Below are 144179 nucleotides of genomic sequence, written 5' to 3'. Positions count from 1 at the left end.
ATGTCATCAAGAAAAACCAACCACGGTCTTCTACCTACCTAATATCTAAGTATGCACGGGCACTCACATAATCTCTGCACCAAAGTATACACATAGTTTGGGTCCTCAAGTGTAGGACAATACTCCAGTCTTGCTTTGAGTTCAACCTGTCCCCCAAACTAATCAAAATCTTTCTTGTGCATGATAAGAAGACTAGCACCACCCCTTAGGGAGAGACCACATGAGAGGTTTTCCAATTGCAGGTATTAAAGACTCCAATGAATGCACCTCAGCTCTACATCAACACTCCACTCTGACCTCTTGTCCTTTACTTCATCATGCAAACCACCAGAGAATCATCACGAGCAAAATCCACCATGAGCATCCCATGAACACCAACCCCTGTGCCAGCTATGAGTGGCCATTCCCAACAAAGAATAGCCCTACCGCCAACATATCACCACCCAATCGAAACATCACAGTGCCACCAACGACCTTCATCCGCACCAACATCAGAACTCCCCCAAGGCAAACCACAACACTCCCTTCCACCCACGTCTGCGGTGCAAGCTCCGCATGCTACCTTCGACGAAGAGTGCCATGGGACTGGCACTCGTCTAGGAGGGGGTTAATGTTAACCCCAACATGAAGAAAGAAAAAGGAAATAAAAAAGACGCAGGGCAAAGGTGGAAAAAAGGGTAGCCCGACAGAAGAAAGAAGAAAAGAAAAGGCCAAAAGTGCAGGGGCAACCTTAAAAGCCCCAAGGCAAATGAAAAAGGGGAAAGGTGCATTTTAAAATACAAAGGCGCACCCTAAAATCTTGTAAAAGAGTGCCAGGCGGTGGAAAATCTGGAAAGCTAAAATAAAAGACAAAGACAAAGGCCAAGGCAAGAGAAATGGAAGACAAAGGCGCACAAGGAAAAGCGCAAGTCAAAAATTTTGTAAAAGAGTACAAACGCATCATAGTTTAATTCAAGGAGCACCGGGCTCTCACCCGTGCAATTTGTAAATGTGGACGGGCGGTGGAAAGGAAGCTAGGAAGAAAGAAGAACAATGGGAAAAGGGCCTAGGCTATGGCCAGCCATGTAAAAAAAGGGGAAAAGGGGATGACCGCCCAAAAGGGATTTAGGGTTTTGTATATAAAGTTAAAAAGTGAATGAGAAGCTCACTATTGTGTGTGGCCAAAAGTAGCTCTCTTCCTCTTCTTCTTCTTCTTGTTGCTTGCTTGAGCTTGTGCTTGAGAGAGGGAGTGTGAGAGTGTGAGGGAGTGAGTGTGTGAGGGTGAGGGACCGAGGAGGAGAAGCTCTCCATCTTCTCCTCTCTTCTTCTCTTCTCTTATCTTGCTTACGGCAATGGAGCTTGGAGTGTGGAGCTTGAGGATGGAGCTTGCTTGAGGCTAGCACTTGGATCGTGGAGCTATCGGAGTGTGCAGGAGAGGAGGTAACTCGAATGGCATGGAGGTAAGCTTACTACACCCGTAGATATGGATGGCACATCGACTATGTGAGAGGTAGCCATTAGTGCTCGGCTTGGAATGCTTGAAACAATAAGCGGTCCATGGGTCTTGGAAATTGAGCAAAAGCTCCCACAATGAGTCATAGGCGAGGATGAGATCACCTTCCTTGAATTCTTTATACTTGATGAAGCTATCATGGTAAGATTTGTGCTGAGCCTATGTGGTTTCCATACAATGTAAGACCATCCTTCAAGTCTCATCCAAACATTCCAAATGCAAGAGATGATGTTGTAGAGGCTAAGCATCTCCTAATTGTTTTTTGATAGCCACTTGTAGAGAGGGCAATTTCAACTCAATAGGAAAAACAACTTTTGTGCCATACACCAATTGGAAGGATGTCTATCTTGTGGTAGTCTTATGAGAGGTTCTATATTCCTAGAGGGCTTCTGTAAGGGGATCATCCCACTCACAGCGATGTAGGAAATTGTCCTTGTTAGGATCAAATAGAGGATGTGATTGGTGACTTAAAATTAACCATTGGATCTCGGGTAGTAGGGTGTGGGCTTGCAATGGCAAATCTTGTAGGTCATTGTCAAATCTTCCATAATCTTGTTTAGAAAGTGAGTGCCTTTGTTATTAATAAGCTCTAAGGGACTTCCAAAGTGGGTAATAGTGTTCTCATATAGGAACATAGCCATGCTATTTCTATCATCCCGCTTAAGAGCTTTGGTTTCACACCACTTAGTCACATAATCAATATATACTAAAATATATATATTCTACTTCTTTCTAGTTAGAGGATGGATTGGGCCCATGAAGTTAATGCTCTTTTCTCAAATGGCTTTAGGAGAAGGATAGGTTGTAATGGCATAGCACTAGTTTTGGTAGGCTTTCCCCTTCATTGACAAGCATCACAACACTCGCAGTAGTCATAGGCATCTTTGTGAAGGGTTGGCCACCAGTATCCTTAAAGTAGAGCATTTTTGGAAATTGCTTCTTCTACAAAGTGTCCACCACATGGATCATCATGGCATGCCTTAAAGACAAATCCAATCTCATCTCTTGCTATGCATCTCCACAATACTTTATCTTTACCTTTCTTGTACAATGCGCCACCTAATAGGGTGTAGGGGCCTAATTCCAATAGAATCTTCTTCTTCTCTCTACTAGAGATACCATGAGAGTATTGTTGTGTGGCCAAGAGGTTAGTAAAATCACGTACCATGGAGTTACAATCTCGACCAAAAATAGGGAAGCATCAAGACGGTCTAGATGATCTTGTACCTATCCTTTGATTTTAGGGATTCGTGATAGATGATTGGCCAAGACATGGAAACAACCAAGTTTTGTGACCAATTTAAAATCAAACTCCTAGAATAGTAGTAACCATCTCATCATTTTTTCTTTCACATCGGCCTTTTACATCAAGAAGGATAGAGCCTCATGTCCACGTAAGCTTAAAATGTGTGGATAGAAGCTAATGCCAAAACTTCTCTAGGGAAGACACCATTGCTAGGCACTATAACTCTATTATTGTATATTTTTGCTCCCTATCAATGATAAGCTATTAAGATAGGAACTTTAATGAGACCCTACTTTAGGGTGTTGAAGGCTTCTTCACAATCATCTGTCTAGATGAACTTTGCATCTTTTCTCAAGAGCTTGTGTAGAGGGGCTACCTTAGTTGCAAAGTGGGCAATGAATCGTTTATAGTAGCCCACATGGCCAAGAATTCCTCTCAACTATTTTATAGGATTGTTAGTTGAGAATTTTATAGGGTCCACAATATCTTGGGCTTAGCTTCTTGTATTTCCCTAAGGAGAAAGAGCTCTTCTTAGGAGATGAATACAAATGAAAACCATGTCCCCTCTTTAAAGATCTATTCTTGTCTTCCTAGATTAGCATATGCTTTTTTTCAATTCTTGGAAACCTAGATATCTTTTTTGATAGCCTTAACTTACTCATCTATTTCTTTTAATATATTCTTGAAAGCTTCTATCTTTAAGGTAAGGTCTGAAAAGTTTAGTGGGATTAGGCACTATTGTCCATACAAAGCTTAGAATGGGGTCATTTACATGCTTTCATGATAGGATACATTGTAAGAAAACTCTACCAAAGGTAGGTATTATATCCATTTCTTAGGCTCCCTATAGCAGTAGGCTCTAAGTATGACTTCAATGACTTGGTTGACTCATCCAGTTTGCTCATCAGTTTGAGTGTGATAGGCGGTGTTGAAACAAAGTTGGGTACCAATGGCCTCAAACAAACTTTTCCAAAAATGAGAAGTGAACAGAGAATCATGATCATTGATGATCCTTTTAGGTAGTCCACATAGCCTAAATATTTCCTTCACAAAGATCCTTGCAATATCTGAAGCCTTGTAGTTGGTTTTAATAGGCATAAGGGGAGCAACCGTAGTTAGCATATCCATAATGACTAAGATTGAATTGTATCCTCCTTGGGCACAAGGTAACCCAACTACAAAATCCATGCTGATCAATTCCCACTTCATTTGCAGGATGTCAAGTGGTTGGAGCTTCCCTAGCATTTTGATGTGCTCAGCATTGGCAACTCAAGCATTCAATGACATATTTAAGCACATCCCCCTTGAGATTTTCTCAATGAAAGCTTCTTCTTATTGTGTTGAGAGTCTTTTCATAGGCCGAATGTTTTGATGAGAAAGGAGAATCGTGGGCTTCCCAAAGTATCTTCTTCTTGAGGTCTTGACTTCTTGGAATGCACAGTCTTGTTTTGAAGTAGATAAGTCCTCCTTCTATAGAGAAGTTCAAATGCTTGAACTTGAATTTAGAGTCTGTCTCTTTGGATAAGACTTCTCTTATCATCTGTTGGTATATTGGATCCTTACTTATTTCTTCCTTAGTCATTTCTAAGATTGGGTTACTAGGCATTGACATGATTGTTGTTAGAGATTTTGCCTTGGAGGGTTTTTTTTTTGGGATAAGGGCTTTGATAAATTCTTTGTGGCTTAGGGTATCTACAATGGCATTCTCCTTACCTAGCATGTACTTGATCTCAAAGTTATACTCCTGCAAGACTTCAATCCATCATCGTTGCCTCATGTTTAGGTTAGGTTGAGTAAAGATCCATTTGAGACTTTTATGGTCGATGATTAAGGTAAACTTGCTACCAAGCAAATAGTGTCTCCATAGTTTAAGAGCATGAATTACAACAAGTAGCTCCAGATCATGGGTAGCATAGTTCTTCTCATGAATCTTCAGCTTCCTAGAAGACTCCACTATCCAATGGACTTCTTGCACGAGTACACGACCTAATGCAAGAGAGCTTGCATCACGTGTGACAACTCCAAATTCTTAGTTCAAGTCGGGTAATTTCACGATAGGAGCTATGGTAGGCTCTATTTAAGCCTCTCAAAGCTAGACTACTTAGTGGGAGTCCGTACAGTGGGGGCAGCTTGCTTCTTAAGTAAGTCAAGGGTGTGGCAATCAAGGCGTAATTCTTGATAAAAATCCTCTACCATCTAGTCAAGCTTAGAAAACTTCGAACTTCCTTAACTATTGTTGGGGGTGCCCATTGTTGTACATCTTTAACCTTGATAGGGTCTACAACAATTCCTTTGTCAGAGACTATAAACCTAAGGTACTCGATCTGCCTCTTATAAAAGGCATATTTCTTCTTCTTGGTAGAAATCTTGTGTGTCCTCATTGTTTCAAGGACAACTCCAAGTTGTGATTCATGATATTTGTCTTTCTTTGATTAGGCCAAGATGTCTCCAAGAAAACATGAACAAAGTCATCAAGATAGGGCCAACAAATATATTGCATCTGCCTGTTAAGGGTGCAAGTGCATTGGTTAACCCAAAAGACATTAAAAGGAATTTGCAATGGCCGTACCTTATATTAAATGAAAGTTTTGGAATGCTCTCTTGTTTAATTTTTATTTGATAATAGCTCGATCTTTGAAAGATTCTTACATCTTGGAGACGGTCAAGTAATTCATCTATCCTTGGAATTGGATATTTCTTCTTGATCGACACTTGACTTAGCTGTTGATGATAGTAGGTACAAAGTTTCCAACTGTTCTTGTCATGGTCTTCTTTCTTTGCCTAGTTTGGTATTTTCCTTGGATCCTCTTGACATATCCTTGTTGCAGCCCTTTGTATGCAGAACTTTGTCCCCAAAATCTACGACTCTTGGATGTTGATTACAGTTCCTGTATAATGGGCTTTGCTCGAATTAATGCATCTTATAGTTTAGATGGGTGCATTGCTTCAAGATGAGTATCCAACTGAGATTTTAGCTCATGACAAAAATTTGACACCTATTGTGTGATGTCCATGGGTGGGCAATACTTTAGAAGGGACATATATATGTAATAATAAGCCTCCAAGGTTAATCCAGATTACTTCAAGCTAAAGAATTCATTCATTTTTAGCGTACGGTAGGCTAGTGAGAGGTAGCATCTATGTACAACTTCCTTTAGATTTTTCCAACTAATCCTCACTTATACAACCCCTTGGTCCTTGCACCATTGCTTATACTAAAGTTGCACTTCACCTGTCAACTTTAGCTTAGCCTATCATACCTTAATTTGGAGGAGTAGCTTCTGCAGAGAGCAGTGAAGTAATCCTCCATAGATTCAATCCAAATTTTTGCTTTCAATTCGACATCCTTTTCTTTAATATCAAACTAGGGCAATTTGATTTTCTTGAGAAGGAATTTCTTCTCTTGCGCTTTAGCTAGGGTAAGCATAAACCTAGAAAGTGTAATACCCTGATTTAGTTAACATTCACAAGATTAGTTCTATGTTTTGAGTGCTTACAATACTCACCTCTCTTTAAGGTCTTTTTTTTTCAATACTTGAGCCTAGGAATCTTAAATTATAATGTATGGTTAGTATGAAATACACAATCTTGCAAAAAGTTGAGACTCGTTTATTATTCATGATTTGTGACAAGGTTAACTGGATCTCTTTATTACATTGAGTAGATAGTCGAAATCAAGCTACAAATTTTTTTTGGGCTACAATGATTCTAATGGTGAAATTTATATACATAAATGGTTTTGTAAGTTGGGGGTTCATCAAATATTTTCATGATGTTATACTTTTGGGGAAGATTCAAGAAACCATCTTTACAATAATTGTGGCATCGCAAGCACCCTAAAATGGCAACACACTCATCCAAGAGAATTTGGAGTAGTTAGTCATAGAGATAAATGGTTATGGAAAACTCATTTTTTGCCTATGTTGAGGATGGGATTTAGACGTGACTCTTCAAAGATGAATAGCTTGGCCAGTTTAAGGTCTTCCATCCATTTGATTCTCTTAAGGTTGTTTTGAAGATAGGCAAGTTCATTGGCATTAATGAAATGATAGACTCCGCTTCACATCCATCAACACTCTTGATATAGTGGCAAAGGATTGTATATATGCTCCAAGAACCTCATGAAGCAATCCTGCCAATCAAAGTCAAGGGAATGCATCATTGAGGTAAATGTTGCTCGGAATACCAAATTTGTTTGCAAATCTTTATGGTTCTAAAAGAGATTCTACTAATTTGTTAGAGCGATTCATTCTTGCATCGAATGCTCTTTTAACAAGGTTACACATAAATATTCCTATACGTAAGTTTTATTCTTTTTGCTCTAATACCACGTGTGATGTACTCACTTGAGGCATCCTTGGTGGCACTATTTAGTAGTCTTTTGATATGATTCTTACGAGGTAACACTGCTCAATACTCTTTCAAATAACATGAAGTTTGCTATCTAGACTCTCTTGAGTCCACTTGACATTGAAAGCTCCTGGTTGTTTGCACCAGAATCAAGTTGAATTTTTGGTTTTTCGTAAGCTAAAGTATCCTATTTGGAGTTAACTAGTGTTAGTCTTCGAGCTCACGACTTGTATCACACTTATTTCAAGGACAATGAGAAATGAGGGGGGTATGAAAACATCAACCCCTCTACCCATAAGATAAAGTCTCACTCTGTTCCCCTAAAATGATACAGCGTGAAGTGTCCCAGTTGATTCTAGGGTCAATTCCTTTTATATTCTAATGTAACAAATTTGTGAGAAGCTCTGACTTACTAAGTCCACCCTGCCTTAGGGAGGATCTGTCAAGGGTCATGCCCTCCCGCTTCCCTTGGTTGGATAGTTTTAATTATTTGCTTGCCTAACCCATTTAATGTTGTATATAAAAAATGAGGTTTCTTAATCCTTTAAATTATAGTGTTCATTTACATAAATTAATATCACAACACACAAGCAATGAAAAACACATACTTTGAAAGACACGTTTTTTATTTAATAAAATGTCTTATACAAGTTTTCACCTTTTGCACATATGGAAGAATGATGCAAAGGCCATTATTTATCCAAGATTTTCACTCCTAACTAGTATTCATGCCTCAAGAAACCCATCTTGAGTCACATAGGAGTTTGGGTGATTTCCTAGGATTCTAAGAGTTCATTGGCTAGAGACTCCATGGCACCCTCAACTCCTCTTGCTCAAGGACTTCGTATGGAGTGACCCCTCACCATCAGGGTTAATCTAAAAACTCTCTGAGAGGTGGCAATATATTTTTTCCTTGGAAAGGAACCACAACTAGCCTTAGGAGAGGTCTAGTGCGCTTTCCTTTTTATCTTGTTGCAGACTTAGTGTATTAGGATTTTTTTATTATTCAATCAATTTTCTAAATGCATTGAGTCAAACTTGTATGCATTGCTACAAGCACAAGCAATGTCTTAGCAAAAAAGGCAATTGAGTAAGATCTTAACTTGGAGGTAACCCTTTTCAACTTGATTCCATTCTAACTCTTAGGTTTTCCCAATTTCCCTTCAACTTTGATTTTCTAACTTTTCTTTTTCTTAATCCTTGATTAGCCTTCCTCTTTTTGGTCATTTTTCTTAATTATCATACGTCTTTGAGTAAGATCTTTTGTTCATAATTCTTATCAAGGATTAATGGTTAATACTATCAAGAATCTAAAGATTATCCTAAATTGGGAGAATTTATCAATTCTTTTGGAATTTATAGTGGGATTCTTCTCCCTCGATAAGTACTCCTAATCAATAATCTTGATCATCTATTTTAACCTTCTTAATTCGCTTAATACAAGCTAAAACAAATTTTCTTCTGTATTTATAAATACTAAGGGAACATTTTTAGATATTTAAGAACTTTGTAAGCACAAAGAGAAATATCCTTGATACAATTTTCACCATCCCTTACGTTCATATGATTTTTTTAAACTTAAAAGACTATTATTAATGTGACATCATTTATCGTAACGTTTTACATAATCCATAAACTTAAAAAAGAAATTATTCTCAATACAACTTCTATCTTCCCAATATTTTCATACAAAAAATTTATTCTCGATGCAACTTTTTATCTTTCCATGATTTATAAATGTAAATGAATTAAACTTAATGCTACTTTTATCTTTTCATGATTTTAAACATGATTTATAAATGCTAAAAGAAGTTATTCTTGGTCCAACTATTCCTTTATAACGATCTTAAGATAATTGTTCAATATGCTAGTATACAATTTACCCTAGCTTTGAATTAGATAATTTTGGCTTAATAATCCTTACATATCCTATTTCTATGTTTCTAACTATGTATTGAATGAGCATTAATTTATGAAGGAACCTGATCTTATGCCATGTGAGGTGGCATATCGACCACATTTGTGATCACGTTACTAGCTCTCGTGCTCCTCACTCTAGGATATCTCCTCATGGGAGCCATTACGAGAAAGCATCTGTGGCACTAGCTCCAAACTTTGACATGGTTTTGAGCTCCAGATGGATTGGTAGTTCCTTGTGGAATTGCGATGTTAACCCCAACACGAGGAAAGCAAAAGGAAATAAAAAAGATGCAGGGCAAAGGCGGAAAAGAGGTAGCTCGACTGAAGAAAGAAGAGGAGAAAATGCCAAAAGCGCAAGGGCAACCTTAAAAGTCCAAGGCAGCTGAAAAAGGGGAAATGTGCATTTTAAAATACAAAGGCGTACCCTGAAATCTTGTAAAAGAGTGCCAGGCAGTGGAAAAGCCAGAAAGCCAAAATAAAAGACAAAGACAAAGACAAAGACAAAGGCCAAGGCGAGAGAAATGGAAGGCAAAGGTGCACTAGGAAAAGTGCAAGACAAAACTTGTGTAAAAGAGAGCAAGCGCACCGCAGTTTAATTCAAGGAGCGCTGGGCTCTCACCCATGCAAATTGTAAATGTAGATGGGCAGTGGAGAGAAAGCTAGGAAGATAGAAGGACAATGCGAAAAAGGGCCTAGGCTACGGCAGGCCATGTAAAAAAGGGAAAAGGGAATGACCGCCCAAAAGGGATTTAGCGTTTTGTATATAAAGTTGAAAAGTGAATGAGAAGATCATTCTTGTGTGTGGCAAAAAGTGGCTCTCCTCTTCTTCCTCTTCTTCTTGTTCTTGCTTGCTTGAGCTTGTGCTTGAGAGAGGGAGTGTGAGAGTGTGAGGGAGTGAGTGTGTGAGGGTGAGGGACCGTGGGGTGGAGAAGCTCTCCATCTTCTCCTCTCTTCTTCTCTTCTCTTCTCTTCTCTTCTCTTGATCGTCGTGATGGAGCTTGGAGTGTGGAGCTTGAGGATGGAGCTTGCTTGAAGCTTGCACTCAGATCGTGGAGCTACCGGTGTGTGTGGGAGAGGAGGTAACTCGAACGGCATGAAGGTAAACTCACTACACCCGTGGATATGGATGGCGCGTCGGCTATGTGAGAGGTAGCCATTAGTGCTCGGCTTGGAACGCTTGAAACAATAAGCAGTCCGTGGGTCTTGGTGGTTGAGTGAATGCTCCCACATTTTGGTTCCATTGCCGGGACAAATGGATTCAAGCCTTGAGCGCTTGCACGCTTCAAATCTTCCATCGAAGTAAGGGTTTTCCCCTGAACCGGTGCTTGAGATAGGTAGGAAGTGAGGGGGTCGAAGATGGTATTCGATCTCCTTGGGAAGTAGGTTTTTTACTTTTTGAGATTTATGTTGTGAGATGGAGTAATGTACGTATTTACTTTGTGATTTGTATGCATTAGAGTAGGAGAAAACAAAGAAAAACAAAGAAAATAAGCATTAGGGTTTTTTGTTGCAAAACAGAGCCAAAACAGGGCACAAATCATGCAAAAGTGGTAAAAAACTCGCTTTGATGCCTAAGGTCGGCAAGTGAGTTATTGGGGGCATCAATACAATACCCGAGAAGGGGTATAAGGGCCAAAAAGTGGCAAGAAAGGCCACATTGTGCATTGTAGGGTTTCAGGAGAGCAGGAGAGAAGAGGAAAGTTTGGTGAGGGGATCCGCTTCAATCTTGGCATCAGAGAGATATTTGGCCAGCCCAGGCAATTCTACACCTTCTCCTATAGTAGTAGGATGGATCTGGAGCTGCTTGACAAGGGGGAAGGCCTCCAGCACACCCGGCATGACGAATTTCGTGAGAATTGGTGAAAAGACGCGTGGCGCTCGACGCGTCCGAGTAACAACAACTCTGGTCTGAGGCCAAGAATCGGCCCTTGAACCACTCGACTCGACCCACTTGGCCACTACCACTCGGACGCCCACACTCCGGCCGTCCGAATCGAGCACTCGGACTATCTTAGAGTTCAACCTCGGCCCACTCGGCCACCTGACCTAGCCTCGGCCCACTCGGCCACCTGTCCCAGCCTCGGCCCACTCGACCCTCGGACACTCGGGTTCGGACCAGCCAAATTGTGCATTCGGACGGTGGTTACGTACTGCCCTTCCCACTCGGCCCTCGAACGTGCCAAATTGGGCACTCGGACCCTGCAATTTGAACCAATTGGGCCGAGTGTGCACTTTCACCAAATTTTTAGAAAACTTTACCTGACCCGGCCAACACTCAGCAGCGCGAACTGTCGGAAACCCATAGGACACTCAGAAATTGATTCTGGCACACGAAATAGGCAAAATTGTAGGGTGCAGCTGCTTACCAGCTAGAAGTAGGCAGTTGCATGACCAAGGACTTAGACACAAACCGCTGAGTGGAAAAGCCTGATTGGACCCAAAAACGAGCGAGGTAACGAATTTAAAAAACTCTGAACCCCAAAATTGACCCCACGGGCCACATAGAACGAAAGGCACATCGTAGATCCACCACTGGGCCAAAACTTTGAGCAAGTGGTTCAGGATTTGGCTGAACAATCCTCCAAACTGCGCATGGTGGTTACAGTAACGGCCTTGCGGGTCAGGGAGGGGACTACCTCCCGGACCCCCGCAAAGGGGGCTCTGCCCCCTCTGCATCCTCCCCAAGTAGGTTGGAGAGAAAATGTGCACCGTGACAGGCCCTCCAACTTAGTTCCTCGGGCAGTAATGGCCCTACACGAGCATGGATGCTCACTTGAAAAGGAGCAACCAGAAGCCCACACCCGAATAGAGGCAAACAGAGACCCTACAACCTTAATTGACCAATCTAGCCATCAAGGGCAAAAAGGCCATACTACAAGGACACATGTACATTGTGTTCAAATTACGTCTAGTCAAAGCAGAATGCAACATCATCAAGCTACCAATGCGGAGATGACTAGACATGACAGTCCTGATGATAGATGTACCGTGAGCAGCACTGCACAGACAACCCAAGATCTCCGTGGAGAATCCACGTTTGACTGTGTAGCTAGGGACTCAAGGGCATGTATCAGAAGGCTTGAAGCTGTAACGATGAAGACATAGTACCACCTGCTTATCTTAGGGTCAAACTCACCGCAAAAAGAGAGCATAGTGTTGATGCTCTCATTGATGAAGGAGCAGATTTCAATATCTTGACATACGAAGCATGGACTCTACTAGGTCAACCAGAGCTCAAACCGACTGATGCAACTCTTAAGCCTCACGGGGAAAACCCACAAGCACTTCTAGGGAAGTGCAGAATCCTTGTAACTATTGAAACAGAAAGCTTGCTAGTCCTGTTCTATGTTCCTCCAAATAGCGAGAATTATGGAAAGGAAATCCTCTTAGGAAGGCCCTTCAAAAAGGAAACGAAGTGTGAAGCCGACTATATAGCACAGAGGATACACCTAGCGCTACCAAGTGTGAGGATAATCGCAACTTTTAGCAAGGGTGACCTCACCAAACCTCGAGGGAAGGGCAAGGAGCATTTTGATATACCAAGCAAGCTTAGTAATGCGAGTATGGAGTTGTTGAAAGAGTTGATACAAGCACAGGTTGAACGCAGAGAACCAGTAAGTGAGGCCATACTTGAAACAAAGAGGCTAGGAGATAAGCCCAAGGATCGGGCTTGGACTGACAAATATCATACAAGATCACAAAAGAAGCCCAAGCCTTATAAACGAAGGCATCCATGGAGAGCTGCCACGACGCCACGATGGATATCCAAGGCCTTGCTTCGTGCTCAAGAGTATTATGCAGGCAACCGATGGATTTGGGTACCGAAACCTCTGCTAAACCACCTCGGTTAGGAGCCCAAATTATGTCTAAAGAAACGAGGCATGGGAGGATCCCTAAACGAAAATCCGAGTCTCAGACCAAAAATATTGGAGTGATTGCACCCCTCACGATTGAAATCAAGAAACCGAATATGACCCATCAAATACTAGATCCTCAGCCTAGCATGCCTAGCAAGCAGATATCAGGGGGATCCATCGAGTGTGCACGAGGTCCACTAGTGGCCAAGGAGCCTTTGACTTCCCAAGGGGACAAGGAGCACCATAGGCACAATGTCACTCATGATAGGGCTGATTACTTAGCAAAGCTAACGACGGAATCCTCCAGCAATCACAAGCAAATCATTCAGCCGGTGCCAGGTCTGCCTAAGAGTCCTAGGTCCCCTACGTCCTCTCTTCCCAAACGGATCCAGGAGGCACAATGACAGCTGTCAATGGCAGGGGCTCACTCCAAATCTCTATCTCCATTAAAGCTTCCAGACACCCAAGAGGGGAAACATGACACTGGCCGTAGCCCTCGGCCCAAGGGTACTCCCGTGCGACCCAATGTGATTGGATCAACTCAGGATCGATCTACACAGGTGAGTATTCAAAGGACAACAAAAGACACGACCACATCCGATTGCCCCAGGGAATCCACACTACGATCCACCAAGAGTAACCAACCCATTGGACTAAACGCCGCTGCTCCCGATCAGGGATCGCAGCAGTCACAGCCCTCGACTGTGACCACACCCCTTGCAGAATGTGTCCCTAACACTTCATCTGAGGAGGAGGTGCCGCAACCAGTATTCTTGACAACTCCAATCCGTCCCAAGCACCTAAAGCCTAGGCTCGAGGAGAAACCCCTCAAAGGTGTGGCCAAGGAGATGACACACCAAACCACTCAACCTAGCAAGGCTATTCAGTGGGCCGTGGCTACGTTCCATGAGGACACACTAGAGAAAGGAAATGCTAAGGCCCAACTAGGCACAACAACGGTTGACCTAGTCCAAGGTCCTGAACCATTGAGAGATATGCCTTCACTGACCAAGAGAAAGAGGAGAAAACAACGCAAACAACAGCAGCTACAGGTGGTCGTGGACCCCAAGAGCATTGAAACCAAGAGTGCTGGAGAGTTGAGGAATAAAGCATCATGTCCATCCACCAATGAACCTATTGATGTCTCTCATAATAGCGGTGAAACCTCAGACACATCCGCATGCTCTGAAAAGTTAAATCAACTGTTGCCATCAACAGTTGCTTCCAACACTCAATCCACCGACAATAGAACTCTCATTGACTAATCAAGAGTGGAGATAACGTTGCCACAACAGGGCAACAAATTCATACCAGTCACTTCCAAAGAGAACCATGATGCAATGATGAAGCCTCAAGAGAAACATGGAAACCCCAAGCGCATGAGCACTCCTAGCATTGATCAATCTTGCTCTTCTAGGCCTGAGCCCCTAGCTATGCTAAAGCCTAGGCAAACTCCTAGAACCTTGCGTGAGATGGCAACCGAGCAAGCCCTTGTCGAACATAGAGGTGTCGCAAAATGCCTAGCTGAGTTGGATGCCAAGCTCAAGGTGTTCGCACGTGTCTATGTCATGGCAGACATGCGCGCATTCCCTAAAGAGCAGCTCGGAGACCACTTGCCCTTTCCTTTATCTTGGGAAGAGCAGGAACACCTTGACAAGCACTATAGCAGGCTCCTGCACGAACGCTTGCTACTCATCTCAAGCGAGAAAGCCGACGAACTGCACTTAACTGTCACATTCAATGAGGCACTCTGGCAACCAAATCTCTTAGAAATAGAGCAACTAAAGTGACTGTCAGCAAGCCGAAGTTGATTTGAACAGCATTGGTGTGAAAGCCGCGTTGCAATGGCCGAACTAGGAGCTCAGATCATGACAGTCTTTGAGGAGCAATTGGCCAATTGGTGATCCCAAAGAGACCCAACCTATGTGGCACCAACTTTCCTTCGAGTTGATTGCCAGTCGGGGCAAGGACTTGGCTGAACCAAGCCAAGAAAACCCTTTGCTTGATAAGGTTCTCACTGAGGAGCAGTTACATATCACCAATAGACTCGGATGCTACTCGATGTGGCGAAATATCTATCAGTATTGAGTAAGCTGCCATGTGTACTAGATGCATGTGCCACACTTCAGTACAATCCCGAGTTCTACAATTGGTTTCTATCCTCGTGAAGTGACAGGGATTTGAAAAAATATATATATATAAACAATGATTTTTCTGTCACCCTATATAGACATTATCAACACACACAAGCAATAAAAAGTCAAGCGCAAACCGAAGAATCGAAGCCAATAGGCTAGGCTAAGCCGGTCCCCCTTTCACCAGATCATGTCCACCTCTGGGCAAAGGGCATGCACCCCGCATTGCCACCATGGAAAGCCCTTACCAACATCCCTAATGATGTAAGCAGGGCACAGTCCCTCTCTACACACTTTTCCCTTCCCGGCCTATCCTTCCGAGGATGAGCCCTCCAAACGCAGGACCACCAACCGATGTAACTCAGCGTGAGTCAAGATCTGCTAGTAGTTAGAGGCTAAAGGGACACCATTACGAGGGCCATTCCTCTACAATGAGTACAACATGTTCCGCACCTTCTCTTCTAGTCATATGCATTTGACAACCCACACTGAAATCCCTCCTATGCGAACAATCTTATTCCGTATCAAGGCCTAACCCTTGGATTGCATCTTGCAGGCCCCCAGAAGGAAAACATGGAGAACCACGGACAGTTGGCATGCAGAGACGCTCTTCATGGACGATGAGAGCACATGGCACGCGCACCTCCACCGGTGTGCTATGTACCCACTCTCAAGAGATATGCAAAGAAACGCGGACCTAAACGGCACCATCCCGAACGAAGGCCTAAAAATCCTCGGACCAGGAAAGTCAACAAAGCTCAGCTAAGCGTGCAAGCCGTGCCAACACCAGTTGCACAAATCCCCCACAAGCGCTCAAGCACCAGATGCCCAGGGGCAGGAAAGGCGGCCAGGGATAGGGAAGAGTTTGACGAATTATTTAAAGGCATTTTGGAAATGGTGGTGGTCCGGAACTGTACCATCCATGTCCTGGCCGACATGTGCCCTGCCCAACCTCACAACAATCCCGCACCAGCACCAGCCCAGTCGCCCAACCAATCGGACTCGCCCCGCCAAGTAGAAATTGACTAAGCCCTATGATGTACAAGCAGCTTGACAAGTTATGAGGACCTAACTTTTTGTCTTTTACTGGGTGAAAGGGAAACTCCCCACTTGTGCAACTTCTTCTGCCTATCATTAATGTATGCCGTGTCTTTGACAAGCAATTGCATGGGCAATGCAATTAACATCATAGCATTTCGAAAAGTCATGTTTTAACATAACTAAAGCTGTTGAATTATTTAACGAAGTCAAGCATGTGCTCTCATGACGTGACAAGTGGATGCAGGATAACACAGGTCTTCGTGCAAACATGTTCAATGCCTGGGTCACCGCAAAACCACGACCGTGCACTAATCGCAACAAAGTCACGTCGCTGAATGCGAACAATCACCCTCGCGAGTGCCCACATCCCATAAACCCATGCGTAGTCATGGGCTACACTCTCTTCTTGGGTCACGCTCTACACTCACGATGGGGGGCACTGCAATCGTACCGATATTGCAACAACGGCTCCCCTAACGATGAGGCTAGGGAAAATTCATCACGATCATATCCATTTCTCGCGCCTCTGAGGCTTGACATGTCCCGACCCATTGAAAGGCTCATAGCCCCCGCATATTGCAATGGTTGTACTATGGAAAAAAAAAAGCACCCACGAGCACATCACCGCACCTAGGGGTCCTCAAATTAGGTGCGTCTAGTGACCTTGGTCGGCTGCCTCCGTCTCTAGTCCCCTAGCCGCCTAGCATCACCCACAATACTTTAGGGCACATCAAGAGCAGGATATCCCTAGGAAGCTTGTCTCACCTGTGGTTAAACCTGTCACCCTGAACCATTCCCATAATTCCCTCTCCCACTCTGCCTTAAAACCATGGCAACCAATTGGGGCACGCACCGCACGAATGGCCATGAACAGTACACTGTTCTCATCCACAGGCCCAATGTCGCCCACATACGGCTCGTACACTATCCCCGTGCCCTATCCTACTATGTCTACAATCACAATGCACACGATGGCGCACCCACCTTCACATGTACTTCTTTTCACCATGGACCACTCTACTTCATCCACGCGGCGTTATGAGCCACCAGGCCGCAGTCTTCTACCTACATAATATCTAAGTATGCACGGACACTCACATAATATCTGCACGAAAGTCTATACACAGTTTGGGTCCTCAAGTGCAGGACAATACTCCAGGCTTGCTTAGAGTTTGACATGTCTCCCAAACTAATCAAAATATGTCTTGTGCACGATAAGAAGACTAGCACTACCCTTAGGGAGAGACCACATGAGAGTTTTTTCAATTACAGGTATCCACGACTCCAACGAAGGTGGTGTTCGCTCTTCATCAACACTCAACTCTAAATTCCTATCCTTATCATCTTGTAAGACTGCCAAGAATCATCATGTACAAAATCCCCAACAAACCGCCACTTGTACTCCATCTATGCAACCCCCCCAAATTATAGCCCTCCCACCAACTCCCATTGCCCTACCACCTACAACTTAACCCACCATCATGCCCCCAACGACCTTCCTCCCCACCCCTACCAACACTCCGCCATGGCAACCACCGACGTCCTTGCCACCCACGTCTTCGATGCATGCTACCGCCTGCTACCTACGACGGTGAGTGCCATGGGACTGGCACTCGTCTAGGAGAGGGTAATGTTAACCCCAACACGAGGAGAGCAAAAGGAAATAAAAAAGATGCAGGGCAAAGGCGGAAAAGAGGTAGCTCGACTGAAGAAAGAAGAGGAGAAAAGGCCAAAAGCGCAAGGGCAACCTTAAAAGTCCAAGGTAGCTGCAAAAGGGGAAAGGTGCATTTTAAAATACAAAGGCGCACCCTGAAATCTTGTAAAAGAGTGCCAGGCAGTGGAAAAGCCGGAAAGCCAAAATAAAAGACAAAGGCAAAGACAAAGGCCAAGGCGAGAGAAATGGAAGGCAAAGGCGCACCAGGAAAAGCGCAAGACAAAACTTGTGTAAAAGAGCACAAGCGCACCGTAGTTTAATTCAAGGAGTGCCGGGCTCTTACCCGTGCAAATTGTAAATGTAGATGGACGGTGGAGAGAAAGCTGGGAAGATAGAAGGACAATGGGAAAAAGGGCCTAGGCTACGGCCGACCATGTAAAAAAGGGAAAAGTGGATGACCGCCCAAAAGGGATTTAGGGTTTTGTATATAAAGTTAAAAAGTGAATGAGAAGCTCATTCTTGTGTGTGGAAAAAAGTGGCTCTCCTCTTCTTCCTCTTTTTCTTGTTCTTGCTTGCTTGAGCTTGTGCTTGAGAGAGGGAGTGTGAGAGTGTGAGGGAGTGAGTGTGTGAGGGTGAGGGACCGTGAGGTGGAGAAGCTCTCCATCTTCTTCTCTCTTCTTCTCTTCTCTTCTCTTCTCTTCTCTTGCTCGCGGTGATGGAGCTTGGAGTGTGGAGCTTGAGGATGGAGCTTGCTTGAAGCTTGCACTCGGATCGTGGAGCTACCAGTGTGTGCGAAAGAGGAGGTAACTCAAACAACATGAAGGTAAGCTCACTACACCCGTGGATATGGATGGCGCATCGGCTATGTGAGAGTTAGCCATTAGTTCTCGGCTTGGAACACTTGAAACAATAAGCGGTTCGTGGGTCTTGGCGGCTGAGCGAAGGCTCCCACATGCGATCTCACTAGGGAGGAAGGACTTGTGTTGAAAATATACTCATGGGCGGGAGTGGTACTCCTCTTGTGATCTAGGGATATCCTTATTTGTTCTCACTTCTTCTCTTTCTTTACTCTCCTTTCCCTCTATCCTTCTCTACCTCGTCAACTCTCCTCCTCCTCTTCTTGTCTTCTACTCTCCTCCTTATCTTTTCTCCTCTCTTCACCCCCTCTATGTTTTTGCTCCTTTCTTCTTCCCTTTGTCTTCTCCCTTCTCCTCTCATCTTCTTCACTTCTGCTCTACTTTTCCTTTCTTCTCTCTCTCCTCCTTCCTTTTCCTCTTCTCTTCTCCTTTCACTTCTTCTCTCCTCCTTTCTTCTTCTCTTCTCTTCTCCCTTCACTTCGTCCTCTCTCCTCCTTCCTTATCCTCCTCCCTTCTCTCTCTCTCTCTCTCTTTGTGCAAATTGATGTGCAAGAAAAAGGTTAACTAGTCTTTCCTTTGTCCTAAGCTAAGACTTTATAGCTCGCAATTGAACATAATGGCTCTTCCTTCTTCCTCTACACTAGTCATGATGCATTGGGGTTTCTCCTGTTAAGGCATTATACGGTTATAAGGTTTCCCTCCCTATGGTCTTGTTCAATGATAAGATCAACCCCTAAAGTAAAGAGGAGTTAGAGTGTATGTAAGCCCTACTTCCAATAATGCAAAGTGAATCTTCAAAAGGCACAAGACCACATGAAGCTTTATGCTAATGAGAAAAGAAGGAATTTGGAATTCCAAGAGGGAAAGCTCACCCTCTTGAAAGTGCCTATAGAGGCGAGCACAAACTCAATCGCCAAGACCCACGGACCGCTTATTTTTCATGTATTTCAAGCAAGCACTAATGGCTACCTCTCACATAGCTAACACGCCATCCCTCTCTATGAGTGTAGTGAGCTTACCTTGATGTCTGACTGAGTTGCTTCCTCTCTCAAGCACTCCAATAGCTCCACGATTCTTGATGCAAGCTCAAGCATCCTCAAACCTCCACCTCCAAGCTCCATCCTCCATAGCCACGCGCGAGACGAGAGAAGAGAAGAGAAGATGTAGGAGGGATTCACCTCCAAGATCCCTCACCCTCACACACTCACTCACACTCGCTCCCTCACGCACTCACTTAGCAAGTGAGAGAAGAGAAGAGAAGAAGAGAAGAAGAATATTCCACTTTTCCACACACCAAAGAATGAGCTCTCATTCATCTTTTGAACTTTATATACAAAGCCCTAAATCCCCTTTGGGCAGTCATCCCCTTTTTACATGGCCAACCATAGCCCTAGGCCATTTTTTCCATTGTTCTCCTATCTTCTTAGCTTCCTTCCTATTGCCCATCTACCTTTACAATTTGCACGGTTAGAGCCTGGTGTTAGAGTCCGTCACTTTTAAAATAAATCAAGGTGCGCCTTGCGCTCTATTATGAGAGTATTGACTTGCACTTTTTCTTGTGCACCTCTCCTTGATTTAGGGCTTTTTGACACTTCTTGTGTTTTCTTATTTTTCTTGGCATGCCTTCATCCTCCATTCCACTTTTGCCTTGGCTTTGTCTTCTGCTTCAGATTTTCTGGATTTTCCACCTTGTTTGTCTAAGGGTTAACATTACCCCCCTCCTAGTTGAGTGCCAGTCCCATGGCACTTGCTGTGTGGTGAGTCGGACGATGTTGCTGGGGTAGCTAGGTGGCTTTTTGAGTTTGTATACAAGCCGTGTTGGGGGGTGTTTTGGAGGGATTTATGGAACCAAAAGGCCATTGCGTTAGATATGATCCCTGCTGTTGGAGGGATTTATGAAACTCAAAGGCCCTAGAGTTTGGAATGAGCCTTGGTCTTGGAGGGATTTATGGACTTGAAAGGCCCTTGTAGTGGATATGATCCCGAGTGTTGGAGGGACTTATGGACCTGTTGGAGGGATTTATGGAACTAAAAGACCCTTGCGTTGGATATGATCCCTGGTGTTGGAGGGATTTATGGACCTATTGGTGGGATTTATGGAAGTGAGAGGTCCTAGAGTTTGGAATGAGCCCTAATCTTGGAGGGATCTATGGACTTGAAAGGCCCTTGCATTGGATATGATCCCCGGTGCTGAAGGGATTTATGCCTTTGGAATTGAAAATAAAGTTGGGTGAATCCCTACATGGAGAGAGCTTGGAGGGCGGATCCAGCTTTAAAATTGAATATGGTGTTAGATGGATCCGTCGCCTGGCCCCTTGTAGTTGTCTTCTTTTAAGATGTTCCAAATGAGCTTCTTCATTCACTTTTTTATTGGGGCCGTTGTGTCCGCCTCGGGCTTTGTTATGTGTGTATGGTGACATGTCGCATAAGATGGGGGGGACATTGCATGGATGATGGGGTCTCTGGAGTTGGTGGTGGGAGCCTTTGTTTGTACCTAGGGAGAAAAGAAGGTGCATTACCTAGGGGTGTGTCTACCTTACCGTGGAGTGTGCAGTGCCGGTGCTTGTGGAACTGGGAGATGGGTCTACCTTGGGAAAGCCCTTTTTGGTGTCCCACACTTGACAGGTCGAACCGTAGGTGAGTGTTACCTCCCTAGGTGTGTCCTGCCCTTGATGTGCCCTAAGCATGAAGGGGGAGATTAAAATGAGGCTAGGGGGTTAGGGATAGAGCCGGCCAATCGGAGCCACCAGACACACCTAGCTTGAGAACCGCTAGGTGCGATGACTGTGGCCAATGTGCTACATGTGATATCTTCTCCCCTCTCTCTTTTTTTCCTTTTTATTTTTTTAAAAAATAATTATAAAGCTACATAGTCGTGACAGAATTTTTAATCTTCATCATCGGAGTGAGGTGGAGAAGAGGGCTTAATAGATTTATTAAGGAATCAACGGCTTTGGAGATAGCCTTTGAGGTTTAGGCCAGACTTGAAGGATAGTGGTGGAGATGAATGGATTATTGCAGCGGGTGAAGCAGCTATCATTCATGTCCTCTAGTAAAGCTAAGCAAAATGAAGGCAATAGAGCAGATCGCATCATTAGTCGAGCCATCGCGCAACTATCTATAGCGTTAAGATCAAAATGGAGTACTAGGAGGCCGCGCTCCTGCAGGGTGGGATCTTGCCTAAGGAGTGTCCTAAGTAATCTAAGGTAATTTTGGGGCATGAAGAGAATTTGTTGGTGAATTGGATTAGGGTATCGTACAAGTTTTCTTATGTGAAGACGAGGGCATCTTTATATGTAGTGCAATGAGGGTTATAAATTACATGGAAGTCAGCCATGGACACTGGAGTCAAAATCCACTTCTACCCTTTGAGGGTAGGGCATAAAGGTTGGGTCATTCCGCTCAAAGGGTTGAGTGTTGCAAAAGGCCATCCAAGTGTCTAGGTTGGTGTCGCAGACCCTTCTTCTCCAGGTAGGTTGGCATTTGTAGTCAGGCACGGACCTTGGCATTTCAAAAACTTTATTTTGCCAAGGTTGGCGTGGAAACTTGTTGGGGTGTCATCTGCACATGGTGGGATAGTTGCCTAGGGTGCCCTCACTCCCTTGGCATTCCATTTTCTCCTTGTCCCCTCCACCATTTACTCCCTTCTTTCCCTTAGTGCCGCCTTTCTTTCTGCAGAGGTGTTTGTGTGTTGCTATCTTCAGGTTGCGGGGAAGGAGGCGATGGAACTAGCTCCTCTTCGTGTGATCCCATTCCAAATTTCTCATCCATTTCTCTCTTGTGGCTTGTCCCCTATTGTTCTTCTTCGATGAACCCAAGTGCGTCCACTTCTTGCAAGGTTAGGCCTGCCAATAGGAGATAATGTCGTTGCTCTTCCAGGCTTGGGCCAACTCCACTAGGTTGTGGTAGCATATGTACTCCTGCTGCTTTCACTGCTCTATGAGCCAATCCCAGTTTCTTTTTTATTGTTTCTATATACTCTCCTTCCTCTGCGTGAGTGACATCCAGTAGGGTATCTAGGAAGGCGTGTTGCTGGGTTTGGAAGCTCACTTGGGCGGCTGTCGCTTTGCTTTTTGCAAATATCTTTTCTTTTTTGGCTTGAGTGAGACAGCATGCCAAGGCTTTGACTCTTTTCTCATTTTGGCTAGCCCATTCTTATCCCCTCTTGTTCATCTCTTCCAAGCTCTCACCTTACCTTTGTGACAGGGCCACTATCAACGACTCATGCCTTTTCCATTTTTGTACAAGTTCTTCTTTTTCTTCTATTAGGCACTTAATCTCCTTTTCTAATGTTGCTTGTTCCTCCCTTTTTCTTTCATTCCACGCTTTGCTTCTTCTTTCTATTTTTTCCGTTCTTCTTGCTCTTGTACTCTCTCTGCTTCCAGCGCGGTGAGCTCTTCCATGCTCTCCTCCTGGAGTCTTCTCATTTGTGTTTTGAGCTCCGCCTACTATAGAACCAGGAATTTGTATTCCCTTTGCATTGTGACCAATTCTTGGTTCTCTTCCTCCATTATTTTTTGCCACTATTCTTTGTCGTCTTCCTTGGCCCTCAGTTCTGCTTTTAGCGAGTGGATTTCTTTTTGTTGCAAGGATAGTTGGCGAGTCTTCTCTAATTGGAAGGCATTTGACATTTACTTTTCTATTTCTAGCTTTGCTACCGCCACTCTCTTCTCCTCCTTTTCCCTTTCTAACTAAGCCTAGAGCTCCCTGACATGCTCATCCTACTCAGCGCGATGTGGCTCTGTGGTGGTAGCATCTATTCTTGGTCGCTTGGGCCCCTGTTGAGATTTGATGTCTACAATAGTTGATCTTTTCACTTTTGTCATTGGGGTTCACTTTTGTCATCTATTAGTTGATCTTTTCACTTTTGTCATTGGGTTCCCGCATTGGAGGTGGGCATTGAGGTATGTGCCTTATTGACCAAGAACTGCACCCATGCCATGAGGTTGCTAGCATCCACTATGGTTGGGGTGCATGGCATTGCTGTGATGGTCAGGGTATTGGGCAAGAAGGTAGATGGGGTCGGGTGGGGTGCGGCTTTGCCCTTTGCTTTTGGGATAGGTGGAGGCAAGTCTTCTAACGTTTGGGCACTGGTTCTCGGCCTGTCCTGCCTAGGTAGGCTCATTACTACTAGTTCCTCCTACTTGTACTACTGTTCTATGGACATGTGCATAGCTTGTGCCAAGTCCTCATCTTCTTTCCTTCTCAACTCCTTCTCTTGTTCAGCAGCTTTTCTCCTCCTCTCTTCCTCCGCTCTTTTTGACTCAGCCTTGGATTTTAGTAGGTCCGCTTCCTCTTTTTTCTTCCTCTCTTCCTCCTGCTTCTTCTTTGTCGTCTTCTTTTTAAGCGTCTTTGCCTTCCTCTTGTTGGATTGAGCTTCTTTTTCTCCCTCTTCTTCACTAACCATCCTCTCATTTGGTTCTTTGACGTGATAATAAGGAGGTGACCTCTCAAGTGTTTCATTATATCCCTCTTCTCTGTCTTGCGCCTCTTTTATCACCTCTTGGATAAGGGCAGTCAAGACTCCTCCATATCCTATGAATGAGGCCTTGGCTGAGGGCTTCTTCCTATTAGTTCCCTTTGATGCTGGGGATTCTCCACCCGCTGGTTTGCTTCTAAGGTCAAGTGTCTTGGTTGATTGGTCTATGATTTTCCTAACCCAGCCATTCCAATCCACTTCATGCAACGAATGAGCCGCCACACTCTCCAACAACACAAGCACGCTGATCCTATGCATGAGTGAATTGTATCTTAGGATGGAGAAGAGGGCATGGATCACCTTGTCTTGCAATCTGACCTCCGTGTCGGGAATGTCTTGGATACTTATCCCATCATTCATTAAGACACTTTCCTTCTTCATCCCCAGCATGGCATAGACATCTCTTTTATGCCTCTTATCCACCTTCGGTTCCAACCCCAATGCCTTCTCCATTAAGGCCTTGCTGAGCAGGACCTACAACTGCTTGATTCCTTCTCTGCTTGCCAAGGACATTGTCCCACTCTCCTTATCGGGGTCATACATCCTCAAGAGTTCCACACACCTAGTGTGATCAGGATCTTGTCTCAAACTTTTTGATATACAAGGCGAGGTTGTACTGATCTGCGATCCTCCTGACAACTTCCTCACTGGTCACTACCCCTTCAATGTTGTGGATGCTCCTAAACATGAGCTGGTTGTACGCTCGATTTTCAAGGGAGAGACCATACTTCGTTCTTTCCTCTTCTGTGAAGGGTAGGTGATGGGCTCGATCTTGTTGCGACATCTTCAGCTCCTGCCATAAGCCATGGTTTGCCATTAGTGCAAATAGTTACTCACTGAAAGAAAAGACTTCATACTTGGCAAATTAAAAATTTTTTAGTATAGAATTAGACATTTTGCTCTACGCAGTCTAAGTCTATTGCTTTCAAATTTTATTGTCAATTCCTCAGTCACAAGTTGCTTTGTCCTAACATTGAGGTCCCTCATGTGTGCCCTTCTTTTATGGTTTTTCTTATGTGTTTGTTTTGATTCACCTTACCTCCCTCCCTTTGGATTGAGAACAATCCTTCCTAGGATTAAAGGGTTAGAGGATGAAGTGTGTTTAGCACATAATCTTATTACTTTACCTTCGCATGAGCCAGGTGTAGAAATTCGAATTATACCCGAAATTAGCATAGCTATCATGTCGAAAGGGCAGATACCTACGTGCGTAATGTAAGTGAGGACGTCAAGAAAGAAGTCACTAGAGTCCACTCGACTAGCGACATGCAACTCCTCCTCAGTGAGGATGCGATCTAAATAAGAATGTCCCTTAATGTGTTCTTCCAGGGGTCGATTACGAATGGAAGTCAACACCCTATAGGAAGTTGGAGCAACATAGGTTGGGTCATATTCAGATGCCTTGATTGCGTGTCATTGTTCAACGTTGGTCATTATTTGGCATCCCTCTAGCTCCCATTGTAGGCGTAAAGTGTACCATTTCCACAAGAAGGAGGAGTCATGGTCGGTAAGCTGTTTCAACTTCTCGATTAATTGATTTGTGGCCATGATTGTATTCTTTCTATATAACAAAATGAGACGTTGCTTGATTGCTTGCTCCTATCTCAGTTGCAATTAACTCCTGATCTGATTCAAAAGCCTTAATGAATATAAATTCTGATTCCTCCCAAGAGTAAGGGAGTGTTCGTACTTCCGTTGCTATAGATTCTTCCAAGAGGCCTAAGTCTAGCCAATCATAGCTTTTAGCCAAGGTCATGAAAGTAGAGTCCAAGCGTCGAAGGTAAGCAACCAAATCGTCCTTATATTTTCAACTAAACCCTCAATCAAGGTTAGAATTGATCGTCGCTCATAACAAGGTCGAAGGTCAGTGGGTGGTTGAGGCTTAACAGGACTAGAGAGTTCAGCAGCTAATAGTTGCAGCTTGGTTTGCCCTTTAGGTTGGAGCTTGGCCTCATGTTCAATGGGTTTGGTGTAGTTGTGGTTGTTGAGCTACTAGATGCATTTGAGATATGAGGGGTATCATCAACGCTAAAACTTGGCATTTTGTTAGTAAAACAAGCTGCGATTTTGGACGATAGATTGGTTCAAGCCGCCCTGTTGAGCTAGGCTTTGGAGGTTCTATGGACTTAGCAGCCTGATTCTCTTATGTTGTGACAGTCTCTGGCATGATGTTTCGTGTAGTCAAGCTTGAGGGTGGCGCTTGTGTAGGGCCTTTGTTTGCTTTGGTTTTAGGCAGTCAAATCCAGGTGCTATCCGCATAGTAGCCTTGCACCTGCAATAGGGCCTTGGGGACCTGTTACACATGACTGTACATCGGTGTTTAGACTGTCGTCTTGGCATCCTAGGTTTCGGGTGCGGATCATTAGGCTTATGAGTCTGTGGGTTGCTAATCCTAGGTGCAGCGCTCCATGTTTAGGTACCCATCTGAACTGGGCTCGTGGGCTTCGGTGTTGGTTCCAATGGGTTGTTGACATCGAGGCTTGGTAGATTGCAATGAGCCACGACCCCCCTCCTTAGTCTTGACATTGCAACAAGTTTGCTTCTTGAAAGTTCGTCCTAAGAGTGATTATGTGCATGCATTCTTAGTGTTGGGAAACACATAGAAGATTATCGAAATGCTTTTAGACTCAACAAAAATTGCAACCTTGCACTTTCCTAATAGCGTGTAGGCTTGGACTCCATGAGGGGTGAGATTAGGATTAGTGGGTTGCAACTGCAATTTGCCAATTTGGGTCCAATGGTCGTGAGTCAAGATATTAAAATCAGCTCCTTCATCGATCAATGTGTTGATGGTGCATGTGTGTTTAGCAATGACCATCATGCATAAGTAAGCTAGTGGTAGTGCTTCCTCATCCTCACCGTCCACCTCAGTGATAGTGGCCACTCGTATGTGAACAGGGGATGCTAGCATTGGGGGATCATGCAATGGGTGAGTGACAGGGAAATACTTCTTTATGCAGCTGCCAATTGAAGAAGCCTATGCCCTCACCCTCTAGGGTTTCTAGTTCTATGTTGCTAGTTCAGTTGATGGTTCAAACCTTAAAAGGTCCTAGCCCCCAAAACTTCAACTTTTGTTTATGTCCTTTGACTGAGTATAGCAGTACTAAGTCACTCGTGTTTGAAGCTGCCTATTCGAAGCTATGTTGTTTGACATGCTTGTCAAACCAGCTTTTGCGTCTTGCCTTCTTGCATATGAGCGCATGGGTGGCTAAAAGTTGAGTTTCCATTAAGCGTTCGAGTTCAATCAAGCATTCCATCCATGCCCCCTTCCCATCCCATCTTTCTTGAAGGGCTATCCTGAGGCTTGGTACGAAGAATTCCAAGGGAAGGATTGCCTCTATACCATATGTCAATCTAAAGGGGTCTATCCTACAACCGTCTTGTAAGCCGTGTGGTAAGCCCACAAGGCCACCATCAACTTGTTATCCCAATCATTGCGTGAAGTAGAGACGAACTTGGTCAGGACCTTTACTAGGATTTTATTTGTTGATTTGGCTTGACCATTTGCATGTGGGTAATAAGGTGAGGATTTTCAATGGATGATTAGGAAGGACGACAGGAGGTGAGCTATCACTTCGTTGATGAAGTGTGTGCCTTGATCACTAACTAGTTCGATGGGGCAGTCAAATCGTGAGATCACTTGCTCCCATAGGAACTTAGCAGTGGTCTAAGCATCATTCTTTCTCGTAGCTCGCACTTTTGCCCATTTTGTCAGATAATCGATAGCCACAATAATGTATTTGGCTTGCGAATACTGTGCTACAAGTCTAACGGGTCCAATGAAGTCAATCCCCCATTTCTCGAAGAGTTGTCATGTAATAATTGGGGTTAGCTCCATGTGATCCTTATGAATCAGAACTTTAGTCCTTTGGCACTCATCACAGTGCTTCACAAATCATGCCACATCATTTCACAAGAGGGTGGGCCACCACAATTGGGACTACAACACCTTGCGGGCTATCACGTCTCTGCTAAAATGTCCCCCTGCAATTCCGTCGTGTGCCTCTATCAACACGTCATGCATCTCATGCTCACACACACATATGTGGAGTAACCCATCTTGCCCCAGTCTGTAAAGTTGGCCAGCTATAACTGATAGGGTTGGATTTTCAGGATGAGCCACCTCAATTGGGATTTTTTTGTCAGTCGTTCCAGAAGTCCGTGTTCAAGCACCTGAACTATATGGCATAATCTCAACTCTAAACAAATATTTTTTGCTAGATAAGCGAAATAGATGCGCATTTGGCGGTTCGTCCACAATGCCTTGTCCAACCGCTTCTCCTGTGGGGATGCGAGATAGATGGTCAGTCATGTAATATTGTTTCCCTTTATGCACCATCACGGAGAAATCAAACTCCAAAAGCAAAAGAAATCATCTAGCAGTGCATCCTGTAGCGCATGGTTTGTTAACCAAATACAACAAGGCTTGATGGTCAACAAAGAAAGTAAAAGGCATAGCCAAAAGATAATGTCAAATTTTCTTTAGGGCAAACACCATGGCCAAGCCCTCTCTCTCTATTGTCTAGTAATTCATTTCAGTCTTAGTGAGTTGTCTACTAGCAAAGCTCACTGGATAGTCCAAGTTGTGTTCACCAAGTTGGCACAACACAGCTCTCCTACGGCAAATTTCGAAGCGTCAATATGCACGTGAAATGTGAGTATCCAATCTGGGGCTCGTAGTATTAGTGATGTGGTTAGAGCCTTTTTTAGTTCCTCATACGCGCATTGGCATTCCTCGGTCCATTCGAATATAATCAATAGCTTGTATAGAGATCTAGCAATCAATGCATAATTTAATACAAACCATTGATAATACCTTGTATGTCCTAAAAAGCACTGAACACCCTTGTATAGAGATCTAGCAATCAATGCATAGTTTAATACAAAATGTCGATAATACCCTGTACTTCCTAAAAAGCACTGAACACCCTTGTAATTAGTTGGGGGTGGAAGATCGACAATGACCTTGATCTTCGAGGAATTTGTGGCAATGCCATTCTTTGACGCCATATGTCCTAGGATACATCCATGCTTCACCTAGAACTAGCACTTCAAGGGGTTCAATGAGAGGCGGTATATCCGACATCATTCAAAGAATGCTCGAAGACAATGATAGAGGTTGATGGGTCGACTGGTTCCTTATTTGGAGCACCCATATCAAGAGCAGCGATATCATCAAGGAAAGCTCATCTGGTGGAGTAAAGGCTATAAAGTGACTGAGAAAGATGACGGGACATTAGTTTGGGAGATTAAGGTCTTCTGTCATCACTGTTTGTAGATTTTGACGAGAGTCCGTGTGGTCTTTAATGATGAAGGTGGGATGGAGCCGTTAGTTCATCCGCTAAATATGTTGAATTTTGACTATCATAATTATGAATAGGGGAGTTCTGGATGGCTGGCTGTGTAAACCCATTGTGGATGTACACATTATACTTTGATGGGGCGTAGTTATCCGAGATCCCCGACATAGGGTTACAATGAAATTAGCTGCTTATCTCGCGATAGGATTCACTAACAACATGGTGGAGTATAAAGCCTTGATTATGGGACTGCATATTGCCAAGAAAGGTGGTATTCGGCGGTTGTTAGTAAAAGGGGATTCCTAGCTAATCTTAAATCAGCTTAATGGGACATATGCAGTCCGGAATCCCATCCTTCGTATGTATCATCGAACTGCTATAACCCTACTTGATGAATTTGAGAGCGTCTCTCTTCAGCTGATTCCACGTTATTGGAATCAGTTTGCAAATTAATTAGCCAATTTCACTTGTGAAGAGGACCTCTTCTTCAATTGTGGTCCTAGTCCAAATGTTGCTCTTGATAATGAGACAGGGCCTGGTCGCTTATGGGGAATGTTATCAAACCATGTGTTATATGGTAGGTGATGATTGATATGGTTAATGCGAAGAGTAGCCGAGACCATCTACCATTATTGTCTTGGACCCATAGATTGATTCAACAACATGTTATGTGTACGCCTCTTGCTATATGTACAGGAGGTATGGGTCACAACTTGATGCATTTAGTTCAGGACTGAGAGCCCTATTTTTCCCCTTCGACTGCAATGTATTTTCGTATATCTGTCTTCTTCCAAGGAGGGATCTATATGAGCTGGTTTGATTGATTTCTTTAGGCCAAGAGGGCCAGTTGTTTTAAGGGTTTAATGTTTGATTTCTTTAGGCCAAGAGGGCCAGTTAGTTTACAGTGCAAATGTGCTATTCCTTTAGGCCAAGAGGGCCCTATGTCTGTTTGGTGCAAGCATGTTTAATGGGTTTTTGTTTTAGTGATTGCATCATACGGGTTGATGAAGTCGCTGGAGGGAGCCTTTGCTGCGGAGGAGCTTCTTGTGGCCATTCCAGGTGGTTTCGTTCCCTTTCCGAGTTTTTTACCTTAAGCAATTAATGATATATATGCCTGTGAGGGTTACTTTCTTTTGTTTGTTGGGGACTAGCAATCAAGGCATGAAGTCCCAGGTTTAGGTTGGTATGTCTGTGGGAGGTTTGAGTAGTCATTGCCTCCTGCAAAGGTATTGCCAGGCACTAAAAGGCCTGTTTTAGATGGGAGTTCCAATGACCCTGTTCTATTGACCTACTAGGCGACTGATCTAGGAGGTCTTGTTAGTGTGAGGCAGTTAGCAAAGCCTACTAAAAATACCCAAAAGGAAAAAAACTCTAAATATCTGAAAGAAAATATATGAATATACGAAGGTGTGTAAAAAGGGGGTTCTAACCCCTAAAACAATACAATAGAAAAGAAGGAAAAATCTTTGTGCAGTTGTTTATTGCCTTGCGAAGGCCTGGTAGGTTCTTGGGGACGAGACAAGAACCAGGGCCGACGCCTTGTCTTCCTAGGGGTGGCAGCTAGATGAAAAGCAAAGAATAAAAGAAGGTTGGAGCGAAAATAAAAATGAGCATTAGAAAAGGATTAATTATTGCCTTGCAAGGGCTTGGTAGGTTCTTGGGTACCAGGACAGGACCTGAGGCCGATGCCCTGTTCTCCTTGGGTCACTATGCTCAGCTCCCTCCTTTTTACATGCCCGAGTATGGAAAATAAAGACCTAAAGGAACAATGTGCTAAAAGAAAATATTTCTTGATCAGGCTATAGGAGTCCTCGCCTCGTAGGAGCTCCTAGTTGAGTTATCCTTAGTTCGGTAGGTAGTTCAAACCACCACTTAGGATGACCTCTTAGATCGTTCTTTTTAGCTTGGCTATGGTGGAACAGTTGGTTGGTGACTAGCTTTTGGCTTTTTATCAGTTTATGCTAGGCCTACTCCTTGTGGATTTCATGCCTTGGTTTTGTCAAGGGGTAGGGTGAAATCTATGATGAGTTTTGATGTGTATCTTTCTATATCAGCTTGATGCTTCCTTTGGTTGTTTTTGTGCAGACTCGTTCATGGGATTCGACGGGCTGAGTCACCTTATCCCGTGCTCGCCAATGAAAAATGATTTTTGACACCGAAAAGTGCTTAAAAATAGCAAAAAATTTCAAATTTTAGGGGAAAAATAGACTTCGTCGAAGGAAATAGCTACAATCAGTACGATTTTAAGCGGCAATACCCAAAAAGTGCTTAAAAGAGCCACTAGACGGCGGTCAGTGAATTTTCATAATTTTTTGGCATGACAAAGGGAGATGCTTAGCAGTGGAGGACTTCAAGACGAATGCCTAGGATTTTCCAGACTACGAATCGAACACTGGACGAGGAAGAGGGAGTGCCTGGGAGGCCAAGGGTCAAACACGAAGTGAAAATGGGCTTTAGGAAGCCAAAAGAGGTGTGACCTTTGGGGGCTCCCCTTGGAGCCCAACTGAAAAACGATTTCGTGTTGGGGGGGGGGGGGGGGGGGGGGGGGGGGGGGGGGGGGGGGGGCGGGGGGGGCGGGGGGTGTCCATTTTTTGCGCGTGTGCAGAGATGAAGGCGCCATGAATCCATTTAATGAAGAGGAGGGGCTAGGGCACTTCAATGCAACCCCCCCCTCCAACTCATCTGATGAATGAACTACACTCTATCTTCGCTCTTCATCACTGGTCTCCGCTCCTCCATTGGCTGCCTGGTTGCTAAGATCCAAAACGAGTCTTTCTCTCTCCTCCCTCTCTCCCCCCTTAAGAGGCAGTTCATGCCCATGAAGAGGATTGAAGATCCATTGAAGACCGCTTGTTCGGCATGGTACCGAATCATTCCCGAACTGGTGGAAGGCTAGAGTTTGTTGTTCGGAGGTGGGCTGAATGAGGGCTGATCTGCAATCCCGCATCAGATTTTAAAACCCGCAAAGAAGGAAAAAACGGTATTTCTATTTTACAAATGAAATTTGCTTGTTTTTTACATTTGATTGAGTCAATGTTGTTCTTATGGAGTGAAAATTGGTAGGAATGTTGTTCAATGTTTGTTCTATGCTTCCATGATGAAAAATTTAGAAAACATAAAGTTAAAATACTGGAAATAATTTTTAGAAACCCGTAAAACACGGTTTTTATGAGGAAAATGGTGTTTTTTATGTTTTCGGGTAGGATATACCAATACACATTGGATAAAATGACAATAAAATCTACATTTCTATTGTTCTAAGAATCAAGTGTCACAACTCTAAAAATATATCAATTTTTAATTGGAAAAATAGAGAAAATAGATAAAAATGAGAAAAAATAAGAGAAAAAATAGGAATATGGCTTATAAAAATACGTAAAAATATAATAAGTGGTTGTGGATGTATGGTGGGACAAAGCATGAGTTTTGTCCTCAGTTTGCCCTATCATTTTGTTGGTGTGTGATTTATTGCTCTTTATACACTAAATCATGACAAAACAACTTCTATACACCTATGCAACAAAGCAAAACTTAAACGGTGAGGGGGAGTAGGATTTTTTACAACAGTTTGAGGGCTAAGGTAATATAAATTTTGATTGTTTTTTCTATGCATAGCATTTTGGAAATGGTTTATTTGGAAATTAGGGATCTAATAGCATAAGGTTTGCCTTAGTACCAGATTCTTGCAACGAAGCATATACGCATATTAGTTGGAATTCATGGAATTATTGTTTGTGTACTAGCACATAGGTTGATTTCAAAACATAACTGTTTGTACACGATGAGACATCCACTATCGCATTAATCATACATGTGGTATCAACTCCTGGAAATGCATAGCAATTGTTTGAATTATACTTGGCCCACGCTTGAGAGGGTGAGACTCCCCTTGCCGTAGGTTAGTCGTTCGTTTCTTGGGGAAAATTATTGGTAAGAAGCATGGTATCTCCTGGATCTCGCTGACAAAGAGAGGAGTCTTGTGCAAATGTATTTATATGTAAAAGCAGCGTATCTAAGGGACAATCCCCACCAAGATATAGGAGAGCTGCAGTGGGGTCACGGCAATCAGTCGATGGGGTGCCTACTTCATGTGTGATATGTGGTGCTTATTGCCAATATGTGTGGGATACCCCCTCTGAGGGGTTTTGAGAAAGGTACCGTTGGACTCTTATCCAGCTACAAACATGATATTAGAAGTATCTAGTGTACATTTAGTTATTACAAATGCTCCTAGACCACGAGGCTGTGTGGTGGTGGAGATGTCTATTGCATGCATGAGGTCCGGCTAGTGCTATAGCAAGTGGCGGCCCATTCTTGGTCCCATCAGTCACATAATCTCAAATGTCCTCCTTCTCTCTATGCTTGACATTCATGAGTCGCATTAGAAGGTTATCAAAGTATCCAAGTTTGAAAAATCTCTTAATGAAGAAATTTTTCAAGCCATTGAAATTGGCACGCTCTGCAGCATCGTGTACCACGTCCGGCACTACCTATAAATTGCACATTGTTTTAGAATACTTTTGAGCTTGCATTAATTATACCCATGTTCTTCTTACATGGGCTGAAAGTGCTCGTCATAAGTTCCATTTTGATATGTGGTATGCTCCATTTGGAGCAGCCCATCAAAAGTTATGAGAGATTTACCTCAATAGGCCTGTGGTGGACAACATGCTATCCATAGTCTTCACCAAATCTTCTTGTTGTAATGCAGATCAGAGTAGTACTCGGGACCCCCACTCCATAATCACTTTGTCAAGTCTCTCCAGATGTCTTTTTTTTTTTAGGGCAAAAACCTTCAAGGTTGGGATGGAATGTAACAAGCAAGATATACAAGAACTAAGGGTTTGATACCCAATCACACTGAACGGGGTATAAAAGGTGTGAGAGACCCAGTTTAGGGCATTGAGACATAATCAAGAACAGACTCTTCATGTTATATGGTTTATGCAGATATGTTAAGGTGCCAAATTTTGAGCATCTTAGGCTTCATCATGAGTCATTTCAATTTGTAATTTTGTATGGAAGAAGAGATGGGAAAGTTATCTTGGCATGGCTTAGTCAATTCAATGACTATTTTCTTGAAGAATCATTTACACAAAAGGATAGGACAAGACTATACATGACACTAACTATCTCTCTAACAAGGCTCTTATAATGAATGAGGCTAAGAGGAGAGAGGAGAATGAGCAAAAGAGAGAGAGAGAGGAAGAAGAAGAGAGAGAAAAACTAGAAGAGGAAAGAGAAAGACAGGAAAGAAGGCAAAAGGGGGAAGGAAGCCATGGACATATAGTCTTATTATGTCTTGTACATTATTGTATGCATAAAAGAAGGCCATGACTTCTGGAGGCTCCAAATGAATAGTGGCTAAAGCTAAGGCCAATGTGAAAACAGAAGATTATCATTAATAAACTCTCATATGAATGGGTGTATGTGGGGGATGCTTGGGTGTGCTCCTTTCTTTATACACTCCTTCTCTCTCACATGCATACCTTGGAGACTTTTTGTATCGCAAAAGAAATCTCTCTCTCTCTCTCTCTCTCTCTCTCTCTCTCTCTCTCTCTCTCTCTCTCTCTCTCTCTCTCTCTCTCTCTCTCTCTCTCTCTCTCTCTCTCTCTCTCTCTCTCTCTCTCTCTCTCTCTCTCTCTCTCTCTCTCTCTCTCTCTCTCTCTCTGTGCACAATTGAAATTGAGAGTGATGAAGAAGGAGAGGATGATCATTTATATTTTTCTTCTTTTCCATTATTTCCATGAGTGAGAGATTGAATCTTGACATAGACTTTTCTTTGATGTTGTTTCTAGGAGATTCATTCTTGATGTGGTTCAACTCACATCAATTGATTCTTTTCTACTTTTGTGCTTATTGCACATCAAAAAGAAGGATGTGTGATGCATTCATTTACATCTTGTGAGACTTAGGACTATTGTAGTTCTCACTCTTGAAGAATGTGTGTGACTTTTGCTAGTTTGTGTTGGAGCAATTCTACCCAATGTTGAAGAGTAATTTTGGGTAGGGGAGAATAATCATCATTGTTGTTGGTATACATGCCCTTCGAGTTTGAACACGAACCTTGTTATAAAACCTTTTATAGATTATTCTAGAAATTGGGTACTTCATGAGTAAAGTAATTTGACATTTGAAGGTTGTCTGTTGAAGCAAAATCGACATTGTAGTAAGTGCTATATAGGCTTAGTAGGTTGTGCTTTCTACATGAGGACAATGGATTGTTGTCTAATTTTTGACATTAAGAAGAGAGAGGGCAATATAAATTGGGAGCAATATCGCCCCATCCATTGAGAAGGCTCTTCTTAATGCATGCACTTATTGATTTCATTGATATTTTGTCTAAAATAGAATGATATATCTACGCTTTTGTTTCCTTTTCTTGAATGGATCCACCTTTTCTAATATATAAACGATACCTTACATTCTTAAAAATATCTTGGGGATTAATAAATGTACCCAATCTTAGGACTACAAAATAAAAGCATACAAGATATAACATTGCATAAAGCACAAATAATCCATCTCAAAATATCAAAAATATTATCTACACTCCATATAGTATTGCATTGGTAAAATATAAAACCCATAATTTCTCAAATTCTCCAATTTAAAAATATACCTATTATTTAAAAAATGCATTAAATCCACTAATATCCACCTAGCATGATGCGACCAACACTACACATTCATATGTGCAACAAGTTATGGCTGTGTTACTGAATAATTGGAAATAAGAATCCGCATAAAATATAATAATCAAGTAACTTTTTTAAGTCAACTAGACAAATCAATTATCATAACATTATTAGAATGCTAGTAAGGGATGTCTTCTCTCGGTTGTATCATTATACAACCTCTTCCACATCTAAGGGTCATCATTAGAATAGACCTATAGTTTCCAATACTACTACATTAACCTCTTTGCCATAAGAGACATAAGGGCTTGTATAAGTCTCATCTTCTTAGTGGTTCCTCCACCTAGTGAGTTGGAAATCTATTAGAGATAGGTGAGTGATGATTGGGTTGGGTGGTCTATGTGGGATTGATGTTTCCCCTAGTGCTATGGGTCTTTGCTTGGGTTGGGTGGTCTATGTGGAATTGATGTTTCCTCTAGTGCTATGGGTCTTTGCTTGTTTGCAACAAATAGAGATAATAGTGCTCCTTTAGTGTAGAATAGTCCTTACTTGGCCTAGTATTTTTGGCATGAGGGTTAGAGTATGGGAGGAGTCTAAGAGAGTGACATGTTATTGCATCATGGTGGTACCTTCCATAACTAGAGTAGGATATTTATTTAGCCTTAGGACATTTTGATGGAAAATGGTTGCTCCCACAATATATAAATCATATATTATTCCTATTGGGCCTATTTTGAATATTTTGTTTATTCTCATTAATTTGTATCTTAATTCTAGTATGTCTCATGTTAGACTAGACCATGTATTCTTCCCATTTCCATTTCATAGAGTAATAATGCCTATTATTTGTGTCTGCCGCCCCCCCCCCCCCCCTTTTGTTCCTCTCTCTCAATAGTTCACCTATGTTGATGGCTTCTTTAAATACTCCATCTAGGTCATTTTGACCTATTCTAGATCTCTTGGCTAGAGCTTTGTAAAGCTCTTTTTCCTTAATCTTATTGATGAACACTATAGTTATCAATCCTGAGTTTAGTCCTTTAGCAAAGGAGATTCTCTTATTGTGTTATTCTCTTATTGTGTTTTTCAAATGCCACATGATCTCTTATTGTGTTATTCTCCCTTTGCCTTACATATGCATTAAGCTTAATTATCAATGTGTTTGCATACTCGAATTTAGAGAATCACTTTATGAACAAGTTTTAAATAAAGTCAAAATTCTATTTATTTATAGTGTCCAAGCTCGTAAACCATGCCCATCCCTTCTTGCTGGGACACAACCCAAAGGCTTATGCTTTTCTATTTAGTGGATCAGAGATTGTAAGCCTCACAAACTATTTTGAACTATTCCGTAAAATTTTAGGGTTCATCATCTATTCTATATTTGTCGAGTTGCTTTGCAACAATAGGGAATTTTGATTTCTCATGTGGTGGTTTTTATGCATATTCTAGACTGGATAGCCATGAAGTTGTCTAGAAGCTTCTTAAGTAGCAATTTGAGCAAGGTTTCCTCAAGGGCTATTGGAACTCCCAATAGGTCTATCATTTTCATTGCTTGGTCCATTTCCTTATCTTGTTTTGTTTGGCCTCGTGCTATTGTGAATGAGAGGAATCTAAACTAACTTGAGGAAAAGAATAGGAGACTAGAGTTAAGTCTCAAGATCCTAAACCTAAGGGGCTAGAAAGAGAGAAGGAATAGGATGTGAGGGATGAATATGTGAAGAGTGGGTTGTAATCATAAGTCGCTAAAACCATGAGGTAGAAAACCTATGTAAATTTTATGAGGGTGAGATGGAAAGGATTTGAAATTGGATAGCACCAAAAGTGTGCTCATGTGAAACATAGGGTAGTCTTTAAGTTGTATGCCAGGAGTTCTTTGGTACTCTCACTATATTAAACTTGCAAGTGTTCACGGATGTGGTTGATCCTTTGTTCCCCCATCCTACTTGCCGCTCTTGAATAATGAGTTTGTCAATTAAATCACAAATGAGACAAATGAAAGCCTCTTTTACTTTGTGCTTGCAAGGGTTAGGCTATGAAGCTCTGGTTTCTTTCTAGTTCCTTCTAGATATGGTTTTGGCCCTTCAAGAGCAATGGTACTTCTTGGTTGTAGACTAATTATGGACTTTTGGCTTCTTTACTTTTCGAATCCTTAGCTTAAATGGTATTTCTTGTTTTAAAATTTTGAGTTTGGATTCAAATATCACTTTTTATTTTTCTTGGATCTCTCATATTCACTTAGTTGTAGTCTCTTGTTACTCCTCTTATTTTCTATTTAATTGTCTCTCTATAATTTCAATGTTTTTGTCCTAGGTTTTGGTGTCTACTCTCAAAATGTATGTATTTTAAATGAGTGTTTCAAGGTTTTCATCCCTTCAATAGAAACCTTTTCAATCAAAATTTTGATTCAACCATATTCATGGTAATATTATCAATCAAATATTAGAAATAGTCTTGATTCTAATCCACAAGAAAGTTTTCACGTCTACAGATAATTCACTAGATGATGTAGATCTTAGTTTTTTTCAAACTAGTTTGAAGCTTGAATTGTGTTTTTTGGAGTATATTGGTGGTTGACGATGCCATGCACTACTATGCAAGATGTGTCTAGAAAAAGTGCAATTGAGCTAACATATTTAATTGAGGTTACTCACATGACAAGTAGAGGTAATCAATAGCTTTTCTCCTATACGAGATGTGTCTAGAAAAAGTGCAAATGAGCTAACAGATTCAATTGAGGTTACTCACATGACAAGTAGAGGTAATCAATAGCTTTTCTCCTATAGTTGGTGTGGGTCTTACTTCTAGGGTTTCAAAGATCAAGGTAATGTTGGGAAGATTGGGGCCTTCTCTTCTTTAGATGGCACTCAATATGGACAATTGATTTGAATTCTAAAGACTAATCCCTGAGAAAGACCAAATTATGTATAAAAATGGTTACTTCCATCTTTGTCACTCCCATCTTCATCAATTATTTGTAGTGCGCACATTCCTACTGCAAAGTTGAGTTGCATGAAGAGAAAATGCACAAGTTATGACAAGGATAGAGAACTTTGGAATGATCGCACACATGAGTTAGAAAGTTAGTTGGAATATGTTGGTAAAATAAGTAATTTATAGTGATTTATAACTAATATTAAAAAGTAACTAATTAAGATTAAGTGGAGGAAATTATTAATTCAATTAACTTATCATGAAAGTACTAGGTAAAATGTTGGAAAATTTTTGCCCATAGATTTATCATTAGAAGCACTTAGATGAATATTAGAGAATTTGTATGTAAAATGATCAGTAATTTAGGTGAAATCATTACTAAAATAATATTTTAATGAAAATTTGGTAGAATTTTCATTACATTTATTATACCTCATATGAATATTGAAATAAAATTGCAAAAAAATGTTAATGTATAGAAAGAAAATCACCTAGTAAAAGAAATAAATAAATAAATGAGATAATTGAGTGAAATTTATTAGTCAAATTTTAGATTTTTAAACTTTAAAAAAAAGAGCAATCAACAGTAATGAAAATTATCATATTTAGATGAGATAATGGCAACTCAATTAGTGATACTTTATCAAGAATAATCAAATTTTCAAAAACAAAAAGTTTTAGTATCCTCTTCAGCCAAAGACATCAAAGATGGGGATAGGGATGCGGGACAGGGATGACCTTGGAAAAAGAAAACAGAGATAAAATGCGATAAGACTCAAAATAGATTCAACAAATAAGTCCATAGACAAAGACGTTGAAAATGTAGATTATTCATGAGATGGATGTCCACATATAGTGAAGGTTGAAACAACAAAGACTATACACCTAATTAAGAGGAAAAGAGAGGAGCAAGAAATAATCAATGAGCTCGTGGAGCTTTGAAAAGTGAAAATTCTTGATGCACATGTCGGGTGGTTGATGGTAAGATTAACTATAGTACCTTAGCATATATCCCTAGAAGACAACATGTTCTTACATAGAAAGGACAAGAAATCAATGACACAATATTTATATCAGATCCTATAACACACTCAAAGCAATTCAAAAGCATCAAATTTCCTCCTAGCATCAAACTAGGTCAACAAACCATATAAACACACTTAGAGAAATTTAAAAGCATCAAATTGCCACCTAGCATGTTCATAGGGTCTGATACCCAAAATGTAACTTTTTATGCATATGATGCATTCTAAATGTGTTTTACAAGTTTTGAGTCTTCTCTAAGTTGATTTTCATTATCTTTCTCTAATGATTAGGAGAGAACAAAAGTAAAAGGTTTGAAAACCCCAAAAAATGGGAGTTATAAGAAAGATTCCAAGGAAAACCCCTCATAAGAAGAGATATGACTAAACCTCAAGAAGAAAATAGATGCACTATTGTATTACTATGAAATAAAATCTCAATGATTACTTTCATGTAATACTTCTAGCTAGACACCAAATCTTGAAGCAAATGAAGAAATGAAAGTATATATTTTGCTAAATTAACATTCCAAAGCCACATGTAAATTGAAAACAAATAGGTAGATTTATTTCTTTGGAAATTGTATAATGTCTTGTTGGGGTAAACCATCACATTTATATGTTTTCTCTACTCTTATTCTAATCAATTCACCATTACAAAAATTTTGAGATCCCATATCTATTATTGTAAAGAAAATTTGAAGTCCTTCTCTTACATCTGCCAATATATGCTTCTTGCTTACTAACAAACATTGCGACCATCATCATCTAAAGGGATATTCAAAGAATGTGGTTGTTGCTTTCCTTAGAGTCCAAGGGTGCCCATATACCCTCAGTCTTCCTCCATCTTTGGTACTACAAATTGAGATGTAGTATTTGTCTCAAAATGTTGTATGATAAAATTTTGAGATCATGAAAAGCTTTGCATTGAAACAAATCACCCTTGTGCACTTTCTCCATTGACTTTAATTATGGTCCAAAGATACTACCTAATGAGTTGCATGTGATTTTCCTATCCAACCATATCACTTTGGTTTTGTGCAAATCTATTCATTGTAAGATAGATCCAAATGAATTATATGCACTAAACCAAGATTAATTCTCTCTCTTTCATATTAGCCCAATCTTTATTGAACTTTGAATATCTTTGATAACCTTTTGAGTTGAAGGGCTAGATGGTTCCATTACCAAGGCCTATCTCCATTTGGAGGTGAATTGAGATCAAGTGCAAGAAGCTCTTGCAATCTTCCATAAACCAATGCATTTCCTAAAACAATTTATGTTGCAAAGTATAAAAGAGCTTCCTTTTCATAAAGAAGGATGGAGGATGGTCAAGGTAAATAGGGTTGCCAAATTTCACACGCATGACTTGTTAATGACTCCAATGGTTGCCATTCCATACTTGTTCATGGGAAAACACCTTCACAAAGCTCTCATAATTATTCTTTGATACCATCGGAATAATAGCAATGTAAATAAAGGACACATTGTTGCCTTACAATGGCATGGGAAATACTATTGCATGGAAGGCGCCTTGTGAAAAAATTTTCAAGAACATAAATGTTGAATGCTTGCGTACCATTTTTTATCTTGTAGTTTGAAGCCCACAATCTATCCTTCCCATGCAAGTTGACATTTTCTCTTTCATGTCTGTTGATTTTGTGAGGACCTTTGCAAGAGGGGAGCATTATTATGCAATCATGAGTGTTGTAGATTCTTGGATGCCATACATTATTCTCTCTTAAATTGTAATGTGTGCATGCATGTATAGAGTTAGATGTTTTGCCTAGAGGAAACCATGGAGGAAATCTAAGATATTGAATGAAACAAGGTTAGAATACAACATTGTGTTGAAAAAAGGAGGTTAAACTAGAGCTAAGGTTTCAAAATAAAAATTCCATCCAAGAGATGAATGCTACGAAGGGATGCAAACAAGAAAATATTGATACATCTCAATCGAAGAAAATTTTCAAAATATTAAATTTTGAGGTGACTAAAAGTAATATCAATTTTCAAAATTCACATCAAGGGCACTAAAACAAAATAGAGAGAGGCAAAAAGTGTCGCTTTTGGTTAGAAGTACTTCAAGAGGGTAAGTTGAGAGTCACTTTGTCACCTTTTAATTATAAATACATGAAGATTCAATGAATTAGTTGGGAGTCAGATCTTACATTTTCCCATCCATGGTATTGTCCTATTCATTTGTTTAGTAATATCATTATTAACGAAAGTTAATCAAACCGCCCAATTTGAGGCATTTGGGTTGTACATTAGTGTAATACCATCTGACTAGAAGTTAGCTTTGCTTTGTTCTAAGCCCAAACTGCCTACATATCCTTAATACTTAGTTAGGAATTAACCATGATAACTCTTTAACCAAACACCAAAAAAGCTTATGATTATTCTATTAGTCACGTTGAGGATGTATGAATTGTGTTGGATGGAGAGGTCTTTGAAAGATTGCTCTTTCACCTTCTTTAAGGCAAGGATGCTTTCTCACCCTTTCATTGTTTTCTTTAGCCACTCATCCCATATTGAGTCTATTAGATAAGCTTACCTCAAGTGCAAATATTGTGAATCTCACAAAACCCACTGATGCAAAGTTTGATGATGACTCTTTCATGTTTCTTAGGGATGAGAAAGATAATGTAAAAAGAGATATGATTGTTTGGGTTTTATTTCAGTTAGCATTAGGATTGCATATAAATGTATAAAAATAAGTCCTTAGTATTTGTACGAAAAGAGATTTGGATAACTCAATATGGTAGGGTAGGATTGTTCCCAAAGGGATGATTACTAGACATTTGGGTTCCGCATTATTGTTAAGGATGTGGCACCTAAGCATTTGTTGGATTGGAGGGCTAACTATATATGATAAATTTATGTACTAGAAACTTTAAGGTTGGCAATACATGCTCATCTCAAAATGGCGCAAAGCATTATCATTCTTGCAATTTCCTCATTCCTACCATTGGTACCTTGGACTCAAATCTTTGGATGAATTGGTACAACCTATCCAATTCATGCCATATGTGGGGCTGCTCTTTTGGATATCAAGAAACACATTGTGGCTCTTCGATGAGTTCTCTTACAGTACATGTTTGGAGCAACACCATTAGATAGACATTGCAAGGTCCTTTTTTTATATGGAGATTTGTAATTGTAATACTAGATTTAACACCTATTTGTTGCATGTTTTAATCCCACTCAAAGAATTAAAGCTATTAAGTGGATGCTATCATCACACTTGATTTTCTTAGCAAGACCTATTCTCTTTTACTCTTTGGCACTTGCTAGAGTTTACACAAAATGTAAATTTTAATGGTCTTACAATGGGCAACTAAATAATTGTCTAGAAAGAAGCCAAATAGGATAGCAAGGTTGGGTCTAAAGATGGTGGGAGATTCTACTATTTCCTTGCCATCAAGACTTTATTCTTTTTATCGTCTTGAATTTTTTCTAATATACCCAAAATCACAATTTGGTCTAGTCTAGGTTGGAGGAGAAAATTGGGTAACATACTCCATTTCTTGATTTTGAGGACTCTATGCATTGATAAGATGTAGACTTATCTAATCAAATTATACTTTGTATCTTTAAGCAAATGTGATACATTGTTAGATGATGGAGAATAGAAGACGAATTTCAAAAATGCTAGTAAACGTAGTCATGTAGAGATGGATGTACCAAATGTTGGAATAGATTGCTACAATTATGGAAGTCAAAGATACTACATCAAGGCAAGGTTTTTGTTTGAAAATTTTCTATCGGAGGCTGCCCTATTGATGACATGTGATGGTGCAAGATTGCTAGTGGTCACTTTGGCACACCTGGTGTACTAGAGATGCTTTATCTTCAATCCCAGTTAAAATTCATGATCATATCAGACACATGAGAGGCTTATTATTGTGGCCGGCTTTTATGAGATTGACAAGGGACAAAAGTGGTCGTCCACGATGTGGCTGCTCCCTAGGTTTTCTTTTTTAGTAGAGAAAATTCTATTAATAAGACACCTCAGAACAAATATTCCTGAGGCAAAATGCAAGATACAAAGCAGCCCTGTAAGGGGCTTCCACATCAAAAAATATGTATAAGGGAAAGCATATTACAAAGCCTAAATGAATGACTGATCAAGAGGTCTATTATGCTAGACCATGTGGGTCTGGAAAAGAAAGTGCCAAAATCCCATGTTGCAAGAAAAGCCCCTATCCTCCTCATAGACTCCAATCTGCATTGTATTCTCTCCCCATCTGACTGTCCATATGTACCAAGCAATAATGCTAGCGATGAGCTCTCATCTATGACAATGTCCCTGAGTCCACATTATCGACAAGAAATCTAGCATGATAGTCCTGCTCTCACAAGCTGACTTGAGACAAGATAGACATAACACCCCTAGACATCCTCATATCCACAAGCTGGGCCTCTGTCTGCAACCCAATCAACCATCCCCCACATAGCCATCTAGAATCTGCAGTGCCATGAAACACCGTCCTAAGGGTTCTCCTCCAAACCTTCTGAGCCCTTGTGCAATCTCATATGCAGTGCCTCAGTCTCCTCATGCTCCCCACATCTAGCATAAGGAACAAGGTCTCTACCATAGCCAAGCCATGTACCAATTGCTGAACTCCTATGTGCTAGTAACGAAGAAAGCAATATCTTTCTTGGTCTAAAGCTGTCCTCTGATCTCCTCCAGAAGTGTGCAAGAAAAGGATGTGATATAACCTAGACAGCCCAATGTTGAGCTGCAAAGCTAGCACCACTCCTGGTCATCTGTATCCTCCTTGCCCAACCTGCTGGTATATCCAAAGAAGGGCACATCCCCAAGCATCTCTGTAAATGGACCTCTCTGTACCACTTCCCAAGGTCCCACTGAAATCTCACAACCACCTCTTATACAGCCAATGTCTCCATCGATCTATTATACAAGTCTGAGGGTCAAAAAGAGAAGAGTTATAACTTGTGTAGACAATTCAAATTCAGATCCTGCAACCTGTAACACCCAAAGAATGTAACATTGAAAGGATCTGCATCAGATACAAGGAATTCTAGCTACTATGAATTGCCAAGAGCTTAGAAGACTAAAAGAAACTTTCATTTAACTGAAACTTGACCACAACCCCCTTAGATAATAGTATGCTTCACATCACAGCATGCTAGAGAGAGCATGTTAATAACCCTGTCCAAATTGTTATCTTCTATAGCACAGTAAAGATTCAAGGTTATACTAATATTCAGATTCAGATTCAATTTTCAAGAGATGGGGGCGCACATCTGGAAATGAATAGTATGTTTCTGGTTCAAAAATTGGGACTAATAACATACTCTGTACAAGAGGTGTCTTGAGTACCATAATGTACAAGCAATAAAGATTACATCTTAGGTCCATGTACAGGATGAGTGCCCTCTCAAAAATGTACCAAAAGCTCATAATTGATATGGCAATCATGCAGGGAGCACAAAAAGATCCCCAGTGCACTTAAGAGCAGACAAGATGTCAAGCCTACTTAAGGACTCCAAGCATCCATGTTGTAATATCATCCACCAGTGCCTCTATATCATCTAAGATTTGTTTTCGCAAGCGCTGTGCTGTCAAGTCTGCCCCAAAAGTTTGTCCAACATCTTTTGCCACTGTAGCCCATGGTGTTCCTGCTGCTAAATTTGCAAGAATTTCACCTCCTTTTGATACAGCATCTGCCATAGCAGGTGGAACAACTGGCACAACCTGCATTGATGAAAGAAAAAACACATATTGCAGAAGCAATAAATTAACTTTCATCTCACATACTGCAGCAAAAAGAAGTCCAAGCTGGCTAGCCCTAAACTGCTTTTGTATGCATTATATATAAATAATATTTTCATATGTAGAAAAAGCACAGCTTTATGTTTCAAACATTAGCACTAGTAATCATTTTAGCCTGTTCAAAAAGATTCAATTTTACCTATAGAAGACATAGAAAAATTGTTCAAGTCAATGAGCAGGGAATAAGGAAACTAGAACATGAATGTTGGCTCTTAAGAAGTCCACTACCATCACACATAGAGTAGTAAGGCAGTCTGGGATAATTTTTCATCTCTTTGCAACTGCTGCTCGTAAAGCTCACAACTTCATACTCTCTTTTGCTTCCCAATCGGGCTCACTTGTTTGTATATTTCTATTCAAGCAAACTGAACCTGCACGTTCAAGATAAACAAGCAGCAAAAATGTAGGTTTTCCAGAGGAACAGATAAAAGGTTGGATGCAGATGGTACTCTGAGTCACCTTAAAAAACACACAACAAAAAATGGGGTTTGCCAGTCAGACAGATACAGCAGTTCCTTCAAAGTCTGCACAACAGTATATGTGCCTTCATGTATTTGGAATCTTGGAAATTAGGACTCTTTTAAGAGAGAGAACCAAAGGGGTACAAAGCTCCTTCAAAATTCAAGACACACTTATAAACCACAGAACCTCAACATTAAAACTCATTCAGTCATAAAACTATGTAATACAGGTAGCATCATAAGATAGAGGCCTTCTTACTACCTGTTGCAGAGGCCTTGCATGATCTCCCGGTAGAGTCCGAATGGACATGTCGAGAGAAGAACTGACCGCTGAATTGAAACTCAATGTTTGAGCCAAAGCTGGTGTTTCATCAATTTCGTCATCTTTAAACTTGATCAAAAAGTTTTTGTGAACACCATAATAAGACTTTATCTGCAAGAACATACAGAAACATCAGATACGTTAACATTTAGGAATATGTGTGCATGGATTTACTTGTCAATTGCTCTTTGTTGGTGACAGGAGACAGCAGCTAAACTCTTGGTACTTGAAAGCATACAATTGTGGCTCGCTTTGGGCTATGTGATTATTATCACCACTTTTCTCTTATTTATACTAACATATTAACGAAGTGTATAATCATGCGGTGATTTAAACAACCCCCTGCACCCATGCACTGATTTACTCGTCAATTGCTCTTTATTGGTGGCAGCCGGTACACTCCTAGGGCATACTTGAAATCATACATTAGTGGCTTGTTTTAGGGTATGTGATTATTATCACCCCCTTTCTCCTATTTATACTAACATTGACTAATCAGTCTACTCTTGTTATTAATTGAGTGAAAACCCTAGTGGTGATGTAAACAAAACTGGTGCTTTCTGTTTCCCTCACCATTCTTGGGAATTGCATTCATGACTAGCGACTGGGATTCATTCTAGTGTTGGCTGGCACTTCCCGGCAAATTTGGTGCAGCCATCAACTGAATTCAGGCCGTCACATAGTTGCCAAGGGTTTCAAAAACAGGAGGTATGCAACAGGTCTCAAAGGTTTCATGTGAGTTTCCTAAACCGTAAGGGGCTTCATTCGAGATGAAATTTGTTGACAATTTCTATACATATAAGTTTTACATCAAGGCTCATATGCCACAACAAAACACACATTGCACATGATTCAGCATTGTATACAAAATCTAAGCGAATGATCAATAGCCCAACAATTACATACACAGTATACCATATTCCAAAATTCATCAAGATTTCATTAATATAAAAGAAGCATAATGTCATAGATTAAATACTGCTCAAACTGCAACTAATGTCAAAATGACAATCCATGTCATTATAGGACATCAAAATGAACCCATGGTCCATGTCACCTGAACCATGAGACTGCCACTAGATATGTTCAAACTTCAAATCCATGTCTCTATAGGCCAGCTTTTAATAGGCAAAAGAGGCCAATTTGATCCAACATGCAAAACTGGGCCAATTGTAATCTTCACGCACTGAATTTTCAATTGAGTTGTTTTCTATGTTGGTTGGAACCACTATGTTGTTGCATGTCACAAGGCACGTGATCTCTAGGGCTACCATGTTGGCATCTATCATTGGACATGAAATTTTGAGATGCTTTAATCATGCCGATTACATTTGATTAAGTTATTAATAAAATGTGCAAGGTTGTTTGGCACATGTGATGGACATGGCAATTATCTCATGGTAACAAGCCAAGGACCCCTAGGATGTAGTGGGTGTGAAAGGCAAAAGTTGTGATAAGTTATGCCAACTAGGTTTTGGTAGTCAGTTGATGTCAGTTTTGACCCTAGAATAGTCCTTTGGCCAATAAGTGTCAATGGTGACACTAGGGATTAGCATTAATTAATTAATTAATGCCAATCTAAGAATCAACAGAAGTTGGGGGCCACTCCAAGTTGCAAATAACGAAGTCACTCCAGTTGATGTCAGTTTTGACCCAGGATAGTCCCTTGGCAAATAAGTGTCAATGGTGACACTAGGGACTAGCATTAATTAAAATGGGTATTGCTGCTGCTTTTGATCTTGAAGATGAAATTCATAATTTGTACTTACAACTACAAAGTCGAAACCTTAAAGATATTGCAACAAAATATAGCCTGGAGTAAAGAATATCCAACTGTGCAAAGAATCTATGTAGCTTAATCATATTTTTTAGTAGAAATCCTGAAATTATTTTTGTGCAAAGATCATTTTTGGCTTGTTTCAGATACGGTGAGACAAAAGCATTGCTCGTGGGATTACCCCAGAGGGCAGAAGCTATGGAGGGTTTTTAGGGGATCGTACGAATGAGACTATGATAGTGACATGGGGAAGAATAGCATGGGTTACAGCTAGAGGTCAAGCATGAGGCTATGAGAATATTGAAGGGAGTCAATCAAGAGTCTTTTCTTATCTCCGGACAATAATGTATGACTCTATGCTAGACCTTGCAGACAATAGATTGTGAGACATTGTCACAATTGGAAGCTAATAGCTAGCAATATCGCCAGGTACATCTGGACAACCAGATGCAGTCATGCCATTAAAACACAAGACATATCCACAGCGGAACCTTTTCTAGGATCTGCGCACAGATCATCCATCCTCTCAGTGAGAGATGGGAAGGTACAATATGGCTCATGTTGTAAGAGGAGAGATTTTTCTAGAAACATGGGACCCTGGCAACTTTTTCACCGAGATTGACTTATAGACTTGCATTATCAACCACCAAATTGGTTTTTCACAGTCCTTGTACTAGATTATTGCTTGTTATTACGTGTTGATCATTGCTGTCCTATCCAAGGCTTGTATTGTATATTACTTTGGTCTTTCTGACAGAGTTTTGAACTTTTTTCCTTCCCGTATATAAACAAAAATCTGACAACAGGAGTAACCCCACAAAACCTATTGCAAAACTATGTTACATGCAGCTTCCCCAAAATATTTGCAAGACTTCCATGACACAAAATCTCCTATGGTGAGCAAATGAAGACAGCACATGCAGAACTGTCTCTCTTTGCTCGTCTCATCTTAGTTTACTTATGTCCTAATATGCATGTTAAATCAAAGACCCGAACCAAAACAGGAGCTATGCAACAGTAGCCCATTCTGAAGAGTACATGGTTCACTTGTGCTTTGACCAATGAAAATATTGATAGAATATTTTTTAAATGCCAAAAGTTCAAATAATGTAAAAACCTGTCGCTTACCAATTGACAAGTCTCATCAGGGTGAGGAGTGAAATTGTCCTTTCCATTTGCCAAATCCATGTACAAAGGTGGAAGCTGCTCGATCAAGGGAAGGACCTGCTTCAAAAAGGGTGGGCTTAGGGTTTGAAGGTTCTTGATAGCCATCTCTGCCTGCACCCAGAAAAAGGTTATACAACAGAATATCAGTGCATAAGAGACATGTCATTTCATCTTCAGCATCGAGAATGAGAAGCAAAATTAACTAATTTGCTCATAGACTTCCTACAATCTTGATGACATCAATCCAACCTAATTTCCACTGGATTGACTCCAAGAAAACTATTCATTCCAGAATGAAAACTGAACAGTTCCTATTTGAAACATGAAACAGTGTATAACAGTCATTAATCAGGTAGTAGTTGATCTAGAAACCCTTGCCACGAATTATGTGCATGGAAAAATGGAAGCCTAATTACCACAGGATTGAACCTAACCAAACTATTCATTCCAGATCGAAAAATGAACAGCTCCTTGCCAAAATTTTGAAAGATGAAACTTGTAAAACAGTCACTAATCAGACAGTACTTGCTTCAGGCACCCTCACTAAATATGATAGGAAGAAAAATGAAGCAAAAATGAGCCACTTTTAAAAAACCCAACCAAACATCTCCCTAGGATCCAACCTACATAATACAAGACATGACACAAGCCGTACCTATGATATAGAACATAAGGGGAATGGACAACAGACTTCAGTGAAACATCCCCCACAATCCAACCTGCACATGAGGCACACTATTATGTCCTTGGACATCCGGATGGGCGCTAGTAGCATTGGTCACAGTGGTTACGAAGTGACTTCATGCGAATGCACTAAGGACACTTCAGGGTTATGGTAGAGGAGTCCTATTTACAAGACTCAAGGCTCTATTGTACACATTTATTGTGTGATCACCACTCTTGGACTCTTGGCCTGTTGGCAAACACATTTGTATACTAGGATGGTGTGGGCTGGTGGTATAGCACCAACCCTTGGGATGTGATCACGACCCAGAGTGCAGCTAGCTCCTAGTCTCAAGGGTGTGCCCTTTTGGCTCTACGGTTGGGTGGTGAGTCTGATGTCCAGGGCCATAACACCTCCCCACATATGAAAGACTTTTGTTCTCAACAATATCCTCAAGAACAAAGTGAGGAAAACAACTCTTCAAATGAACATATCAACTCCTAAGTAGCCTCTTCCTCCGAGTGGTGTTTCCACTTGACCAAGTACTTGAGATAAACAGTCCGACAAGATCATTTAGTCCTAAGTTCAAGAACCAATTCAAGTTCTAGTGGAACATAACAAGTAGCATCCTCAAGCTGCAAGACTTCAATCGAGACAATCTGGTCACCTTCTCCCAATCGTTCTTTCAAACGACTCACATGGGACATAGGGTGAACCCGGATTTCTAAAGGTTAGTTCAACTCATAGGTTATGCTACTTATCTTCTTGGTAATCTAGAAAGGACCACCATACCTCGAAGATAATTTATAGCACTTGCCGGAAGTCATTAAATCAGAGCCCTTTGGGACTTTAAGTTAAACCGACATGCCTTCTTGGAACTCTTTGGGAGTACGATGTTGGCTAGCATAAAATGTGGCACAATCATGGGCCGTTTAATGCTTTTGTTGGGTTTTCACTTACGCCTACGCTCACATAGGAGTGTTAGTGATCAGTAGGACACTAGGGCACTTTTTATTCTCGGTACGAGAGGTTTTTCCCCCAAACTTATTGTCTTAATTCATATGTGCTTATGTCACACACTTGCGGGCACTTATTGTGTTCGGGTGTGAACACCCCCTACAACCTTAAGGTTTAAGGGCTATACTTTGTACTTTCAGATTTACCCCTCTTTTAGTCTATTGCATTGGGTGTCGTGCTTCACTCTCCACACTATCTACTGCACTCTAACCTGAACTTCGATCCTCTCTCCATCTCACATTTGGTATCAGAGTAGAGGCTCTGCACAGATCAGCTCAGCTTCCAGGAGTCTCCGTTCAGTACAGATCAGCCTCCTGTCCACTATCAGTTCTGGAGCTGCCCTGCTCTTGCTCAGTCATACTGTGCCATCCTACCAGGTCTCAAGGACGCCCCAGCCCTGTCAACACAGCCCCTGCCTGTGCTCTCAAGCCTGCGCCCCTTCCTGTAGCTCCGCCCTTGACCAGCGACCTGAGCCAATGCCCGCCTCTGTGAGTGCCTGCCATGCCCGCCTCCAGCGCCGCCTATTTGCCTGGGAGTCCACCAGCTCGCCTGGATGCACCGCCGCCTGGTCCCTGCCCTCCGCCACCTGTCCGCAAGCGTAATTCCCTGTCCCGCGTCCGTCAACAGCACCGCCTATCCCCACCTATGCCTGTACCTGCGCCTGCGCCAGTACCTGTGCCCACCTGTACTCAACTACCCGCCAGCTCACCAGGAAGCGCCACCTGCACCTGTACCTGTGCCTGTGGCCAACAGCTTGAGTAATCGACTGGCTTCACATGTATTTTTTAAAACTTTTACCTTTTCACTCCAGATTCATCTCTAGAAAAGGGGCTTTTGCCCAACAGGTACAGCGGTCTGAATACGTGTCTGGGACACAGTTGATGCAAATTTCTGGGCAAATTTATCAGAAATTTTGGGGCTTTTGAGTTTTTTGAAGACATTGGCACATGTACTACAGTCTCAATCAAAGATAGACTGTTTTGGACCATTTAGGGCCAAGAAATTTTGGGGTTTTTGCTCATACAGTGTTGCTGAACACTGAATGGACCTTGGACTGCGTGCATTACAATTAATTTTGACAGAGTGTACCTCAATATACTAATTGCAGCAAGCTATTTGCTGTAATTTCTGAAAATTTTGAGATTTCCAGGTTGGTCTAGCTTGGACATTGCTCTTTTGCTTCTTTTGGCATTGATTATCATGGCAAATCAAGGAGGTGATGTCTTTACCTATGTATCCAAGGAGGACAGATTGGATGGTAACAACTACTCACTTTGGTCCTTCATGATGAAGAATGTGCTTGTGAAAAATCTTTGGGACTATGTCAATGGAGAAGAAGTTAGGCTCGGACTTGTGGCTCCAGCTACTCCTCCTCTAGGAGGACGTGGACAGCGGGCACCTCAGTCTATTCAGCCTGCCCCACTTCAGCCACTTCCCCAAAGATCAGCAGCTCAAAAAGCATGGGATACACAGGATGCACAGCCTTTGTCGTTGATTGCATTGGCAGTTCAGCGGTCCATCATTCTCCACATTCGTTCGGCAGCTTCTTCACGAGAAGCTTGGCTAACTTTGGAGCAGATGTTTGCTGGTAAGAATGAGACCCGCATCTCTTTCTTAAAGAAAGAGCTTGGAGACATTGAAGATGGATGATGGTGATTCTATGCAAGATCACTTGAACAAGATTCACGACTTGCGTGAGCAACTTATAAATGTCGATGAGTACTATTTAGATGCACAGCTGATATCTACTACATTGAACTCATTACCTCCTTCGTACTTAGCTTTCCACACTGCCCTAAACCTCACAATGAGGATAGCCCCACAACCTATTTCCTTTCTTCAGTTAGTCAGTCTACTTCTAGAGGAGGAGCAAACAAGAAGAAATAGTGGTGTGGATATCATAGCCTCTGAGCAGGCTTTTATGGCTAGACAGAAGGGCAAAGGCAATCAAGTAAAAATTCCACAAAGCTCTGGGACTTCAGGTTTCTCACAGGAAAGTAAAACACAAGGGGGCACGCAATCCAAAAAGGAAAAATGCCATTATTGCAAGAAGCTAGGCCACTACATCACTGAGTGTAGAAAGCGCATCGCCAAGGAGAAGAAAAAGGAGTCAAGAATGTCTGTTTCTAATGCTCCTTCCACTGATATTGAGTCCACGTCCTTTGTTGCAGACAGGGACTATTGCTTTTACACATGCAGTTATGACACTTCTTGGGCTGATCAAGCATTTAGCTCTACTGAGGATGCAAGCACTTGGTTTTTTGACAGTGGTGCTTCTAGGCACATCACATCTCACAAAGATTTATTTGCTTCTGTTGGTGCAGCTCCAATTGGCAAGTCTGTACAATGTGCCAACAATGCATCATACCCTGTTAGAGATATTGGGAAGATTGTGCTCACGGCCATTGATGGCTCTATTCTCCGCCTACAGGATGCTTTGTTTATGCCTAGTATAAAGAAGAATCTCCTCTCTATTTCTTCTTTGGCACGTTGTGGATTGCAGCTCACATTTGATGATGACAGATGCATGGTGAGAGACAAGGAATGCATGACTTTGGTCTTGATTGGCACTTTATGTCATGGGTTATATGAGTTGGATGCTCTTTTAGTTAATCAGTCAGCGTACTTGGCATCCACTCTTAATCCTACTATGATACATGTAGAGTTATGACATGCTTGCATGGGGCATGTGAACTTTGGTAGCTTGATGCTCTTACAACGTACACAAATGCTAGATGGATTACCTCTTCTGAAGAGATCTCCTAAGCACTTGTGCGAATGATGTATTTTGGGAAAAATGCATCGGTTTTTGTTTCCCTGTGATGTTGCTTTTAGAGCCACAACCAGGTTACAACTAGTGCATTTAGATATATGTGGACCTATATAGACAAAGTCATTGGGAGGATGTTACTATTTTGTGACTTTTATTGATGATTATACTCAATTCTGCTAGGTCTAATCTTTGATCACAAAGTCAAAAGTGTATGATGCATTCTTGGCTTTTGTTGCACTTATTGAGAACCAATCTGGTTGTAAAATAAAGACTCTTCGTTTGGACCAAGGGGGGGAATATATGTCCTCTATGCTAAATTTCTTTTTGAAGCAGAAGGGCATTGTTCATCAATTCACTACTGCTTATACTCCACAGCAGAATGGGATTGCAGAGAGGAAGAATTAGTCACTCATGGAGATGGCCAAATGTATGCTGAAAGCGAAGAGCTTGCCACATAATTTTTGGATGAAAGCCATTATGTGTGCTTGCCATGTTTTGAACAAATGCCCCACCAAAGCATTAAAGAAAATTACACCTTTTGAGGCTTGAAACAACCAGAAACCTTCTATTGGACACTTTCCTACCTTTGGGTGTCTTGTATATGCACACATTCCACAGATACTCAAAAAAAAGTTGAATAACAAGGCTATCAAATGCATTTTTGTGGGATATAGTAGTGAGAGCAAAGGCTACAGACTCTATGATCCTGTCTCTAAAAAGGTGTTTGTCAGTAGGGATGTACTCTTTGATGAAAAATCAGAATTATCCCTTGCTGGTTTAGACACATATCACGCCACCCATGATGTATTTGAAGGGCTGTTGCCCATTACATTTGGTGATTCAGCTGGAGTTTTAGCAAGTGAACTTAATGTTCAGCCAGCTAGTCCATTGGAAAATGCAGAAAATCAGCCATTGGCTGATCTGAATATTCAGCAAAGTGCTGAAACTGAAATTCAACAAGAGGTTATGCACAATTAGGAGGCAAGACAAATGCCTAGATGGTATTTATAGACTATGAAAGATAGTCATCTGGATGCACCCATGGCTGGTCGTACTAGAAGGCAAGCTCATATGCATGACACTGTACATACCATGGAGTTTGTTATGGCAACAAGCACACTTGATGATGAGGAGCCTGAATGTTGCACAACAAAGTGTGCATTAGATGGTAGCAATGCAAGCTGAATTGGATTCCATAACTAAGAATCAAACATGGGATTTAGTGTCTTTGCCCTTTGGGAAGAAAGCCATTGGAACAAAATAGGTCTACAAGCTAAAACGAAATGCAAACGGATCCATTGACAAATATAAGGCAAGGCTTGTAGCTAAAGGCTATGCACAGAAGAAAGGCATTGACTATGAGGAGATATTTGCCCCTACCTCCCGAATAACGACCATCAGGTCTATGGTTGCTTTGGCTGCCCATTATGGATGGATTGTGCATCAGTTGGATATTAAAACTGCATTTTTATATGGGGAACTTCATGAGGAAGTATATGTATAGCAGCTCATTGGTTTTGCAATTGAGGGATCTGAACTCTTAGTTTGCAATCTAAAAAGGGCTTTATATTGTTTGAAACAAGCTCCTAGAGCTTGGTATGCAAAGATAGATGCCTTTTTGCTCAACCAAGGACAAACAGCTCATCTGATTCTATCCTTTACATATGTAAAGAGGGGGGATCCATGCTGATCATTTGTCTATATGTTGATGATATTTTGCTTACAAGAACACAAGCTAATCAGATTTCAACATTCAAACAAAATTTGCAGCAAACTTTTGAAATGTCAAACTTGGGATCTTTGCATTATTACTTGGGCATTCAGTTCATACATGATGCTAGAGGCATTGGTTTATCACAGTCAAGATACATTGGTAAACTTCTTGAGAAGTTTGGCTTACAGGATTACAAGCCAGTTTGTACACCAATGGAACCTGGACTAAAGCTGTCATTACATGATGACACTGATTTGTTTGATATACACACATATGCTCCAACAGTTAGATGTCTTATTTACCTATGCAACACTAGGCCCGACATACTGTTTGCAGTTTCAGCCCTGAGCAGATATATGCATTAGCCACGCATGTCACATTAGCAAGCTGTTAAGCGTGTCTTTCGTTACTTACAGGGCATTGGATCTCTTGGATTGCTTTATGCCAAGGGGGGACCACTGCAGTTGCATGCTTACAGTGATTCTGATTGGGCTAATGATTATGATTCACGTCACTCTACTAGTGGCAATTGTTTCTTTCTTAGGTCATCTTGCATATCTTGGCTTAGCAAGAAACAATCCACTGTTGCCACATCGTCATGTGAAGCGGAGTACAAGGTAGCTTTCACTGCCATAGTTGAATGCGTATGGATTAGACAATTGCTACTGATCTGGATGTATCTATACTCTCCACACTATCTACTGCACTCTGAGCTAAACTTCAATACTCTCTCCATCTCACAACTTTCTCTAGCAATCATCAATATCTCTTGCATATCATGAAAAAAGTCGACTACAAACTCTATTCTCAACCCCCTAAGCTCTATGGCAATTGGTAGTTTCAGCTCATAACCGTACATAAGCATAAACAGGCTATAGCTAGTAATCGAATGCTTAGCCCTATTATAAGCAAATGCAATCTGAGGAGGATAATGCTCCCAATTAGATTGTCTACGAGAGACATATACATGAAGCATATCCTCCATGATTTGATTCATTGGTTTGCCCATCGGTTTCAGGATATTCCAAGGACAACATGGACAATCGAATTTCAAGTTTCTAGAAGACCGTTTGCCAAAAATTGCCAATGAACTTAGAATCCCGATCACTGACTATTTCATTTGACAAATTATAAAGTCTATAAAGGTGTTCAAAAAAGAGACGAACGAACTCGTGGCTTTTGACGATCATCTTCCTAGGAATGAATCAAGCCATTTTTGTCAATCGATCAACCACAACCCAGATTGCATCATGACCTCAATTCGTACAAGGTAACAGTACTACAAAATCCATAGAAATGTTACTCCATTTTCTATCAAAGATTTTACTAAGGATGCAACATTCCACCTGTCTCTGGCATTCAGCTATGTTAAGCTGACACTCCAGGCACTCGTACACATAAGACTCAACTATAGTCTTAATATGCGGCCAATAAAAATAATGGGTAAACAAGGCCAAAGTCTATTTTATGCCAGAGGATATCCAATGCTCGACACATCATGACACACATAAAATTTTCCTGCGGGTATCCTAATCATCGCATACACACTCTTTGCCTTGTTTTAAAAGTAATCCATTCCAAATGGAATACTTTTCTGTCATCTTTCTCTCAGTAGCCAGCCTTCCAAAGTCCAAACTACCTAAGTTTCTTGGGCTACTAGGTCCCCCTTGAACTAGTTGCCAGATCTTTCCAAAGTAAAGATCATTTTGGCAATGGCCTTAGAGAAAAAAATAGAAATCGGTTAAAATTTTGGAGAAGGATAAGACACTGATTTCAAGAATTCAACTAAAAGCATCGGCAACCATATTAGTCGTGTCCTTCCTATAGCAAATTTCAAAGTCAAACTCTTGCGCAAGCTCTGCCCATCTCACGTTGCAGCCATGGAGATCAAGCTAATCACATGAGTATTTCAATGAAACGTAATCTGTCCAAATAATAAACCAGGAGCCGTACAACTAATGATGCCATACTTTAAGTGTGTGGATGACCGCTAATAATTCCTTCTCTTAGACAATATATCTTGTTTGGGTATCAGCGAGCTTACGGCTCTCAAATGCAATAGGTCGGCCATCTTGATAAAGGACAACACCTAAAGCATAATCACTCACATCCATATGAATCTCAAAAAGTTTATTTGGATCCATAATCTGCAACATCAGTGCAGTTGTAACAAGCAGATTCAATGCTTGAAAACATTGATCAAGCTCACTATTCCAAACAATTGGCGAACTAATGTGCTTTTTCTTGCTTCAAATACCCTTAAACAAGCATATCAAGGGTTCAATAATATGAGTATACTCCTTAATGAATTTTTTAAAAAACCTAGTAAAACCTAAAAAAGATTTTACTTGCCTAATGGTCCCCGAAATAGGTCAAATAAGCACTTTCCTTACCTTTTCGAGATCAATCCGAATGCCATCAATTGAGATTATATGACCAAGTTATAAGAGTTATGTGCAAAAGAACTTGCACTTGGATAGTTTGGTAAACAATAGCTCTAGCCTTAAGAGATATAAAACGATATGTAAGTGTTTAGCACGTTGCTCTAACAACTTACCATAAATAAAAATGTCATTGAGAAAAACGACTATCCAGTTTTCAAGATATGGACGAAATAAAACATTCATCATCCGTTGAAAACCTACAAGAGCATTGGTTAATCCAAAAGGTAACACCAAAAATTGATAATGTTCATATTGTATTCGTAATGCAGTTTTCGGAACGTCCTCCAAAGCTATCTGTATCTAATGGTATCTTGACCTTAGATTGCTTTTAGTGAAATACTACACACTGCAAAGTCGATCTATAAGATTGTCCAACCTCCACAACCAATATTTATTCTTGATGGTTAACTTATTGAAACCTTTGTAATCGGTACAAAGCGCATCGTGTCATCTTTCTTTTTAGCAAGAAGGATAGACGCGCCCCATGGGGACTTACTCAGCTCAATAAACCTAGATATCAAAATGGATGCTAGTAGCATTGGCCACAGTGGTTATGAAGTGACTTAGAGAGAATGCACTAAGGACACTTTAGGGCTAGGACAACTAAGTCCTATTTATAGGACTCAAGGCCCTATTGTACACATTCATTGTGTAATCACCAATCTTGGACTCTCAGCCCATTGACCGATAGATCCATACACCAGGATGGTGTGGGCTAGTGGTATGGGATGCTAGCCTTTGGAATGTGATCATCACCTGAAGTACTCCTAGCTTCCAAGCTCGGGGATAAGCCCATGTGGCTCTACTGCCAAGAGGTGAGTTTGATGTCCAATCCCTTTTATGGTCGAATGGGATCACCCTTGAGCTTGGGACCAATAGAGTACCAAGTGAAACCGTGTCCCAAGAGTTAGCATCCCATGCCACTAGTCCACACCGAAACATCCAAGAGTAGTGACCAAATAATGATATGCACAAACCAAGCTTGGCCCAAGGTTGTGACCAATGTTGCTAGCACCCATCCAGATATCCAAGGATGTTATATTTTCCCCTTATGGATGACTGTTGTTTCCAACAATATCCTAAGGAACAAAGTGGAAAAAATGACTCTTCAATGAACATAATGACTACCAAGTTACCTTCACCTCCGGTTGATTTTTCCACTTGGCATAATACTCAAAATAAATAATCCAGTACGATTGTTGAGTACTATGGTCAAGAACCAACTCAGCTTCAAGTGGAATACAACAAGCACTATCTTCTAATTGCAGTAGTTCCTCAATCGGGATGATCAATACACCTAGACCCAATTGTTCTTTCAAATGACTCCATAGTTGCATTCGTACTATGTACGGACTAGTTCATTCCGTACAATTCGTACTGTACCATACGGTACATATCCGTACCAATTCGTACCAAAAAACAAGCTATTTTGGCCTATGAAGACTAGACCACACAATATCTTTTAACTCCTAATCCTTATGTTTATTATCACAATTTCAAGTCTCTCTCTCCCCCGACTTCCAAGATGAGTATGCAATTCCAAGAGCATCCCTTCTCTCTCTCTCTCTCTCTCTCTCTCTCTCTCTCTCTCTCTCTCTCTCTCTCTCTCTCTCTCTCTCTCACACACACACACAAAAAAAAAGAATAAAGAGCCTCTTCATCCATCCACCCTACACTTTTGCTTTGTTGTATGATGTATTACATATACACTCCCATCTATCTTCTAGTAGCACGTTGCACATGTTGTGCATGAGGTTTTACCTTGTTACCCTCATGTATTCATCCTATTAACTCAAGTGACATTGCTACTTTAGTTCTTAACATGTGTTCTATTATCTATAAACCAAAATAACTAAGTTTATTTTTTGTACTAATATCGTACCGTACCTTATAAATATTTTATCATACCGTACTCTATCATACCTTTCATATGTGACAACCTTGAATGACTCACATGGATTGTGGAACAACAGGTGAATTTGAATAACTCGAGATAAATCCAAATGTTAAAGCGTAGTATTAATCTTCTTGGTAATTTGGAATATAATGTTCCACAAGAGAATGAAATTCCATCAAGTATCATGTAACAAGGGATCCAAATATGTACTAACATGCAAATTATTATTGTCAACAGTATTATTAAACAAAAGGAAACTACATTGAATTATAGACAATTGAACTTTCCAATATAACACACATGGGATTTAGTGATCTAGGAGACTACATGAGATTTATAATCTGCATAAAGAGAGGAGGATCTATCAAAGAACCACAACATGCCAAGAATGACATTCATGTGGTCAAGTCTCATAAGTCGGAAAAACAAGGCCTTATGACGTTGTTGAATCAAAAGATCCAACTGCACACCAAATGATTTCCAACAATCCAACATTGGACCCTCACTTGACGGACAAGATATGCATGGGCAATGAGTGTTGCCTAGAGTTGAAGTTTCTGCACCAATCAAGAAGAAAGAAAGTTATGAGTAGAGTTGTTGTCAAACAACACTGTGACAAGTCAGCCATTAATTAAACCAATCACCTTGAAAAGGTCATTTTGGCAAAACAACATCCCCTTTTACAAAAGATTATGAGCTAATTGTCCTACTGAATTATCTGTAGGCTTGTTTGATTGATTTAATGATTTTTGGGACAATTTTAAGAGCCAGTAACATATGATCAATTGAATGCCAATTTTAGGTAGCTTGACACCTTGGACTATATAGATAGAGTAGAAAGGGTGGGAGGGTTGTTGGACATTGTTCTGGCTACCTTTTTTAGAGGTATATCAGCTTGTGATGCTTGTCCATCACAAAGATCAATGACGTATTCAGCTATCAAATGTACTTGATTATCTCAAAATGAATCTAAAGAAATACCACAAGGGGCACAATGGTATTGGGTCAATCTATCGTTTGTATCAATGTGAATCTGTGCAATTGTGCAAAGGCAAATAGCTCTATTTGTGTTGTGCTTACTAGTCTTATCCAAAGTGTTGAATTAAAGCAACCGTGATTCTTTATTTATCCAACACCAGTTTCATAGTTTCAATCAATGGGAACATTATCAACACTCTAAAGTGGATGAGCCAATGGAAAAGCATGTGAATCTCACAGTAATGATCCTCCCTTAGATAAAACAGCCTTAGGTGCCAAGTACGACTCAAGTACTGAAAGATGCGCTTCACTGCCTGCCAATGCTGAGCACCTGGGCTATGCATGAACCTGCTCATTTGTGAGACTTGAGACTGAATGTCAAGGCACATACCAGTAATTGAATATGACAGAGCCTGAAGAATTGGTGGATTACTCAGATTCTCAGCAGGAGTCAAACATGGAAAAAGTGAAGAACGACCATCTGTTGTTGAACAATCATAGGGGGCTGTTTCGCAACATTCTGAAGTCACTGCAAGAGATGTAGACAAAGTTATCGGCAGGAGTGCAGAATGTTTTGGATGTATTGTTGGACTTGGCAAAAGATGAAAGGTTTGGTGAAAGTTGAAACATTTAAGGCTTCAACAGATAACAAGAAGGAGAAAAAGAAGAGATCAACAAAATGGGGTTTCTGTCTAGGAAATGGCACAAGATCCTCCTCTACAACAGATTCCTAATCCGTGGCATCCAGATCACTTTAGTAGAGGTTCTGTCTATAAGATCATGGCTAGAGCCTCATGGAGGTGCACCTCAGGAAGGTATGGGCATGGCAGTTTTGGCACTAAAGTACACCCTTGGTTGTAGGGAACTTGGAAGTATGCATGCAGGCATGCTAGGAAGCATACAGCACAATATGCATATGGGGAGGTATGGGCAGGAAGTCACCATTTTTAAGCTCCGAGGGTTGCCCCCCCAAAAAAAGAGGAGTCAAAATTTTGAATCCAGAATGTACCGATCGATCATTGAACAAGTCCAACAGGACTAGATGGATCATTCTATATGGATCCATCTGTGGACAGAATGCAACTAAGTGCATATCCATACAATGTAGTAAAGGATAAGAAGCAGTACCATATGATTTCAAAGAAGATTTTCCCTATATCCAAGGATTATTGAGGTCCTACCATGATCCTTTAAATTGTGAAATTCTTGAATAACATTTCCGTAATTTGTGGCCAAAACTCATCTGCTCCACAACCAGTAAATTAACATTTCGCTGCACTCTATCAAAAGCTCTTGCCGTATCAATTATCATGGCATCCTGCCTTGTGTGCTTTGAAATATCAAAGGAGACATTGCACAAAACTGCTGTAACTGCACCAGCATCTTAAATATAAGCCTAGAGATCACTGGCTTGATAGAGAAACACCATTCAATCCTTAAAAGTTGTAAATGGGGACATTGAGGGCAACAGTGCCACTAATGCTCAAGGGTGGCCTTATTCTGAGTCACTAGTTTGCTGCTTTAACCATATCCAGTTAGAGTCAGGCTTCACACTGGTAAGTTCTCCCGGTATAAGGTGGTTACATTAATATCAGAGCCAAACCTGCCAAGAGCTAATTCACACAATGGTTTGTATGCATTAATGGTGTTAATTGATGTATTATTCACATCGGGGTTTGTGTACCGATGATGTTATTTGAAGAACATTTCGAACTCATTATGCGGAATCAAGTTTCAGTCAAGACGAAATGAAAAAGCTGAATACTCAATGACACACGTGTCACAAACAAGGTTAAGCACCAGTTACAAGAGAGCACTATTTACAAAGCTGGGAGTAGAAGTATTCTTGATTGGGGTATGGCACATGGGGACCCCTTTAGGTATAAAAGTTGTCAACTGTACAGCCGGCTGGAAGTATAAATGGCAAGTGCATGCCAAAAATGTTATTTTCCCTGCAAGTCCAGAAAGGCGAGGTATGATAGAGCACTACATCGTTTGCTGAGCCCTGTGACCTGAACGGCAGCTTCAATCCTAAAACCAATGCTTGAGAGTAGTTCTTCTACAGCTGCCATATGGAGCAGTCTTGGCAAACAGCTATCTCCTTGTTTCTAGACTTGTATTGTCACATCAAACTAGCTAGCTTTCAGCCACTAAATCTCCTTGAAGCATTCACATTCAGCAATTAGAGGTTTGGCAAATTTCACGGTCCTAGTCTGATGCCAAATCCAACCATAGAACTGTGTAGAAATTGCATGAAGTATGCTGAAATTTCAAAACGAAAGACTCCAGCAATGGAATAAAGTTGCTTATAACCATGAGCTGTGCAATTAGAAAGCCGCGTACTGGTGTAAAGTATAGTCCAGAGCAAGCTGATGTGAAATGTCCACCAACAGCAACACAAGGACCGAAGAAATGGGTGAGGCCTTTGGAAACATGCATTCAAGGGCCAGAGCAAAAAGGATGAACCAAATATAGACACAAGGAAAGGTGGTGTGCTGAAAGGAGAAGGATCACTCTTGAAGTATTGTGTGGAACCTGTCAATGCTACCTACACAAGCATGGCAGGGTCTATATCAAAACAACCAAAACACAACAAACATTGCACTCCTTATCGGCAAGACCCCATTTTAAACAAATCATCTCTTTCTATCCAACTCCATTGTACTCCTCTGATCATCAAGTACGATTTTGACTCAATCCAAATGAAAGCACCACATCTTTCAACCTTTCATTTAGCCTTAAATTTTTTAAAAACTGTTTCGCTTTAAGTACAAAAGCATTCATGACATGATCAAATTAACTAAATAGCAAATTGTAAAAGCAATAACTAAATAAGAAGAAATTTGTACTTACTCCATATCGTACTGTAGGTGAAGCCATTAACTGATTGATTACTGGGCCTAAATTTTGCGCCATAGGCACAATAACTGGTGAAAAAAGAGGGATTGCTCTGCTTGCTTCCTGAAATTTAAAAACAACACCAAGTCAGAACAGTTGAAACATCCTGCAAGATGGTTTATTCCAACATTGCACGTTAGCAGATCAGAATAGAAGTACAACATTAACATTATTCTTATTATCTGTAAGTTCTACATAAGCTATGATGCCAAGAACATCTGAAACTCCTGGTAGGGCCACATGCTCTAATTGGCAATAAAGGTTAGGCAAAATGTCAAGAGAACTTAATGAAGTGAACCTCAACAACCATGTATACACAAGTAATTACATGTCTCAAACTATCTAAAAAGGAGGGAGCTCAATTTAATAGAGAAAACAATATCTAGTCTACTGCATAGATAATCACGCAAACAGATATTATAAGACTGCAACAAAAAATAACTAGTCTATCATTGTTTCAAGTCCCGCTCCATAACCATAAGAAATAATGTTGGGCTTACGAATAGTTTACATATGCATAGAATAGGGGAGGATGTTGGGTGTAAAGGCCCTTCGTTACGCTTCCCGTGTATATATTTACTTCTACATGTGGACTCACCCTTACGGGTGTAAGTGTACCGTACCCTAAGTATAAATACATTCTTTTATTCTATGTGTGTACCACACCGGTACACACCCTACTCACGTTTTTACTCTCTCTACACACTTTACTGATGCACACATAGCACTCCTACTGTGCACAACCCCTTCAAACTGGTATCAGATCTTCGGTCAAGGCATGCATGCTTCCCGGAGTCCATGTGAGTCTGATCCAGCTTATTCCGCACAATAAAATCATCAGGTCGTCACTTTCTGGGTCACTGTGTGCTGGACTGTCAGTCGACATGCCAAAAACCCTAAATCTGGTACAGCTGTAGGTCATTTTTGCTCAGACAGACAGGCTGAAACCCTGAATTCAGACAAACAATCTGAAACCATAAAATCAGACAGATAGTCTAAAACCCAAAAATCATAAAGACAACAACTGGCAGTACCTTCTGGAACAGTGCAACAGCTGTCAGGCCCTCCTGTGGTGACGAGGCAGTCCTGCTGTCAGTTCTAGACCGACATTAAATCTCGAGCAATCTCTCGACACTACGGCAGTCAGCCCTTTGGGGATTTTCTCTGATTTTGCACAGTGAATGCTTGTGCAGTGACATTTGACACAAAACTTGCAGGCATTGTACACATTGGCTTTGGAACATCTGGAGCTTTTCATGTACCAGTGAAATTTTGCTCAACTGAGTTGAATTCACTGACATTGGTGCATGTCTGGACCCAAGAAATTTGGGGCTTTCGCAGAATTTTATTAAATTTCTGCAAGATTTGCTTTGGCACTCTTTTGTGCTAATTCATGCTTTGGCAATGAAATAACAGCAAATTCATTGTTGAGTGGGAGAAATTCTTACTTGGGATGTATCAAATGTCGTCAAAAGGCAGCTTCCTTTAGTACATGTATTGCTGAATGCTCATTGTGCAGTGAAGCACTTGGGTTGTTGCATATGGGCATTACAGTGATGTATTATTGAAGTGCGAGTTGTCTGTTATGCATATTTATCGCATTTTGTGCATGTATATGCTGTAATCAGCCTGTTTGGACTGAAATTGCAGCAAATTATCCACATCTTGAGCACCTTTGGAAGTGCATTTTGTGTACTTGCTGCTATATTCAGCAACCTTGCTATTGGCCGACAGTATTCAGCACTTTATTGCAGAAATTTATTGCTGATATGGCTGGCAGTGCATCCACTTCTGACACAAAGAATCTTTTCGAGATTCGGAAATTTGATGGCAACAGCTTTGATCTTTGGAAAAATCGTATGTAGGGTATACTGTTTCTAAAGGATTGTGATAATGCTTTGGAACAAGAAAAGCTTGTTGCTTTGTCAAGAATGGGCTAAGATGAATAAGCAGGTTGTTGCTTACATCAAAATGGCAGTCACACAAATGATAACTTGGTGAATATCAAGGAACTCTCCACTGCACATGAAGTTTGGGTGAAACTCAAAGCTTCATATGAGAATATGACTCCTGTCAATCAAGTCCATCTCATGGAAAAATTGGTTAACTTGGAGCTTGACGAGTCCATGCCTACCTCAGAGAATTTGAATGGCTTCACTAGGATTTTGAGAAAGTTACAGCATGCAAGCTTGCCGCTTTTTGATCCCAAGTTGAAAGCTATCTTCTTACTCATGACTTTACCAGACTCATGGGAAGCATTGGTTGTCTCTTTGAGCAACAACCTCAACTTGACTTTTGATGGTGTGTGTGTTTCCATTCTCAATGAGGAGAGATTAGTTGTGGATCAACCTATAATGTAAAAGAAAGGACTGAAAAGAAGTGAAATATTGCAAATAAACACAAAACTTGCAACAAAAGCAAAGAAAAACAGCAAGATGTCACTTACTACCAATGTGGGCACAAAGGGCATAAAAAGCCCAATTGCAAGTATTTTAAAAAGGAACGAGAATGCAAAAAGCAGATAAATGCAAAAGACAAAAAGAATGAGAAAGATAGCAACTCTACCCCTAAAGAAACAAAGAAGGAAAATGCGGTATCTAGGGTTGTCATTGAAAATATAGAAGAAAATGAAGATACTACATATTTGTTTGTTGCATCTTCAGATCTGCATGCTATGACGATAGAAGACATGTATATCACTAAAAAAGATGTAATAGATGCCTTATTGTCTGCTCATGATGGTTTGTCACAATCGTGGATTCTTGATGGTGGTGCTTTGTTTCATATAACTCCGTCTTTGAGTGTTTCTCTTCTTATGCAGCAGGTCACCTTGGGAAAGTTTACCTAGGAAATAACTATGCATGTGACAAAGGGGGAGTTGGCACCATACACCTAGCTCTTGAAAACAACCAAGAATTGATGCTTCATGATGTGAGCAATTAGACAACAAGGGTTACTTCACTACTTTTGGTGGTGGAATGTGGAAGGTGCAGAAAGGATCCATGCTTGTCACTAGAGGCAATAAAAAAGGAACGTTTTATTATCTACACTACAAGGCACTTCCTAGAAAGCTTGTTGCAATTGCAAAAGTGCAGTCACACATGGAGCTATATACATATACCTGTTGATAGTTGTTGAAAAATGCCACGTCTAGTAACTTAGACAAGAAGAAAGTGAAATTTCAGCATAATCAGCCACTTGAACAGCTATTAGCCCCACTGAAAATTCAGCCCCGTTTGATGATGGTTTTGATTATCAACGTGTCATTATTGAGCTAAATGAAAATGAGCAGCAAAGGGATGTTGAAAATCAGCTTGAGCAGCATAATCAACATGCTGAAAATGAATTACAGCAGCTTGAAAATGTAGTTCAGCAGCCAAATAATGAGGTTATTAAAATTCCTTTGGATGTAGACCCATTGCCCAAGAATACAAATCATTGGATGAGAAGGCCTACACATGTTAAAAGACCTATACAAAGGTTTGATCCCTCTTTGAACTACATTTTACTCACACGTGAGGGTGAGCCTCTCACATACAAAGAGGCACAATCTTGTGAGTTTAAAAAAAGATGGAAGCTAGCTAAGCAGAAAGAAATGAAATCTTTGTATCAGAATGATACTTGGGATTTGGTTCCATTACCCAAAGATAGGAAAGCCATTCCTAACAAATGGGTCTACAAAATCAAGTGTGTAGATGGCAAATCCAAATACAAAGCTAGGCTTGTGGCTAAGGGTTATACACAAAAAGTGGGGATTGACTTTCAAGAAGTGTTCTTATCTGTTCTCAAGATGACCACTCTTCATGTATTATTTGCCATTGCAACATCTATGGATCTAGAGCTTGATCACATGGATGTTAGAACTCTCACATGGATGTTAGAACTGCATTCCTACATGGTGATTTAGAAGAAGAGCTATACATGAAGCAGCCAGAAGGCTTTGTTATGCCAAGAAAGGAGCATTTGGTGTGCAAGCTTAAGAGAAGCTTGTATGGTCTGAAGTAAGCTCCTAGATAGTGGTATAAGAAATTTGATGCCTTCATGCTCTCACATGGTTCAAAAGAAGCAATACAAATCACTACTTATATACAAAGAAGGTTAATGGAAACCTTATTGTTCTTGTGCTTTACGTGGATGATATACTTATTGTTGGCAAGCATAAGAGCCATGTTAATGCATTGAAAAGACAGCGGAATTCAGCCTTCTCCATGAAGGATTTGGGTGCAGTTGTTGGGCATGCGTGTGATATAGACTTGCAGTCTTGCATTTGAAAAAGCTCAAGGAGCCACCCAATATATTTGGACTATTTTGCTTCTCATGGGGCCAAATGAATAACACATCATCCACATAAAGAATGAGAATCAACATACAGTCACCATTCTTGTGGACATAAAAGTGTGCTCATTGTGTGAATTACTAAAACCAAGAGCAATCCAATGAGCATATATCTTCTCATACCATGGCCAAGGTGCCCGCTTCAAGCCATATGACCCGTTTTGAACAAAGCCTAAAGGTTGAGGGATTTCAATCTCCTCATGTAGTTCACCATTTAGAATAGTAATCTTTACATCAGCTGATGCCAATGCCAATTAAAGTGAGCAACCAAAGCAATGACACTAGGTAGTAATACGTGAAGTGGTGGCAAAGGTCTCGTAGTCAATCCCTGTTAGAGATTTGGTCACCTCTAGCACAAGCACAATGTCACACGAACGTGAAATTTTGAGATTCTTTAATCTTGTCGATACCATTTGATTAAGTTATCAATCATTGCAAGGTTGTTTAGCACATGTGATGCACATGGCAATTATTTCATGGTAATCGACCAAGGACCCTGAGGATGCAATGGGTGCCGAATGCAAAAGTTGTAATAAGTTATGCCTGACACGTACTAGGGGGTACCAGATGTCAGATCTAGGCCTAAACCAATTTATTGGCCACTAATGTCAATGGTGACATTAGAGCCTAGGCATTAATTAATTAATTAATGCTAATCTAAGGACTAATGACTGCTCAGGGATACTTGAAAGATAAATTGGTCTAGCCAATTCAATTATTAATTGGTAAAATTAATTTTTTGAACACTAGAATAATTATTAAATTAATTTTAAGAATTAATCTTCTAAAAGTTAATTCAATAAGATAGATAACACTGAAGAATGGGATTAAAAGGCTACCACTTGGCAAAACTTACCCATGCATGTGAGAAAAACATTTTTAGGGGCTGGTGAAAGTCTATTCTAGCCATTGTGAGAGAGAAGGAGACTATTAGAGAGCAAGAAGATATTGTTGATGTGATTTGCGACCATCATGGACCAGTCCTACAACAAGTGACGGCAATTTCGAGACCTTCGCAAGCAAGTGATAGCAACTCAAGGTCCTTTCAGAGTAGGTGACAGCATATAAGAGGAGAAAGTAGTCTTTCTGATGGTCCTAAGCTGTAGGTGGCAGCTTCCATGGCCATTTGAGCAGGGCAACAGTAGCTTTTAAGCATTTCTCGCAATGAAACTCTAAAATTTCACTGTCTATAGCATTTTCTCTCATACACCAACCATTTCTCAAATTATCTCAACATTTTCCAGTAGTTTGAGTCATTAGAGAAAGAGATTTCAATCAATCTCTACTGTAAACCCTAATTTATAGCAAAAATTAGGGTTGAGAGCCACCTCGAGATGTGTGCTCAAAATCAAGGGCCTAAAACTTGAATTTTAAGAGTTGAAATTGAGGAATTTCAAGGAGATTCAAGAGGTCAACCAACCAATATCAAATTTGGGGCTGAATTTGTCTTTCAAGGAGCAAATAAAGGTCAATTTCCAAGTAAACCAAGAGGCAAATTGGTTTGGAGGCTTGCTAGTCAGTTTTGCTAACAAGAGGCAGTTGGATTAAAGGAGGAGATCAAAGGATCTCAATTATACTCCTTTCATTTGCAATATAAGATAAAGAAATACAGCAAGGGGCGTCAGTTTTGGGGCTCACTGGGTGTCCAATGTCCAAGATTAAAGTAGTAAAGTGTGCATTTTTAGTTTGTGAATTTTATGCTTGCTATAATTAGTACTTAATTAGGTTATTTACCACCCTATCCGAGGAGGAAGGCAGGTTTCATGGCCCTCTTGCTACAACATCATCAATTCCCTCGAGCTGGTGGGTCCGAGGTATCTAATTGAAGGTTAGAGATACCTGATTGAAGATAAGAAGCTTTGCCCTAGTACTGAAATTGTGTTTAGCTGAGGATTACAACAAGAATGTCTTCAAATAGTGAGATGGGATCAAGTAGGAATGATGCAATACCTAATCTTGGACAAGGCATGCAGCATTGATAGCAAGCTGATAATGTTCATTTAGACCAAAATGTGGGTCCTTCTAGGCCTTCAAAAGCTGATGACGAGCAAGAGAAAGAGCAAGAGGAATTTAATGACTATTTTAAAGATTGGCTGATGACAGCAACTAAAATGTTTGTGTAATTGGCAAATTATCCTCAGTTCGTGCACTTTTTAAATCCCTTAAAGGAGGGTAGTAAAGGCAAGAAGAGAAACTCGTCTTCAAGAGGTTTGGGACAGCAAGATGCACCGAAGGAAGAGCCAATATAGCAACATGATGTTCCAAATGTGGGTAGTGAGCATAAGCAAATAATGCTAGTGGGCAATTGATGCATATGCAAGGCAAACTTGGAAATGTCAATCCAATGTTTTTTGAACAGCAAGGCATGCATGCAATTATGGGCAACCAAGTTACTTTGGTGGTGGCACTAGTTTCTATGCTATAGTGGGTCAGGGACTACATATGGAGATGTATGACACAACTCCTTATGGTATACAGTAACCAATGCATGGTGTGCAAGGCCCAATGTATCTCGATATGGCTAGTAATATGCATAATCCCATGTATAACAATGTTGGCATGATGCTCGGGCACAAGGTGGCAAGTTTGGCAATGCATATATGTAGCCTACTATGTTTGGGACTCATAGTATTAATGTTGGTCATGCAAATGCTCCATATAGTGTTGTTCATGAGGAAAAATGCTACTAGTAATGCATGCAACATATGGAAAAATGTATCTTGGTATGCCTGGTAGTATACAAATTGCCATCCACAGTCACATTGCAATGGTCAAAGTTATGTCAACAAGAATATTTCCCAATGCATTTGGTGCTCCTAGCATATCATATACACATGAGGGGTTGGTCAACTAGATGCAATGTTTTAATATTAGTTAAGTTGAAATTACAACAATATTAAAGTATAAAGCATCGCAATGCTTAAAGGAAAGAAAGGCCTACAACCTAGTGGAGGTTTCGAGGCAAGTAAAGTTAGAGGTGAAATTTCCATATACTTCTTGGTGAAGCTTCAACATTTTTTCACCAATAGATGCAAAGTGGATGGAAGATGTATGACTTGGCAAACCATCCTTAGTTGCAACTGTACCGAGACGCTGGACTCAGTCAAGTTCAGCAGAGCAAGGATTCAAAGCATTGCCTAATGCTCAAGGGGGAGGTAGCACTTTCACTCCTCCACTTTTGACAGCTCTCGTATGTAGTAGATCTCGGATGTATTCAACATACATCTAAGGTATTGTGTTGATAGTATGTCTACCATGGGGTCGAACTATACTTTTGCATCAATTTGGAACCAATTCATAATCGATTGGGCATGAACTTTTGCCTCACTTTTGAGATCAATTTCTGATCAGTTTTAGCTCAGTTTTTTATTAGATTGAGAACCATTTATGGTTACTTTTAAGATCAACTTTGCATGAGTTTTTTGCATCAATTGTTGATCAATTTTTCCAATCAGTTTGGGATCATATTTGCAGCAATTTGTGATCAGTTTTCAAATTAGCAAATGATCAGATTGTGCTTAGTTTTCAATGGTTTATAGCTGGTTCCATGGACAGCAACATGTTAGTATATGCCATTGACAATTTAAGCCATGGTTTATGCTGAGAATATGCTTTACTATAGTTGTGGAGTTAGAATAATTGAGAAAGATGAGTTATGGATACATCCAATGGATTTCTAGTAATAGTTATGGACTCTATTTCAGATTTATATCATGCTTATGCTAACTAGAAATTTTCAGCAAGTCTAGGGCATATGGCATGGTTAGACAATAGTGGTTCATGTTGTGACTGTGATACCTTGTGAAAATTCCACTGCAATATGCTTTTCCTTTGGCATAATGTAATACAATCGAGGGCAATTGCAAGGTTTTCAAGGGGAGGTCTATCATAGGAACATGAAATTTTGAGATTCTTTACTCTTGCCGATAACATTTGATTAAGTTATTAATCAAACGTGCAAGGTTGTTTAACACATGTGATACACATGGCAGTTATTTCATGGTAACACACCAAGGACCCCAAGGATGCAGTGGGTACCAAAGGCAAAAGTTGTAATAAGTTATGCCTGACACGTACTAGGTGGTACCCAGTGTCAGAACTGGGCCTAGACCAATTTATTGGTCACTAATATCAATGGTGACATTAGAGACTAGACATTAACTAATTAATTAATGCTAGTCTAAGGACTAATAACTGCTCAGGGATACTTGGAAGACAAATTGGCCTAGCTAGTTTAATTATGGCTCATGAAATTACTTTTTTGAGCATTAGAATAATTATTAAATTGATTTTCAAAATTAATATTCTAAAATTAATTTAATAAGCTAGATAATGCTAAAAAATGGAATTACAAGGATATCACTTGACAAAACTTGCCCATGCATGTGAAAAAAACGTTTTAGAGATTGATGGAAGTCTATTCTAGCCATTGTGAGAGAAAAGAAGGCTATTAGAGAGCAAGGAGATATTGCTGATGTGATTTGAAACCACCATGGACCAATCCTACAACAAGTGACAACAATTTGGAGCCTCCAAGAGCAGGTGACAACAACCCAAGATCCTAGTGCAGGTGACAGCATACAAGAGGAGGTAGCAATCTTTCTGGTGGTCCTAAGCTATAGGTGACAGCTTCCATAGCTGTTTGAGCAGGACAATAGTAGCTTTTCAGCATTTCTCACAATCAAGCTCTAAATTTTCTCTCTCTACAACATTCTCTCTCATCCCCCAATCATTTCTCAAGTTATCTCAACGTTTTCCAGAAGTTTAAGCCATAAAAGGAAGAGATTTCAATCAATCTTTATGGTTAACCCTAATTTACAACAGAAATTAGGATTTTGACAATTGCCTTGGGATGCATGCTCAAATTTGAGGGCCTAGGACTTGAATTTCAGCAACTTAAATTAAGGAATTTCAAGAAGGTTCAAGGGACCAACCATCCAATATTAGATTTGGGGCTGAATCTGTATTTTAAAGAGCAGGGTGAAGACCAATCCCCAAGCAAACCAAGGGGCAAATTGGTTTGGAGGCTTGCTGGTTAGTTTTGCCAACAAGAGGCACTTACATTAGAGGACGAGACCAAAGGATCTCAGTTGTACTCCTTCCATTTGCAATATAAAATAAAGAAATATTGCAAGGGGTATCAATTTTGGGACCCACTGGATGTCTAATGTCCAAGATTAAAGCGGTAAAGTGTGCATTTTCAGTTTATGTGAATTTTATGCTTGTTGTAATTAGTACTTAATTAGGTTATTTACCACCCTATCCAAGGAGGAAGGCTGGTTTCACACAGACATGTTCAAGTTAGTTTAGGGCAATTTATGCAATCATACCATGTACAAGAGCAAGTGAAGCAGCACTTTTATAGAGTCATCAGATTTGGGCAAGGTTTCGGATGGGCAAGACAATGCGCAATAGTGGTCGGACAGCAGGCAAGTGCCACATGGCAACCTGCGCAGATAGCGCAGCATTTGCTTGATCATTCATTGAAATCGACCATTTTACGCAGCAATCAGCTAGTTTTTACTGGCTAACCTAATCATATTTTTGCATTTCTTTTTTGCCTATTTAGGCAGGTCTGACCCCCATTGAGGCTCATTGGCTTTGTTTTTTGAATGAAAAAAGAGAGAGAGAGAGAGAGAGAAGGGCCTGTTGGCTTCAATACTAAAGTTGTTTACCAACCAGAATCAAGTGAAAGAAAGTCAGCTCACAAAGGTGAAATAAAGAATAGAATCAGTAATCCTGCAAACAATGTATGGGACCCCGAGAGCCCACACATACGTATGCATGGAGGAAGAATACACTGCACAATGGCTGGGAACTGCTCTGAACAGCAGAAATCTAAATCTGGGAGATGCAAGAGGCTGGACAGAAATGCAAATGAAGGTACAGAACCTGACGATGTAGTCTACAACCTGTGTGCAAAATCTGGATGCATCTAAATAGGCACATTTGCAGATAACCAGCCTATGGAATAAATAAACCTCTAGAGTCTTCGTGTCCAACTAATGGCACATATCAGACTGCCAATTAGCAGACACATATCCATGCAGCTGTCATGTTCTGACCTACTGTCCACTTATCCCAGATCTCAAGGGAAGAAGTCCATGCTGGTCACAAGCTGCTTCCTGAGACAAGTTATTGGATGTATAGTTTGAAGATGACACGACAGTCTGTTTTCAACTTTCCTTTATCAGCGCCCATTTCTTGGTAGGCAGTAATAGGTTGAGATGATTAGCACCCCAACCACAATAAGTTGTATGGCTTTTCCTGTTGGGAGTTGTTCTAATATTGTTTGAAAAATGTGATCAAAGATCTTGAAGAAAATTCGGTCTGTCCTTCAGGATACTGACCAGCGTCCACTCAGAGTTCGAACTTTTGTGTTCTCTCATATCCCTTTGACACAGATGTTGATGGTGCATGCTCTGAATATTGATTGCCCCGTTCAACAATGCAGACTCCAAAGACACTTGTATGTTGTGGTTTTCTGTGTGAACATGCAGGGTAAAGACGCTGATCTTTTTGTAGAAGCTTTTGCATATAAGAACTTTTCCTGGAATCTTACCTTTGAGAAATTTGTAGTTTTCTGTAATTGGAGTGAATCAAGCAGTGAAACAGAAAAACTTCAGCTAAAAGCATTTCAGACTATACACTCAGAAACCAGTCAGTCTTTTAAAGGTCAATATTTGACAGGCTCTCTACTTCCATTCTCTTTCATGTAAAATGAAATGAATTCCCTTGCATAACATGCTTTTCCCTCAGAAAGAGGTCTATATCAAAATGTGTCTCAGTGGCAGTCACCACTGAGGTCCCTGAGAAGTCACAGAAAAACAGCCTTGCAGGAAAAGAGTGTCCCTGGGTCCTAAAGGATCAGGGCATTAATTAGACCCAATATTCTACTCAATCAATATTATCATGTTTTCCAAAATACAGAAGTCCATGACACATAACTAAGTGCATACATTTTAAATGCAAAGAATGGTAGGTAAAAGATAGTGCTTAACCTTATTGTTGAAAGACATGAGAACATTACCAGCCCGCTGAACAGCATACCTTGCCCCTGCAAAAAAAAAAAAAAAAAGCAAAGAGATGTGTAAGTAAGAGAGTGCAAAACAGCCCCTGCAGAAACCTTGAAAACAGCAATAAAGAAACTAGCCAAAATGAGCAGATACACAGTAAACTACATGCACGCCAGGTAACTGAGGAGGCAGCTAAGATCTGAAGTCCTAATTCTTGAAGAAACAAACAGATGCAGGGCAGAAACAACGTGCAGTCAGGGATGCTGAATATGTGAATAGCTACCGTCTGACCTCATAATAATAATTACCATATTAAGAAAGTGCATCCCATTACCTATTAGTAGTTGCATTAAAGCCCCCATCGAATGACCCACTCCAAATGTAGGTAAATTCTCTATCTGTAAAGTCCAAAACAAGAATATTGAACATCATATCATTTATGGTAGGTGCATCCAACCTAAACACTCTACATCCTGTAATCTTTTGTCCTCACAACTTGGACAGCAAGCTCACATTTTCATCGCGAATAGTCCTCATGCAACGGTCAAACTTGAATTGCACCTCATCCGCAATTCTTAGATGATCGAATCCACTGGCAAATGGTGTTGCAATAACTAAAAAACCTCTGTAAAAAAACACAAATACTTTATCAAGACCATTGAGATCATAAAACTTAAGCAGATACTGTTTCAATCTCAAGTCTAAACTATCAACAATAAAAATCCTTCGTAGACTATTGAGATCATAGACATCAAATCACACTCGTCCCACATGAGTTCAAAATATTTGGCAAAGGAATGAGAAGACCTAAAGGAACAGCTAAAAGATAAGTGTCAGTAGTACTCATGCGCCCTAACAAGCACAATAGCTTCAAAGGTGCCATAAAGCACTAACTCCATAGAAAAACAACCAAAGGCCGTATATATGCAGATCGTAGGAAAGTAACACAATAGTACCTGAACCACAAGTCACAAAAATAACAAGCCAGTTTTTATCACCTTTCTGCAAGGCGCTCGAGAAACAGCCGGTATGTTAGCTGTGGTGCAGCACCTACAAACACACCACCTGTAAAATGTACCACGGCAAGAGGAGCCCCTTTCTTTGGTCTTATAACCCAAGAACCCTGCCCACACACTTTGAAGTGTTACATAAAATATAAAGTTCAAAAAAAAAAATCTAGCTATGAAATTATAAACATACCTAAGAAAAGTTTTCAATTAAAAGAACATTTAAATGTTTTAGCCAGATTAGCACTAAAACAAGTTATTTTCTCTCCAAAAAAAGACCTGATGTATTATAAACTAACTGCCAAGCATTATGCACATTGTCTAAACAAAGGAGTTTGAAAGATTGAGAAATATTACAACAAGCTTAATGCTTAAAGAGAATTTTGTTTTGTTCCCATAATAAAGGACTTCATATGTCATTGAAAAGAATGCTCCTCCACAATCAAGCAATACACCCTCTCTGACCAGAGCAATGGATCCAAAAGTGGGTATGGGCTGACCGGGCATGTGTCAAAGTGCAGGGACTGCAGAAGCATATGACTGGACTGAAAGAAAGAAGTGAACTTGGAAAGGGGAACCCGGGGGGGAATGTACAATGGGCTGTGTACGTATAACCAGCCGGAGATCTCTCTCAACCTATCTGAAAACTAAGTGACCGGAGCTCAGGCCTGCCTAAACAGGCAGGAAAATAATGCAACAAATTGTTCGGGTCACCCAGTTAAATCTAGCCAATTGCGGCTGAATATGGCTGACTGCAGGAAATAGATAATACAATAATTTAAAAACTGCCCTGAAAATACTGCCTTCCATGTGGCAAAACTGTCCACCCTATCCAATCTGCCTGACCTGCCCGGAATCCTGCCCAAACCACTCGTGACTGCAAAATTGCTGCCCAACCTGCTCCTGAACATGGTACAACTACATAATCTGCCCTGTACATGCCTATACCTGTCCTAGAGGCGACCAAACCTATAATGCCCCCTCTCACATCCTGGACACAGCCTAAGACTAAGGGATTTGGAATGCTACCAAAGAACAACTTGAGGAAGTGTGGTGACCAAATCTGCGAGATTGTCCTCAGCCTTGCAGTACTCCACATCAACAGTCCCGTCCAAGATCATCTAACAAATGTAGTGATCCTAGACCTTGATGTGCTTCATTCTAGCAAGGAATACCGGATTCCATGCCAAGGCTATGCACCTCTCATTGTTGCATAGAAACAGGGGACGCCCGTCTCGGGTCCCCAAGACGCCGGAATGCCATCCCGAGACGGGATGCTTGTGTGGGACGTGGAGGCGGAACAGGGTACAGCCATCCCCCCATCTCAGGGATGGATTGCCTATTGGAAGACGGACTGTTACCATCTCCTACTTTTCGGATTCTCTTCTCTCCCCCGTCTTTCGTGTCTCTCTCCCCACTTGACTCGCGATCAACTCCCACCTCCCTTTGGACTCCTGCGACACCTGCTCCAGCTCCTACTCGTCCCCGCAACCTGCTCAGCTCTTCTCCTTAGTCACCTCTTGCTCATCTTCTGCTGCTGCTTCTTTCTCACTTGTCTCCTCCTCCTCCTCTTCTTCATTATCATCATCATCATCTAACATCATCTGAAGACTGATCATTATCTTCTTTTCCTTCTTGCTCCCTAGACCCTGTGGCTTGGGCTCCCTGCATCGAGCACCCACAGTCAGCAACAACTGAGCAACCAGCACCCAACTACTTTCCGGCACCCGTACATGCATGTGTATTCCCCCAACACCTTGTGTTGCACAACACTCATCTCTGCACGGCTTCTTCACGACCGGCTCTTCAAGTCGGAGGGAGAGGTAGACACTCCGACACATGGTTATGGTGGGATGAGGTAAATGTTGAACGCCCATCAAGTGGAGGCGGATCACAACCTTGGTCATGCAAGTTGTGTCCATACCGGCGTGCGAGTGGCACAAATAAAGGAAGGGCCCATGTATTGCATGAGCCAAGATTGGAAGTGCAATTTTGTCCCAATGTCACACCGGAGAAGAGAAGGGAGCTTCTAGATTGTGTGGCTGGACAAGAGGCTCTATTTGCATCAAGGCATGTACGATCCAGCTACACTTGCGGCTGCAATAGCAGCGGCTGATAGGACTAGAGCTTCATCTACAGCAATAGGTGTGGCATCAGCATCACATGGAGTCGTTGGATTGAGTTCATATTTGCCATTCAGTGCCTTTGTTCTCGACCATTAGACGCCTATAGCTCACCTTTGCATTCAACTACATTTGTTTTGGACCCTGAGTTTCAGGATAAGGATCAAGAAAATGATGCTAAGGTCAATCTCCATTGGAGGCAAATTCTTGAGCGCATGATGCCCGATGTTGACACTAGGTGCAAAATTAGAGATCAGCTTGCTCTCTGTAGAAGAGCAAAAAACTCTTATGGCTGTGCAGATACTCTACATGACCAATGCAGGGTTGGGACACCTTTGTGGTGGGAGGATTTTGGATCAAATAAGCCAGAGTTGCAGAAGCCAGTTGTTCGTATCTTAAGTCACGCAGTGAGCTCCTCTAGCTTGGAGCAATTATGGAGCACTTACAATCATATTGCTTCAAAGAAGAGGAATCTCCTTGAAGTAGAAAAAGCAAATGATTTGGTCTTTGTTAGTGCCAACTTGAGAATGCTTTGCAACAGTGTTACATCACAGGCCAATCCATTTACCCAATGAAAGATGGAGCAAAAGGAGGAGCATGCTCGTTTTATATGGAGACTATACATGGCACCCATGATCATGAGGCTAGCACTTCAAGAGCTACAGATGCACATTTTGTTGGAGATGATGATAATTTCCTCTAGATTTGGGCTAATTCAATACTGAAGTTCATTTTGTATGTTTCTTTATGGCTGATTTCAGCCTAGGAGCCAGCTAGCTACTACCTACACCCTAGGGCCTACATGATGTCATGAATGATGAAGCTACTTTTGTCTTTTGTCTTTTACAGCTAAATGTTCACTCTTTTTCTCCTTGAACATTTGTTTTTAGTTCCTATCTTTGAAGTTTGAACTCTTAAGCTTTCATGTCACATGAATAATGATAGGTCACAGTGGAATTTGGACACATGCTCTTTTGTAATACATTGATTGTTAAAGTTTATCCATAAGGTTTATATTGGTCATTTACTCATCTCATGTTCATTATGCGATATGCTAATAAAATTCAATGAAAAATGATGTTTTTAAAGCTCAAACTATGCTTGTTTATATATTTCATTGCAATAGAGTCCAATGTGATGAGCTGAAATTTGTTTTATATGTGAAAATGCATTTTTTAAATATGTCGTCCCCCCCCCCCCGGTCCCCGTTCCCTGGTTTTGGCCGACCCTTGTCCCTGACCCCGTTCCCGTCCCCCCTTCCCTTGTTTCTTGTTGCCCCAAGAACCTCCAAAGCCAAATGGTCTCACAAGCAATTAAACAAGCCCCTCAGTACTACCCAATCTCTGTAGATGAAAGGGCAACTATAGGCTCCTTGTTGCTCCAAGAAATCGCACCTATACCTAGAAGAATAGCAATAGTCTATCTCATCAATCATCTATGATCAACATCACCTGCCTAGTCTGAATCAGTCCAACCTCATAACACTGAGGCCAAACCACCTGCACCTATTGGATAAAATAGGCCTAGATTGGGGGTCCTCCTCAGGATCCACAGTATCCCAAAGGCAGCGTGCCAATGACCCTTCTTAGGTTCACAAATGAAACCTGCAAGCAAACCACCTGGAAAACGCAAATTTATCCAAGTATTTAGAAGCCAAATCAATGACCCAATCACTTATCTATAGTGGGAAGCATCTGTCAATGATGAATCTGTATGGCATAGCCTTCCAATTCAGATCCATTGTTGTAGAAATCGTCAACACCCCTGCATCTCAAAGGTGGTCAAGAACTCCTACACATACTGCTACCGGGGGAGAAATATATATCACTCAGTCTGCCATATCTAATGACCTGGAAATAAATAAAGAAGCCCCATATCCATCACCTCAAGCTTCACATGGAGTGCTTCCTTACTCTTCTTGACCATATGGGTATCGTCACCTATCGGAATAAGATTGTCCACATAATGCACAAACATTGTGTGCCATCCAACTAACATGCAGACATACAAATTTGGATCGGAGGAAGATCTCTAATATCCCAACATGTCTCAAAGGAATGAGTCTATCTTCTCATTTCAAGCATGGGAAGCCTATTTGAGAACATAGAGGGCCTTCTTTAACTTATATACCTTACCATCTGAGGTAGAAAAGCCAAGAGGCTACTCTACATACATCTCCTCCTTTAAGTCGTCATTCAAGAATACCGACTTGACATCCAACTCATAGTAACAAGGAACGGGTTTTAGAGACAGGAACAGAAATGGGGACGCTCGCAAGAATTGCCATTCCCTATTACCATGAGAGAGGGCTCTAACATGGGGACAAGACTAGGACGGTATGGAATGGGATGGGACTAGGACAAAAAGCTAGAAAATGGCCATCCCCTATTATTATGAGATTTCAACTGGTAAACAAACCATCTCCTATGGCTTGCAAGAGCAATGGCTGTACGAATGGTAGCAATACGAGCTATGGATGCAAAAGTATCATGAAAATCAAACATAGTTATTGTGCAAAGCCTTTGGCAACCAATTGTGCCTTGTGCTTGTCAAGTGTACCATCATTGAGACACTTGGTCTTAAAGGCCCACTTAACTCCAATAACCTTCTAATGAGCAGGCTGAAGCATAAGGTACCAAGTATCATTCTACTCAATGGACTCAAACTCCTACTCCATGGCCTTCCACCAATGATCATACTATAATGTCTCCTTTACTGATGTTGTGTCCCTATCCTCTATGGCACAAGTCATCAAACCATAATTAGTGCAAACAAGCTCAATGGAGTGTGCCTAGTTCCTCCGAGGTTGCCACAAGCCATCCAGCAACAATTGCCACTTCTTGGAAAGCTCCTCAATTTCTACATCATGGAGTGTCTCACAAGCCCAACAAGGAGAAGGCCGATACACCCCTCATGACTCTGCCTCTACCAAAGTCTCTTAAACATCCACCGGTCAGAATCCAATGGCGAAGCAATCCCATCATCTGCAGATGAAGCATCAAGAGGCATAAGCTCCATGGGCACTTGGATCTCCAAGAATAGGGTGTTGCTCACCCCCCTCTACAGAGCTAGAAACTCAACAAACCGTACATCTCGACTCATATATACATCCTATGAGATGGGATCATAAATCCTATACCCCTGTGACTAAGAGCTGTAGCAAACAAAAACTTGTCTTTTGAGAGTCAGCTTGAACTTATCCCTTTGCTTCTATGGGATGTGAACATATGCATCTCACCCAAATACTCAAAGCTCACAGCTACCATGAGAAAATTAGGTGTATAGAAACAACCAACCAATATATCAAAATCCCTGAACACAAGTCCATGACTAAAGCCTATAAGATATGAACACAAAGGCTCTAGAAAGCTAAAACCAACTGCAAAATGATTGTTCATTTCATGCCATTGCTTTATCTTGTGGCTATCCAAAGCCATATTTTGTGCAAATATGCATTTGCTAATAACACAAATGGAAGGAATATCCTCAATTGCATACCAAAATGCATAGCAATGGTCCATCAGAAAAGAAACCTCATATGACAAGTGTCGCATTACAATGACTCACATCTCTTGCTTGTTCTTCAAGAACAAAAGAGAAAACCATGCATGAATCCACATACCATACTCTAATGCTTTCACAAACACTATGCTCTACTAGATGCCTCAACCACCTATAACGACTGCTTTACAAGACTTATGCCCATAGCCATCCCTAGAGATCCATGTTGCTTCACAAAAATTATTGGTCATGACCATCCCAATAGAACACATTGGTGACATATTTTAAGCATAAAAGCGTTCCATTCAAGCTAAACAAACATGCATTTAGTACCTTGCACTTTGCATTTCAACCAAAATACATGGCATGTAGCACAAAATGGCCCAAAGCAACATGTACACTACAACTGCCATATACATGTCCGCAACTGTAGTCCAAATCACAATTTCCCAAAAAGTATGGTACTTAGTACCATGGTAACCATCCCTAGGCAACTACATAACAACATATATAGTGTCTAGAACACAAAACATTAATCATAGTAGGTCCCAAAGCAAATATATTGTCACCATATAGTACCTTAGGTGTGCATAAAGTACATCAAGCAACCACTAGATATCTGAGTGTATTTGGCCAGGAGAAGTGGAAGTGCTATCTCCCTCTTAAGCATTAGGCAATGCTCTAAATTTGGACTTTGCTAAGTTTGATGGAGCTACAATTAAGGTTGGCTCCAAAAGAAATGCCTCAAGGTAAATCTGCAACAACTGAGGTGAATCTGCTAAGTCATCCTCTTCCATCTACTTAGCATCCAATGGTGTATAGTTATTAAAGTTCACTAGATAATGATGAGAAACTTTACCTTTAATCTTGTAATATTCAGCCTTCTCCTTAAGCATCATATTTTCATAAACTAGTGACTGCAAATATGAAGGCACATAAGGTACAACTCTTGCATTTGCATTAGCCACACCCATGCTTGGGTTATATAGGACTAGCCCCTAAACTTTGCATTCCATATTGCCTTGCAAGGCCTCCCACATGTCTATACAAGCCTAATTAGAACCTTGGCTGCATGCCAATATTCAAAACATACCATATTGCATTCCTAGATGTGCATCACCAACAAGATTACCATATAATTCCTCCAAGCCAAGTTGTAAACTAGCAAGATAAGTCCCTAGAATACCATGACCTTGGTTGTCACGTCTGGTGGCGTCCAATTAGTAACATCCGATACTATTACCGTACTAATCCAACTAATAAATCTTGGACCTACATCCAATGCAACATGTGATTTTTTTTAAAATTACATATGTTTTAAAATCTATACTTAATATTTAGACTTAAAACAAGACTTTGCTCAAAAATACATGCAAAAGAGAGTTGAAATGAGAGTGAAGTATGAAACCAACAACTATATTATGGGCCAAATTAGTGATCTCAAACAAAAAGGCATACAATAATGGATAGAGATAAAGGCTCTAAGTACCCACATCACTCTCCGTATCGAAGCTAAAAGAGTCCTCACCACCACTCAAGGAGTCATCACCCTTCTCAACAAAATCTCCCTCACTAAATACATTGTCCTCGTCATTGTACTCAGGCTCTCTAAGCTCTATATGCGAGGTCGAGATAGGTATGTCCTCATGTGCCGAACTAGGGGTGCTTCTCGAGCCACTCCCACGCCTTGCATAGCACCTAAGGGCCCCATCATGGCCATGGGCAACAAATTTCGACGTTGAAGTGGAAGCTCCACCACTAGAGGCACGAGGTCAAACAATGGCACACTGGCGTGCAGGAGTGTGAGAGACTTGCCACTCTATCTCCTCAAGCTCCAAGTAAAGACCACTAAAAATTTGCTCCTCATCCAAGTCCCTCTCACAATTCACACTTTTAAGTATGCTAGCCGAGAGCTTGAGCTCATCTACATTAACCTACACATTTAAAGGATAAATAACTTAGAAAACAATACAATACATGAATCATGATTCATGCAAGAACTAACTAGTGGTAGTAACAAGTATACAAATATTAAAACAATAACATTAAAAGAATAAAAACAGCTTAAATGAAACATTAAAATGATAAAAATGATAACATTAAAAACAACCTATACAAAACATTACAAAAGAAAAACATTAAACATTAGTACTTGAGTTAGCCACATTTAAAAAACCATTTCGGGCATGTGGAAAAACGGATAAACTCCAAACATTTCCCCAACCCAAAATGCCATGTGGCAACTACTTCCCCAAGGGAGAATGTTTTGATTGGGGAAATGCATTTCAGGCCCGTCTCCTTACACTTTCACATTTCGGTTCCTCCCAAGAGGCATTTCGGGGCATTTCCCACTTCTATGCTTATGGGACACAAAAACATTTGGTAATCCTTGAGTTTCTGGGGCTGTTTTAATGACCTAATGAAGATTTAATGTGTAATGTAACTTTTTAGTCAAACACTCACTAACTTTTTTACAATTGCAAGTACATTTGACAATTTAGAGCCACTCCATATACCTATGGTTCCACCACGAGGAGTCAAAATTAAGATAGAGCGACCAACAGATACAAAGTATGCAAGACCACAGGCCACTGGTCCACATCCCTACCTGAGGCACCACCAAAGGATACAAAGGATACCGGCATGCCATCTAGAAGCCATATCTTAGCACTTCAACTTATCCATGTTGGATAGACCCATGAGAGGAAGTAAAACAACCAATTTGGGGTGCTCGGTCCATTATGGGATGGTACAAATCCTCCTTTTTACCCCATAGTATGTGATATCCATTCCACACTGTATAATCAAATCCCTAGAATTCTTAGTCCTCCGGGTTATTTGTTATTTCCTAGCTAGATGTTTCCTCTTGAATTGTGGTCTCTTTATTCTACTTGGGAGACATGATAGTTTCCTAAATTCCAAATGCATCTATTTTTGTTGTAGACATTAATACAAGTTTCTTTCTTTTTGGAATGCCATATGGAAACTGAAAAATGGAAAAGCCCAAGATCATGATGGTTTAGTAGCTGAACACTTCACACATGCTTGTGATATCTTGGCACCAACGCTGGCCCACATCTTTAATAGGGCAGTTTGTGAGGGATTTCCGACCTGTTGGTCAGACCATATTATTGTGCCACTCTTTGAGAGTGGAGACCCCACGCTACCTAGTAACTATCGAACTATCATGATTGGACACATGCTGGCCAAAATATATGGCTCTATCGTGGAACAAGTATTGAGTGAATGGGCCGAGATGCATGGCCTGAGATCAAAAGGCCAGGCTGGCTTCAGGAGGGGATATACAACTCTAGACCATATCTTTACATTGAGGGCAATCATCGAAGAAGGCAAGGCATTCAAGAAAAAGATCTATTGCTATTTTGTGGATTTTCGCAAGGCCTTTGACACAGTGCCACGTGCTAGACTCATGAGAAGAATGCAAAACATTGATGTGCCTATAGAGATACAGTGGAGTATGTATGCCTTGTATGAGACAGTGACGGGCAGAGTACGAACACCTGAGGGCATCTCAGATACAGTCAATAGCACCATTGGGGTGAAACAAGGCTGTCCACTTTCACCGACACTATTTGGGTTGTACATAGATGAAATTTCAGAATATGTGGACAGAACTGGTGGAGCCCGAGCCAGCCTAGTTGGAATGTTGATACCATTACTGCTTTATGCCGACCATATTGTACTTATATCTGACTCACCTAAAGGACAAAATAGACACCTGGATGCATTATCAGCTTTTTGTAGAGATAGAGATCTTAAGGTGAACCTTGGGAAAACTAAAGTTATGGTATTTAACACTTCAGCTGCTTGGGTGACAAGAGCTGAGCACCACTTTACTTTTGATGGAGAGCCAGTGGAGATGGTTAGGCAGTATGTCTATTTGGGGGTCACATTGAAGGGACCACGGTTCTCTTGGAGAGAGACATCAGAGGCTCATTTGGCAAAAGCATATGCAGCCTTAGGTGCATTGGAGAGGCAATGTGCTCACATACAATTTCATGAGCCGCGCACCAAATTGTGGCTTTTTGACACTCTGGTTACACCCACACTCCTATATGGGGCAGCTATTTGGGGTCCGAGTCTCTTTCACACGAGGAGACGGCCTTTGGGAGACCAGGATGGACCAGAGAAGGAATACTATGACGGGTGGGAGCATATGGAAAGACCACTGGTCATGATGATCTCACGTATGATACGAGAGAAGAGCTCGACCCCACATGAGATTATCAAAGCTGTGTTGGGAGCATCACCCATGGTGGCTGAGGCCTTGGTCCAGGCAGTGACTTTCATACATAGACTATGGGAGCTCCCCCAAGATAGATACCCACGGCTAGCCCTAACCTCTTCTAGACAACTAGCAGCAGATGGTGATAGACATTGTTGGTATTCTCAAATGAGTACATGGATGAGTCTACATGGGCTGCAGATTGACAAACTACCTCCCTTTGACTATAGCCTGGATTGCCCTACACTTGACCTAAGCTGATCAGAGCTAAACCATGTGATCAGAGCAGACATACTGAAGTTACGAAGAAGACCTAGATCCGACCCCCCTCCCCCCATGGCACAGGATGGCACACTACCAGACCCACTTTCTTCAGGTATCTGAGGATGGTTTCATCACCCGACCCAATTACATGGACACACAGCTGCCTCATGGACTACGCACAGTTATTGGCCAGATCCGCACCTCATCCCACCACCTAAGGATTGAGATAGGCATGTGGGAGGGTATACAGACAGAGGAACGCATATGCCCACTATGCGACAGAGAGCCGGAGACAGAGGAACACTACATCTGCCAATGCACTGTATATTATGATATACGAGGTAGATACCACTGTTTGTTTCGAGAGGGCTTTGGACCCCTGAGACGGATCATGTAGTTTGAGGATCAGAGATGCTTGAGACTCTTCCTCTTGGAGCTCCAGAGGCGCAGAGCAACAATTCTACGGAGTAGGAGGCCCCCACAGCTCGGCTCACATAGACAAAGAGTAGTCACTGACTTTTTCACTGATACACGACAAAGTATGGCAGACACCACTACTACTGCCACACAGCCTACAGGAGTACATCATCATTGGACCTCATCTTCTGTAGGTGTCCCTTTGGATAGAGCAGTGGCACTTAGCCAATCTAGGCACCCACGTCCACCCAGATGAAGGCCTAGACATCCACACCACAGACAAATTAAAGCCATCATTGAGCGCCACAGGAGACAGATGCCGAGACGCCTCAGCCATGCAGAGATACACCTCTTTAGAGGACAAACATCTCATTGATGGAGAGTTTTCCTTTTTCTACTTTCACTTTTAGATCATTGACATGTTTCCCTTTTATAGGACACTATTTCATTTTTTCAGTCTTATAGGCATGTTTTTCATCTTTTCTCGTTCCAGATGAGAAACACACCATCATTGTATGTATTGCATTGGTCTCATAGGCCACATTGGCCTTTTAGAGACGTTAATATATACCTTCACTCTCTCTCACTCTATACATTGTTGTATAAAGATTTGTCTACCAGCCCTGGACTCTAAATTCAGTGACAAGCAAGGACACAAAGTTTGCATCGTCCAGTCATGTTTGGGGGTGTGATGACTGCAGTAATCATTGTTGTAACCTTAATCATTAGGGTTATCTTATTAGACAGAAAGGCAAGCTAGCCCTGCTTACTCACATGCATAGGGTTTAGACTTTTCTTACAGCAATGTTCTCATACTTTTATAAACTGCAGATGTCAGCTGATAGCTCGTGAGAAGCTAGACAGTTATTAAGATTTGGAACTTGAGGCATTGCGATTTTCCATTTTGCAAACATGCTATGGCTGAAACTGCATTAAAATGGAACCATGGTACAAATACTTTGGGATTGCCCACTGATTGAGCATTGATACTGTTAGTCCTATACTGGTAACTTGCAAAGGCAGCTTGGAGCACCAATATACTAATATGGATTTGGATGATGTGATGTACAAAAGGCAAGAGAAAAGAAAGTGGATGCCCAGGTTATAACAGACTGCTCATGCCGAAAAAGAAGACAAAGGGCACAATGCATTACAGGATGGGATGAAAATAGAGCTCAGGGCCCTGGACATCACATTGCAGAGAAAGAAAAGCACATAGCAAAGGTGGACATAGACCACAAGGTAGTAAAAGACCCGGTAATAACCCAGAAACAGAAGCCAATGATACAGACTTTAAATTATAATTTAAAGGAAAAGACTTGCAAAGTTCAAGGACACAAAATGCATAGAAGACAGTTAAAAACCACATGTTGAATAAGACATTCCAATGAAGCACAAGATGCATAAACAGAACTTCTTATTCATGTATTACTGCTACTGGATTTTCTATAAGGATTCAATGAGCACATTTCTAAAATCATGGTGCCAAAATACCTCAATTTGTTCCCAATCCCCTTCATCACCCAAAGTTCCTTGTGTTCTTTTGGCAACATCTGTGAATACCCTGAAAGGGGAGGCAGTAGTTTTAATTTAATTGCAAGTACCACAGTCATCTGGAAGAAGACACTTCTCTTATTTTTATCCATGCATGTTGTATAAGCAAGCTGATCATTTACTAAACTGATTTGCCATCTCTCTTTGTGACTGCTACACCCAAAAATGTGAGCAAGGAAATCACTAAATGAAAAGTAGTTAAATAGGGTCCCAAGTGGCTTTTGCTGGATGGAACATTAGAGTGTTCCAAGTTTTTTCCCTGTCCTATCATGAGTTTTGGGGTGTTGAATGCCTGATCGTATTGATACCATCTGAAGAGAAAGTAATGACATAAGCAGACAATATTTTTCTGGACTAACCAAGCCACCATGTGCATTAAAGTGCACATAGCTGAAAAAGAGCGCATAATGAATTGTTTTCCAGTTGTAGAATCAATACATAGCTCACAAAAATGCTTATAGATATTATTCAGCACACAAAACATATAATATAGATTAATGTGAAGATATGATCTCCACAAGTAACCATGTTTGCCATGTCGTGTCAAACCAAAGGGCATTATGATTTAACTATGGACCGATGACAGCACAAAACCTCACCTGAAACTGGGATGATTGTGTCTACAAGCAATGCAAGGGATGAAATTGAAAATGCAAAACTAGACAAGTGCAGGCGTGGAAATTGTACTTTTTCCCTTGACAATTGAAACTGGCCTTTGGAAGCCCAAAGGGCAATAAACCACATTTTAGCAAACACTTAATTCAGCTTAACAGTAAATTCAGCAAGAAAACTCCACACACAACTGAAGCTAGAGTGTGTGAAGAAAATACCTAACATAAAAACACATAACACCTTATGACAGAGCACAGACTAATAGAAGAACACAGTTAGGGTTAGGGCAACTCAAAGACAATGAACACAAAGAATGAATGAAATGATATGACTATTGAATATACAATGCTCATGCAGCGAACACACTACGCAGTGAATGAATAATTGTACCTTAAACTCTTGTATCTCAAGGATCATGGCACGGGCATAGAGACAGGGAACGCCCGTTCCGGCACATAGGAATGGATTAACGCGTTCTGGGAGGTACGGGCCCAGGAAACACTAGCGAAACGTTTCCTCCCGTTCCCTAGCGCGTTCCCGCCCGTTCCCTGGCCGTTCCCTGTTTGGAACGGCCGTTCCAGCAACATAATTTTTAAATTTAAAAAAAACATGTCGCCCGCTACTCCCACCTGTCGCCCACTACTCCCACACCTGCTCCTGTCCACTTGTAGGCTGTCGCGACTCGCCTACTTCTCCCGCCTACTCCCGCATCTCCTCGACTATCGCCCGCTGCTCCGCCAATCGCCCTTTGCTCCCACTTCACTCACCTGCTCCGCCTGCCACACCTACCTCGCCTGCGCCGTGCCTACTTCCGCCCACCTGCCTCTCCCACCTACCTCTCCCGCCTACCTCGCGTGAGGCCCACCTCTATTGCTTGCTTGGCCTGACTCCCGCCCGCGATTAGGTGAGGTCCGAGGAATCTTGATTCTCGACGCTCATGTTGGAATTTTGGCTGAAATTTCTGCAATTTCATTGGACTTTCAACTTTGGTTGAAATTTCTGCAGTTTCATTGAACTTTGACACATGGATGTTGAAATGTTGGTTGCAGATTTCTGTAATTTCATTGAAGTTTACTGATTATTTGTCACTTCTATATAGATGGCAGCATTGACATCTATGGGATCTTCATCATCCTCAGCAGGTACTTCGTCAACAACTAGACTAAGTCGAAGCACTACTTGGTCACGGTGGGATGAGGTAGATGCAGGGGTGCCATTGAGAGGTGGAGGGGCTCGCCCTTGGAAATGCAAACTTTGCTCTTATGCTCGCACTAGTGGGGCTGATAAAGTGAGAGCCCATCTTCTAGATGAGGAGGGGAAAGAGATGCTTTTTTGCACCAATATATCAATTGAGAAAAGGCAGGAGTTACTTGACCGCATAGCCACTTCTATGGGGAATTCACATGCCAGGAGGACGCCAAATATAGCAATGGATCCAACAACATGGACTCCAAGGCCAGCAGGGCATGGTGCTTCATGCAAAAGACCACCAGGATTAGTGGCTACGCAGCCTTCTCGTGGGCCATTAATGGGAGCAGATCATGGTGTTAAACAGAGTTCATTGCACACTTCATGGGAACCAAAGAAAAAAAAGGAAACAGATGCAGCAGTGGCACGCTTTTTTTACCATTACCATATTGCATTCAAATCAGCCAGGTCACCTTATTTTTTAAATATGGTGACAAAGATTGCAGAGTATGGACCCACATATAAGCCCCCTTTATCAGAAACTATCAGGACTACATTGCTTCAGAAGGAGAAAGTAGCCATAGAGATTGCAACAGCAAATATTCGCAATCAATGGGGAAGAAATGGAGTGACATTGATAGCAGATGGATGGAGTGACACACGCCATAGGTCCATACATGGTGTTGTTGCATATTCTCCATATAATGTATACTTCATTGGTAGTCATGATGCTTCAGAGACTAGAAAGAGTGCAGATGTATTGGCATCCGAGTGGTGCGAGGCAGTGCAGGCTGTTGGGGCAGAAAATGTAGTGCAGTTTGTGGCAGATGGCGAACCTACAAACAGGGCAGCAGGAAACATTTTAATGGCAATGTATCCACAAATCACCTTTAGTCCATGCATGGCGCATTGCTTGAATAACTTGTTGAAGGATATTGGGGACTTGCCATGGATTGCATCTCTTGTTGCAAAAGGCAACAAGATTATCACATTTATATGTAATCATCAGTACTTGCATGCTGAGTTTCGCAAGAGAAGTGACAAAGAACTTCTTAAATACTCGGATACACGATTTGCATATAACTTTCTTATGCTTGGTCGATTGCACTATTACAAAGGTGCAATTAGGGAGCTATTTGCTAGTGATGAGTATGAAAATTGGACTGGGGCTGCCACTGCTACTGCTGTGTTATGTAATGCATATGTTTCTAATAGAGATTTTTGGGATGAGGTCAATCGCACCAACCAAATGGTTGATCCCATTATGCACATGTTGAGGCTTGCAGATGGCATGGATCCATGCATTGGGAAGATCTATGAAGGTATGGATCGCATGATTGAGAGGTTGGAGAGTTTGGAACCAAATGCAGATAGGTATGAGCAGATCAAGGAGTTATGCATCAACAGATGGAATGAGTATGACTCTCCTATGCATGCTGAGCATATGTGCTTAATCCTGAGTTTCAAGGAAAGATGCAAGAAAGAGACCTTGAGGTGGTCAAGGCTTGGAACACATTGCTTGCAAGGCTTTATCCTAGCCATGAAATGCAATGCAAAATTAAAAATCGGCTCTCTGTATATTGGCAAACATTAGGGATGTTTGTTACAGAGGATGCACTAGAGGACAGGACAAATATTGGGGCTGCTTTATGGTGGGAGGACTACGGGGCAGAAGCTCCAAAGTTGCAGAGTTTGGCTTTTTGTATTCTTAGTCAAACAATTAGCTCTTCTTATTTAGAGCAACTATGAAGCTCATTCAATCACATTCACTCAAAGAAGAGAAATCGTCTTGGTACAATGAAGACGAATGACCTAGTTTATGTGAGCTCCAATCTTCGCTTGCTAGCTCGTACATCAGTTGCAAAGGTTGATTCTTTTATATGTTGGGAAAAAAATGATGATGATGATGATGATGATGGTGATGGTAATGGGCCGAATGTTGTTCAGCAGGATGAGCATTCAGGCACAGTGGAGCCATCTTCCATGAATCAAAGCACTTAGTAGCTAGCCTTTTGAAACTTTAGAGTATTGACTTGGAAATTGGAACTCTTGTAACTTGGATCTTTACTATTTAGTCTTTAAAGTTTAGTGCATATTTTGTGTTTTTGCAATGCATACTTGTTGCCAGTTGGACTTATGTAACATTGTTGATTACAATGTTGAATTATAAATGCGACAATCCATTGCTGGTTACAATGTTTTGAATCTTTATTATTGTTGAAACTTGATTATTATGTCTCTAGAGTCTAATTTCACGAATTATGGTTGATATGATCTCTCTCTCTAGATTCTAAGACAAGTGTTCTCTCTCTCTCTCTCTCTCTCTCTCTCTCTCTCTCTCTCTCTCTCGTAAAAGGTAATTGTATTAATTACGAAAAAAGTACAAGTTTACATGATTACAAGATACACGATGGCTGCACACCAGCATGAGTTAACTGTCAGTACAAAACCCGGACTGAGATACACAAGTCATGGCAAAGACAATGGAGATTGCCATATGCCAAGGGAGTAAGTCCTCCCAAGGGAGCAAGTCAGAGTGCCGAATGAGATCTATCTGCCAAAGCAAAAGGCCTTTGAGCCTGGCAATGCGTCTCGGAACATTAGATGCCGAATTCTCTCTCTCTCTCTCTCTCTCTCTCTCTCTCTCTCTCTCTCTCTCTCTCTCTCTCTCTCTCTCTCTCTCTCTCTCTCTCTACACACACACACACACCATTCCCTCCGTTCCCATTCCCTCACTTTGGGCGTTCCCCTCGTTCCAAGGGGTCCCGTTCCCATCCCCGTTCCCCGTTCCTGGTAACTATGGGCAGGGGTAATGAGCTGAAGAGCGTGTTTTACTCCGAATAGATCCCAAATCACAATAAGGCAGCCTCCGGATGTCGAACACCAGCAAACGCAGCTAAGGAAGGCTAGATCTGATGCAGATGGCAATGCAAGAGATATAAAGACTAAAAACGCAAGTGAGGAGAGAGAAATACTAAAAACGCAGGTGAGGAGAGAGAAAACAAAAAACACATACTGCAGGAGAAAGAAAACAGCAACGACAGGCTGAGGAGATGACGGCGATAGCTAGAGGAGAGAAAATCTGCAGGGCAGCAGTTGGGACCTGCAAATGCAACAATATGCTGATGTGGCAAGATGTATGACAGTTGGATGATGGACAGCACCGGTCGCCTAATTGGAAACAGCAGCAAATTGATGATAAAGGGCTGAAAATAGGCGCCAGATGAGTGAAGACTACAATGGACAACTTGGACTGCGATGTCCTTCACGAACAAGATATGGGCAGCAAGCTGATAACACTTGAAACCTACAAAAACAAAATTAGGGCTGAATAGAGGGCAACTGTAACCAGCCTTCCTTCTTGGAATGGGTGGTGATAACCTGATTTAAGAGTTAATTACAGCAATAAATAAATGCACATAGAATGAAGTACACACTTTACCATAACATTCTTGGACAATCGACTCCCTGTTGGTCCCAAAACTGGCGCCCCTTGCTGTATTTCTTTAGCTTTCATTCAATTGGTAGGAGTACAACTTGAGATTCTTCAATCTCCTCCTGCTAACCAATTGCTCTTGCTGTCAAAAATGACCAACAAGCCTTTTGGGTCATTTGCCCCTTGATTCAACCAGGACTACTTTTCCAATTTGACCCTTGGCTGGCCAAATACTGGCCCGAATCAATTTGGGATGGGCTGCCTCCTGAAATCCCTTGATAATCTTCAATTATCAGCTGCTGATTTCAGTCCCTTGAGCCTTCAATCTCTGGCACGGATCCCAAGGTGGCTGCTAAACCCTAATTTCTACTATAAATTAGGGTTTACTGAAGAAATTACAAATCAGCCCACCAAAAATGGCTGAAATCTCCTCCCAAATGGCTAAGAATTGCTGAGAATGACTAAGCACAAGCTGAAGGAGATTAGAGAATGCTGTAGAAAGAGAAAATTCTGAGATTTGTTACGAAGAACTGATCAAAATCAGCTGCTGCCCTGTTGTACCAGCCCCAAACGGATACACCACTAACAATAGGAGCATCAGAGACTGTGATCTTCAAGAGAAAGTGCATCAGCAGGAATTGCCAACTTCCCAAGGTCAAGAATATGCAATCTCCATCACCAAAATGATCTCCAATGGCTAGGAATTGGCCCCAAAAGCTGACAGCAACAGCCCAACACCTCTTTCCAACAGCTCCAAAATGAAAAAACGAGATTTCCCTCTCCCTTCAGCCCTATTTAGCCTTTCCTCCACTTGCATGGAAAAGTTTTGCCAAGTGGCAGCTTTCTTAATCCATTTTCAACAATTTCCAGCCATTTAATTAAAATTAATTCAGCCCTTAATCCATGCCCAGAAAATTGACCTTGCCCATCCAAAAATCAATTGGCTAAGCCATTTGCAACCCAAAGTGATCCCATGCATTAATTGACCATTGGACAAACATTAATCCATTAATTAATGCCTAGTCCCTACTAGTATCACCACTGACACTTAATGGCCAATTAATGGTCCTAGGGACAAACTGACACCAAAATTCACCTAGAATCTAGCAAGTGTAACTTGTTACAACTTTTGCCTTTGACACCCATCTTTTTCACAGGGTCCTTCGGCCTTCAACTGTGAAAAAGTAGCTTGCACTCCATATGTGCAACACATGTGTATCTTTTAATTGCACATGTGATTAATCCTTTAATCAAATGTCAATTAAACATAAGCAAAGCATCAAATTTTCACATCCTCGTGACAGAAGCATACCTACTTATAGAAAGTTTGGGCTCTCCCAAGTGGGTTTGTGCAAATGGGATATAAACACGCTCTAGAAACGCATTTCTTTTTAAATAAACAAGGTTTCTTTCTTAATTGAGCATGTTTTGGGATTGTTTAAGTGAAGGTAATTCATTTTTAGCTCAACAAAGTGCTCCTGCATCACACATTGACACTTGTTGGCCCCAAAGTTGGTGCCCCTTTCGGTATTTCTTTAGATTATTGAAATAAATAGCTATATTTCAGTGATTTGTCGCAACATAACCAATCCATGGATGCACAATGGCACCTTCAATGCTCGCCTCCAACCAACCGTGGAGTGTTCAAAACTGCAAATGAACTCTTCAACCTACCAAACCCTAAAAATGAAAACAAGCATTTGAACCCAATTTCGGGAGTGTTTGTTGAGATAACTCTCCTATATGGTCCCCATGCAGTCCCACGTTTATCCTCTCACAAACAAGGGGAGGGCTCTTATGATGAAACTGTAAAAATGTCACTTTCTTCGCAACAAAATTACACAGAAAGTATACTAGGCTTGAGATCTCAAAGAAGAAGAAAGGATCCCAATCCATAGTGCTGTCATAACCTGTTTTTCTAATATTTAGCTCAAAAATAACAACATACCTTATTGTATATAGAGTTACGAGGCTACCCAATGGAATCTCCATGCCAAGAGGAGAAAACTTGGTTGTTGTTCACACTCCATCTACATTGTAAGCTCACTCCATGGCTAAAATCTACAATTTTTTGTAGCAAGAAAGAAAAAAGTAGTCGTCTCTAAACTTGGGTTCCTCCCAAAAATGAGAGAGAATAAGCCCCAAATAGCCAAGATAAGCTTTCCAAACGAGTAACCAACAACCCATTAATCATATCACATTTTTTTAATAAGGGCTAATTAATAATCATAAGTGAGCTACTCACTGGGAGAAACTTTAGCTTAGGACCTACTTAATAACTTAAATGCCCTAAGTGAGCTTCTTACTCGGCAAAACTTCCAACTCCACTCTAAGGTACAAACTTTCAATTTAATAAAAGTTTCACGTTGCATCTTGTTTTTTTAGCCTTGGAAATGTACTACATGGCTTGCACACTTGTCCACCGCATGCCCCAGTGTCAAATCCTTCACTGCCGATGCAATGGTCACCATACCAAGAGCTAAGATACCAAAACTAAAGCTCATTTTAATTAAAAATCTTTGTAAAGTTTAATTAAATCATTAAGTTTGTAAGTTTATTTCTCATTCTAGTGATATAATCCCCTCTTGAAACATGGCAAGAAATCCCGATTGCACGCAATTAAGATCCAACACAGCATACTAAATGACCAATACATATTTTCCAGCAACCAAGAATAATATCATTACTACATGTATTATCAGTGTACAGTTGTTTATACATGTTTCTAAGCAACCAAGCACGCTGTTGTTACTTTATATACTGCAAATGTACAATTATCCATACATGTTTCAATGTACCCAAGCACGCCGCTATTACACCATGTTCTGACCTTTTTTTTTAAAACAATAGTAGCTATTGCACTAGTATACAACCAATTAGAACTATACAAATCCACAATTGTGAAAATGATACTCACTGCACTAGTAAATAACTAAACATAACTATAGAAACACAAGTATCTAGTAGGCTGATTATAGAAGTACCTGTATGGAATCTAAAAGATACAATGCTCCAAATCTACGCTCTATTGAGCCAAACTAAAGTCTAACTCCAACTAAAATTTATCACAGTAAAAGTTGTAATAATTGAAGTGATTCTATGAAATCATCCTCCTCCATCCATTTTGCATCAAGAGGTGCATAGTTCTGAAACTTCACCAAATAGCGACGTTAGACTTTACCCTTGACCTTCCTTTTCTTATCTGCAAATATCTACTCATGAACCAAGATTTCATCAAGTTCCTCAATCTCTAACTGTATCTCATCACTAATATCGTCAGGCACATCACCATGGAAAGGCCCAAGAAGACTCGCATGAAAATCATTGTGAATCTTCCAATGATCAAGTAGCTTTAACCTATAAGCAACCTCATTGATCCTTTGCAGCACTTGGAAATGTCCATAATACCTCATGCTGAGTTTAGGAAAAAGATGCTCTTTACTCTTCATTTTCTTTAACCCTTCATGCTGAGTTTAGGAAAAAGATGCTCTTTACTCTTCATTTTCTTTAACCCTTCATGCTGAGTTTAGGAAAAAGATGCTCTTTACCCTTCATTTTCTTTAACCTGGCCTTTTCAAAGCATAACAAGACCCGATCACCCTTTGCAAATGCCAAAGCTTTGTGATGATGATCAACTGCTTTCTTTTGTTTTACTTGAGTCTTTTGAAGATCTATTTTTACTTTAGCATAAGCTTCATCCAAACTCTCTATATACTTGTCGGCCTCAAAGATCTTATCTCTTGTGTACAAAATGGTTGGGACTTTCTTCCCTCCTTCCACAATCTCAAACAATGCCTTCCCAGTGGAACTATGCACTATGTTGTTACAAGGATATGATATTCCACAAAAGGCAAAAACTATTCCCATTTTGTTTTATGCTCAAACACATAGTATTTTGAGAAATCTAAAACAGTAGTATTTACCGTAAGAAAACAATACAAACAATGAAGGAGAGAGAAATGAGACTATGACTGTAAGTGAGTTGTAGCAAGAGAGTAGAGTGTACTTGCTAAAATGAACTGAAAGAGTGAAAATACAACGTAATTTAGGTCATGAGTTGACTTAACCAGTCTTCCACCAACTAACTAGAGTTAGGCTAACTTACTCTAGTTCTTAGCGTCACTAACTAAATGTCTAAAGATATTAGGTACACACTACATTGACACTTATATAAGTGTTCAAGCCACACGAAATACATTGACAATGCCCAGAATTACCAAATTCTAACCCCCCACTATAATGCCAATGTCATGAAGCACAAGGATAATCAATCACCAAAGGGTTATAAGTTTAAGAGCTTTCAAAAAGTCTCAAACTTCTCATGTGGTAATGCTTTGGTCAAAATGTTTGCAACATTTTCCTATATGGATACATACATCAAGCTGATCTCTCTTGCATAACATCTCTCTTTGACATAATGGTAATGCACCTCAATGTGCTTCAAGCACGAAACACAGGATTACGTGTTACTACAATAGCACTTTCATTGTCGAAAAGAATGACATAGGACCCCCCAATGGTAGATATAGATCAGCCAACAATCTATGCAACAATACGCATTCCATTGTTGCTATGAAAGCTGCCTTGTACTTGGCCTCACAAGACGAGGTAGCCACTATAGGTTGTTTCTTCATTAGCCATTAAATGCATGGACAGCTCAAAAAGGAAACATCCACTAGTAGACTACCTAGTGTCTACATCACCAGCCCAATCTAAATCACTATAAACCTTTAAGTACAAGTCTTCCCCTAGAAAATAATAATGTAAGTGTATATTTGTCCACCTGAGATACTGCATACTAAATGTCACAATGTGTGTTACAAAGGTAAATAAGACAGCCAACAGCTTGGTTGTAAATTGCAACATCATGCATCTCTTCACTATTATGCATAGATAGCTTTAAGCCTAGCTCCATAGGAGAGCACATAGGTTTGCAAATTTGAATATTAAACTTATGTAACAGCTTATCAATATACTATGACTGTAACATGATGATACCATGCTGATTTTGGGTGAACTCAATCCACAAATAGTAGTGTAGACTGCCCATCATGTCATCCACATAAAGAATGATAATCAACAAGTCCCCCCCTTCATTCTTGATGTATAGAGTGGGAGCAATTGGACTATTTTTTAAACCCTTTGATGGCCAAATATGCATCAATTCTTAAGTACCATGCATGAGGAGCCTATTTGAGACCATAAAGAGCTTTATACAACTTGCATACCATGTGCTCTTTTTCTTTAATCTCAAACCCTCCTTGAAAGTTGGGACACATAAACATCCTCATGCAAATCTCCATTTAAGAATGTTATTTTAATATCCAAATCATAATGTGCAGCCATCACAATCACACATCTCACCGTACTCATAGGAGATATAGAAGCAAAAGTTTCCTTATAATCTATGCCTTTCTTCTGCACATAGCTTTTTGCTACTAATCGTGCCGTGTACCTATCAGTTATACTGTAACTAGCCTTCCTTCCATGGATGGGTGGTAAATCCTTGATTACAACTTAATTACAGCAGCAAACAATTAATGCAAATCTGAAAATACAAATTTACCTACTAATCTTGGACAATGCACACTTGATTGGCCCTAGAATTGGCACCCCTTTCGATATTTCTTTAGCTTTATTGAAGAAGAAGTTGATTTACAATGGGATTCTCCCAATCCCCTTTACAATCCAAACTCCCCTTGTTGTCCAAAGTGACCAGCGAGTCTTCAATCTGATATGCCCCTTGATTCAAGCACTTAATTGGCCTTCACCCACTTCATAGACGATGGAAATGCCCCAAATTCAATGGCTGGCTAGTCCTCCACCTGAATTTAGCTGAAATTCACCTTCAACCTTGAAAAATCGAAGTCTTGGAGCTTCCAATTTTTGACATGCTTCCCGAGGCTGCTGGTAAACCCTAATTTCTGATATAAATTAGGATTTACAAAAGAGAAATTTGCAATTTCTCAACCTCCAAGGGTCTAAATGCTGAGATCTTCGAAGCAAGGCTATGAAATGGCTGGGAGATGAGAGAGAAAGTTGTAGAGAGAGAAAATTCAGAGTTTAATAACACGAAAAATGACTAAAAATCAATCAAATGCAACTGCTACCCTGCCACAACAACATTAAATGCTGTCGCCTACAACACTGAGGCATCCAAATCAATTGTCACCTTATACTTGGATGCAATCGCCCAGCTGTGGAGGGTCCAAATCTGCGATTGCCTCCTCAAAACTCACTCGTGGCTAGCTGCAATGGCTAAAAATAAGCTGGCCATGGCTGCTCATAGCTCTCCCACATTTGCACCAGCAAGAATGAACTCGTATTTCCTCTTCTTCAACCTTTTACCAGCCTGTATGGGCAACTTTACCAAGTGGCAACCTTCCCAAATGGTTTTTCCAACATTATCCATCATTAAATATTAATTTTTAGACTTTAATTACTGAAAATTAATCTAATAATTATTTTAGTGCCTAAAAAAATAATCTGATTGGCCAATAATTAAATTGGCTCGGCATCTTCCACTCCCAAGTCTCTCTATGCCATCTATGACCATTAGATCAGTGTAAGGTACCATTAAACGCCACATCTCTAGTGTCACCAACTAACACTTACGGCTAAATGAATCACCTAGGCCAACAATTTACACCAGATACCACCAAGTACTTGTGCAGCATAACTTATAGCAACTTTTGCCTTTGACATCCCGTGATTTTGTCAGGTCCCACACTCATAAATTTACTCTTACCCCAGTTGCACCTCACATGTGCAACATTTACTTAATCATATGATTAAAAATTAATCCACGTGTTAAGTGAGGTTTCAAAAATACATGTCCTCATGACATATACGATCACCTTTGCATTTGAGTTTGAAAACCCACTTAGTGCCAATGGCCTTCTTGCTAAGTGGTAGATCCACAAGATCCCATATAGAGTTAGTAGCAATGGAGTCTTAACTCCTCGTGCATGGCCTCCATCCAATATACATGTTCCTGAGCTTTGTCCAAGGAAGAGGCTCATCATTATCCAACAGTGAGCTCATAAGCACATGCTCATCACAATCATCTACTTCCATTATATCAGTCAAATGTGCCCCCCTTGCATTATGTGCTACATGCCTAGCAGCTCTTCTAGTATATTAAGGTAATGGAGCATCCGTTTTACTCTCCTAGAGAGTTCGTAATAGCCATCTCAGGTGTAACCAGCCTTCCTTTCGTGGATGGGTGGTAAATCCCTGATTACAACTTAATTATAGCAGCAAACAATTAGTGCAAATCTGAAAATACAAATTTACCTACTGATCTTGGACAATGTACACCCGATTGGTCCCAAAATTAGCGCCCCTTTCAATATTTCTATAGCTTTATTGAAGAAGAAGTTGATTTACAATGGGATTCTTTCGATCCCCTTCGCAATCCAAACTCCCCTTGCTGTCCAAAGTGACCAGCAAGTCTTAAATCTGATTTGCCCTTGATTCAGGCACTTAATTGGCCTTCACCAACTTCATAGACAATGAAAATGCCCCAAATTCAATGGCTGGCTAGTTCTCCACCTTAATTTAGCTGAAATTCACCTTCAGCCCTGTTAAATCCAAGTCTTGGACTTCCAATTTTTGGCACACTCCCCAAGGCTGCTACTAAACCCTAATTTCTACTGTAAATTAGGGTTTACAACAAAGAAATTTGTAATTTCTCAACCTCCAAGGGTCCAAATGTTGAGATCTAAAGAGCAAGGCTGTTGGAGAATCCAATTTGCGATAGCCAGGTTGTAGGCAAGCACGAGAGCCTTTCGATTCACCTCCCAACCTTGCTCAGGAAGATGTAGGAAGAAAACGAACGTAGTATCCTGCCAGCCGTCAATTTCTCGTGAGTTATACTAATTTATAACTCACTTACTTAAGGCCTTGTTCCCACTTACTTCCTAAGCCCCCCGAACCCCGTATGGGCGCCCAAGGCCCCCGAACGGTCATCTCTCGTATTGTTTTCCCATAAGTTACATTCATTAATATAACATTTCCTCCCCCTTAAGAATCGGTTTCATCCTCAAAAACGATACTTGGAAGGTCTAACTGTAAATTGGGAAACCTTTTTTTTTAATGCTTACTCGCTCCCATGTTGAGCTTTCTTCTGAACAATCTCTCCATTTTACCATATACTCTTGATAAATAGTATGCCTTGTTCGTCTATTACGAACATTTAAAATTCTTTCTGATTCATGTGGAATAGATTGGTCACAAAATAACTCCTCAATCTTATCATTTAAGATCAGATTATCCATATCACCCAGCTTCTTTTTTAGCTTGCTTACATGGAAAACTGGATGTGTTTTACTACCACTAGGTAGTTGGAGCTTGTAAGCATGTTCCCCCACCCTCTTAAGTATTGTGAAAGGACCACAATACCTGGGTGAAAGCTTTGGATATCATATTGTTTTCATGGTTTTAGTTTGTCTAGGCACTTTAAGATAGACCAATTTCCCTTCTTCAAAAGAGATGTCTCTTCGGTGAGAATCTGCATAAGCTCTAGCTCATTCTTGAGCTTTCTTAATATTTTCTTAAGCAAATTTTAACATACTATTCATCTCCTCCAAAAAATCTTTTACTGTCTAAACCTTTTCCATATGCAATCCTACTGCATGAGGAGCTTTGGGCTAAAACCCATACATTAGCATGAATGGACTATATCCAGTGGAAGAGTGTTTGGCACTATTATATGCAAACTCTGCTACTATTGGTAAATACTCTTCCCAATTAGTTTGCCTTTTACTTATATATGCTGTCATGAGGACATGTATTTTTGAAACCTCACTTAACATGTGGATAAATTTCTAAGCACATGATTAAGTAAATGTTGCACATGTGAGGTGCAACTAGGGTTAAAGTAAATTTACGAGCTCGGGACCCAAAGAAATCACGGGATGTCAAAGGCAAAAGTTGCTATAAGTTATGCCGCACAGGTACTGGGTGGTATCTGGTGCTAGTTGTTAGCCTAGGTGGCCATAAGTGTCAGTTGGTGGCACTAGAGAAGTGGCGTTTAATGGTACTTAACACCAATCTTATGGTTAAAGATGGCGCAGAGACACTCGGGAATGGAAGTTGCATGCCAATTTAATTATTGGCCAATCAGATTATTTTTCAAGGCACCGAAATATGCTCTCAACATATCTTCAAGTATTTGGTTAACCCTTTCAGTTTACGGGTACTCCACCGTGCTCATGCTAAGTTTAGTATCCAACTTCCTAAATACACCATGCCAAAATTGACTATCAAATTTTCTATCCTGATCAGAAACTATATTTGTCAAAAAACTATATTTGTCGGAAAACCATACAATCGGTATATGTTCTCTATAAACAATCTAGACAATTCTAGTGTTTTAACATCAATTGAAGTTGGAATAAACCTAGCCATTTTGGTTAACCTATCCACAATCACCCGCATAGAGTCGTGTCCCCCCTCTGTGTCCTGGGTAACCCAACAATAAAGTCCATGGAGATACTCTCTCATTTTTCCGAAGGAATCTCTAATGGGTGGAGAAGTCCTCCCATTTTCAATCTTTTAGCTTTATTAACCTGGCACTTATTACATTTAACCACATAGTCAAGGATGTCCTTATTCATTCCAGGCCAATAGACCTACCTTTTAATAAGACTATAAGTCTTATTAACTCCTGGATGTTCCGCACTAGGGATATCATGACACTCAAAGAGTATCCGGCGCCTTATTTCTTCAGCTTTCGAGGCACATACCCTACCCTTGTAGAGTAAATAACCATTATCAATGGTAAAATTATTCCACTTGAATCCCATTTGAGCAACCCTTGATGCTCCATTTCCTTGTTGAACATCCTCGCATGTTCCTTCCTCAGTGGAGGCCCTTCCATTTGGATCCCCATTATCAATTGGCTCCTATATGTTGGAATACGCCGGATCAACCTGGCATTTCCCTTTTAAGGATTCAAGCAAATCAGAAGACAATTGAGTAAAACTCAATTCATTTATGATGGGCATTCTGTTGAGCACATCAGCCACTATGTTGTACTTTTCTTTTCTATACCTTATCCCATAGTCGAACTCTTGGAGGAGTTCAGCCCATCTAGCTTTACGCCCTTGTAGATCCGGTTTGTCATTAAGCCACTTAATGCTTTCATAATCCGACAAGATCAAAAGTTTGGCACCGTACAGATAGTGCCTCCATTTCTTCATTGCATGTACTATTGCATACAGCTCCCTCTCATAAACGGAAAAATCCCGTTTTGCACAATCTAACTTATTCCTTTCAAAAGCAACCAGTCGACCCTCTTGTAATAAGACCATGCCTACTGCCCTATCATTAGCATCAGCTTCAACCACAAATGGTTTATTGGGATCCACAATTAATAGTACTGGAGCTGTAGCAATAGATACCTTAAGTTTTTCAAAACTTTCATTTTGGTCTGTTTCCCAATTAAAGCTCTTCCCTTTCCCTTTAAGTTGGTCCGTCATTGGAACAGCTATCTTAGCATAATCTTGAATGAATTTACGATAAAATCCAGATAAACCTAGGAAGATCTGTAGCTCTTCCAGGTTCCTTGGAGATGGCCATTAAATGATTTCCCTTACTTTTTCTGAATCCATATTGATTCTCTCTTTCGAGATAATATGCCCCAAATATTTGACCTCTTGTGTGAAGAATTCACATTTAGTTTTCTTCGCATAAAGGGAATGGGTTCTTAACAATTGGAATACTAACCGTAAGTATTCCAAATGTTCTTCTCTTGATTTACTAAAGATCAAGATATCATCCAAGAAGACTACTACAAAGCGTCCTAGATAGGTCCGTAACACACTATTCATCAGCTTCATAAATGTAGTTGGTGCATTTGTGAGACCAAAAGGCATCACCAAAAAGTCATAATGCCCATATCTAATACAAAATGCCATCTTAGGAACATCTTGGGTCTTAATTCTTACTTGGTGATAACCTGATCTTAAGTCAATCTTTGTGAAGAATTTTGCCCCTTGCAATTGATCAAAAAGATTTTCCATTCTGGGCATAGGAAATTTATTCTTCACCATTATCTTATTAAGTGCTCTATAATCAACACAAAGTCACATAGAGCCATCTTTTTTCTTCACCAATAAAATTGGAGAAGCCCAAGGTGAATTGATGGGTTGTATAAATCCCTTATCAAGGTAATCCTTGATTTGTCTTTCCACTTCTTGGTGTTGTGTTTCACTTAGCCTGTAAGGTGGTTTAAAGACAGGACATGTATCCCTATCTGTGTCAATTGGGTGATTCACATCACCCCTATCTGGCGGAAGGCCAATAGGTAAATCAAATGGAAACAGATCTTTAAATTCATCTAACAAACCACTTAATTCATTATTTACATTCAACTCACAAGTATAAGAAAATTGCTACTTTATATTACAAGAAGTAAAAGTGTCCTGTACAAGGAGGGACCATAACATGTATACCTCACAAGCTTCCTTCTTCATCAACTTCTGTATTTCAAGGAAACACATCAAAGGGTTATCAAATACTTCATGTTCACCTTGAATCACACAAGTCTTACCGTCCCTTTCAAATTTCAATGTATTATGATGATAACTACGCTTTAAGGATGCAATGTATTATGATGATAACTATGCTTTAAGGATGGTTCCAAACCCCATAGCCACTCCCTCTCTAGAGCGATATCGGCCCTTTCCATATTCATAATTTGGAAATCAAGCTTATCTTTATATCCTTGAATCTCGATTTCCAAATTGGATACCATTGTATCCCATATTTTGTTATCCTGACCTCACATCATACAAACAATATATTGATGCTCACTCTTTTGTTGGGGAAGTTTCAACTTTTTGACAGCATAACTTATGAAATTGTGGGTGGCAAAGTCATCAATCATGACTCTAACCCTCTTTCCACCTATCGATCCATGCACTCTAAGTAAATCATATGGCCCGAAAGTAGGTTGCCACATGAAAGTTGACATACAACACCTGTGTTGTACATCCTTATGCAAGACCTCTAAAGATTTATACCTTTCATGCCCCTTTAATTCCAAGATCTGCACTACATGGATTTGTTTCTCTTTTCCCTTGCCCTTGTCCTTATCCTTTCCTTTATCTTCCCCCTTTTTTCTTTGAGGGCAATTCCAAGCAGCATGGTTAGGGGATAGGCAATTGAAACACAATCTTTCTTTTTTGGCCTTATCAAAGTCATCTTGACTTAGCTTCGGCCATACATATTCTCTTTTCAAAGGGTTGTTTCTTACCCTTAAGGAATAGCATTTTCCTTTTGGATTTGCCTACAAATTTTGAGGCCTCAAATTCCTTAGTCTTGGGTTCTGTGTTGGGGAGACTAGTCAGTGCACCTAGACACGTATTATCTTCATTGATTAATGCAAACATTTTGCCTCTTCAAGCGTCTTAGATGAACTCCTTTTCACTTCCTTTTTAAAGGCCTTATCTAGTCCCCTTATAAATCCTCTTGTCTTTTGAAATTCATCTATTCCTTTCAATTTGAGGATTATCTCACGATACTCCTCGAGATATGTCAGCAAAGGTCTTTCCTTTTGTCTGACAAAATCCCAATCTTCCCAATTTCTTTCCATTTCATTCTCAAGAAGAAATTCTTTCAGAAAGACCAATTCAAATTGAGCCCAAGTTTCAATTATTTTATTTGCCTCCTTTAAAGTTCTCCACCATTTATATGCCTTTGGCCCCAAGGTTAAACTGGCCTCCAGCGCTTGAAGATGTGCTGGAGTATTCTTTAATTTGTGCAAATCCTCCCATTTTTTAAGGAACTTAAAGATAGTGTCTTTGTTTCTATCTTTTTCCTCCCCATGAAACTAAGGGGGTTTCATGTCTTCTAACATTGGGCTATCCCTCAACTTTTGGTGGGGTTCCCTTGGGTCTCGCATAATCACATCTACATATTTCGATAAAGATAGAATGTATAAGGCCTCTACATTACCTTTATCTCTTTCGGCCCTTTCTAACAATAAGGCTAATTGGGATTTTATTTCGGTGAGTGCTTGAGTTAGCAACTCCATTCGAACCCCCTATACTTGCACACAAGCAGTTAAATCATCAAATTGCTCTCGTGTAGCAAAAAGTTCTTCCTAGTATTCTTCTTGCATTTAAGTTTCATAGGGATCCACCATAGGGTGTTTCCTGAAACTAGAGCGTTCCGTTGCCCCCTCTCTGTATCTCCCCTCCATATATACACTGGAATTGCAAAGTGTAAGAAATTTGCAAACAAAGATGGGGCACTTCCCTGTATTGCATCCGCTTGACTTCTTGGCAAGGGGCGAAGACGAGTACACTGAATTTCAATTTTCAAGACGCAGCACACTGAAGATTCCTAAAATTTCCTGCTGAAATTACTTAGGGGAGTGTCGACTTGCTGATCAATGGGGCGGATGTCAGTGGCTAGTACGTAAACTGAGACATGGGGCCGTGCCTCGATACGGACCTTAGCAGCGGTGTCCGTCTCCACGTCACAAGTGGACGAGATCATTGCCGCCCGGAGGGGGATTGGCATCCCTCCGTTCTTGAAGGGAGGGGGACTGCATGAGGCCGGAAACAGAGCAACGCTACCCCTTGCTCTAGAATTGGCACGGCCTTTAGCAGCAATGCCCAGTCTCCAAGAAGACTAATTATTTCCTACTCTTCTCACGTCCGACAGGTGTCGAGCAGCTCTGATACCAGTGTTGGAAAACCCAATTTGCGATAGCCAAGTTACAGGCAAGCATAAGAGCCTTTCGATTCACCTCCCAGCCTTGCTCAGCAAGATGCAGGAAGAAAACGAATGTAGTATCCTGCCAGTTGTCAATTTCTCATGAGTTATACTAATTTATAACTCACTTAAGGCCTTGTTCCCACTTACTTCCTAAGTCCCCTTGAACCCCGTACGGGCGCCCAAGGCCCCTGGACGGTCAACTCTCGTGTTATTTCCCCATAAGTTACATTCATTAATGTAACAAAGGCTGTGAAATGGCTAGGAGATGAGAGAGAAAGCTGTAGAGAGAAAATTCAGAGTTTTGTTGCGAAGAATGACTGAAAATCAATCAAATGCAGCTACTGCACAACAGCTTGTAGATGCAAAGAACTGAAGAAAATCGGTCATTTACTGCTGATGGCCTATCTCAACAGCCTGTAGATGTTGTCACCTCCTGTTGATTGGTCTTCTCCTTCCCCTAGCTGCCTCAGAAGGTCCTTCAATGGCTGCAAATCAGACCAGTAGCATCTTCTCCCTCTCTCTTGCAGGCTGAATACACTAAAAATGCCTCTCTCCAATCTCTAAAGACGTTTTTCAATCTTGCATGGGCGTTTTTGACAAGTGGCAACCTTCCCAAATGGTTTTTTCAGCATTTTTTATAATTAAAATCTTTATATACTAAAATTAATCTAATAATTATTTCGGTGCCTTGAAAAATAATCTGACTGGCCAATAATTAAAGTAACTAGGCATCTTCAATTTCCGAGTGTCTCTGCGCCATCTTTGACCATCAGATTGGCATTACATACCATTAAATGTCACTTCGCTAGTGTTACCAACTAACACTTATGGCCAAATGAATGACCTAGGCCAACAACCTGCACCAAATACCACCAACTACCTATGTGGCATAACTTATAGCAACTTTTGCCTGTGACATCCACTGATTTCCTCGGGTTCCGAGCTTATAAATTTACTTTAACCCCAGTTGCACCTCACATGTGTAACATTTACTTAATCATGATTAAAAATTAATCCACATGTTAAGTGAGGTTTCAAAAATATATATCCTCATGCAGCCCTCCCCCTTGAAATCCTTGCAATCATCCTCGATTACACTGATAAATGCATCAAAAGCAAAGTACTACACTAGAATTTCCATAGGACATCATAGTTAACACAACATTGCGCACTGTTGTTCAACCATTCCATAGGCCCAACATATGCTGAAAATTACCAGCCAACATAACATAACAAAAGACTCACAAAGAATCTCAAAAACATTGCCATATTATCATGTGACATGTCCATTTCTCATGAGCTCAACTCATCTTGCAAAACCGAACCATAGTATAGCAAAAACCAAGTATAAACCATGGCTGAAACATCAACGGCATCATAAGACATGTTGCTGTCCACAAAACCAGCTGAATACCACTAAATATTAATGATCATACACTGAAAACCAACATTCGATAATTAGCCCCTGATGATCATTAACTGATGCTACACCAAGCATAACCAATGCCATACGAAGCATAATTGATTACACACCGAGCATAACGGATGCAAATGTATAGTTTCAGAGCTGCAGTGAAAACCATATCGATCTGCATACCAAACATAGTGACTAGTACACTAAATAGTGACCCCTTGGCAAACATACTATTCAACTACAGTGCCCTGAATGTATGCTGAATATATTTGAGATCCACTACTTCTAGAGCTGTCCATTACTGAGGAGCGGAGATGCTAGCTCCCTCACAAGCATCAAGTAATACATTGGACCTCTACTCTGCTGAACCTGATTAAGCCCGAACTAAAGTTGGCTCTAGCTAGAAAGCATCAAGGTAAAGCCGCAACAACTAAGGATGGTCTACCAAGTCATTCTCCTCCATCCATTTGGCATCCATTGGTGAATAATTCTGAAACTTCACCAAGTACCTTCTAGAACCCTAACCCTGGATCTTCCTCTCTTTGTGTGCCAAAATATCTACTCTAGTACCAGTATTTCATCGAGCTCTTCAACCTCCGGCTGAATTTCAGCAGAGACATCTTGTGGCACATCTCCATGAAAAGATCTAAGCAAGCTCACATGAAAAGCATTGTGTATCCGCCAGTGTAGAGGCAATTTCAGCCTATAGCATGCATCATTGGTCCTCTCCAACACTTGAAATGACCCATAGTATCTCATAGACAGCTTTGGATACAATCGCTCTTTGGCCTTCATCATTTTCAACCATGCCTTTTTAAATCGCAGCAATACATAATCACCCTCTGCAAAGTGCAAAGCACGCCTATGACGATCAGCTACTCTCTTTTGCTTATCCTATGATCTTTGAAGCGCATACTTAACCTTCTGATAAGCTGCATCCATGCTTTCCACATAGCAATCAAACTCAAAGATCTTATCTTTTGTGTGCAAAATAGGGGATACTTTCTTACAACCCTTTATTCAGCTTGCTGTTTATTAGGATAGTTGTGTGCTATATGCCCTTCCTATTCACAAATATAGCATTTGTTTGTAGCCATCAACTCCCTACGTCGTGCATCACTTTTTCCACTCTTTCTCTGCGATCTATTCCTCTTTTCAACCCTATTTTCACATCTGCCTTGATTGTTAGCTTTATTTTCAAATTTACCCTTTTTCTCAGCCTTTGCCTCTTTGACATGTGACTTGGCATCATCGTCATGGAATTCTGCATCCTCTCCACGCAACAATGTGTCTGCTGTGGTAGTAGTTTCTATAAAATGAGACATGCTGGAAACAGTGGACTTAATGCAAAAATCTTGAATACCCTTTGGCAAACCACAAATATACTTCTCCACCTGCTCATGGAGGGGTACTTTGCGATAAGTAACTGGCAGCAATGCATCCCAAAACTTCTTATTATACTAATCCAAGTTCTTGCAGTCTTTGGAATTCAACTAGTTCCAAGCTATCATAATGTCTACTTCAAAGATACTTGTCAACCAATTTGAAGCAAACATTCGCTTGAACTGGACCCAAGTGGTAGGTGACTTCCCTTGAATAAGAAGTGTAGTCCACCACTGCAATGCATTTCCCTTCAAAAATGTGGCTGCCTTGTGTATCTTAGATGCCTTTGTGAAGTTGCCTCCAGAATAGGCTGCATCAAACTGCTGAATAAAAACAAGTGCTTTCAGCCTATCTTGTGCACCACTAAAAGGCTCAAACTTCACGCTTTTGCCACCTTCATCATAGTCCTTCGGCGGACCTATGGGAGTCAAGTTATCATAAATGGGCTGCTACAAAAAGGGTGCATTGGCTATATTTGCATAAAAACCAGCACTATCTAAAGCACCTACATGACCAGCACCAAATCCTTGTGCTCCAACAGTCCCTCGAGGTGCCAATACATATCCATACGGCCTGCTTTGTGCATCAAGCATCATGCCTATGCTACCATACATGGGATTTTTAGGCATTCCACTTGCATTACCCAAATACGTTGGGTGTTGTGAGCCATGCATTTGGCTGCAGCATACCATAGGGATTTGTGCCATACATTCCCGTATGCGGTGCCTGTCCAACCATAGCATGAAAAATGGTACCACCACCAAAGTATCCTTACTGTCCCATGCTTGCATGTGCATAATTGCCTTGCTACCCATGTTCCCATGGATTGGCACTACCAAGTTGGCCATGCATTTGCACTTGCTACCCCACAGATACCAACTGTTTGTGCTCATCAAGCATTTTGGGCTCTTCTAAAGAAGCCTTAGGCATTTCCTTTGGTTCTTGTCGCTATCCCGAAGCTGTAGAAGGTGTCTTCTTCTCTTTGCCTTTGCTATCCATCTTTGGAGCATTCAAGAATCGAGTAAACTGGGGATCCTTTGCCAATTCAGCAAAAAGATTTGTTGTTGTACGCATTCGATCCTTGAAGCTATCATCAAATTCTTCAGCCCTTGCTGGTCATCAGCCTCTTTATGCTTTGAAGTGCCAACATTTGGGACATTTCCCACATTTTCAGCATGCTGTCCATGCTAAGAACCATGCCCAACATCAGTCATTGCATTTCCCCCTTCACCACGTGATTGACCAAGGAGTGATGTATCCTCTCCAATTGATCACGTATCACCATGTGAAGATATGCTTGCTGTAATTCACTGCTGAGAACAATTTCAGCAATAGTCCCAAGTGGCAATCAAGTACCGCGGGCCCACCAATTCAAAGGATTTGATGGTATACCGGCAATGGAATCATGTAACCAGCCTTCCTTCCGTGGATGGGTGGTAAATCCCTGATTACAACTTTATTACAGCAACAAACAATTAATGCAAATCTGAAAATACAAATTTACCTACTAATCTTGCACAATGCACACCCGATTGGCCCCAAAATTGGCGCCCCTTTAGGTATTTATTTAGCTTTATTGAAGAGGAAAATGATTTACAATGGGATTCTCCCTATTCCCTTCGCAATCCAAACTTCCCTTGCTGTCCAAAGTGACCAGCAAGTCTTCAATCTATTTTGCCCCTTGATTCGGGCACTTAATTGGCCTTCACCCACTTCATAGACGATGGAAATGCCCCTAATTCAATGGCTGGCTAGTCCTCCACTTGAATTTAGCTGAAATTCACCTTCAGCCTTGAAAAAACGAAGTCTTGGAGCTTCCAATTTTTGGCATGCTTCCCGAGGCTGCTGGTAAACCCTAATTTCTTATGTAAATTAGGGTTTACAAAAGAGAAATTTGTAATTTCTTAGCCTCCAAGGGTCCAAATGCCGAGATCTTTGAAGCAAGGCTATGAAATGGCTGGGAGATGAGAGAGAAAGCTGTAGAGAGAGGAAACTCAGTGTTTTGTCACGAAAAATGACTGAAAATCAGTCAAATGCAGCTGCTGCACAACAGCTTGTAGATGCAAAGAATTAAAGAAAATCAGTCATTAACTGCATGGCCTATCTCAACAGCTTGTAGATGCTGTCATCCGTTGTTGATTGGTCTTCTCCTGCCCCTGGCTGCCTCAGAAGGTCCTCCAATGGTTGCAAATCAAACCAGCAGTATCTCCTCCCTCTCTCTTGTAGCCTGAATACATAAAAAATACCTCTCTTCAACCTCTAAAGACGTTTTTCAATCTTACATGGGCATTTTTTACAAGTGGCAGCCTTCCCAAATGGTTTTTTCAAAAATTTTCATAATTAAATATGAATTTTCAGTCATTATATACTGAAAATTAATCTAATAATTATTTCAATGCCCTGAAAAATAATCTGACTGGCCAATAATTAAATTGGTTAGGCATCTTTCATTCCCGAGTGTCTCTGCACCATCGTTGACCATCAAATTGGCATTAGGCACCATTAAACACCACTTCTCTAGTGTCACCAACTAACACTTATGGCCAAATGAATGGCCTAGACCAACAACTGGTACCAAATACCACCAAGTACTTATGTGGCATAACTTATAGCAACTTTTGCCTTTGACATCCGCTGATTTCCTCAGGTCTCGAGCTCGTAAATTTACTTTAACCCCAGTTGCACCTCACATGTGCAACATTTACTTAATCATGTGATTAAAAATTAATTCACATGTTAAGTGAGGTTTCAAAAATACAGGTCCTCATGACAACAAGACTGTCTTTTCTCCATTTACAAGAGCCCTTTCATGCTGAACTACCACCTTCACTGCATGTGGCAAACTCTCATCAATACGCTGTTGTTCGAGAGCATATGGAGCAGCAACAACTTGTTGTAACATATCTATCTTGCCATTTACAGCAGACATAGACTCCAAAGAAAGTGGTAAAAGGCCTTCAAAAACATCACCAATGTCATGTGTAGCTAGCATTTGATAATCCTTCAAAAGGATCCATAAGAGGCATGCCAAAGCTCCACATTCTGCATAGCCGACGAAAGACTAGTTGTCATGAGGACATGTATTCTTGAAACCTCACTTAACATGTGGATTAATTTTTAATCACATGATTAAGTAAATGTTACACATGTGAGATGCAACTAGGGTTAAAGTAAATTTACGAGTCTGGGACCCTAGGAAATCAGCAAATGTCAAAGGCAAAAGTTGCTATAAGTTATGCCGCACAAGTACTTGGTGATATTTGGTGCCAGTTGTTAGCCTAGGTCACTCATTTGGCCATAAGTGTTAGTTGGTGACACTAGAGAAGTGGCATTTAATGGTACCTAACGCCAATCTGATGGTCAAAGATGGCGCAAAGACACTCGAGAATGGAAGATGCCTAATCATTTTAATTATTAGCCAGTCAGATTATTTTTCAAGGCACCAAAATAATTATTAGATTAATTTCAATATATAATGACTGAAAATTAATATTTAACTATAAAAATTTTTGAAAAAACCATTTGGGAAGGCTGCCACTTATCAAAAATTACCATGCAAGACTGAAAAACGTCTTTAGAGGCTGGAGAGAGACATTTTTAGTGTATTCAATCTACAAGAGAGAGGAAGGAGATATTGGTCTGATTTGCAGCCATTGGAGGACCTTCTGAGGCAGCCAGGGGCAAGAGAAGACCAATCAACAACAGGTGACAGCATCTATAAGCTGTTGAGACAGGCTAGCAGCAGTAAATGACTGATTTTTTTCAGTTCTTTGTATCTACAAGCTGTTGAAGTAGAGCAGTAACTGCATTTGACTGATTTTTAGTCATTCTTCGCGACAAAACTCTGAATTTTCTCTCTATAGATTTCTCTCTCATCTCCCAGTCATTTCACAGCCTTGCTCCGAAGATCTCAGTATTTGGACCCTTGGAGGCTAAGAAATTCCAAATTTCTCTGCTCTAAACTCTAATTTACAGCAGAAATTAGGATTTAGCAGCAGCCTCAAGAAGCCTGCCAGAAATTAGAAGCTCCAAGACTTGGATTCATCACGACTGAAGGTGAATTTCAGCTAAATTAAGGTGGAGGACTAACCAGCCATTGAATTTGGGGCATTTTCATCATCTATGAAGTGGGTGGAGGCCAATTAAGTACCCGAATCAAGGGGCAAAATAGATTGGTCACTTTGGACAACAAGGGGAGTTTGGATTGCGAAGGGGATCAAGAGAATCCCATTGTAAATCAACTTTTTCTTCAATAAAGCTAAAGAAATACCAAAAGGGGCGCTAATTTTGGGGCCAATCGGGTGTGTATTGTCCAAGATCAGTAGATAAATTTGTATTTTCAGATTTGCATTAATTGTCTGGTGCTATAATTAAGTTGTAATCAGGGATTTACCACCCATCCACGGAAGGAATGTTGGTTACACTAGTGACTATCAAAGCATCATGAGACTGTCGGTCATAAGTGTCTAACAAGAGTAAACCCTTGTACAAGGTGCCGGATAGCCTGAGTGCATAGTCCATCTCTCTACCTCTGACAATACATTTGTTATCCCCAAAGATGACCTAAAAGCCATGCTTATTAAAGGCAAAAGTAGACAACAAGTTCTTTGTAATGCCAAGCACAAACAATACATCTAGAAGCATGAATTCTGCACCATCTACAGCAATAATAATGACTGTCTCAATGCCACAAACATCATAACTGCTATTGGTCGCACATGTGGCACACTTCCCAACAGGGGCTGAATACAAAGAAGTAAAGAAACACTTCCTGGAAGTGATGTGCTTTGAAGCACCGCTACCAAAATACCATGTTTTTTGCATTTCAGCAGCATTAAATGTTGAATCAACCATAGAACAATCATAATTGCATGTGAGAAATGCATAATCCTCCTCTACTAAGTTGGTTGAAGCATCACCATCTGCTGATTTGCTAGCTGACGCCTCTTGGACAGCCAAACCGGAGTCTTTCTTCTTCTTCTTGGCCAATTTCTTGCGGCACTCATCAATATAATGACTTGGCTTCTTGCAATAATGGCATTTTTCTTTCTTTTTAAACCTATCTAAGTCTTGGACAATGTCACCAGGTGGTGATACTTTTTATAGTTGCTTTTCTTATTTACTTATATCAATATTTTATTTTTCTTTTATTTTATTGCTGTTGCTTTTTACCCCCAAAGTTCTCTTGGAATAAGCGGGATCTTTGCATGGCCAAAAGAGGCAGCCATTGGGACAAATTGGACTAATGGTTTGTCTGAACATTAGGACCATTTCCATATTGAATAGACACTGAAGAATAGAATGTCAGTGGTTTGGGACTGTGTGCTTAGCCACTGGAGATGGTGTAGGACAATGAGCCTGGCCAAGATAGAAGATGCACATGTGAGAATGCTCACGGAATAAAAGTCACTATAACTGAGCCACATTACACTTTTAATGTGGTCGCAATGATAAAAGTTGCACAGAACAACTTGAGGAATGCAAGGATCACCATCCCTAAAATTTAGAGAGTTACTATTTTTGGACCCCAGAATCTGTTCGCGTCATTGTCTTCGTTTTTACACGAGGATTAATTCTTTGGTCTGTGCCGAGGTCAAATTTTGCACCGATCATGGAGAATTTTAGACCGGAAGGTTTAAACGGGAAAATTATTACATGTATGCCATGTGGCACAAATTCCCAAAAGAAAGAAAGAGAGAGCATTTTAAAAAAAACGTAATAGGCATAAGGAGACATGGGAGAATGAAGTTTGGAGGAGCTGAGGGCAGATTGCTACAAGAAAACCAGCCATGGAGAGTACTTCTATGTCTCTGACTAAAGCACGGAGGTAGAGCTTGCTCCCTCTGATCACCTCTCTCTCTCTCTATTCTCAGAAGAAATGCTTTGCATGATGGATTGATTGCATCAAAGGTACAATTCTGTGTTTTTTTTCTGCACATGCTGAATAAGAACAGTGAACTCTGCACATACTGAATCGTAAGAACAGTGAACTCTGCTCATGCTGAGTAAGAACAGTGAACTCTGCACATGCTGAACAGTAAGAACAGTAAATTCTGCACATGTTGGACAATAAGAACAGTGAATTCTGCACATGCTGGACAGTAAGGGATGTTGACCTGGACATGTTGTACTGATCCTATGCAGCTGGGATTTACTTAGAAGAGATGAAAACCAACTGTTCACAGGTTATGTATTTTGGAACATTACCATTTCTGTAATTTTCTATCTTTTAATTGATAAAGAAATACCGAGAGGGGCGCCAGTCTTCGGGGCCAATCTGGTGTTGAGCAAGGAAGAGAGGTTTTTGTTTATGTGTGTGTATGTAAAGTTCAGGTGTTAATTGAAGGAACTACCGCTTTATGTGAGTCATAGACCGGTTTCAGACAACCTTGTTTAATGGCTGTCCAGCATCACCCTTTTGCTGATTTTTTGCATTTTGCTTAGCTTTACCCTTGCCTTTAAACTTGGAAAGCATAGCCACATCACTTGAAAGCAATGCAACATTCTTCCAAGTCTACTCCTCTTGCAACGAGAGGCCTTCCAACTCCACAAAAGTAAGTGGTTGTTGCTCTCTCCCCCCTAGCCCCCCCCAACGAAAACATCAAACAGTTGTGAAAACCAAGATATGACTCTAGAAGAGAGTTCAATGTGATGTTCACCAATTTAGCACCCTAAATAATCTCATCAACATTGAGCAATTGCTCATGTAAATCCTATATATGAGTAAGGTAATCTGTCATACTATCACCCTCATTCATGCTTACATTTACAAGCTGGTAAGCAGAGTGGCAGAGACAAGCAAGAAGCCTGGCAAACTCAACGGAGAGCAAGTAGCAATGCAGAGCAAAGATAGTGCAACAATGGCACAGGGTGCAATTGGCACTGTTAACAAGCAGCTTAGGGTTTCTCTTCCTACAAGGCGGGTGTTATGGAGGCAGCACTAGTGGCGCTAGTGGCGGACTAAGTGACGCTGCTCAATGGGCAGCAATCAAATGGTATTGAATGTGTACACTCTTCTTTTTCCTTGGCCTGAAAGCTAGTGGCAGTAGAGCCTTGGGTGGAGGGGCACGAGGGAGAGGGCTGATTGGAACCCGCATAGGAGCTACTCTAATATTAGTTGTGAGAAAATAGGACCAACAATGGAGGAGAGAGAAACAAGATAGTGGCAATGAGTGAGCTGCAACAAGAGAGTATACTTGCTGAATTGAACTAAAAGAGTGAAAGTACAACCTAGTTCAGATCATGAGTTGACCTAACCAACCTTTCATCAACTAACTAGAGTTAGGCTAACTTACTCCAATTCCTTGTCTCACTAACTAATGTCTAAAGACACTAGACACACACTACATTGACACTCGTAACTACATTGGGCACTACCCAGAATTACCAAATTCTAACATTTGCTTCTTCAGACAGCCCATCTATTTGTGGATAAAAAGAAGATGAGAACTTTAGGGTGGTACCCATATTCTTAAAATGCCTTTTCAAAAGAGACTCCTCATGCGAGGATCCCTACCACTCACAATAGATTGTGGCATGCCATGATATTTAAAGATATTCTACATGAACAACCTTGCAATGCAATCTACAGTTATCTTTTTCCTCACCAAAATGAAATGAGCCTATTTACTAAACCTGCAAATAATAGTCCATATGCCATCATTCCCTATAGGTGTCTTAGGAAGATCAAAGCTAAAATCCATGGCTATGCTATCCCACAGTCTATCAGGAATAGACAAGGGCTGCAACAAACCTGGTGCCTTCTATTAGTCAAACTTGACCCTTTGACTTACAATGCATGTGCACACAAAGTGATCTACATCACGTCTCAAGGCTAGCCAAAAAAAAGAAAATCTCAACTACTTTCATTGTAGCATCAATGCCACAATGCCCTACATACGAAGGTGCATGACTTTCAACCATAACCTTGGCCCTTGACTGCTTTGCAACACATAGTCGACTATGCATCTTAAGACAACCTCTCTAAGAGTATAGTGCTCATGGTGCTAACCATCTAATAACAAATCATTGACTCTAGCAAAGTTCTCATCCTCTAGATATACTGTCTTAATCTCACTTAACTCATGATGATATGCTATAGATAACGTTGAAGCCCATGGTTTCCTACACAATGCATTGGCCACAACATTCTTTTTGCCCTCCATGTGCATTATGTGAAAGTGAAACATGGATCAAAAGCTGGCCTATTACATATGTTTCCCAGATGGCTTAGTCCAAGTGAGAAAATATCACAAATTTTGATGATTTGTTTGTACAACAAAATCAGTATAAGATTGCCTGTTATAAATCTTCGATACCATACATTGACCACTCTGTAATAGCACAAGAGATGTCGTTCATTCACCACCCAACCTCGCCTAGAAGATTGTTGGCTCCTCTCCCTAGTTCCAACTACCAGTCGTCTGCTTTAGGTGAGTCCTACTATTCTTAGACTCACTCACTCTCTAGGCTCCCCTTGACCCTGTTCAGGTGCCCAAGGCCCCCGAACGGTCATCCCTCGCGCCCGTCTCCCATAAGTTACATTTATTAATGTAACATTTCCTTCCCCTTAAGAATCGGTTTCGTCCTCGAAAACGATACTTAGAAGTGTTAGCAATCATGTTTGCCATGCCTTGTCATCTCCTGCCTGTGAGCCTCAGTCTAAGTCAAACGAGGACATTAGGAGCTCTGACATGTCTGTCATGTGTTATGATGGGGGAGGCTAGTCACTCTCGACTGGCTGTCTTAGGATGTGTATTTCTTTTTGGCCTCTTTTAGTGGGCAGCCACTGGCTGCCCAGCCACTTTTTGGTCACTGTTGTGGGGCGCCCATTTTAGGGCATTTTTAGAGTTTGCGCCCATTTTAGGGTTAGGGTTAGGGTTTGTCCTTTTGCCTATTTATAGGCAGCCCCCCTCCCCACTTGATCACTTGTCTTCTTGCAGATTCCGACACTCCTTCTCCCCCGTGGTGGTGCTGCCATCATCATCAGCCTGATCTGGTGCCCTCACTGACGCTGTGGGCTGCGTGCAGGGACTGATCAATCTCCTTCCGCCTTCCCGTTTATATTCAGCATTCATTTCAGTCAGTGCAGATTTCTCTTCCTTATTTTCTGCTTTCTCTCTCTCTCTCCCTCCATGTTCGTATTCCCTCTTCCGCAGCGCACTCTCACAAGAAGGTCCAACTGTAAATTGAAAAACCTTTTCCTTAAAGTACTTACTCGCTCCCATGTTGAGCTTTCTTTTGAATAATCTTTCCATTTGACCAAATATTCTTGATAAATAGTATTTCTTATTCGTCTATTATGAACATTTAATATTCTTTCTGGTTCATGTGGAGTAGATTGGTCATCTAATAGCTCCTCAATGTTATCATTTAAGATTAGATTGTCCAAATCACCCAGCTTCTTCCTTAGCTTACTTACATGAAAAACTAGATGTGTTCTACTACCAACAGGTAGTTGGAGCTTGTAAGCCTGTTCTCCCACCCTTTTGAGTATTGTGAAAGGACCACAATACCTGGGTGAAAGCTTTGGACATCATCCCGTTTTCATGGTTTTAGTTTGTTCAGGCACCTTAAGATAGACCAATTCTCCTTCTTCAAAGGAGATGTCTCTTCGGTGAGGATCTGCATAAGCTCTAGCTCGATTTTGAGCTTTCTTAATATTTTCTTGAGCAAATTTTAACATACTATTCATATCCTCCAAAAAGTCCTTGGCTGCCTGAACCTTTTCCTTATGCAATCCTACTGCATGAGGAGCTCTGGGCTGAAACCCATACATTAGCATAAATGGATTATATCCAGTGGAAGAGTGCTTGGCACTATTATATGCAAACTCTCCTATCTGTAGATACTCTTCCCAATTAGTTTGCCTTTTACTTGCATATACGCTGAGCATATCTTCAAGGATTTGGTTAACCCTTTCAGTTTGCCCATCAGTTTGCGGGTGGTCTGCCGTACTCATGCTAAGTTTAGTATCCAGTTTGCGGGTGGTCCGCCGTACTCATGCTAAGTTTAGTATCCAACTTCCTAAATACAGCACACCAAAATTGACTATCAAATTTTCTATCTCGATCAGAAACTATATTTGCCAGAAGGCCATACAATTGGTATATGTTCTCTACGAACAATCTAGCCAATTCTCGTATTTTAACATCAATTGAAGTTGGAATAAACTTAGCCATTTTGTTTAGCCTATCCACAATCACCCACACAGAGTTGTGTCCCCTCTGTGTTCTAGGTAACGCAACAATAAAGTCCATGGAGATACTCTCCCATTTTCCCAAAGGAATCTCTAATGGGTGGAGAAGTCCTCCCATTTTCAATCTTTCAACTTTATTAACCTAGCATTTATTACATTTGACCACATAGTCAAGGACGTCCTTATTCATTCCAGGCCAATAGAACTACCTTTTAATAAGACTATAAGTCTTATTAACTCCTGGATGTTCCACACTAGGGATATCATGACACTCAAAGAGTATCCGGCGCCTTATTTCTTCAGCTTTCGAGGCACATACCCTACCCTTGTAGAGTAAATAACCATTATCAATGGTAAAATTATTCCACTTGAACTCCATTTGAGCAACCCCTGATGCTCCATTTCCTTGTTGAACATCCTCGCATGTTCCTTCCTCAGTGGAGGCCCTTCCATTTGGATCCCCATTATCAATTGGCTCCTATATGCTGGAATACGCCGGATCAACCTGGCATTTCCCTTTTAAGGATTCAAGCAAATCGGAAGTGAACTAAGTAAAACTCAATTTATTTATGATGGGCATTCTGCTGAGTGCATCAACCACTATACTATACTTTCCTTTTCTATACCTTATTTCGTAGTCAAACTCTTGAAGGAGTTCGGCCTATCTGGCTTTACGCCCTTGTAGATCCGGTTTGTCATTAAGCCACTTAATGCTTTTATGATCCGACAAGATCAAAAGTTTGGCACCGTACAGATAGTGCCTCCATTTCTTCATTGTATGTACTATTGCATACAGCTCCCTCTCATAAACAAAATAATTCCATTTTGCACGGTCTAATTTCTTGCTTTCAAAAGCAACTAGTCGACCTTCTTGTAATAAGACCACGCCTATCGCCTTATCACTCGCATCGGCTTCAACCACAAATGGTTTATTGGGATCCACAATTAATAGTACTCGAACTTAGCAATAGCTACCTTAAGTTTTTGAAAACTTTCATTTTGGTCTGTTCCCCAATTAAAGCTCTTCCCTTTGCCTTTAAGTTGGTCTGTCATTGAAACAGCTATTTTGGCATAATCTCGAATGAATCTACGATAAAATCCAGATAAACCTAGGAAGATCTACAGCTCTTCCAGGTTCCTTGGAGATGGCCATTCAATAATTGCCATTACTTTTTCTGGATCTATCTTGATTCCCTCTTTCGAGATAATATACCCTAAATATTTGACCTCTTGTGTGAAGAATTCGCATTTAGTTTTCTTTGCATAAAGGGAATGTGTTCTTAACAATTGGAATACTAATCGTAAGTGTTCCAAATGTTCTTCTTTTGATTTACTAAAGATCAAGATATCATCCAAGAAGACTACTATAAAGTGTCCTAGATAGGGCCGTAACACACTATTCATCGGCTTCATGAAAGTAGCTGGCACATTAGTGAGGCCAAAAGGCATCACCAAAAAATCATAATCCCCATATCTAGTACGAAATGCTGTCTTAGAAATATCCTGTGCCTTAATTCTTACTTGGTGATAGCCTGATCTTAAGTCTATCTTTGTGAAGAATTTTGCCCCTTGTAATTGATCAAAAAGATCTTCCATTCTCGGCATAGGAAATTTATTCTTCACCGTTATCTTATTAAGTGCTCTATAATCAACACAATCGCATAGAACCATCTTTTTCCTTTACCAATAAAATTGGCGAAGTCCAAGGTGAATTGTTAGGTTGTATAAACCCTTTATCAAGGTAATCCTTAATTTGTCTTTCAACTTCTTGGTGCTGTGTTTCACTTAACTTATAAGGTGGTTTAGAAATAGGGTGTGTATCCCTGTCTATGTCAATTGGGTGATTTACATCACCCCTATCTAGTAGAAGGCCACTTGGTAAATCAGAAGGAAACACCTCTTTAAATTCATGTAACAAACGACTTAATTCATTACTTACATTCAACTCACAAACATAAGAAAATTGTTGCTTTATATTACAGAAAGTAAAAGGGTTTTGTACAGGAAGAGACCATAACATGAATACCTCACAAAGTTTCCTTCTTTATCAGCTTCTGAACTTCAGTGAAACACAACAAAGGGTTATCAGATACTTCATGTTTACCTTGAATCACAAAAGTCTTACCATCCCTTTCAAATTCCAGCGTATTATGATGATAACTATGTTTTAAGGATGGTTCCAATCCCCATAGCCACTCCCTCCCTAAAGCAATATTGGCTCTTTTCATATTCATAATTTGGAAATCAAGTTTATCTTTATATCCTTGGATCTCGATTTGCAAATTGGATACCATTGTATCCCATATGTTATTATCCTGACCTTGCATCATACAAACAACATATTGATGCCAACTCTTTTGTTGGGGAAGTTTCAATTTTTTTACAAGTGCATAATTTATGAAATTATGGATAGCAGAGTCATCAATCATAACTCTAACCCTCTTTCCAGCTATCAATCCATGCACTCTAACCAAATCATGTGGCCCAAAAGTAGACTGGCACCTAGAAGTTGACATACAACACCTGTGTGGTACATCCTTGTGCAAGACCTCTAAAGATTTATACTTTCCGTGCCCCTTTAATTCCAAGGTCTGCACTACATGAATTTGTTTTTCTTTTCCCTTGCCCTTGCCCTTGTCCTTATCCTTTCCTTTATCTTCCCCCTTTTTCCTTTGAGGGCAATTCGAGACAGCATGGTTAGGGAATAGGCAATTGAAACACGGCCTTTCTTTTTTGGCCTTATCAAAGTCATCTTGACTTAACTTTGGCCTTACATATTGTTTCTTTTCAAAGGATTGTTTCTTGCCTTTAAGAAATGGCATTTTTCTTTTAAATTTGCCTACAAATTTTGAGGCTTCAAATTCCTTAGTCTTGGGCTCCGTATCAGTGAGACTAGTGAGTATACCTGGACGCATATTATCTTCATTGATTAATGCAAATTTAATTGCCTCTTCAAGTATCTTAGGTGAACTCCTTTTCACTTCCTTTTTACAGGCCTTATCTAGTCCCCTAATGAATCCTCTTGTCTTTTAAAATTCATCTATTCCTTTCAATTCGAGGATTATCTCACGATACTCCTCCAAATATGTCAGCAAAGGTCTTCCTTTTTGTCTGACATAATCCCAATCTTCCCAATTTCTTTCTATTTCATTTTCTAGAAGGAATTCTTTCAAAAAGACCGATTCAAATTGAGCCCAAGTTTTAGGTATTTTATTTGCCTCCTTTAAAGTTCTCCACCATTTATATGCCTTTGGCCCCAAAGTTAAATTGGCCTCCAACGCTTGGAGATGTGGTGGAGTAATTTTAAGTTTGTGCAAATCCTCCCATTTTTTGAGAAAATTAAAGATAGTGTCTTTATTTCTGTCTTTTTCCTCCCCGAGAAACTGAGGGGGTTTCATATCTTTTAACACTGGGTTATCCCTTAACTTTTGGTGGGGTTCCCTAGGATCTCGCATAGTCACATCTAGATCTTTCGATGAAGATGGAATATCCTGTCAGAGTGCAGCGGTGCGGAAGCGTAGGACTGAGAGAGAAAACGCAAAGAGAAGAGAGAGAAAGGGAGTGGAAGATGAAGATCTGCTGTATAAAGTGTGCTGAATACAAAGATATGCAGATATATACACGGGCGCAGTGCGCTGGACTGCGTGTCTCCACCTCGACGATGCAACCTGCTGTTCACCTCAAAGTCCGCTGCAGTCCGCACTGTCTCCTGTCTGAAATCTGCGAACAGAGACGGAATCTGCACGTGCCACCAGTCTGTAATCTACAAGCAGAGAAGTGTATGAGACTACTGAAGTCCTCGGCTATTTATAGCCAGGAAACTGGGCGAAAACCAGGGCAGGTAGGCTGCATTAAATGCAACCGACTGGACTGCAGGCAGTCGGACTGCCACGTGGCAGTCCGACTGTGCAGCCAATTGGACTGTGCAGTCCCGTACAGGCGCTGATCTCTAACACCCCCTCTCAGAGCCTGGGCGGGGTAGAAACCTGAGGGATCTGGAATGCCTCCGAAGTAGAGCCTAGGGAAGTGCCTTCGTAAACAAATCTGCAAGATTGTCCTCGGTCTTGCAGTACTCCACAGTGATGGTCTCATCCAGAAGCTTCTCTCTGATGAAGTGATACTGGATCTCTATGTGCTTCGTCCGAGCATGAAAAACAGGATTCCGTGCCAAGGCAATGCAACTCTCATTGTCACATTGCAGCAAAGTAGGACGAGTCTGGGGGCAACCAAGCTCCTCCAACAATCTCCGAAGCCACACAGCCTCACATATGGTGGAAGACGCGGCCCGATACTCCACCTCAGGAGACGAAACGGCTACCGTGGGCTGCTTCCTGCTACTCCATGAGATAACACCTGCACCCAAGGTAAAACAATAACCTGTAGTAGACCGCCTGTGGTCCACATCACCAGCCCAATCCGAGTCGCTCCAACCTGCAAGTACAAGATCTGAACCATCTGTCCCTGAGGGATAATGAATCCCTAAATCAGACGTCCCCCTCAAATACCGAAGTATCCTCATCCTCTGAGCAGCCTGCCAATGCACCTTCTTAGGTTCACTCATGAACCCTGCCAAGAGCCCAACAGCAAAACAAAGATCAACACGAGTGTTGAGAAGCCAAATCAAGGATCCAATCAACTGACGATAGCGGGAAGTATCCGCCATGGGAGAAGCTGAATGGGAAGTGGCCTTCCAGTTCGGATCCATAGGAGTAGAAAGGGTCCGACAATCCTCCATCGCAAAAGACACCAAGAGCTCCTATACATATCTCTGCTGAGAGATGAAGATGCCCCTCTGAGATTGATAAATCTCATGGCCCAAAAAGAAATGGAGTAGACCCAAATCCGTCATCTCGAACGTCCGATGTAAAGCTGACTTCGTCTCTTGGACCTGCTGTGCATGATCACCTGTGACAATCAAGTCATCAACAAATAACACAAAAAGCACACAACCATCCTCGGAAGTGTGAACATAAAGCTGCGGATCGGCCTTAGAACGCCGATATCCCAACTGAGACTGAAGGAACGAATCAATCTTCTCGTTCCATGCACGCGGAGCCTGCTTGAGGCCATACAAGGCCTTCTTCAACCTGTAGACTTTCCCATCTGAAGATCCGAAGCCACGAGGCTGCTCAACATAGATCTCCTCCTTCAAATCACCATTGAGGAAGGCCGACTTCACATCCAACTGGTAAACAGGGCATCTCCTATGGCCAGCCAAGGCAAGAACAGCTCTAATGGTCGCCATACGAGCAGTGGGGGCAAAAGTATCATGACAATCAATCCCTAGGTGCTGTGCAAAACCTTTAGCAACAAGGCGAGCCTTGTGCTTATCCAAAGAACCATCGCTAAGGTATTTGGTCTTGAAGACCCATTTGACGCCAATCACCTTCTTATTCGGGGGGAGGGGCACGAGTGACTAAGTGCCATTCCTCTCAATAGCCTCCAACTCGGCTTCCATAGCTTTCTTCCATGGTGCAGACTGTAAAGCCTCCTTCACGGAGGTGAGCTCTCGATCCTGCATAACACGGGTCATCAAACAATAGTTAGAGTAAACAAGCTCCGTAGAATGTGCCTGGTGCCTCCGTGACCGCCGCGGACCATCCTGCGGTCCCCACTCCTCAAGAACCCCCTCGATCCCTGAATCACGGAGTGTGTCACAGACCCATCAAGGAGGAGGCCGAACCTCCCCTCGTCTCTCTCCATCAGCTGAAGACTCTGGAATATCCACTGGTGGTAACTCCTCAGGGGTGACCGGTGGAACAATAGACTCTATGTCAGAAACAGAATCATAATCAAAAGGCACGGGCTCCACAAGAACTATAGCAGGAGCCCAACTCTCCCCTGGATCTCCAAGAACGGGATGCTCCTCACCCGTTGATATAGCCGGAACCTCCACAAACCGCACATCGCAACTAGTGTACACATCCCGCTTGATGGGATCATACAATCGATAGCCTTGGGACTGGGAGCTGTAGCCAACAAATACCTGACTTCGGAAAGCTGCTTCAAATTTATCACGGTGAGCCTTGGAAATGTGAACATAGGCATCACACCCAAAGACCCTAAAGTAAGAAACATCAGGCTTAGTCCCAAAGTAAGCCTCAAAAGGGGTCATCCCATCGACGGCCGAAGTAGGAGATTGATTAAGGATGTAGACTGCAGTAGCCACAGCCTCGGCCCACAGAACCTGAGGGGTCTGTCGGTGCTCCATCATGGTGCGCGCCATCTCGATCACACTGCGGTTTTTCCGTTCAAGAATGCCATTTTCTTGAGGAGTGTTGGTATTAGCAAACTCCTGGTGAATACATTTATCTGCACAAAACCGAGCAAACTCATTAGAAACAAATTCACCACCCTTGTCAGATCGCAAGGTCTTCAACTTCCAGCCCGATCGGTTCTCCTCAAAGAGAAGCCAATCCTTGAAGTGGGAGAAAGCTTCTCACTTTAATGCCAAGAAATAGGCCCATGTCATCCTGCTGTAGTCATCTACGATCAACATGAAGTACGAGCTCCCATGCAAGGACTTGTTCCTCATAGGGCCACATAGATCTGTAGATACAAGCTCCATCGGTGAAGTAGACCGCCGCGAAGCTGTGTGGGGAATGGCATCCCTATGCTACTTCCCACGAATTCAAAAGACACATGGCTGCTAGCTCACCACTATATCCGGCAACCCTCGAACAAGCTGTCCACGTGACGCCCTCCGAAGATAATCATAGTTGAGGTGACGAAACTGAGCATGCCATAACTCTAACTGTGTCTGAGAGGTAAGAAGAAGAGTAGAGAGGGCGGTGGAAGACTTCAATTTATAGATGCCGTTCTCCTCATATCCGGATGATAGAACCTTCATTGACCCACGATCAAGGACTCGCACCGAGTTACTGTCAAACTCCACCAAAAGTCCAAGGGAGCAAATCTTATGAACTGACAAGAGATGATGCCCTAAACCTGGTACATGCAAGACCTCTAAGGTATGGGTACCACCACATCCATCTGCAATAAGCTACATCTTACCCCGTCCTGCAATAGACACTGAAGAGCTATCTCCAATGAGAATCTGCCCACGCGAGGGTCGCAACTGGGCAACACCATCTGATGAAGGAGTCATGTGCCAGGAGGCACCACTATCAACGATCCACTCTCGAGCCTGGGGAGCCGTCATCGCAGCATCAGAAGCATTCGGTGAAGAGTCCTCAATGACAGCTAGATAAAGAAATGCAGCTGATGAGGGTGCAGCCACCGCTCCAGAATCCTTTGTGTCCTTCTTGTTGGTGTCTTTCTTGTCTTTGTCAGGGCAATCCTTCTTCCAATGGCCAGTCTTTCCACAAATATGACATGTGGATTATTTGTCCTTGTCCTTCTTTGACTTGTTATCCCCCTTCTTCTTCTTTTGGTCCTTCCCCTTCTTTTGAAAGGCTTGACCTGTCAGCGCCTCCGACTTGGAAGCATTCTGTCCCTTTAATTGTTCCTCTTGGTCCAAGACCGTAGGAACCAACTCTTCCCACCGAAGAGTAGACTCCCGCCCCGAAGCAATAAGGGCGGAGTAGAATGTACCGAATCGTGGCGGCAACTGGGACAAGAGTGTGATCGCCATGTCTTCGGAGAAAATCGGCTTCTCCGCATTCTGAACCTGCATCTGAAGCTGTCTTAGCTTGTTGATGTGCTCCCGCAGCGAAGAAGACTTGTTTACGGAAAGGGTCCGCATCTGTACCTCCAAAGAAACCCGTTTCATAAGGCTCATCTGATTGTACATCTGATCAAGCTCCAGCCATATCTCTCGAGCCATCATCAAGTGCTCGATGTGAGCGATCACGGCTGTAGTACAAGATAGAAAAAGAAAGGAACGAATCCTGGCATTCAGTTTGTCCCAATGAGACTGAGCCTTGGCCAACTCCGCACGAGCATCGGAAGAGAGTTTGGACTCATCTCTTACCGAGGGCCGGTCGATCTTCTCCTGTACAAGCTCCGCCAAATCATAGGACTCAAGGATGGCCAACATCATGACGCGCCAGATGGGGTAGTTGTCGCCATCAAGCTTCTGATCTACGGGAAGAGCCGATAAGACAGGCACCTTCCGGTCCATAATCGTCTAGAACTCCAAGTCAATCTCTGTAGACATCTTCACTTGTAATGCCTCACAGACACAAAAAGCAGCCCCCTCTGACTGTGAAAACTCAGCCTCCTAAGGCTCTTCCGCGTCCTGTAACTTCTTCACCTACCGGAGGCGATGAAAAAGCAAAACCTGCACTTGGAAGCTGAAAACTCAAACTTCCTCCTCGTTAAACAGCAACAAATCCACCACCTGGACTCCTTTCCTGCGCGCCCACGCTTACTTCAGTCTTGTTCCGAGGCGCAGCCCTCTTGCCTGCCCTCAAAAAGTTGAAAACACAAATTTGTGTTGCGATAGAAACTCCTCTTCAAGTTGGTTCTGCGCTCAGTTAGCCCTCTAACACTGCTCTGATACCGTGTCAGAGTGCAGCGGTGCGGAAGCGTAGGACTGAGAGAGAGAGAACGCAGAGAGAGAGAAGAGAGAGAAAGAGACAGTGGAAGATGAAGATCTGCTGAATACAAAGATATGCAGATATATACACAGGCGCAGTGCGCTGGACTGCGTGTCTCCACCTCAACGATGCAACCTACTGTTCATCTCGAAGTCCGCTGCAGTCTGCACTGTCTCCTGTCTAAAATCTGCGAACAGAGACGCAATCTGCGCGTGCCACCAGTCTGTAATCTGCGAGCAGAGAAGCGTATGAGACTGCTGAAGTCCTCGGCTATTTATAGCCAGGAAACTAGGCGAAAACCAGGGCAGGTCGGCTGCATTAAATGCAGCTGCAGCCGACTGGACTGCAGGCAGTCCGACTGCACAGTCCGACTGTGCAGCCGACTGCACAGTCCGACTGTGCAGCCGACTGCACAGTCGTGCAGTCCCGTACAGGCGCTGATCTCTACATATCCAAGGTTTCTACCTTATTTTTATCCCTTTCTAGTAACAAGGCTAATTGAGATTTTATTTCTGTGAGTGTTTGAGTTAGAAACTCCATTTGAACCCCCTGTGCTTGCACACGAGCAGTTAAATCATCAAATTGTTCTCGTGTAGCAAAAAATTCTTCCCATTGTTCTTCTTGAATTTCTGTTTCATGGGGATCTGCCATAGGATGGTCTCCAGAACTAGAATCTTCCATCACCCCCTTTTCCTCTTTACCCTCCACTAATACATTGGAATTAGAAAGCAAATATAAGAAGTTTACGTACAAAATGAAGTACTTTCCTGATTATAGTGATAGGGTAGCTGTTGATGGCTTTAACAGTTTAGTGATAACCAAAAAGTGAGAAACAGTTCGACTTTCCTCCAAACCAAGCCACTCGCGTTGAAATGAAGCATGTCGGGCAGGAACACAGAATAAGGAGGGGATTAAACAATTCCCCCCCCCCCCCCCCAAGTCACGTGTAAACTAGCTGTACCCACAGCTATATTTCAAATGGGACTTCGCCCGCCGACTAGCTCCATACTGCCGTCCACCACTTCCGATACATGAAATCTGGCGACGGCACCCATACTGACATAATTTATTAAGCGACGGTGGCCAAAACTGTCAAGTGACAGCTGGTCAACGTCAAGTCTGTCAGGCAACAGCTGGCCAGTACTGACATAATCTATTAAGCACTCGAACTTTGACGACGGCGCCCACACAGATTCAACTCCGACTTCGCCCGGCGACTAGCTCCATACTGCCGTCCACCACTTCCGATACATGAAATCTGGCGATGGTGCCCATACTGACATAATTTATTAAGCGACGGTGGCCAAAACTGTCAAGCGACAGCTGGTCAACGTCAAGTCTGTCAGGCAACAGCTGGCCAGTACTGACGTAATCTATTAAGCACTCGAACTTTGACGACGACGCCCACACAGATTCAAATCCAAGCTCGAATTGAAGATTGGTAGAGTGTGAGACCAGCGTGCCAACACGAAAGCATTCGCCTCAGTTAAAACGGGACCCAACGGCTCTTCCAGAAGACGGGACCCGACGGCTCTGATACTAGTATAAGATTGCCCGTCATAAATCTTCGATACCATACAGTGGCCACTCTGTAATAGCACGAGAGATGTCGTTCATTCACCACCCAACCTTGCCTAGAAGATTGTTGGCTCCTCTCCCTAATTCCGACTGCTAGCCGTCCGTTTCAGGTGAGTCCTACTATTCTTAGACTCACTTACTCTCTAGGCTCCCCTTGACCCCGTTCGGGTGCCCAAGGCCCCCGGACGGTCATCCCTCGCGCCTATCTCCCATAAGTTACATTTATTAATGTAACAATCAACCCCTAGCAGATAGTGTTTCCAAGTGGAAAGAGCATGAATTACAGCAAGCAACTCTTTCTCATAAACCTCCAAATTATTCTCAGCACCCTGTAAAATTCTACTCTCATATGCCACAACATGGCCTTTTTGCATTAAAACTGCACCAATGTTGTTCCCACATGCATCACACTGAACAACGAAAGCTTTTTCGAGATCTAGTAAGGTCAACACTGGATCTGAAATAAGCTTTTCTTTTAGCTTATTGAATGCTGCAATTTCCTTATCAGCCCATGTAAATGAAACTCCCTTCTTCTACAATGCATGAAGGGGTGAAGCAATTTCAGCAAAGTGGTGTATGAACATTCTATAGCAAGAACACAACCCCAAAAAGCTGCATACATCATGCAAGGTTCTCAAATGAGGCCAGCTGCATATTACTTCCACTTTTGCAAGATCCATTCTAATACCATCTTTTGAGACAATATGCCCTAAGAAGTGAATCTTTGACATGATGAATTCACTCTTTTTTGCATTAATAACCAGCTTGTGTTTTCTATTCCTTAAACAAAGTAGTCAAATGCATCTAATGCTCTGCCTCATTCTTTGAAAAGGCTATGATGTCATCAAAGAATGTGCCAATGAAAGACTTGTAGGGTCAAAAAACTTGATCCATCACGTAGTGAAACATCGCAAGTGCATTTGTAAGCCCAAATGGCAAGATCAAGAACTCATATAATCCAAAAGTGGTCCTAAAAGCTATCTTGTGCATAGCTTCTAGCCTTATACGTATCTAATGATACCCACTTTTAAGGTCTATTCTACTAAAGATTCTACTTCCCTCTAACCGATCAAGGAAATCATCAATCCTCGATATAGGAAATCTATTTTTAATGGTGTTTTTGTGTGTGTATTCTATAATACACGCACGATCACAACTCCTTATAATGTTTCCCCATAGATATCACATAAATTAATTAACACTTTAATTTATGGGTGACAGTTGGAGGAGTAAGGTTTAGGTGACAGTATGCAAGAGCTGGGCAGTAGTCAAGATGATGAGGAGATGATGAAGAGGATGGAGAAGGAGGGCTAGCACTGTGGAGAGCAGGAAATGAAATTGGGAGTGCTCACCAATTCCCTATTATAGAACATTCTCAGCCAGCTGTCCTAGTGAAAAGGTCTCAATGTGTCACTTAAATTGATCTAATGTTTTTTGGGACTGTTAAAAAAACCAAAAATATATGATAATTTAAATGGCAATTAACAAGGGCAACCTTGAAATCTGCTTCTGTAGGTGGGGGATAAAACCAGCAATGCTGCATGGAGAGTGGAGGCCGTTTCACTATCTAATCTCCACTACTCTCAAACTCCGCAATTCTTGGGTGTGTGATGGAGTCTTCTTTTAGGATAAATATAGCCCCAAATGTCATGAGAAAAAATGTGAACCAACCTATTCTACAAACTGAGAGAATCTGGGATGTGGAAAGGCAACTCATAAGAGTAGAACTCTGGGCAGTTCAGGACATTGGCTTTGTTAGACCTTGGTCAAAAATCTATCATTCTCGGGTTGACTACACTTGTTGCTGCTAGACTGTAGAAAAATCGCACTACTAGCCCACACAAATGGGTGTAGTCCCCAATTTGTGGTTCCTTGTCAGCCAAGAGAGCTACAATTTTAGCCACTTCAGCAGTTTAGGTGGCTGAATGTGTTTGAAAGTCCAAATGCTTTGTTTTCAATCCAAGCAAGTCGTAGGTGCCACACTTCAATGGACAAAGCAACATGAGGTAAATCTTATTTGGGTATAATGTATGATAAAGGTAAAAATAATTTACAGCACAGCCATGCCGTAGGTTGTGAAAAAACAAAAAATATGGGTCTGGGTCAATATAACTAGGCCTCAAGCAGTCAAAACAGAAGCTTGCTCATCGAAATCCTTCTGCAAGTTGTCTTCTATTGTTGCCATATGTAGTACAACATTAGGTGATCCTTGATCCAAGGCAGTGGGCTACAAGGCCAATAAAATGATTTGGCAAACATGTCTCGATAAAATACTAGCCTACTAGCTTGTCCAGAAACTGTAAATTTAACCAGCCGTTAGAATGGAAGGGGAATAGGCTCAAAAGGCCTGAGAAATATCTTGATCTTTCTCCAAATAGGCACATAATGCATCCAAATGTGCAGTGCCGCCAAGAAATCCATTTGTATCAGCACATATTTCACCCAAAGCACATATCCATTTGCATCACAATATTCCACCCAAAGTATGTATGCTCTAGCCACCTAGGGCCACCTGCCTACATCATGAAAAACAAGCCATGGCCACCCCAAGTGGGAATGAGCTCTCTTCTGTGCGAAGAGTCACCCCACATTCCTCCCCCATAGCTTCTACCATCTATCCCCCTCAAACCACCTTGAGAGACGTGTATATATATATTGTTTTCTGGTTTTCAGACAACTCCAGGTAGACTGTTGAGAATATGTACTTCTTTGTAAAATTCTTCCGAATAATACAATCAGCCACACCTTTTTTTGCCCAAAAAAGAAAACAACCACCAAAAAAAAGGTATATATGCTCTACGCATTGTTGGAAGGGCTAAGGACGAATGAAACGCTCTATTCATCGAGTCCATTCCATTGAATGCTCTCCACTACATAGTATTCCACCTTTGTGCTCATCTACCCGCGTCATTTCAGGTCTACCAATATTTCTCTTCCAAGTTGATAATCAGCCTTAGCTGCAAATGCAATATCCTTCCGTTCTAGCAGTTCAAGGCATCAAGAGGAACCTCAATTCATCTTTTGCATAAGATTGTCCAAATTGAATCAAGACGTCATGGCTGGAGTTCTATCAAAGACATACCGTTCGTTCAAGCAGTTCAAAGACTTCAAGGGGAACGATCTTTTACATAAGAATTTTCGGACGATCGCTATTGAGTCAGGATGCCATGGCTGGAGTCCTATCAGGGACATACCTTTCGATCTGGCCATACAATTGGATGCTCTGTCGGTTGGAGTCGTCATCCATCCTGTCATTGCTTGGTCGAGACAAGGCCAGCACAGGAAGGAGAAGAGCTGGTTTTCCACAGGAGACATGGCTGCACCTGCTCCTCGAATGGACAGAGAAGAAAGAAGGCGACTGCAGAGGGTGAACAAGAGGCCAAGCCTGCTTGGTTATGTGAAGCTGGTTGTATAAGGGAGTCATATTCGGTTGATGGGCACCTTCACACAGGTGAACAAGAGGTGGTTGTTCATTTCCATTTTAAACAATTCCATTTTTCAGGTTTTGACTTTATTGCTTGGCTTGATTTGGGAGAATATTTATAAGGGAGAAAAATATATGCCCTTGGGAGGACTTCTTTAGTGTGATGAGATGCTTGAGACATGTCGTGAAGGGGTTAGGAAGCTTGAGATTCACAAGCAGTAAATATATGTCGATTGGGGGGACAATCTTTAATGTGTCTGAATCGTCAAGACATGCCAAAATTAGTTCATTTGCTCTAAACGCAAGTAGGACATATTTCGTAAAGCTTGATATGTGTGTCTTTAAAAGTTGGGAATGCATCTGTCACTTGGTCTAGGGGGTAAAATATGTAGGCCTTGGCTTTGAAGTCTTTATGGAATGACCCCTAGTGGATATGTTGAAGTCAAATGCTATACAACATGAGAGACAATGTGCCTATTTCCAATTCATGTGTCAAGGTGCATGCATGATATTATTGACTTCATTAGTGACCAAGCATAAGAGGTTGCTTTCCATTTTCACCTTTTTGACACAATGATGTGTGCACAGTGATGGATGGTATAAATTGACTGACCAATTGAGAGAGAGAGAGAGAGAGAGAGGATTCATGCGCAAACTGAAAGTTATTTTGCATGGTCGAAAACGGAACTACATTGTTGCAAAAGTGTTGGTGTATATCTACTCTCTCTCTCTCTCTCTCTCTCTCTCTCTCTCTCTCTCTCTCTCTCTCTCTCTCTCTCTCTCTCTCTCTCTCTCTCTCTCTCTCTCTCTCTCTCTCTCTCTCTCTCTCTCTCTCTCTCTCTTAACATAAAGCATACCATATTGGTGTAGATAGATATCTCATTACTCATATTGGTTTGGAGGCTAAAGGAATGGACCTTGTGCCGGTCTCCTCGCATCTTCAAAGTGCTATCCTAATCCACCTTTTTGGCTAACCTAGACCTTTTTTGGTTAGAGATAATCTCCTTTGTCAAATGTAATCGATGGCCTAATAGTGTAACCAATGGGCCAATGTCACATCATTGTGCAATATTAATATTTGTAAGTACAAATATTTGCAATTTTTAGGGTGTGGGGCAATTCTAAGTCAGTAACATAGTCACGTTATTACATAACCTTGATTTTCATTCCTTTCAAGGACATGTGCCCAAGGCGATGAGGCCAAAGAGATACATGTGAAACTGCACCCACTACCAAAACATGGTCAACTAACCTAAAGACAAGTACGAGGTAGAGAGTATTGGACTTAGCAGCACGTGCAATGGCAAGATTCCCTAGGTAATCTTCCATGAGGAATCACCAAAAGAAACTACATAGAATGCATAATCCAAAGTGCCAACAAAGATAAGGCTCTTCCTCATGAGAGCTGGTACATGATATACATTGTGAAGAGTAAACGTGCTACTTGAACCAAACTACAGTTGGACATCGCTAATACCCATGATTTCTAATGCTAGGTCATTACCCAAATGGACAAATCCAATCAAACTACGATAGGAGTGGAACCACTCTCTATGAGGGGTCACATGAAAGAAAGACCCTAAATCTATTAGTAGCCAACGCTAAGTATACCTTGACAAAGCATTAGTCAACTATGAAGTATCAAGAGAAGAAGTTGCAAGTAAAAAATCATCATTAAAATCAGTTGATATGACATTAATCTCTTAAATCTTAATGTTGGACTTGCTAGGGAGTGCATACGAGAAGCGAGCTTTTTTTGGCAACCTCAAGTTTTATTCCACATAGTCCACTTGGTTCTCTTTTCCTTTTAGGCATATTCAAGCACCAATGTTCCTCCTCCATTGCCACTAGTACCACCACCACCACCACCACTACATCTTACTCTCCCTCTCCTCATTAGAACCACAATTGATTCTCCTCTCTCTCTCCTCATCTGTTGAGGACCAACCACTGGCATCTCACTCCCCTCAATAACATTACTACCACTAGCACTGCCACTACACCACCACATCGTACTCTCCTCCTCCTCCTCATCAAAACCACAACCGACTCTCCTCTCTCTCTCTCTCTCTCTCTCTCTCTCTCTCTCTCTCTCTCTCTCTCTCTCTCTCTCTCTCCTCATATTAGAGACCAGTCATTGACATCTCACTCCCCTCAATAACATTTCTCTTTCTCTCTCTCATTTCTTAGAGACCCACAACATGCATCTTCCTCTCCTCCTTCCCCTCAATAACACCTCTCTCTCTCTCTCTCTCTCTCTCTCTCTCTCTCTCTCTCTCTCTCTCTCTCTCTCTCTCTCTCTCTCTCTCTCTCTCTCTCTCTCTCTCTCTCTCTCTCAATACTAGTAGTTCTCTCCCTCCTTAATTGGTTTACATCACTATGTTAAGCTTATGTGATTATTTTTTATAATATTATCACAATGTTAGTGGTTGAATTACACATACACAACTGATATCACACTCCGTATATATTCACATTCCTCCTCTCTCAATTATTTGCATATATGTTATAATTACATCATGATGTATTAGTACTTCAATTGTGCACACATGAGTAAAACCATATACACTTACACTTACACATTCCACACGCACACACATGTTGGGGATCCACAACATGCATCTCCCTCTCCTCCTTCTGAATAACAATCTCTCTCTCTCTCTCTCTCTCTCTAACAATGCATTCATAGTTCTCTCTCCTTAACTTATTTACATCACTAGATTAAGTTGATGTGATTATCTTTGATATATTATCACAATGTTAATGGTTCAATTATGCATATATATGAGATATCACACTACATGTACGTTCACATATTCTCTCTCTCCCTTCTTTACACGTATTTTATAATTACATCTTAATGTATTAGTACTTTTATTATCAACACACAAGCAAACTACAGACACATCCACTTATACTTGCACATTGCTCTCTCTCTTCCTCATTTGATTAGGCTTTTATATGCATTGAAGTTATGCATTCATTTACAATAGACCCTTGTAAGCAATTGCTTCACAATCTCCATAAAATATAGCTCCATATTACTTCATTACTTGTAGTTGTTATTCTTTTCAATAATTCTTCATTTTAAACTACAGATTTTAACACTCAAATATTCTAATATACTTATATAATTCACATTATATTGCATGAACTTACTATAAAAACTACAAAAAAATACCAAATTCATAAATGTATTTGCAAGTTAGTGAACTACTATGTGTAAAGTAAATGAACATATTTATTGCAAACATTAAATATCAATCCAAATGTCCATTGTTGGAGGGTGAAATGGATGTTATCTAAAAAACTCATAGACTCCCCCATGAAAACGTGCTAGCTCAATCAAACATCGAAGCATGTATTCTAAGACAATACTATTGAAAGGATTACCTCAGTCAAGTAGGGAAGCATGTGTTTGACGATGATGGTATCCATGGGAATTCCTTAAAATGTAAATGGATATGTAAAGGAGTTAGGTGGGTTACAATGTATCTTCTTTATGTTATCATCCACAAATACTATCATTGTAGGGCTAAAGTGTGGCCAATCAATATCGTCAAAATATTTTAGAAATTGTAGCTTCACTCTGACTCCTTACTAAAGAATGAGTTACGAAAAGAAATACAATGGAGGTATCACTTTCCTATGATCAACCATATTCTCTTTAGAAGATGACATAAAAGTGTGACATATTCTAAAGAATATATGTGGAATTACTTACCGAAATCTAGATCCTTATGTCTCTTGCACATTTTTTCCTTTGAGTATGTTTAATATAATGCCTTCTCTTTGGAGGGGAATTCACCTTTAGGTAGTTGAGAAAGATAGGACACCTCCTCATTCCGCAGCTGCTCAAATTGGTGATGCTTATACATGAGCTACTCCTCCTTTAAATGCACCTAATCTATGCATTTTCTCGGCAAAGTTTACAATATCTCCTTCTCCAATTACCCACACATGAACCTACCATTCATAGTTCTATTACATATAGAGAACACATTGACAAGATACCATTGCAAATATACTTCTATAGAAGGATATCAACTTATATTTGTAGAGAAGTCTCCATGCTGCTAACTTGCATGACTTTTGAGACCCAATATTATCATCTGGTTTGAAATTCTCTTTATATCCTATGTGAATGAGAAGAACAAATCTTTGTCCAATTGAATGTTGTAGTAGTTTCCTCATTGAGAGAGAGAGAGAGAGAGAGAGAAAGCTTTGAATCACAACTCCCCTCCATTATTTGTCTAAGGGGACGTGAAATTTTTTGTCGCTAGACAGGGGTTGCCGGCAACCCCTTCTTAGCAAAAAAATTCACAAGTTGTCCCTATCTCTCTGAGGGGACTTATGGAAAAAAATTTGGTTGGAAAAGGGTCATTGATAGCTCTATGTTTAGTGATTTTTTTAAAAAAAAAAGAGAACTTATGAAAAAAAAATCATTGAGAAGGGATTGCCGTCAACCCCCTGTTTAGTTTTAAAAATTTTCATAAGTCCCCTCAAAGAAATGATAGAGGAGATTTGTGAAAAAAAAAAATCATCTCAAGAAGGGATTGCAAGCAACCCTCTTCTTGATGAGTTGCTAGCAATCCCCTTCTCTGACCAAAAAAAAGTCAAAGTAAGTCACATAATCTCTCTCTCTCTCTCTCTCTCTCTCTCTCTCTCTCTCTCTCTCTCTCTCTCTCTCTCTCTCTCTCTCTCTCTCTCTCTCTCTCTCTCTCATTCGTCTCTATCTCTCTCCCTCCTTTCTTTATATTTTTATTTAGTAATTAAGTAAAAATAATTAATAATTAAATTATTAACTAAGTAATCAATTAATTAGTGCATGTGTGTATGGATCTCTCTCTCTCTCTCTGTGTGTGTATGTGTATGTGTATGTGTGTGTGTGTGTGTGTGTGTGTGTGTGTGTGTGTGTGTGTATGTGTTTGTGCATGGCCCTTATCTTCATTTCTCACTATGTGTATCTCTTGCAACTCTGTGTTTTTCTTGCTCTCTCTCTCTAAAGTCATCAAGACTTAATAGAGTCATAGAGAGAGAGAGAGAATATATATATATATATATATATATATATATATATATATATATATTGATGAGAGAAAAGAGATAAAAATAAATTACTAGCTACGAAGATAAAATTATGTATATATTTATAATATGTTTTAATATAATACATAGTAGATTGAGACTTTTTGAATGAACTATATTGAAATGTTTGAATCTTATAAATAAATAAACTCCTCTCTTTTGGGATATTTTTTAATCCTAACATAGAAAACTAATAATTAACATAACATATAATGGCCACTGTCTTTTGCATTGTGTATTTGGAAAAATAAAGACCTTATCAAATATTTAAAAAAGTTTTATACAATTGAAATTATAATCAAAATGTGATTTTTTCATCTAATTGTACTTAAACAAAAAACTTTTAAATAGAGGAAGTTGAGAGAGAGAGAGAGAGAGAATGTGTGTGTGTATTTTGATAAAGGTCCAAAGTTATTAATGTCAGAGAAGCCCAAAGGTAGTATTGTAATATTATAGAAGAGAGTTGCTACAATTGTTTTAAGCCACATATATATATATATATATATATATATATAGAGAGAGAGAGAGAGAGAGAGAGAGAGAGAGAGTGTGTGTGTGTGTGTGTGTATAAAGATCCAATGCTATTAATGTAGGAGAGGGTCATTAATGTAGGGTCTAAGGTAATATTATAGGAGAGAGTGTTAGAAATTTTTGAAGCCAAAGAAGGGGCCATTGCGCTCCTTTCTTTGGCTTCAAAAACTGCTAACACTCTCTCCTATAATACTACAATACTACTTTCGGGCCTTTGTTACATTAATTTGAAAAAGGTACATCTCTATCCAAACTACTTTTCACTTTTTTTTCTCTCTCTTATCAATGATTTTTAAAAAGACACATCTTTCTTGTCTCTCATCAATAATTATTTACACACACACACACACACACACACACACACACACACACATATATATATATGTATATATGTATGTATGTATGTCTCTCTTATCCAAAAGTCATTTTTATCTCTTTCTCCTCCCTCTCTTCTCCATTGAGTCCTAATATCGTTCCAATTGAAATTCCTTACATTTAAAGTATCTAGAATGTATTTTTGATTTTAAAGACTAGGTAAACCATTGGTGAATTACTTAGTCAAGGTGGATTAGAGTTTGTATGAGCAATAATCTTTAAAGCTATGTCTTTAGTTCTGTAATATACAATAGACAAACCTACCTTGATTTATCTCTCAATGTGTATGTGCACAAACCTACCTTGATTTATCTCTCAATGTGTATGTGCACGTGCATACATGCACACACGTGTGTACCTCATTAAGAACTTGCTTATATATCTCTCTCTTATTCAAATACTTGATTTGTCTCTCTATGTGCACGTGTGTGTGCATGCATGCATGCACATGTGTGTGTCTCATTATATATCTCTCTTATTCAAAAACTATTATCACCAAGAGTCTCTTTTTTCTCTCCCTCTCTCTCAATAACAAACATACATACATGAGTATGCATGTATTTATGTGTGTATATTGGAAGTCCTAATACGCACATACACATGTACACACATATGATTAGTTCAAAGAAGTATAACTATATTTTATAGCCTATGAATATTAATATTATAACAATATGATGTCAAGTTAGCAAAGGCATGCACAATGAGAGATCAAAATGATGCTCTCTCTCTCTCTCTCTCTCTCTCTCTCTCTCTCTCTCTCTCTCTCTCTCTCTCTCTCTCTCTCTCTCTAAGCATATTGATTGAGCATCAAATTTATACTTATTTTCACCAACCAATATCCCTTCTTGCCACCATAATAAATAATCCACAAATACATAAGCTTTAATAATGAGTTTTTATTTTTAAAACAATGTTTAATTAGGTTGTTAAAGCCATGTATAAAGAAAAATGTTTAGTGAGTATTTGAAATGAATGCAAATATAGACATGTTTATACATCAATTCATGCTTATAGGGAAGAGAACTTACATCTCATATTTGAAAAGAAAAGAAAAATTCAATGTCACCCATAGTGTGACTAGCAAAGCAATGACTGCTAATTCTTAGAGCAAAGGCATTTTATTTTGTTGAGAAAATATAGACATATCTCACTTGGTTAGTTATGATTAAATTTATGATAATCTTTTATTATCATTGTCTATTAGTTTGTGGAACGATAGTACACTTGCTAGAGATTAATGTAATATAAATCCAAATTTGAATTGTTTATAGAAATTGTTTTGTATTGCAAATGAGAGAGAGAGAGAGAGAAGAGAGAGAGAGAGAGAGAGAGAGAGAGAACTGTTTACAAGTAAAGAGTGAACTATTTGTTGCGACACATGTTATAATCTAATATAAAATAAGTTATATCAAACCTAGAGTACTCACACAAATACTTTTGTATTGCAAATGAGAGAGAGAGAGAGAGAGAGAGAGAGAGAGAGAGAGAGAGAGAGAGAGAGAGAGAGAGAGAGAGAGAGAGAGAGAGCCCTATATAATAGTAAGGGAGAATTGTTCTTTACAACACATGTCACAATCCAATGCAATAGAAGTTCTATAGATTGAGAGTGCTTGTGCAAATGTTTCCACATTCCAAACATGAGAGAGAGAGAGAGAGAGAGAGAGAGAGAGAGAGAGAGAGAGAGAGAGAGAGAGAGAGAGAGAACTATTTATTGAAACACTTTTCATAATACAATATGATATAGATTCTATCAATCCAAAGTGCTAGTACAAATTATTTTTGAGTTGCAAGAGAGAGAGAGAGAGAGAGAGAGAGAGAGAGAGAGAGAGAGAGAGAGAGAGAGAGAGAGAGAGAGAGTGTGTGTGTGTGTGTGTGTGTGTGTGTGTGAGTGAGAGAGTGAGAGAGTGAAGGTGGTGGTGAAGGTAATGATGGAGGCAGTGGTAGTAGAGCTAGCACTGACGGCGGCTAATGTGGCAGTGGCAACAGCGGTGGTGGTGGTAGTGGTGGAAGTGAAAGTGGAGATGGATACATCTAAGACTGGAATAAGTGAACTATGTGGAATAAGAATAGAGGGGTTGCCAAAAGAACTCGCTCAAAAAACTCGCTTCTTGCCCTTCCCCTCCTACCACTATTGCCTCTAATTGTCAAAGCATAGAGGTGCGGGAAGCATTAACATTCTTTTTGTTAACCACTTCCTCCAAGAGTCCACCCTCTATATCCTGTAATCTTAGCCCATTGTAGCCAAGAATTTAAGTGGGCTAACATGGAAGTGCCCTCCTTTTTATGCAAAGGTCCGTGAGTTGCTTCAACCAACGCATCCGAGAAGTAGGGCTTTGTTTGTCATAGACATTACGGATCTTATCCCATAAGTCCCATGCAGACTTCCCCTCAGAGACAACATCATAGAAAACCTTCTTAGAGAGGGACAATATGATTGTGGACTTATATAACTTATCCGGATCAACACAATCCTCTATATCAATACATTCGGGCTTGATACCCTCATGTTTCAAAGGCTTGACTTGCATTTTTTACATTAAAACTTGCCAGATTTTGGCCTTCTAATAGCTATAGTTTATGTCATCCAACTTGTCAATATTAAAGATAGCATTATCATTGGAACCACTAGCCATATTGAAACCAAGTAAATACACAAAAGGAAAAAACAACTTCTTGTAATAACATGCAAATTAGCCTCGAAACCACTACTAGGTCAAGTTGAAAACAAGGGGTACTAACCGAGTAATGAGCTATCTGTTATTAACCCTCAGACGAACAAGGTGAAAAATCCAAAATATCTAAATCAGAAGACGAAGGTGCACCAAGAAAAATATGGAAACACAAGAAGCACAGAAGAGTCCTAAATCAAGGAGAAAGGCGCACAAGAAAAAGCGCAAGTCAATACTTTTGTAAAAGAGCACAGGGCGCATCATGATTTATTTTAAGAGCACTAAGCTATCACTCGTGCAAATTGTAAAAGTAGATAGGTGGTAGGAAGGAAGCTAGGAAGATAGGAGAATAATGGAAAAAAGGGTCTAGGCCATGGACGGCCATGTAAAAAGGAGATGATTGCCCAAGGGAAAGAGGGTTTTGTATATAAAGTTCAAAAAGTGAATGAGAGCTCATTCTTTGGTGTGTGACAAAGTGGACTCTTCTTCTTCTCTTATTCTCTTCTCTTGCTTGCTTATGAGTGCTTGAGGGAGGGAGTGTAAGTGAGTGAGGGAGTGAACATGTGAGGGCGAGGGATCTTGGAGGTGAAGCCCTCCACCATCTCCTCTCTTCTTCTTCTTCTCTTCTCTTCTCTCATCTCTCGAGTGGCTATGGAGGATGGAGCTTGGAAGAAGAGACTCGAGGATGCTTGAGAATGCATCATGAATTGTGGACCTATTGAAGTGCTTGAGAGAGGAAGCAACTCAATCGAGCATCAAGGTAAGCTCACTACACTCGTAGAGAGGGATAGCATGTCGGCTATGTGAGAGGTAGCCGTTAAAGCTCACTTGAAACGCTTGAAACAATAAGCGGTCTATGGGTCTTGGTGGTTGAGCTCGCCTCTACATTTTGGTTCCGTTGCCAGGACAACGGATTCAAGCTTGAGCACTTTGCACTTCAAATTGAGCATCGAAGTAAGGGTTTTATCCCCAAAGCAGAGCTTGAGATAGATACGAGGCTTTGGGTTTTTAATCCATACTATAAGTAGGTATTTTTGGTTTTTTATGATTAGTTGAGTAGGAGAAATCATTTCAATACTTTGCTTTTGATTTTTGTTGCATTTAGAGTAGGATAGGAGGGAGAAATCAAAGTGGAAAGCTTAGGGTTCGCTATTGTAAAACAGACCTAAACAGGGCGCTAATAGGAAAAAAGCAAAAAAAAAGAGTCCTCAGATGTATCGGAGTCGCAAGGGGAGTGATGGGAAGGCTAAGGTGGTACACATCAAGGGTTTAAGGTCCTGGGTGACCAAGGAAAGCCTCATTTTGCAGTCTTGGCTTTGTGTATGAGAGAGAGAGAGAGAGAGAGAGAGAGAGAGAGAGAGAGAGAGAGAGAGAGAGAGAGAGAGAGAGAGAGAGAGAGAGAGAGAGAGAGAGAGAGAGCTTGTAGGTCATGAGTCCACTTTGGATCGATCGGAGCGTATCGAAGCTTTCGACAAGATTCAAGTATAGGATGTCCTTGGCCTATACCCCTACTTGATTCGTGGAAGTTTTTGTAGGTGGTGGCAACATTAGAGTGGAGATTTTTTGCAAAACATGATCGACGTGCATTTTTGGCCGATGGAATCGGATGCTTTTCGCAGTGTTTGATTCCCAGAATCGGACTCTCACAGTCCGATTCCCAAAATCAAACTCTCACAGTTCGATTCCTAGAATCAGACTCGAACAAGCCCATCCAATCTGATCGGACATACCCGTCCGATTTTGAAAAT

General features: G+C 41.0%; 2 protein-coding genes across 2 annotated transcripts; one reads left to right on the top strand and one right to left on the bottom strand.

The window, feature by feature from the left end:
* Positions 1 to 45197: 45197 nt before the first annotated feature.
* Positions 45198 to 133825, bottom strand: LOC148041544 (Gut esterase (DUF1350)). Its single transcript, XM_087688502.1, has 10 exons — positions 133536 to 133825; positions 88241 to 88310; positions 76187 to 76311; positions 75702 to 75813; positions 75523 to 75586; positions 75174 to 75229; positions 63793 to 63900; positions 49414 to 49563; positions 46449 to 46619; positions 45198 to 45647 (listed from the first exon to the last, which is right to left on the bottom strand). The coding sequence occupies exons 1-10, from the start codon at positions 133763 to 133765 to the stop codon at positions 45426 to 45428; spliced, it is 1308 nt and encodes a 435-aa protein (XP_087544628.1). The 5' UTR covers positions 133766 to 133825; the 3' UTR covers positions 45198 to 45425.
* Positions 78268 to 86326, top strand: LOC148041545 (uncharacterized). The gene is made up of 3 exons (XM_087685900.1): positions 78268 to 78363; positions 78474 to 78708; positions 85356 to 86326. The coding sequence occupies exons 1-3, from the start codon at positions 78268 to 78270 to the stop codon at positions 86324 to 86326; spliced, it is 1302 nt and encodes a 433-aa protein (XP_087542026.1).
* Positions 133826 to 144179: the final 10354 nt, after the last annotated feature.

Source organism: Lygodium microphyllum, chromosome 1 (genome assembly GCF_053477565.2).
Source record: "Lygodium microphyllum isolate KBCC chromosome 1, Lygodium_microphyllum_v1.1.10, whole genome shotgun sequence".
Classification (NCBI taxonomy): domain Eukaryota; kingdom Viridiplantae; phylum Streptophyta; class Polypodiopsida; order Schizaeales; family Lygodiaceae; genus Lygodium; species Lygodium microphyllum.
Note: the sequence above shows the minus strand (reverse complement) of the source record. Positions and strands in the feature narration are given on the sequence as shown.

Excerpts from the sequence above, each read along its gene's own strand:
- LOC148041545 (XM_087685900.1), top strand. The coding sequence starts at position 78,268 with ATGTACGATCCAGCTACACTTGCGGCTGCAATAGCAGCGGCTGATAGG. Across the intron at positions 78,364-78,473 it reads TGGCATCAGCATCACATGGA|GATAAGGATCAAGAAAATGA; the intron begins GTCGTTGGATTG and ends CCTGAGTTTCAG. Across the intron at positions 78,709-85,355 it reads GTTGCAGAAGCCAGTTGTTC|ATACAGTCAATAGCACCATT; the intron begins GTATCTTAAGTC and ends AGGGCATCTCAG.
- LOC148041544 (XM_087688502.1), bottom strand. The coding sequence starts at position 133,765 with ATGACTCCCTTATACAACCAGCTTCACATAACCAAGCAGGCTTGGCCT. Across the intron at positions 49,564-63,792 it reads CACCTACAGTACGATATGGA|GCAGAGATGGCTATCAAGAA; the intron begins GTAAGTACAAAT and ends TTCTGGGTGCAG. Across the intron at positions 46,620-49,413 it reads CTGATGAGACTTGTCAATTG|ATAAAGTCTTATTATGGTGT; the intron begins GTAAGCGACAGG and ends ATGTTCTTGCAG.